General features: G+C 44.1%; 2 protein-coding genes and 1 non-coding gene across 4 annotated transcripts; 1 reads left to right on the forward strand and 2 right to left on the reverse strand.

Moving 5' to 3' along the window:
- The first annotated feature begins 4980 nt into the window (after positions 1–4980).
- Positions 4981–9732, forward strand: SPMIP9 (sperm microtubule inner protein 9). The gene is made up of 3 exons (XM_056119151.1): positions 4981–5031; positions 5247–5339; positions 9271–9732. Exons 1-3 carry the CDS (start codon positions 4981–4983, stop codon positions 9730–9732), a joined length of 606 nt encoding a protein of 201 aa, XP_055975126.1.
- Positions 9733–34342: 24610 nt separating this feature from the next.
- Positions 34343–106227, reverse strand: EIF2AK3 (eukaryotic translation initiation factor 2 alpha kinase 3). 2 transcript variants are annotated; one of them, XM_056117128.1, is made up of 17 exons: positions 105733–106227; positions 92905–93034; positions 71903–72097; positions 70308–70438; positions 67815–68049; positions 67542–67704; positions 65637–65777; positions 64127–64249; positions 62486–62706; positions 62018–62130; positions 57798–57920; positions 54420–54569; positions 51145–51922; positions 45820–45987; positions 39051–39152; positions 36468–36530; positions 34343–35535 (listed from the first exon to the last, which is right to left on the reverse strand). In XM_056117128.1, exons 1-17 carry the CDS (start codon positions 106035–106037, stop codon positions 35329–35331), a joined length of 3348 nt encoding a protein of 1115 aa, XP_055973103.1. In that variant the 5' UTR covers positions 106038–106227; the 3' UTR covers positions 34343–35328. The 2 variants fall into 2 exon arrangements, with proteins under 2 accessions (XP_055973103.1, XP_055973111.1); XM_056117136.1 differs by lacking the exon at positions 105733–106227 and adding an exon at positions 90481–90531 and having other exon boundaries at positions 92905–93005.
- Positions 72540–72671, reverse strand: LOC130029305 (small nucleolar RNA SNORA9). Its single transcript, XR_008793308.1, has one exon. It is a non-coding gene; the product is annotated as a small nucleolar RNA SNORA9 (small nucleolar RNA).
- Positions 106228–139382: the final 33155 nt, after the last annotated feature.

Genomic DNA, 139382 nt, shown 5'->3' on the forward strand with positions numbered 1-139382 from the left:
GAGTGTATCTTGCCTGCATGGGCAGAGCCTGGCAAGCTCCCCATGGCGTATTTGATACAGTAACGACAATAGGTCTCATTCCCCTGATCCTGAAAGAATCTCCAATTGTTGGGAAAAGACGAGTAAGAAGAGACTGCTAAAATCTCAGGGCTGAGAGGAATATAGACGTTACTGGTGCCCGCTCGAGTAATTTGACAATCAACGGAATGAACGACAGTGATACAGTGATAAACTGCGTGAAACTTGACTGCACCAAGAAAAGGTATTTATTGACTCACATAAACTGTGATTTTTTTTTTTTTGCTTTTTGGGTCACATCCAGTGTTGCTCAGGGGTTACTCCTGGCTCTGCACTCAGGAATTACTCCTGGCGGTGCTCGGGGGACCATATAGGATGCTGGGAATTGAACCTGTGTCGGCCACGTGCAAGGCAAATGCCCTACCTGCTGTGCTATTGCTCCAGCCCCTAAACTGCAATGTTTAATTTAAAGAAGAAAATTTTAGGAGAGTCCAAATCAGGCTCTCCCTTTTTTTTTGGGGGGGGGTGGGGGGGAGGCATGTCATAAAAGGCAATGTTCAGGGGTTACTCCTGGCTCTGCACTCGAGAATCATTTCTGGCAGTGCTCAGGGGACCATATGGGATGACGGGGATCAAACCCAGACCAGCTCCATGCAAGGCAAATGCCCTACTCTTTGTACTATGGCTCTGACCCCCAAACTGTAGTGTTTAGGTGAAGTTCAAGCTTCAAGCTTGGTTGTCTCTGGGGCTCAGAGTCCTCAGGATGCAGTCTCTCTCAGGATCCTCTGGTCACCTTTTCTCTGATTTTACTCTAGACCAGGTTTCTCCATGTGGCCTGAAGTTTCAGCTCACATGTTCTTTGTGACCACTGTGTCAGCAACACCCTATTTCCCACAGTTGCGGTGCTGCTCACCAGTCAGCTTGTCTCATGAACCTCTCCTTAAACCAATCACTATAGCCCAGAGGAAGTCATATTCCAGGGATACCACGCTCAATTCGATCTGGATTAGAGTCAGCGCCCCCCAGACCAGAGGATCCCTGAAAGGATAAGAACAGTTCTCGTACAGGAACAAGAGATGCCATTACAGAAAGAAAAAGTCAGAGATTCACTGCATACTTCTCTCGGCCACTCCTTTCCTCTCACTTCTTGTTCCAGTTGTTTCTAGCCACAGGCTTTGCACTTGCTGTCCCTTTGTTGGGATCCACATTCTCCAGACCTTCATGTGATTAGTTCTTACTCACATGTCAGATTCCTGCTCTGATGTTCCCTTCTCAGAGAGACCTTCTCAGTGACCCTCTCCCTCAACTGAAGTGCCATCATTCTCTGATGCATCATCTTTGACTGTTTGCTGGACTGAATAGTGATTAAGCGCAGAACCTTGGTTTCCTCTGAATTTTTCTCTTACCAGAATGTGAGCCTTTCTCTGCACAAGGAGGAATTCCCATCTATTTTGTTCACTATTAACTCTGCTTAGACTCTGGTGGCTGAAGACATAGTATCACAGGTAAAGGGCGTTGCTTTGCACGCAACTGACCCAAGTTTGATCCCTGACACCCATATGATCCTCCAAAGCCTGCTAGTAGTAATACCTAAGCACAGACCCAGGAGTAAACCCTGAGCACTGCTGGGTATGGCCCCAAAACAAAAACAAAACAAATAAAATAAATCTGCTTAGGCTCAGAACTCTGCGCAAGGAGTCCACAGTCTTCTTGTGAGACCATAGAGCTTCATAGAGAAGATGGCCCTTCAGAGAAAGGAATCTTTATGGTGGCAAGTATAAAGCATAAAATATACTTTTAAGGCACTTAATGGCATTAAGAACATTTATAGCATTGTTCCATCACCTCCACTATCCTTTTCTAGAACGTTTTCATCTTCCCAAATTGAAACTCTTTGTCCATAAACAATCTTTGTCCATTAAGCACCACCCCCCATTCCTCCCAGCCGCTTGACCCCATCGTTCTTTCTATCTCTATGGATTTGATGACTCTAGGAACCCCATGTAAGTGGGATCATATAATATTTATCCATTATAGTCTTGGTTATTTCACTTAGCTTAATGTTCAAGATTCATCCATGTTGTAACATGTATCACAATTAGTTTCCTTTTAAGATTGATTAATATTTCATTGTATGTGTACATCATTTTTGGTTTATCTATTCATCTGTTGGTGAATATTTGAGATGCTTCCATTTCTTAGCTGCTGTGAACAAATATTTGAGTTCCTAATTCAGATCTGAGTCCATGATGTCAGTCTTTTGAATGTAACTCAGAGTGGAATTTTAGGGTCACTTGGTAGCTTTACTGTTGGTGGAGGAGGGGTTTGGGACACAGATGGTCAAGCTCAGGGGCTATTCCTGGCTCTGTGCTCAGGACTGATCTCTGAAGGTGCTCTGGAAACTATAGAGGTGGGGAGGGGTGGATAAGAGATTGAAACAAGGTTAACTGAAGTTAAATCGCAAGGCAAGCACCTTACCTTCTGCATGCACTATATCTCCAGCCCTCTGTGTTTAACTATTTTGGAACTCCCAAACTGTTTTCATTCACGATAGCACCCATGATAACATTCCCACCAGCGATGCGCAAGTGTTTCAATGTCTCCACATTCTCACTGACACTCATTTCTCATTTTTGGATGATAGCCATTCTAGTGTGTATGAAAGAGAGTGGAATTGTGACAGATGGAGGAAGGCTAAGCCAGTCTCTCAAGTCACAGAAGGACAGACTATGAGATGGAATGGATTCAGTGAGACATCATTTGATGTCAGTCTCCACTGGGCTTTCTGTTTTCCTCTCACTCTCCTGGGAATTCTGTAGGCTGTCGCAACCTCCCTGCCTTCCAGATACCTTCCATGATGGTGATGTCCAGGGCTCAAGCTGGCTCAGATGCACCTACGTGCCAATGGCTCATTGGGAGAAAGGCTGAGCCAGGGACAGGGCTCCAATCACAATGAACCAGTCACAATGACTGTGACTGCGAGCACCCCACCACGTAGTGGGGTAGCGCAGCTCAGAGACAGGGCAGAAGAGCAGCTGGCACTGGAAGTGTGGGGTGTCACTATCACTTGGCAGAAGAAGGACACGTGTTAGGCACGGAAGCTGCTCCCATAAGCCCACCAGAAGAGCCCTCTGTACACAGAAAGAGGAGGCAGCGGAGCTGACTAAACTCTCGAATCCACTCAGCTGGCCCTGACACCTGAAAAGAGTGGGACTCAAGGCAGGGGTCCTGGAAATGAAACAGAATCAGTACAAACCAGTGCAAAATGTAAGTCATGCATACCAAAGGGTATAAGCTCTAGTGATTCATGCACATAAGAAAGAGTAAGTTTAGGGTCCACCAGTAAGGGCCCCCTTCTAGAATGTCAGGACTTGGGGACAGGCTGGTAACAAGAGGCAAGACTGATTTAAAACCTGGGTAATGACAATTCTTTTATTTTTTTTATCCTAGCTACCCCAAAATTCCACTAGAAAAACATGGTTTGTGCTTCTGAACCAAGGAGCCCCAGAAGTTTCCAGTCCAAGGCCTGTACCTTGCTTCATTTTTACAGTCTGGCCCCTGGTCCATTGGATGCAGCTGAGCATCTTTTTGAAATTCAGTGTTGGTCACTTTTTGTTAACTCAAAATGGGCTATGATGGGAACATTTACACCAGGGGGACTGGCAAATGTACCAGGTAAAGAGATTATAGGCCCTTAAAAGGGTTGATCAGTACTTTTGAAAGGTCAGTATTTAATAGTCCACCACTCACCTCCTACTACTCTCATCAGCTTGAAACCTTAATCTGATCTCAATAGCTTTTCTTCCTTCTAAGTCCTGTTCCAGTCCCCTTGTCCATAGGCCAATGTCCACCAGACCATGGAGCCTTACTAGCACCCATGTTAGGTCTGCACTGTGAGGTAAGGGCAGCTGTGTCTGGTTGGTGCAACTTTGGGGACAGTAACTGTTTTTCTTATCTGGGATAGAGGCAGAGCTAAGCAGTTTATCTGCTTAGCTAACTGTGGCAGATGTGGCATGCCCCAAGCAAGTGAACGCTTTGGCTTTCTGTCTGCTGTGGTCATTTCAGAATTGAGTAGCTTTAGTAATTAGCCACCAGAGATGGGAAGGCCTTCTGGGACTTTCCCTGTTCATCATTCTGAAATGATGGGGTTTTATTTTTCAGGAGTGGGGGCATGGGGGCATAATAGATGAGAGATAGGATTTGCAGTTTTCTGTGGGTTTATTGATTTCTTCAGCATGCATTTATTAAACACGTTCCAGTGCAGTGGACTGTGAGCCTGCAGAGATGTCTAAGGGTAGGTCCAGATGTAGGAATCATTAACGTAACTGCATACACTGTGATAAGTGCTGTAAGGAGTGTAAACTGCGCCACAAAAGCAGAGGAATAAAAAATGTATTCTTAGGATGTAGAAAATCAAAGAGTGGGAGAGACCATAAGGACTTGGGCACTTTGGTGATGGGGAGGTGAGATAACTCTGTATATCTCTGTATATAAGAGTCGTAAGCACTAACACCATTGTTAACATGTGACCTAAGCTATAATAATTAAGTAAAAACAGGGGCTGGAGCAATAGCACAGCGGGTAGGGCGTTTGCCTTGCACGCAGCCAACCCCGGGTTCAATTCCCAGCATCCCATATGGTCCCCTGAGCACCGCCAGGGGTAATTCCTGAGTGCATGAACCAGGAGTAACTCCTGTGCATCGCCGGGTGTGACCCAAAAAGAAAAAAAAAACCCAAATAATTAAGTAAAAACAAACAAACAAAAAGAGCCAAGCGGGCGTGAGCAGGTGCGGGAGAGCACCTTGAGAAATTTACCTGTTGACGCTGGTGGTGAGATTGCGCTGGAACATCATATGCCTGAAACCCCGTTATTATAGATCACAGTGTCAGGATAAAATTGGGGTGGAAATAAAGTGGGAGAGGTCTTTAGGGGAAAATGACAAATAACCTGGATTTTGGAGGATGTGTTGGATATTGCAGGATTGCAACAAGCATTTTGCAGCAGGGGAAAAAGTAAGTCCACGCACCTTTGGAAAGGGGAGAGACTGGGGCAGGAGGACAGAGGGTACAGGTGGAACATGGATGAGATGGAAGAGCAGAGTCGAGGCCAGATGGACTTCAAATGCCAGGCCTCAAAGTTGACATTTGTTCTATGAATGAGAAGTAACTGGACAGGATGAAAGAAGAAGAGCAAGATGGACTCTCTTGTGTTATCCCTTGTCCTTTAGGCTCTTTTGGATTTAACAATATACCAAAGCTCCTACATGACCGACTTTCAACCCTATGGGAACTACGGATACATTAGGATGGAGCCAGGCGAGGTAAAAGCTGTCCAGTCTTATCTTCTGTTCAATAGATCACTGAAATCATCCTTAACCCATTGTTATTATGAATGTGGATATTAGAAACAAGTATTTAAACTCTCCAGGGGCAAGAGATCTAAGAGGTCTTTTATGTTTGTACATTTTAAAATGCACATTGAATGTAAGTCATGTATACCAAAGATTAGAAGTAAAATACATTTATAGTATAAATAGCAATGATAAAATAATCACCCATGTGCCCATTAGGAACCAACACAGCAAATTAGGGCTAGGGAGACCCATACAGGATCCTCCAAGCCCTGCCAGAAGTAAGCCCTGAGAACCCCCAGGTGTAGCCCCAAACAAACATTTAGCACATTAATGGCACCTTAGAACCCTGGGTGTCCCTCTCCTAACCTACAGACTTAACCACCACTTGTGAGGTTTTTGGGGGGCCCGGAGGTTGGAGAGGACGTTGTTTTACTCTAGAGGTTTATATCTCTCTAAATCAATTATTTGGGGCTGCCTTTCTTAAACTTTATTCAATATTAGATTGTACCCTGTGCTCTTCTGCTGTTTTTGCTGTTGTGAAATTCTGTGACACTATTCACTTTTTGCTGTTTAGTATCATATTGCACAAATCCACCCCAATATATTTGTTCCTTCTCCTATCAGTAGATGTTTGGATCATTTATTTGGTGCCATATCTCTCAATGCTGCAATAAAGGGAAGGTTAGGGTAGGCAGTCCAACCTGAACTTGGGTTGGTCCGGGCCCCATCTCTATGCTCCACTCTGCTGGTTCACCTGATGTCCTCACCAGTGCAGAAGGTTCCATCTTGCTCACTTTCTTTTTCTTCCTTTCTTCCTTCCTTTCTTCCTTCCTTTCTTCCTTCCTTTCTTCCTTCCTTCCTTCTTTTTTTTTGGGGGGGGTGGGGCACACCCAGCGATGGCCAGGGATTACTCCTGGTTCCGCACTCATCACTCCTAGTAGTTCTCCAGGGACCGTATGGAATGCCAGGGATTGAGCCCTGGTTGATTATGTGCAAGGAAAATACTTTATAACCCACTATACTATCTCTCCAGCCCCTATATTGCCATTTCTAAGGCTATCAGACTTCCCCAAATTTTGAAAATTTAGTGGTTTTGGAATAATATTTTCCTGGGGTCATAACCTTCATTTCTTTGATTATTCATGAGGTTAGACATCTGTTTGTTTATAGATGTTATTCTATGAAATGTCTGTTTATATATTTTTCTCATTTTTTCCTCATTTTTGGGGGGCTATACCTGGTGATGCTCTGGAGTTACTCCTGGCTCTGCTCTCAGGAATCCTGGCAGTGCTCAGCGACCATATGAGAGGCTGGGGAATTGAACCCTGATTGACCACATACAAGGCGAGCACCTTATTGGTTGTACTCTCTCCTGGGCCCATCTTCTGCCCATTTTTAAAAACTAGCTTGTCTTTTTCCTTATGTAGGATGTCTTTTGTTTTAAATGTTACATGCACTGTCTGCACTGTAGCATTGTCCTCCCGTTGTTCATCGATTTGCTCTAACGGGCACCAGTAACGTCTCCATTGTGAGATTTGTTGTTACTATTTTTGGCATATTGAATATGCCACGGGGAGCTTGCCAGGCTCTGTCCTGTGGGCAGGATACTCTTGGTAGCTTGCCGGGCTCTCCAAGAGGGATGGAGGAATAGAATCCGGGTCAGCTGCGTGCAATGCAAACACTCTACTCACTGTGCTATCACTCCAGCCCATCTGTTACATAGCACTGTAAGCACTGTAGAACTGTCCTCTCCTTGTTCATCGATTTGCTCTAGCAGTCACCAGTAACATCTCCATTGTGAGACTTGTTGTTACTGTTTTTGGCATATTGAATATGCCACCGGGAGCTTTCCAGGCTCTGCTGTGTGGGCAGGATACTCTTGGTAGTTTGCCGCGCTCTCTGAGAGGGACGAAGGAATCGAACCCAGGTCGGCCGCATGCAAGGCAAACACCCTACCCGCTGTGCTATCATTCCAGCCCCATCTGTTACATATGTGGCAAAATATTTTAGCTTGCAGTTTGTCCTTGCTCACTTATTTGTTCTGGGGTCACATCTAATGGTGTGTGAGGAGGAGTGGATACTCCCCAACTATGCATGGGGAGTGGGGGGTGAGCACTCCTGGAGGTGCTAGGGAACCATGCATATGCAGACTGAATCCTTTCCTACAAGCAAAGCATATGTTCTAGTCCTTTGAGTTATCTCTCCAGCCCTGTACATCTCTCTCCTTTGTTTTATTTATTTATTTATTGAGTGTGGGTGTTAGTTTTAGGGTGATACCTGGATATGCTCAGGGCTTATTCCTGGCTCTACTCTCAGGGATCACTCCTGGCAGGGTTCAGGGGACCATATATGGTGTCAGGGATAGAACTCGGGTCAGCTGCGTGCAAGGCAAGTACCTCCCACTATACTATCTTTCCAGCCCTGTGGACCTCCTTTTTTACAGATAAGATTCTTATTTTAGTGCCAGATTCAAGACTTTTCCTTGATCCATTTTCTCTATCTAAATGTGTTTAACCTTTTGCTGGGTGGGAGAGATAACTCAGTGGACTAAGCACATGCTTCCCAAAGTTCCATCCCAGGCATCACATGGTCCCCTGAGCACCATTAGGTGTGGTCCAAACACAAAAGCAAAAACAAATCCTTTCCTGGGGCCAGAGAGATAGCTCATCCTCAGTGGACCATGCACTGCCCTTACTGAGATCAAACCACCAGACTACGCGCCCCGCCCCAATCACCCAGCACTGCAGGGTGAAACCCTAGAAGTCCCCAAGCACCCCTGGGATGGCCCTGGAAATCCCCAGCACCTCAGGGACCAAGCAGTGCCACATCCTCAGGCCCAGGAACTCCAGTCCAGGTTAATCACATGAATGAGTGTTCAACTCCTGAGCACTGATTGTGATGACCCACCCACCCCCCAATCCCTCCTCAAAGGAGAAAGAAATCCTTTCCATCTATTGTGAGGTATCTAAGAGTAAGATATAAACAAAGTATAAACAAAGGTGAAATTGGGTGGTGAGAGGGGAGGGCTTCGAGGGGGTAGGATGGAGGGCCAGGCATCCAACCCAAAGCCTAACAACATGCAAGAGGAATAACTACCACCTACTTTCATCTGGCCCCCATTCATGAGAGAAGTTATTCAGTGACAAAACATTACAAAATCTATCACCTGAGTGCAAGATGGTAGATCAGACATAACCAGCTGTACTTATGTGTATTCTAGGAATGGGAAATAAATATTTCTAGAAAGATACAAGAAAAAAAATTACAAAGGTAATCCCTGCAGATGGGACGGGAGGGTACAAGAGTTTTCGAACTATTTCAGTCTGTCCCTTTCTCCTAAAACAATATTAACACACGTGAGTGATAATGTGCCCTGGTTTTGAAATGTCCCAGGAAGCAAGGCTACTTTCCTCCAGTGTGTAATTTCTTCTTCTTCTTTCTTTCTTTCTTTTTCTTCTTCTTCTTCTTCTTCTTCTTCTTCTTCTCCTTCTCCTTCTCCTTCTTCCTTCCTCCTCCTCCTCCTCCTCCTCCTTCTTCTTCTTCCTCCTTCCTCCTTCTTCCTTCTTTCTTCCTTCCTTCTCCTCCTCCTCCTCCTTCTTCTTCTTCCTCCTTCCTCTTTCTTCCTTCTTTCTTCCTTCCTCCTCCTCCTCCTCCTCCTCCTCCTCCTCCTCCTCCTCCTCCTCCTTCTTTTTTTTCTTGCAGGGAGGTGGGGGGGGGGGGTGGGGAGAGGCAGCACCTGGTCTCAGGGCTTACACCTGGCTCAGTTCAGGCATTACTTCCTGGCGGGATTCAGGGGACTAATGGGGTGTTGGGGATCGAACCCCGGTCGGGCGCGTGTGCAAACAAGCACTCTACCTGCTGTACTATTGTTCCGTTCCCTGTGATTTGCTTTGTGCAGAAGGAGAAACTGGACCGCCAGCTCCGGGAGAAAGAGCTTTACAGGCCGGTGGTGAGCCCAATCCCCAAGCTGAGCGCCGGCTACGCCGCCTTCGAGGGAACACGCCTGACGGCCCGGGACCTGGGCCGGCCCTGCTTCCTGCTGCCGCAAGCCGGGCCGGCCCAGGAGGCGGCCCCGGGGGAGCCCGAGGAGGAGCCCCTGGAGGAGGACGCGTGCAGGGTGGCCGGCACCTGCCCCTGCATGTACCCGCGCTCCTACGGGCTGGGCGTGGCGCGCGCGAGGCTCGACAGCCCGCTGTACCAGGTGGCCAACTTGCCCTGCCTGCTGGAGCCCGCGCGCCAGCCCGCTCCCCACATTGGCACTGGCTACTTTCTGATGCCGGGCTGTCTCTGTACTTTTCACCATAAGATCAAGTACCCCATCCTGAGCCGGTGGGGCCCCCTGCTGCCCTTTTACCAGTAGGAAGGGCAGGACCACCCCGCAGGGGGCATCTGAAACCCTCCCCCGCTCACCAGGAGGCATGTGCTTTGTCCTCCGAATGCTGGAAACTGGACAGAAAATAAAAGGCTGGACAGACGCCACGGCCCGCTGGGACTGGATGGTCCTCCCCTGCTCCCACGTTTCCCTGGGGCGCAACACCTTCTACAGGGCAGGGGAGGAGGGACGAGGGGAAGACCCGCATAGGGCACATTCCGGTATGTTTAAATTTTTTTTTTTTCTTTTTGGGTTGCACCCGGTGTTGCACAGGGGTTACTCCTGGCTACTCCTGGCAGTGCTCGGGGACCATATGGGATGCTGGGAATCGAAGGTTGGTTACCCTCATGCAAAGCAAATGCCCTACCGGCAATGCTATTGCTCCAGCCCCTTCCCCCCCCCCCCCATATGTTTAAATTTTAACCTCACTATGAATGCTTGAAGCAAGAGGGGACACACACACACACACACAGACACACACATACCAAGGATGGTCATTCTGGACCATAGTGAGGAGGCTAGCCATCTGGAAGCCAGGAACAGAGCTCACCCCAGAAGCTGATATCTGTTGGATCTTGATCTCGGGCTTCTGGCCTCCAGAGCTGTGAGAAAAATGAACTCTCTTAGTTTAAGACACCAGGTGTATATTTTGTTGTGGCAGTCTGAATTCAAAATATAGTCACTGATTCAATGGTTGACGTTTTCAGTAGCACAAAACAGCCAGGTGGGTATAGATGCTTGCCCTTTTGGGGGGAACCTGGACAAGTTATTCTTCATTTCCAATCATGTTCTCTTGGCCAGAGGTCAGCTGACCAAACTGAAACTGAAGGGAGACTGGGAAAGACCATCTTTTGTTTTGTTTTGGTTTGGTTTTGGCTTTTGAGCCACACCTGTTGATGCTCAGAGATTACTCCTGGCTCTGCGCTCTGGAATAACTTTTTTTTTTTCTTTTTTGGGGTCACACCCGGCGATGCACAGGGGTTACTCCTGGCTCTGCACTCAGGAATTACTCCTGGCGGTGTTCAGGGGACCATATGGGATGTTGGAAATCGAACCCGGGTTGGCCACGTGCAAGGCAAACGCCCTCCCTGCTGTGCCCCTGGAATAACTCTTGGTGGGCTTGGGGAACCATATGGGATTCTGGATCAAACCCAGGTCAAACTCATGCAAGGCAAACACTCTACAGGCCGTACTATCACTCTGGCCCCCCTGGGAAAGACCATTTTAGCTTCTGGCCCTTTTTATTCCTGGGGCAGGTTGAGGCTGGAGGCCGGCAGTCTGTGTCTGTGTTCATTCCTCTTGTTTTTTTAGCATCCCCGGGTGTACACTTGAGAGCTTGGGATCTGGTGCAAGTAGGCAGGCCCCTGGTACTTGCACAAGGCTCCAGCTGCTTGTCAGATACCACATATGCTATATCTCACTATAGAGTCTTCCTAACCATGGGGTTGGGATAGCTGTGACCCCCATTTCAGAGTTGAGGAAATAAGGCTTGGATAATGTAGACAGCTGTTATAGCTTTTGAAGCTTGGTTTCTTCCTTCCTTCCATGAAAACCTGGACCTTTTCCCCTGAATAGATAAGGATGATTATGCCCACCAGAAAAGGTCTACACAACAGTGCACGAGCACACTTTAAACAAATGTTTCAAGGTTCATCAAGCAGACTTCAAACCACTACTACAAAAAAGAATGAACGCGCACATGTTTGCTGAGCTTGCCTGTTGATTTGTTTCTGCCTGGGACTCCACCTTGATGTCAACCTCACGGGAATTTTTTGTCATTCTTTGACCTGGGGACAGGTTGTGAGGAGGAGGCTGCAGAAATGGGACAGAGAGTCAGAAGACAGTCAAGACAGTCAAGAACCCTTACATGTGGATATTCTTTAGAGTTTACAAAACACAGTCACAGGTGCTCTCTCTCTTCCCTCTTTATCTCTGTGACTCAGGAATTCTTATCCTTATTTCACAAAGCGGATTAGTAGCCAAGGCCAATTGGGGTAGCTGATTCACATCCAGTCTGCTTCTGCTCTTCACCCTCTTCTAGGCCAAGCAAGATATTACCCCTTTCTCCCTGTCCCTCTCAATCCCCTATCCTCCAATTGGCAGTAACTCTGAAAGTGCCCTGTGGGACCAGATGTTTGGGTAGGATGTTTGTCTTGCAAGCTGCCAACCTGAATTTGATTCCAGCATTACAGATGGTCCCCTGAGCACTGCCAGGGGTTATTCCTGAGTGCAAAGTCAGGCTTAACACCTGAACACTACCAGGTGTGGCCAAAAACTGAAACCAAAACCAAAAAAGTACTTTGCAGAAGCCTCAGGCACCTCTAAATGCTGAAGCCCCAGCTCCACCCCAGCTAAAAGGAGAGTCACTAGATCTGCGGTAAACTGGGAGAATGTGCATAATTATGCACTCACTCCAGTCCTGTGGCAGCAGAAGTTGATGCAGAGCTTGGGTGGAGGGGTGGGGGGCAGCAGTAAATCTCTGCTGGAGATTAACAGGTAACTTGTGGGGTAAGGGCAGGGGTAGAACAGAACATACAAAATATGCAAGAATGTTTGGATCAAGTGTCAGAATGTCCATTAATTTTCAAACATGGACTCTGTGTGTGTGTGTGTGTGTGTGTGTGTGTGTGTGTGTGTGTGTGTCTGTGTAGAAAATTTCTGAGTGCAGAGCCAAGTGTAATCCCTGAGCATCACCAGGTATGGCCCCCAAACCAGCCAACCAACCAAAAAAAGAATGGTTGAGATAACGGGTTTTGTGGTGCTATATTTTATCACTAATGTATATACTTTATAATGCTTGAGAGAGTGCACTGCAGTACTCCTGGGACTTAAGAAACCCACTCCCCTTTTCTTTTTCTTTGCACGCGGCCAACTCTGGTTCGATACTTCCTCCCCTCTCAGAGAGCCCAGCAAGCTACTGAGAGTATCCCGCCAGCATGGCAGAGTCTGGCAAGCTCCCCGAGGCTTTGCCATGTGGGCGAGATACTCTCGTTAGCTTGCGGGGCTCTTCGAGAGGGGTGGAGGAATCAAACCCGGGTTGGCCGCGTGCAAGGCAAACGCCCTATCGCTGTGCTATCACTCTAGCCAGGAATACAACAAGAAACAATAAAGCAAGATTATTTTCCTGGTTGGGAAAATTAAACAAAATAAAGTCTATATCTGGGGAAACTAGCACTGTCATCCTGTTGTTCTGTTGTTCATCGATTTGCTTGAGCAGGTACCAGTAACGTCTCCATTGTGAGATTTGGTGTTACTATTTTTGGCATATCGAATACGCCATGGGGAGCTTGCCAGGCTCTGCTGTGTGGGGTGGGATACTCTCAGTAGCTTGCCGGGCACTCCAAGAGAGACTGAGGAATCAAACCCGGGTCAGCCACGTGCAAGGCAAACGCCCTACCCGCTGTGCTATCGCTCCAGCCGGGGGGGAAACTGTAAAATAGTGAAAATTAAAGTAGGCCAGGGACTGAGAGGCCTGTGACGCTGGCATAGGTCATTGGGTCATATGCTCCTCTAAGCTGGGCTCACCGAAACACTAGACAAAGCCTCAGAAGGAATCAAGGCGACCTTATGTGGATGAGATGAAGGACCAAACTTGAACTCAGAAATAAATGGCCCAAGAGACTGCTCAGACATTGTAAAGACACAAGATTTATTTCAGATGAGACAGGAGGAGATGAGCAAAGGGATGACAGAGCACAGTCTCTGGGTTTTGTTTTGGGGTCACACCCAGTGGTGCTCAGGGCTTACTCCTGGCTCTGTGCTCAGGGATCACTCCTGGTGGGCTTGAGGGACCAAGTGTGGTACCAGGATCAAACCAGGGTCGGCTGTGTGCAAGGCAAATGTTCAACCTGTTATACTAATGCTGTGGGCCCAACAGAACCCAATTTCTATTTGTAAAACAACTCTGGCAGCTGGTTTTCAAAAAGGGTATCTCTATTGCAAACTATAATGCCCAACACAGGAGGGAGGGAGGGAGGGAGCGGAAGAGACTGAGGGGAGAGGAGGAGAGGGGAGGGGAGAGGTGGGGGAGAGGAGAGGGAAAAAGAGAAGAGAGGAGAGGAGAGACAAATAGCTAGAATACAATAGCTAGAATCTGGAAAAAAAACCTGAGTGCCCGAGAACAGATGACTGGTTAAAGAAACTTTGGTACATCTACACCATGGAGTATTATGCAGCTGTTAGAAAAGATGAAGTCATGAAATTGACAGACAAGTGGTACTACATGGAAAGTTTCATGTTAAGCGAAATGAGTCAGAAAGAGAGGGACAGACAGAAAGACTGCACTCATCTGGGGAATATATAGTAACAGAACAGGAGACTAACACCCAAGAATAGCTGAGATGAGTACTAGGAGGTTTACTCCATGGCTTGGAGGCCAGCCGCACACACTGGAGGAAAAGGCACCTCAGATAGAGAAAGAAGAACCAAATAAAGGGTGTTGGGAGGATCCTCCCAGGATGGGAGAAGCATGCTGAAAGTAGACTATAGACCGAACATGATTGCCACTCAATGCCTCTTTTGCAAACCTCAGCACCCAAAAGGAGAGAGAACAAATGAAATGCCCTGCCACAGGGGCAGGGTGGGATGGGGGAGATGGAGGGTGGGAGGGATACTGGGATCATTGGTGGTGGAGAATGGGCACTGGCAGAGGGATGGGTACTCGATCATTGTATAACTGAAACCCAAGCACAAAAATTTGTAAGTCTACAACTGTACCTCATTGTGTTTCACTAATAAATATTAAAAAAAAAATAAGAGAGAAGAGGTGCCTGTCATAGAGGCAGGCTGCAGTGGGGGCAGGGGAATTGGGGGTGGGGTGGGAGGGAAACTGGGGACATAGGTGCTGGGAAATGTACACTGGTGGAGGGATGGGTGTTGGAAGACTGACGGAAATCCAATCATGAACAGCTTTGTAATGTTTTATCTCATGGTGATTCAATTTTTAAAAGGGGCATGGGACTCAAAATGCAGAATGGTTGAGCATCCTGTCTGGGTGCCAGCCTGGAGCAGAGCACAGGTGGGGTATGTGAGCCAAGGCGAGGCTGCGGGTGCCCGGGGCAGAGATACTGCTTTCCCCAAGTCAGAGTGCTGGGGACAGAGCAGCTTGGTCTCAGAGATGTTTGAAGGCACCTACGGTGCAGCTTTGAGGAGGCAGAAGCTACCCAGGGCTGGGGTCGGGGCTATCTGGAAACAGTGGGTGGAATCATGGACATGGAAGAACCGTACCAAGAGCCAGCACAGTTGGCCCTCGTTATACAGGGTGGAAGTGACCCAAGGCTCCAAGGGTCCAAGGCGGAGGTTGAAGTTGAGAGACAGACAAGAGCTTAGGAAAACCTCAGAAGTGTGGTGGTCTAGGAACTGTGAGAACAGAGGAGAGGGTTCTGGGGACGCAGAAGGGTCAGAGCCTATGAAAATCCCTACACTCGCATGGAGCTGTGTAAATACCTCACTTGGGGATTACACGTGAAAGGATGTTCACAGGCTCTCCAGGCAGCTCTCTCACCACTGCGTTCGGTACTCTCAAGCCACTTCTCCTCCCGAGACTGCTCTTGCCCTGGATGGAAGAAGGAAGAGCCAAGCTGGTGGCTGATTCGTTGCTGTTTATTCAATCTCTCGTCTCTCCCAACTCTCTCTCTCTCTCTCTCTCTCTCTCTCTCTCTCTCTCTTGTTTGTCTTTCGCGCAATTCTTTCTTCCCTCTGTATCCATCTCCTCTCTCTCTCTCTCTTTCTCTCTCTCTCTCTGCCATCTCTCTCTTCTCTCCTTCTCCTTTAATCCCCTCATTCTCCCCACAGTCGCTCTTTTTTTTTTTTTTTTAAATCCTCTCACCATGCCTCCCCAACCAAGTCTCCCCACGGGAAACGTAATCAAAACGTAAATTTGCAGCCCACGAGGCAAAACAGCCCTTATGTAGTTATAACTTTTTGGATCATGACAGAATTTGTCCATGACCAAGCTCTTAACTTATAGGTAAGCATTAGGGCACTTCGACAAGGACAATTTTGATGCCAGGGTAGCTCATAGCTCACTGATTGCCCTGGGTCCATCCAGTTTCTCATCAGGACCCTGCTTTGGGGGATCTAGGAAGGAAGAGCAACTGAGGCTTAATTCGAGAGAGCAGATGTCCAGCAGGTAATATTATTTGGAGTCAATCAACTCCCAAGCCACAGGCTTGTCTTTTTAACTGTCTTCCTGTATCCATACAAAAAGCAATTGCTCTGAAATAACTAATCATGCAAAGGACATTAAGGAGAAGAGAAAGACAATATTTACAAGTCAGAGTCTGATCAGGAGACAAAGGTAATTCACAGGTTGGGGGGAAATCAACAAACACAAGCTCCCAGCAGCCAGGGAGGAAGAGCAAACCAACGTTATCCTATAAGAGCCTACTGCTGGGCCAGGAAGTTGAGAACTGAGGACTTCCTTCTGGATGCAAAAACAAGCTATGGGGAACTGGCAAGGAATCCCTGGAGGAGGCATGGGGTGGATGTGGAGGAGAAGGTGAGCAGGAGAGAATGATAAGATGGAAGAGAACGGAATGGGTAACTGTTGAGAAGATTTGCTGCAAATAAAGAATTGGGGCAGGGGAAAGGGGAGGAATAGGCAAAGATACGAAAAAATAATAAGAAAACAAATCTGTTTGGCTTTTTTTAATATATGGAAAGATGCTGAACCTCAGTAATCAAATTTGCATGTAAACAACAGAAATGTCATTTACACCTTTCAGATTTGGAACAACTTAAAAGTTGGCGTGAGGCTAAAAAAAGTTGACATGAGGCTCAATAGCTTAGAATGTTGCCTTACAAGCATGAGGTTGAGAGTTCAGTCCCCAGCGCTGCCACGTGCACTGGGTGAGATCGTGGCAGCTCTGCTGACTGTGATTCTGTGATTCCCAGAGGACAAGCAATTTGCAGCTGCACCACTGGCAGTGTGAATACGAGAATTAAAGGTGCTACCTGCCCTGGAAACAACTAAAAGCTGTGTGAGCATCATGGGCAGGGAGTATGGCCCTAGGAGGCATGTGAGTGAGCACTGTAGTGAGCCCCCGTGAGTGTTATGATGAGAATGTAGGTGAGCACCATAAGGAAAGAGTTTGCCCCCGCTGAGCACACATGCGAGCACTACAATGAAAGGAGTCAAAGTTGAGCTCAGAGTGTACCAGAAGATGCCATGCGACTTCCAGGAGCACCACCTCTAAATATGTAAGCACTGCAGCTGGCATCCGTGTGTGTGTGTGTGTGTGTGTGTGTGTGTGTGTGTGTGTGAGAGAGAGAGAGAGAGAGAGAGAGAGTAAGAGAGCCCTTCCTTCCTCCTTCCCTCACAGTCATTACAACAACAGCAGCAACAAAGGGAAGGGGGGAATGGTAGAAAGTTAAAACTAACCCACTTTAAATGAGTGCACCCTTCCTAATCAACGAACGTAGACTGCAGCCTATTCATTCTTCTAGGAATTTGTCCCAAGGACAGAACCACATACAAACTCAATGACTATCACTGTCATTGTCCTCCTGTTCATCGTTTTGCTCGAGCGGGCCCAGTAACGTCTCCATTTTGAGACTTGTTGTTACTGTGTTTGGCATATTGAATATGTCAAGGGTAGCTTGCCAAGCTTTGCCGTGCAGGGGAGATACTCTCAGTAGCTTGCCGGGCTCTCCGAGAGGGGTGGAGGAATCGAACCTGGCTCGGCCTGGCTGGCTGCACGCAAGGCAAATGCCCTACCGCTGTGCTATCGCTCCAGCCCCAATGACTATATGCAGGTATATTCACATTATTATTATTTTTTTATTTTAAACATTTATTATTTTATTTTTGGGGTCACACCTGGTGGTACTCAGAGCTTACTCCTAACTCTGGGCTCAGGGATCACTCCTGTCAGAGCTTAGGGGACCATCTGGGATGTTGGGGATTGAATCATGCTCTGCCAAGGTGCAGGGCAATTCTATTAGTCCTCCAGCCCCTCAATTTGGATTTTTTTTTTTTTTGCTTTTTGGGTCACATCCTTGCACAGGGGTTACTCCTGGCTCATGCAGTCAGGAATTACTCCTGGCGGTGCTCAGGGGACCATATGGGATGCTGGGAATCAAACCTGGGTCAGCCATGTGCCAGGCACACACCCTACCCGCTGTGCTATCACTCCAGGCCCTCAATTTGGATTTTTTTTTGTAGGAGTACTGCTATTTATTCAGCCACTGATTAGCTGATTGAATTGTGCATGAACTCCACCTTACTTTTTTTTTCATTTTTTTATAATTTTATTTATTGAATCACTGTGAGAGCAGTTACAAAGCTTTTGGGTCTAAGTCTCGGTCATACAATGAAACACCCGTACCTTCACCAGTGCCCATTCTCCACCACCAAAAACCCTAGTATACCCCCATCCCACACCCTCCCCCACCTGTGGGGCAGATGATTTCCACATTACTCTCTCTCTACATTGATCACATTCAATATTTCGACACCAGACCCACCATTATTATTTGAGATTTTACCCCAACACTCAGATATGCTGTAAAGACAACAATAGACAATTTGTGTTCTATTGCTGGTTATGAATAATATATGATGTCGCATGGCTGCAGTAGGGCCATGTGATTTTGAAATTTCAAAATTTTATCTCTTAAATCTGGAGGATTTCTGCCAAAAGCCATTGGGTTTCGAGGTTTGCTCCTGAGTCTCTGGGATCATGGCTGTTGATCAGGAGCCAGAGAGGCCGTTCATGGGCGATGACTTGTGGTCTCGTTGGGGTGGGGGGGACAGGCCCGGCTCCACCCCATCCTGTGAAGCCCAACAAGTTTTGTCACTGCGGGCTCAAGCTTGACTGTCCAATGGCCTCTGGAGGATGGCGGCCACCGAGCCACCAGGGAGAAAAAGGCGGAGGGACAGCACCCTTTCCCCCCTGGGGTGGCCTGGCGACAGTAACCTACTGCAGGGTCCGGACACATTTCTGCCAAAAGTCACTGGGTTTCGAGATTTGTTTCTGAGTCTCTGGGATCAAGGCCATTAAGCAGCTTGATCAGGAGCCAGAGAGGCCATTCATGGGTGATGACTTGGGGTCTCATTGGGGAGGGGAGGACAGGCCCGGCTTCCCCCCCCCCATCCCATGAGGCCCAACAAATTTCGTCACTGTGGGCCCAAGCCTGACTGTCCAATGGCCTCTGGAGGATGATGGCCACCGAGCCGCCAAGAGGGAGAAGGTGGAGTGACAACACCCTTTCCTCCCTGGGGTGGCCCTGCGACAGTAACGTACTATGGGGTCTGGACGCATTTCTGCCAAAAGCCACTGGGTTTTGAGATTTGTTTCTGAGTCTCTGGGATCATGGCCATTAAGCAACTGGATCAGGAGCCAGAGAGGCCATTCGTGGGCGATGACTTGGGGTCTTGTTGGGGTGGGGAGGACAAACCCGGCTCCACCCCCATCCCGTGAGGCCCTATGTGACTCATCACTGGGGGCCCAAACCTGACTATCCAGTGGCCTCTGGAGGATGGCGGCCACCGGGCCGCCAGGGGGAACAGGCCAAGACACGAAACCTATTCCCACCTGGGTTGGCCAGCACCGGTAACCTACTGCAGGGACCGGACGCATTTCTACCTAAAGCCGCTTGTTTCCAAGATTCGTTTCTGAGTCTCTGGGATCATGGCCATTAAGCAGTTCAATCAGGAACCAGAGATGCCTTGCCTCCAATTATATAGCTGAGCCGGAGGTGGTTTGTGGGTGTGTTACCCACATACCTAACTTTTGGCTGTTTACTTACTTGGTAAACTTTGCCTCAAGTTTTTGAGGTCTGGCCAAAGGCACAGCAGCAATTTTGGGGTATCTGGAAGTCTGAAGGCGCCATGAGGCTGCTGATGCACTCGCCTCACAGGTACAGATTGACCTGCTGGCGGCACCATACCCCCCACATTATTATTTTTAAATTAACGTTGTAAAAGTACTTTTTAGTTCTAGGGCCATACTTGACAGTGCTCAGGGCTGTCTCCTGGCTCTGCTTGGTTCTCAGGGATTGAACTTGGGCCTCCTGCATGCATGTGCCCCAGTCCATTGAACTATCTCCAGTTATTATTCATAAATGCATGGCAGAGCCTGGCAAGCTACCCGTGGCATATTCAATATGCCAAAAACAGTAACAATAACAGGTCTCATTCCTCTGACCGTGAGAAAGCCTGCAATAGGGCAGCACTGAGAAAGACGAGTAAGGAGAGGCTGCTAAAATCTCAGGGCATATAATTGAAACTCAAGCACAAAATTAGTAAGTCTACAACTGTACCTCATGGTGTCTCACTAATAAAAATTAAAAATAAATAAATAAAATCTCAGGGCTGGGACGAATGGAGACGTTACTGGCGCCCACTCAAGTAAATCAATGAGCAACGGGATGACAGTGATACAGCGATTATTCATAATAGCAAAGCACTAGAAGTCTCAGTATCCATCAGCTGGCTTCATGCTGTGGCCAAAATTGTATACAGCTGTTCAGAAGCCATATAATTACTGTGGTCTAATTTACAAGCAAATCACAGGTCTATTGTCTCCTCTTTTTGTCTCCTCTTTTTTTTTTTTTACCATTTTTATTAAGATACTGTGATTTACAATACCATTGATTGTACTTGTCATGCATACATTATTCCAATACCAATCCCATACCAGAGATCCCACTTCCCTCCACCTAACAACCCCCCATGTAAGTTCAGTTCTGTAGACAAAATTGTCAGCTTTGATGACTTTCATTTCTGTTACTTATTGCCACACCTGGTGTGCTCAGGACTTACTCATGGCTCTGCACTCAGGGATCACTCCTGGCAGTGCTCAGGGAACCATATGGACTATGTAAGATCAAACCAGGGTCAACTGTTGCCAAGATCGAACCAAAGCAAGCATCCTATCCACTATACTATCTCTCCAGTTCCTGATTTTTGTTTTATCTTTACACTGTGACATGTTTAGTACTTCAGCTGTCACTCATATATCCATAACGTTCTGGCTTCATCATCTTCATTATCACATGATGGAACATTTTCATGACCTTTCAGCGGAGACTCTTGGTCAGTTCGGCGTCCTCGCTGGATGGGCAGAGCTGTGTCACTGCCCAGTGGTGTTCCAGCTGTGGTTAGAGTACCAGGGCTGCCTATCCCCCATGGTGGGGACATCGTCCATCCTCTCATCTCATTGTGAGGTAGGGAGGACCCATCCATGCTTGCCTGATCTGCGAGAAAACACAAAGATGGCCTGGAGGAGTGAAGACCAGGAAACCCAGCTCACGTCATACCAATTTGCACTGTTTGTAATGATAGCACAGACTTACACTTCCTTAATTAAGTTAGAAATAGTAATAGGGGCTGGAGAGAGCATGGTAGTGGCACTTGCTTTGCACACTGCCCTTCAATCCTGGCATACCATAGGGTCCCCTGAGCACTGCCAGGAGTAATTCCTGAGTGCATGAGCCAGGAGTAACCTCTGTGCATCGCTGGGTGTGACCCAAAAAGCAAAATAATATTAATATTATTAATAATAATAATGAAGTTTAAATTAAAGTGCCAAAAAGATGGTACAGTTGTTTAAGTTATTTGTCTTGCATGCAGCTGACCTCAGTTTGATTGTTGGCACCACATATGCCCCCCTGGGCACTGCCAGGGTGATCCCTGAGCATAGCCTGAGATGGCCCCCAATGAAAATAATAACATCAACAATAAATAAAGCCTAGAGGACCATGTGACTCCAATTTGGAAAGCCAGACTCAATTTTGTGCCTTAGGGTCATGAATTTACAACCTAACAAGAAAAACATGCCAGACCCCAAGGGCATGGACATAAAATCCCAGACATCTGACCACCGTTAACAAGGATGATTCAAGTAACTAACAAGATGTGTTAACCACTCTTTTTCGCTTCTGTACCCTCAGCTTGCTTGCTCAAGGCTGCGAGAATGCACCTGGCAGGGGGCATCCAGACATGCAGACATGCACCCTGGCACGTTGGTAGGAGGACATAGGGCTTCAAAACCTCTCCTGGAGGACGATCAGGGTTCCAAACACAGGAAGGTGTCCCAGCTTGTGAACCTTCAGCACTGAGTTCCTTATATGAGTGTGTTTTTGTGTGTGAATAAAACCTTGAAATATCTGTCCGGTCTCAGTATGTCTCAATCAGCAGCTGAGCTCAGGTTTGTGGCAACTTAGCATCTGGAGGTGCTACCGAGGTCTCTTGCACTTAACACTGGCCACTGTGCATAGCCTGAGTTGCCCCCGCCAATGTAAATAAATAAAACCGATAGTGGCATCATACTGTGGGAATGTGGATGGAGGGGACATCATCTAACCTAGTTCTCACACCCGTTCCTGACTGTCTTGCATCAGGCTCATCTGGAGCTTGCTAAGGGGCAGAGCTGATGTGCAGAGTCAGCACCTGGTTCCTTGTTCACTTGGTTGCATTCACTCCTGGAGCCATTCTGAGGCACTGCTAGCAGAGAGCAGTGGACATGGTGCCCACCAGAACAACGGGGTTCTCTCCTGCTGCAGGTGGAGGGCGCACATTGCCTCCCACTCCAGAGCAGTCCTTTTGGGGATTGAGTCCCGCTGAATTTTTCTCATGCTCTTTTCTAGTCACAGGTCATGTGCTTTCCTCCTTTGTCCTGCAGTTTAATGATCCACACTGGACACTTAGTGGACGGAACGACAAGAGGAAAAGGTTGGATTCCCGACTTACATTAGTGTTACATGGAAGTTATATGAGCTCCGGAATGGTCCATGGGAGGGAAATAAACCACCAACAGGTCTTAGCCTTAAACCTACATTCAGTTCACCTAGGGAGCCTTCAACACCACTTATCGCTCTCCTGTTTCTTATGTAACTGGTCTGAGGTAACAGCCTGAGCACTGGATATCTTAAAGTAAGACGCTCTGAGTCAAGACTAACCACCACTGGCTTGTGGCACAGTTGATTTGGGCTGGTGGACGTGTGTCTAAACCTCTAGCCTAATATGTCCAAACTCAGGTAGGTTTGGGCATAGTGTTCATAGTGTAACAACATAGTGTTCTCCGATATTGAGGCTAACTGTATCTTCAAAGATGACAATCCACTGACCAACCAAGTGGAAACAGAGATAAATAAATGGGTCTATCTTAAATTAAGAAGCTTCTGCACCTCAAAAGAATCAGTGACCAGAATACAAAGACAATCTATAGAATGGGAAAGGATATTTACCCAATACCCATCTGACAAGGGATTGATATCAAGGATACAAAGCACTGGTTGAACTCTACAAGAAGAAAATATCTAACCCCATCAAAAAATGGGGTGATGAAATGAACAGAAACTTTCCCAAAGAAGAAATCCAAATGTCTAAAAGGCACGTGAGAAAATGCTCTACATCACTAATCATCAGGGAGATGCAGATCAAAACAACAATGAAATATCATCTCACACCACAGAGACTGGCCCACATCCAAAAGAACAAAAGCAACCGGTGTTGTCGTGGATGTGGTGAGAAATGGACCCTCCTTCACTGCTGGTGGGAATGCCGACTGGTTCAGCCCTTTTGAAAAACAGTATAGACGATTCTCAAAAAAAAATAGAAATTGAGCTCCCATTTAACCCAGCAATACCACTCCTGAGAATATATCCCAGAGAGGCAAAAAAGTACAGTCAAAATGACATCTGCACTTCTATGTTTGGTGCTGCACTGTTCACAATAGCCAAAATCTGGAAAAAAACACGAGGCCCGAAAACAGAAGACTGGTTAAAGAAACTTTGGTACACCCACACAATGGAGTACTATGCAGCTGTTAGAAAAGATGAAGTCATGAAATTTACATACAAGTGATACTACACGGAAAGCATCATGCTAAGTGAAATGAGTCAGAAAGAAAGGGACAGACATAGAAAGAATGCATTCATCTGGGGTATATAAAGTAAGAAAATAGGAGACTAACACCCAAGAATAGCCGAGATAAGTACCAGGAGCTTCACTCCGTGGCTTGGAGGCCAGCTGCACATGCTGTGGGAAAAGGCACCTCAGATAGAGAAGGGAGCACCAAATAAAGGGTGTTAGGAGGATCCTCCCAGGATAGGAGATACATGCTGAAAGTAGACTATAGACTGAACATGATAGCCATTTAATGCCTCTTTAGCAAACCACAGCACCCAAAAGGAGAGAGAAAACAAAAGGGAATTCCCTCCACAGGGGTGGGAGGGATACTGGGTGCATTGGAGGTGGAGAATGAGAACTGGTGGAGAGATGGGTACTCAATTGTATAACTGAAACCCAAGCACAAAAATTTGTATGTCTACAAATGTACCTCATGGTGTTTCACTAATAAAAATTTCAAAAAAACAAAAAATAAAACCAAAAAAACAATCATAGTATTCTCACCAGGCACATATTTTGAATGATTACAATTGTTATTATCAGCCATGGGAAACCTTCCAGGTGGCATCTGGGTGGCTCTGCCGTGCTGGGGATCCAACCCAGCTTCTCCCATGTGCAAGGCAAGTGCTCTCCCCTGTGTCACATCTATATTCCTGACTCTTTTTTGCTTTTCTTGACTATACTCAGTGGTACTTGGGACTTACACATGGCTCGTGCTCAGGGACCACTCTTCATGGGGGTTCAGATGACCCTAGGGGATGCCAGGGATTGACCCTGGTCATCTCTGTGCAAGAGAAGCACCCTACCCACTATACTATTGCTCCTGTCTTTTTTATATTTTTTGCTTTTTTGGGGGTCACACCCAGCGATGCACAGGGGTTACTCCTGGCTCTGCAACTCAGGAATTACTCTTGGCGGTGCTCAGGGGACCATATAGGATGCTGGGAATTGAACCTGGGTTGGCCGTGTGCAAGGCAAACGCCCTACCTGCTGTGCTATTGCTCCAGCCCCCCCTGCTTGACTTTTAAACAGAGGAAGACCAGCAGTGTTCAGGAGATAGTGCTTAAAAACAAACAGAAAAATTTAGCATGGCTAGATTTGGTTTGGGCTGGAGCGATAGCACAGCGGGTAGCGTGTTTGCCTTGCATGAGGCCAACCTGGGTTCGATTCCTCCGCCCCTCAGAGAGCCTGGTAAGCTACCAAAAGTTTCTCGCCCACAGGGCAAAGCCTAGCAAGCTACCCACGACGAATTTGATATGCTGAACACAGTAACAACAAGTCTCACAATGGAGATGTTACTGGTCTGGCTCGAGCAAATTGATGAACAACGGGAGGACAGAGAGACAGTGCTACAGATTTGGGTTATAGGACACTGTGTCACATTAGCCTGAGTTTCCAGTAGGGAAACAGTTTTGAAGTGCAGTGAGAAGAGTGGAAGATAGAAACCAATGAAAGCGGTCCTCTGGAGCTGAGTGTCTCCCAGTATTGATGGACTCCAAGCTCTCTCAGCCTCACGTTCTGCATGTCTGCACGTGTCCCAGGCAGAAGAATTACAGCTCCCTCTAGAATAGCCCCTTCCCCAGAGGAGTTGCTTGGAAGTATTAGCAGGATAAGCACAGACTGTCGGCTTTTAACTTGGTGCCAGCCAAGAGTTTCATTCAGCTTTTCTCAGCAGACTCGTGTGAGGCTATGGGAGGAGGGTCGAAATAAATCAAACACCACCTCATCCGAATTCTATCAACATGAATATGTATATGAATCACACAAGGCTCTTGTATAATGTGGTGGATTCTGATCGGGCAGGTCTGTGGTGAAACCTGAGACTCTGCATTCTGCCAACTCCCCTGGCCCAAAGCTTCCAGATTTCAGTTTGATTGCACCTGTGGGGTAACTCAGGAACCTGAGAAGGTGCAAATTTCTGCACCCTCACAGACGGAGGCTATGTTTCCTGAGGATTTCAATGTCAGAGTCGTGTTGGCATGATGGAAGCAACCAGCCCAGGATTCTAGCCTGCAGTCCACGTGTTGAAGTGAAGCTTTAGAAGGAAACTTAAGGGCTTTTTATTTTATTATTTATTTATTTATTTATTTGCTTTTTGGGTTACACATGGCGATGCACAAGGGTTATTCCTGGATCATGCACTCAGGAATTACCCCTAGCAGTGATCAGGGACCATGTGAGATGCTGGGAATCGAACCCGGGCCAGCTACGTGCAAGGCAAATGCCCTACCCGCTGTGCTATCACTCCAGCCCCCTTAAGGGCTTTTAAATAGTAAAAATACCTCTACATGTTTTGTACTTTAAAAACACTAATTTTTAAAAAATGGGGGGAGGTCACAATTGTGCTCAGGCCTTCTGGTGCCCAGCTCAGCTGTGTGCAAGGCAAGCCCCCTACCCACCATACCATCACTCTGGCCCCTAAACTTTATTTCATTAAATATTGGAAAAAGCCCCCAGAGAAACATGCCTGTTAGCCAGTATGCACTGCCCTAGACCCAGCTGCAAGGGTCAGGACTCACTCTGCTTCCTGGCCCATGAAGGTGCTGAGAGCTGGTGATTACAGCCAGGCACCCAGAGAAAACCAGGGTCCTAGATAGGGCACAGGGCTTACCAGGTAAATCTCAGTCAAGGACAGAATCCAGTCACTTTCTTTCACACAAAGTGGGGGGGGGGGAATTATTTATATAAAACAAATTCCAAAAGAGGACTTGTTGCCTCAAGAAAAGTTAGTATTAAAATCTAGACAGATTCCAAAATTTTATTACATTCCCAACAGGAAGCAGTTTGCATTCCTAACAGAGCATGAGGGCCAGGTTTGGTCCCCTATTATATTTCTGGCCCCACAGACGTACCTCTTAAAATGTTTCTTTCTTAGAAGGGAAACTTAGGATCTGGGTTGATGCTATTGTCTGTATTACCCGAGAGGCTGGAATGATAGCACAGCTGGTAGGGCATTTGCCTTGCAAGCGGCCAACATAGCTGACCTGAGTTCGATTCCTCCACCCCTCTCAGAGAGCCCAGAAAGCTACTGAGAGTATCTCGCCCGCACGGCAAAGCCTGGCAAGCTACCTGTGACGTATTTGATATGCCAAACACAGTAACAACAAGTCTCACAATGGAGACGTTACTGGGCCCGCTTGAGCAAAACGATGAACAACGGGGTGACAGTGACCCAAGGAGGAGGGGGTTGAGGGCTCAGTTCTTTTCAACCATTTACTTTCATTTGTGGCTTTTTGGGGACTGGGGGAGGGTGGCACACCTGGTGATAATCAGGGGCTGCTCCTGACTTTGTGCTTGGGTCACTGCCCAGTGGAACTAGGTCTCCCCCACCAGACATGTTTAGCTAATACCCAAGGACAGTAGAAATAAAGGTCAGGAGGATCGGTCCACCATTGGAAGCCTGTCTCAAGGCAGTTGGGATAGAGAAGGAACCACTATGACAAACATAGTTGTAAATGATCACTCTGGATAAGAATTGCGTGCTGAAATAGGTAAAGGAACAACCATGAAAACCTCTCAGTCTGTGTTGCAGTGCCCCAAAGATGAGGGAGGGAGAGAGGGAGTGAGGGAGAGAGAGAGAGAGAGAGAGAGAGAGAGAGAGAGAGAGAGAGAGAGAGAGAGAGAGAGAGAGAGACTGCAATAGAGATAATAGAGACAAGCTGGGGAGAGGGTGGCAGGAAGAAAACTGGGGACATTGGTGGTGAGAAATGTACACTGGTGGAGGGATGGGTGTTGGAATACTGTATGACTGAAACCTACCACAACAATTTTGTAACTGTGTCTCTCAAGGTGATTCAATTGAAAATAGAGAGAGAAAGAATAAAAAAGACATGCTTAGCCCACTGAGTAATTTCAGATGTCCTCTTTGTTTGGAGGGACACACCCTGCAATGTTCAGCGCTTGTTCCTGGCTCTGTGCTGAGGAGTCACTTCTAGTGGATCTCAGGGGACCATGAGGTGCCAGGGACTGAACCCCCATCAGTTCCCGTATGCAAACAAGTGCCTTAACCTCTCTCTCTCTCTCTCTCTCTCTCTCTCTCTCTCTCTCTCTCTCTCTCTCTCTCTCTCTCTCTCTCTCTCTCTCTTTCCTGCTTTCTACTGCCTGTATTCACTTGTCTTAAAAAATAATTACAATTCATTGTCGGGGGTGTGGCTTAGGGTTGCAAGTGCCTTGCAAGCAGGATACCCCAGGTTCTGCCGCCAGCGCTGTCACAGATAAAAGGTACAATCCACCAGTGATTATGCTCTAAAGGGGCCAGTCTAGACTGGTCAGCCTCGGTTTGCTCCTCTATAAAAAGGGGACGATCGTGTTTCCCAAGGTGGTCTCATGAGTGTACAGTAGCTAGAACAAGACATGGTCCTGAGTAGGGTTTCCGGAAACCCCAAAGTGCCCAGGTCAGCACCTAGTGGTGGTCAGGACTGAACAGCTCCTCGGCCACGGGGTCCATCTCTCCCCCGTCCAGCTCTGCATCTCTAGCTCTCTCGTTCGTCCAGCTCGCTCTCTTGCACCTGCCCCACAAATGGATGGTCTGCTGCACGAACTGGGAGACGTGGTGTCTCCCCAAACCCAAGGTCCTTGCAGGGGACCCAAGTGCCCGGGTCTGGGAGTCGCAGCCTTTCCTCGGTGTCCTTTCGCCCCCTAGTGGCCAGCGCGAGCTCTTTCATTCTCCTGCTCTTTGCACAGGTTCCTGGCGCCGCTCCCTGGTGCGCCCCATTCCCGGCCCCCAGCCAGAGAATTGGTATCGCGTCCGCTTGTCTTTGATCTCCGAACCCTCTGGACACGCTGCGCCCCGGCTCGGCTCCCCACAGAGGCAAAAGTGGGAGACTTGCCTGCTACGAGGTTGACCTGTAGGATAGGGTCAAAGACTTGGAAGAAAGGAATTCCCACCGCTTCCCAACCCCTCTGCTGGCCCACGAGGCAGTCCACACCCCTCGGAATAACAAAGGAGGTTTCTAAATTGCTTTGATAACCATCCTCTTATTTCCGTAAAACGCTATCCTTTTAAAAAAATCACATTCCATACCTAACCCTTAATCATATGCATATCCAAGTGTTTGCATTTTTGCAGAAAGATACTTTCATGTGCTACTATTTCAACTATGTAACTGCCCATTCCCCCAACCCCCTCGGGGCTGGAGCGATAGCACAGCGGGTAGGGCGTTCGCCTTACAAGCGGCCAACATGGCCGACCCGAGTTCGATTCCTCCGCCCCTCTCGGAGAGCCTGGCAAGCTACCGAGAGTATTCGATATGCCAGACACAGTAACAACAAAGTCTCCAATGGAGACGTTACTGGGCCCGCTCGAGCAAATCGACGATCAACGGGAGGGCCTTTACCTTTACCTTTTTACCTGTTCCTTCAGCATCTCAGTCACAGAGGTTGTTTCTTTCTAGAACTGCTCCTCGATTGTACTATAATCATGATATAATCATGAGTTTGCTTATATATAGGACTTTGGCTGAGGGGGGGGGGGCGAGATTGGGGCTACACCCAGAGGTGCTTTGGGCTTACTCCTGGCTTTGTGTTCATGAATCACTCCTGGCAGTACTCAGGGGACCCTGTGTGTTGCCAGGGATTGAATCCAGGTAGGCTAGCTGCAAGGCAGGCACCCTACCTGCTGCCCTGTTGTATGACGCTTTAACCCATAATCTTCACTATAACTTGATAACTAAAGTGCTCATTTTAGACTAATTATGACTGATTTAGACTGATTAGGCTCATTTCAGAACTGAAGAAACAGAGGTGATTTCATTTTAAGCCTTTGCTTATTGGCCAGAATCTATGCTAAACACTACATCTTGTCACTGAATCTTCATAGCATGTTACTTGTTAAGGAAACAGATTAGAGACATCAAGGGAAATTACAATAAGCAGTCTGTGACTCCAAAGCCCAGTGAAACTTTGTAACCTGTCACTCCTAAAATACTTTCTGGGGGCTGGAGTGATTGTACAGCAGGTAAGGTGCTTACCTCGCATGCTGCCTGTATTCCATATGGTTCCCTGACCCCTACTAGGAGAGATCCCTGTGAATTGTTGGGAATAAGCTCTGAGCACTATCAGGTATGTCAGATGTGGTCAACACCAACCCCCCTCCACGCCCCCTTCCTCCGCCCAACACACACACACACACACACACACACACACACACACACACACACAAGAAATACTTTCTGATTTGAAGGGAATTCAGAGAAGTGAGAATTGCTTTGCTGGGGGGGTGTGCAGGGTAGGTAGTGGGATAACAAACTTCCTGTTATGTAACTGTAGCTAATAATTCCATTATCTCCTTCCTCATTGAAAGATAGCAATGAAACCATGGGGTTACAAAGGTCTGGGTTGAAGTTATGAAACCACATTCAATCCTTGTGAACTGTAGCATTGTAACACTGTCGTCCCATTGTTCATCGATTTGCTCGAGTGGGCACCAGTAACGTCTCACAACAAATTGTGAGACTTGTTGTTTCTGTGTTTGGAATATCGAATACGTCCTGGGTAGCTTGCCAGGCTTTGCCGTGCGGGCGAGAGACTCTCGGTAGCTTGCCGGGCTCTCCGAGAGGGGCCGAAGAATCAAACCCAGGTCGGCCTTGTGAGCTATGAAGCAGAATACAAAGATGAGACCATTACACTCTTTAGAATGCTGTACACTGGCTTCCTGTTGCCTATTTTATCAATTTAATACTATTTGTTCAAAAAGTCATACATTCTCTGTTCCGTTTTTCTTAATCATTACTCAATAATTCCATCAATGGAGCGATCACTTGCATGTCGTCCACAGTATGAGAGCACTTTCCTTTCTTCAGTCATGCCCTAAGCATTTCTTCAAAAGATCCTCTTGGAAGGAGGGCTCCTTTACTTCCTTTACACTCCATTACTTCTTAGTACCAACCGTCACTTCTGGCGATGATTTTTTTTTTTTCCATCAGGCAAAGGATCTGGCTCTCCCATCACTGCCCTGTACTCTGGCTGGGTGAGTGCAGCTAACAGTACTGCCATTTTGATGTTCCCCACGTGTATACTGAAACCCCTCACTCAGAAGGCAACGGTACTAGCAGGAAGTGAGCCCTGCAGCAGCCTCTGAAAGAATCCTTTAAAGGATGCACCAAGAGCAGTGACAGAGGTCTATGGTGCTGAGAGCAGCACACTGACATTCACTGGGTAAGGGATGTATGTCCTTTGTCTCTCCCGAGCCTGGGCTTCTTGCTGGATAAAGGCCCCTGACTCCCAATCTGCGTCTCCGACTCCCTCCAGACTATGCCTTGCCCCCCTCTGATGATCTGATCTTCCATCCGGAAGAGCACAGCTGAGAATTTTCAGTCCCAGCAAGTGCTCAGGGGCCAAGAGAGTGACAAGGTATGGTGCTAGTGCAGGGAAGGGAAGGGAGGGCATGCCATACAAAAACAGAAAACAGAGTTCTTTCCTCCACCGCTCAGGCCCCAAGCTCAGAAACTTTCCATGACTTTCTGTTTTCTTCCTAAATAAAGCTTCCCCACTCCATTATTAAACCTGGGAAAGCATCACTTTTGAAAGGGAACACCTGTCACCAAAACATCTCCTCCCTCTTCTCTAGAACCATTGTTTCCCAAAGTGGGCAGTACCACCCTCTGTGGGACCCTGGAATGGGGCTGTGGTAGTAACCTCAGTGCATTTGAGAGGTAATTTCTGTTTGTAAAGAAGGTAGATTTCCAGGGGGTGGGTGATAGGGGTGCTGAGTGTAATCTCTTTCTCTGGAAAGAGGGCAGAGACCAAAAACATTTGGGAACTTCACTTCTAGACTCTATTGAAGTCCCTTGCCAGAAACCCAGGAGAGAATTTTTTCTCCATCTATATGCAGTTACTTTTAGGTCTTTCTGCTTGAGATTGATTGGTTTCTTTCTTTTTGTTTTGTTTTTGTTTTGGGGTTGCTCTGGGTGATGTTCAGATACTCAGGATTTACTCCTGGCTCTGCATGCAGGAATCACTCCTGGTGGGTTCTGGTAGGTTCAGGGGACTATACAGGCTGCCAGGGATTGAACCGGGGTTGACCACATGCAAGGCAAGCGCCCCACCCGCTGAACTATCTCTCCAGCTCCCATTCGTTTCTTTCATTTATTTTTCTTTTGGTTTGGGGGGCATACCTGGCACTGATCAGTGCTCACTTCTGGCTCTGTGTCCAGGGATCTCTCCTACTAGGGCTCAGGAGATGATTTGGGGGTAGAAGGGAATCACACCTGGATGGCCCACATGCAAGGTAAGCGCCCTGTGTACTGTGCTCTCTCCCCAACCCAAATTTATCCATTTCTTGCTGCTCCCACCATTCAAGTGATCTTTCTTGCCCCTTTCCCCTGAAGCCTCTGAGCCTGCTGTTCCCTATGCAGATCCCAGCTAAGCATCGGGGGAAGCGAAGAGGAAGTTGTGTGCTTCAGAGTGGGGTGTTAGGTGAGGGATCAAGGGTGCTGGCACTGTTGGGAGCAGCCCAGAACAAGCTAATCCTATTTTTACTGTTCTATTTTCTTGTCACCTGTTTCCAGGTGCCAGTGATCAAACCCAGGCTCTCATACATATGAGGTATGTGTTCTACCCCTGAGACAACACCCCTGGCCTCTGGCTTTAAACCACATGAAGAGTTTAAATGCAGTTCACTGCAAAAAAAATTTTTTTAAGTGTACAAATTTGAGTTTTTACTATTTCTGGTATATTTGAGCCAGTTATCCATGGACACATTTGTGTTTTGTGTGTAAGGCCCTCCCGTTGATCGTCGATTTGCTCGAGCGGGCCCAGTAACGTCTCCATTGGAGACTTTGTTGTTACTGTGTCTGGCATATCGAATACTCTCGGTAGCTTGCCGGGCTCTCCGAGAGGGGCGGAGGAATCGAACTCGGGTCGGCCATGTTGGCCGCTTGTAAGGCGAACGCCCTACCCGCTGTGCTATTAGGTGGAAGAATGTTGTGTTCCTTGCTTGGCAGGAAAAAGAGAAAGTGAGCCACCTAGTGGCAGCTACCATAGCTGCAGAGAGAGAATCTAGAGAGAAGAAGCCTTTGCAAAGCTAGTAATGCGTGGACTAGTGGAGCCTTTGACTTCCTATCTGACGGCTGAATGGACTGAACGTTACTATTTTGCCCCTTCTTCGAGAAATGTAGTAACATTTGCTTAATTCATCGAGAAAAAAAAAACACAACACCCTTACACCACAATCACCTCCTTTTCTTTGATTGCTAAAGGAAGCAAAAGGAAGTGGGAAGTAGGTGGGAAGTGTCTTCACCCTTGTACAACCTCTCCGGCCCACTTAATGACTTTTGGCCCTGAAAGGGAGTGTCTCTCTGCCTTTCTGCTGGCCAGCCCAGCATGCCACGTGCCTCTACCTGACAAACGTCAGACACAGCTTCAGTGAGGTCTCCCTTAACGCACAGTCCTCCCTGTTTTCAAGGCCCTGGATAGAGGAGAAACTGAGCAAACATTTCCCCAGTGATGATTCCATGAAACTTTGAGACTTGTTTGGTCAAATCTTTGGGAAACAACAGAAGTTACCTGTTTGGGATAAGATTTTTTTGGTTGGGGTTATACTCATGGTGCTCAGGAGCTAGTCTTGGTTCTATGCTCAGGGAGACCATATGGGGTGCAGAGAATTACACAGGGGGTGGCCACAAGCACCTTAGCCCCTTTACTATCTCTCTGGGTCAGGTGTTTATTTTTCAGTGACATAAATGATTTTACTGAGGACAGTAATTCTAAGAAGTAGTGTTCTTCAGGGATAAACAGGAAGAGCAAGAAAAAGGAAAGCAGAAACAGTATGGGGGAAGAGAGAGGAGAGAGAGAGAGAGGGAGGGAAAGAGAACCACCATAAATAAAGGAGAGAGAGAGAGAGAGAGAGAGAGAGAGAGAGAGAGAGAGAGAGAGAGAGAGAATCACCGTAAATAAAGGAAATTTATGTCCTAAAGGACACGGGCAACTCTAGAGCAGAGTGCTACTAGAAAAAGAGCTCAGGCTTACTCCTGGCTCTGTGCTCGGGGATCATATAGGATGCAGGGGATTGAACCCAGACCAGTCATGTGCCCACTATGCTATCTCCCAGATCCCCGAGAATAAGATTTCTCTTTGTTTTGTTTTGGGCCACACCCGCTGGTGCCCAGGGCCTATTTCAGAGATCACTCTCAGAGGGTTTGGGAACCATATGGGATGTCCGGGATTGAACCTGGGTTGGCCACACGCAAGGCAAATACCCTACTCATTGTTTTATCTCTTCAGCCCAAAGATTAAGATTTCTTGTTTTGTTCTTTTATTTTTCTTTTTGGGTCACACCCAGTGATACACAGGGGTTACTCCTGGCTTTACACTCAGGAATTACTCCTGGCGGTGCTCGGGGGACCATATGGGATGCTGGGAATCAAACCCAGTCGGCTGTGTGCAAGGGAAATGCCCTACCTGCTGTGCTCCAGGCCCTAGATTAAGATTTCTTGATCTTAAGATCTGATCTTTCACAAACATTTGGTCCTATTTTTAAAATTTTAAAATTAATTACTTTGAGGCTAATTTAGCACAGCGGTAGGGCGTTCGCCTTACAAGCGGCCAACATGGCCGACCCGAGTTCGATTCCTCCGCCCCTCTCGGAGAGCCCGGCAAGCTACCGAGAGTATTCGATATGCCAAACACAGTAACAACAAAGTCTCCAATGGAGATGTTACTGGGCCCGCTCGAGCAAATCGACGATCAACGGGAGGGCCTTTACCTTTACCTTTACCTTACCCTCCCCAATAAGAGTCACACATAAATATTTTAAAATTTTATTAAATCATTTAGACTTGAAAGAAGTCACAATAGTTAACACACGTAAGTGTGTTCTGTACACCACCAACCCAAATGGATTGAGTTCAGAATTTTTATAAATAAAAAATAAACATATTTACAATGAAAAATAAAAACATGTTAGCAAATTAGATGATTAAACTTACCTATAATCAGTTTTGGGAAAATAACCTACTAGATGACATACAAGACACTTAAAGTTTCATTAGGTCCATTAATTGTAAAGAAATTAGTTGTAATATATAATTCATTTTTTACTACCTTTTTTCCTTCTCAAACCAGAAGTTTTAACCAATTTGTACCAAAAATGCTTCATTTTCCTTTTATTGGAGGTAATAGTATGAAAAGCTCGAACTATCCCTAGAACCTAAGGGATAAAGCTACTTAATGCTATAAAAGCCACTATAAAACTAGCTATGGACATAAACCATTAGGCAATTTGTGCTACTTCTCCTCCAAAATAGTGCAGATTCCTAATTTACCCACAAGGGACAAAAATGGAGTCAGCTATTTTTGGAAATCAGTTTCAAAGTCACCACCAAATCTCTAGGAGGCAAATTCCTAGAACAATAAAGCCACCACACGTAGGAATTTTCATTCTTCTGTACTATAAAAATATTTCCACTTTTATTTTTTTCTCTCTACTTTAGAGATTGCTTCTACCTCCCTTGGCAAAAGGTGAGGGTTAGAAAGCTTGGTCAGCCAGTCCCAAGAGACAAACGAAGAACACGGGCCACAGTGAAAGAGACAGGTCCTCTCCTTGAGCAGAGCAGAAATCAAGAGCTCATTCAAATTAGGGTAAGACCCCAATTCTGTTCTATTTTTGACTTGGAAAACAGTAGCCGGAAACAACCGTGAGCAAAGAAACCACATTTTAAGTCCGCAATTCTGGAAAGTCACGTTGTTAGGTAGCAGGGCACTCCTGCTTCCCAGACGGGGACGAGTCCAGCCTAAGACAAGCTGCTTGGCAAAGGGCTGTGGGAGATGCTGGGGTGTCTGGAATGTTTCGTCCCTGATGAACTTAAGGAACGGGATCTCTGTCTGAGCACTGTTTTTCCTGGCAACTCCAAGTCCTCAAACACGGCATTTTCAATGATGTCCGTCGCTTCTGGCCGTTCAGTGGGTGAAGGAGAGAGCATGTCCTGAACCATTGCAGACTGAAAGAGAAACACTGGTCAACATTTAAAGTCCAGGCCTGGACCCCTAAACTGGTCGCTAATCATAATTCCCTTCTCCAAATAATCACGAGTCATTTGGAGGTAAATGGTATGCTAACATACAATAAAGCATCATAAATTATATCCTTTGAAAAACGGACATACTCTAACTTTAAAAATAGATCATAGGGCCAAAGCTATACTACAGTGTGTAGGGCGTTCACCTTACATGTGGCCGACCCGGGTTCGATCCCTGGCATCCCATATGGTTCGCCAGCACTGCCAGGAGTAATTCCTAAGTGCAAAGCCAGGAGGTAACCCCTGTGTACTGCTGGGTGTGACTCAAAAAAAAAAAATCAGATTCTGGGCTTGAAAGATAGTACAATGGATAAGGAGCTTGCCCTGCAAGGAGCAGACCCCAGTTTGATCTGAGCACCTGATTACTGTCCCAGAAATGACCCCTGAGCACAAAGTCAAAAGTAAGCACTCAGAGTTCACGGCTCTCATAGCTCATCCCAGCACCTCGGAGCGCCACAGGAAGCACTGTAGAGCAGGAAGCCGAGTAGGCCTGAAGATAGCAGGTGTAACCCCCTCAAAACAAAGGACCAGGTCTCCTTCCTCTAGACCTATCGCTTCCTCATCTGCTAGAGGAGGAAACTGATGAACTGTTTGCTAAGGGCATTATATGTTCTGAATGTAACTCTCAAGGTAATAAATGATGAGAAGTCAGGCCAGAGCAATAGTACAGAGGGAAGGGCATTTGCCTTGCATGCTTCTGACCCAGGTTTGATTCCCAGCATCCCATATGATCCCCTGAGCACCACCAGGAGTAATTCCTGAGTGCACAGCTAGGAGCAGTAATCCCTGAGGATCATCAGATGTGACCCAAGAAGAAAAAAAGAAAAAAAAAAAAAGATGAGAAATAGACATACCTCGCGAGGATATTTCTGAGTAAAAAGTGGTGGAAATTTGAGATTTCTTACATCAGTTAAGATCTGAAAAGAAAGAAAAGTGTTAGTTACCTTTAATTTTGATATATAATCTATTTAAACAATGAACAATTCTGATGCTCTAACAGACTAAGAAAGTTATTAAATATATGGAATACTTACCAATAGCTTTCCTGACGTAATTATGTACATACAAAGTGCTCCCTGAGCATAGACATTCACATCATTAAATCACCAAATACTAGGATTCTCCTTCTCCCATCACTCCCATCGCTCCCTCCCTCCACATCTCACTGTGCTCAGGGCTTACTCTTGGCACTACCCAGAGATCACTTCTGGTGGTACTCAGGGGACCATATGCCAATGAAAACTTGATGAAACTTGAGTTGGCACTGTGTAAAGCAAGCGCCTTAAACCTGTACCCTTAAACCTCTTGACCTTGTGTGTGTGAGTGTGTGTGTGTGTGTGTGTGGGGGGGGGGGGGGAGAAAATCAAGTCAATTCTTCTAAAACTTAAATAAAATTGAAGCTAACTAAGCCAATATTTTCAGAGGCTCATTGCTTACACGAACAACTTTAGGCTCTTTCTGTTCCAGTTCTCTTATGTATAAAACAAAGGTAACATGGCTCATTTTATATGGTTTTTTTTTTGACACGTAAACTCAGGCAGACTATTTAGTACAGCGCCTCTATTGCCTTTGCAATGATGACAACAAAGATGTTTTGAAAAGTGAAATTAAGCGAGCCCTGGAACCAATAAGGGAAGGAGACAAGGCCCTTGAGGGTCTGCAGGAAAATGGACACTGGCTCATCTACCAATTACAGATGAGCACGATCTCTTGTAGGTTCTTAGGAATCAACTGAAGGACATGCATGAGAAAAATGAGACTCATGCAAGAAAAAAGGAAAACATGAAATCTATAAAACAATGAATGTAGGCCAGACCAGTAGAGAAGAGTTAGATGGGTACTTATACAAGGTTGAGTGTGCAGACAGGGCCAGTGCTTGCAAGGTCAAGATAAAAAGTGACTGTTCACTGAACCCCAGCTTTCTGGGGTATTTTTGGTTTCTTATTGAACAGTGTATATCATTGAATCTGTTCCAGGAGTGTTTTTTTCACACCTCTTCAATGGTAAGTTGTCAGTGCTGAAAAAAGTGTGGAGAAAAAAAGAGTCTCCATTTACTGTTGTAAACTGGAAAACAGTAAGGAGATTTCTGTGCAAAACAAGGAGGTTTCTAAAAAAAAAAATTAAAAACAAAATTGCCCTATGATCCAGCTAAGGGGTGCAGAGACAATACAGCAGGTAGGGCACTTGCCTTGCATGTGGCTGACTTGGGTTGGATCCCCTGTACCCCATATGGTCCCTGGAGCACTGCCTAGAGTGATCCCTGAGTGCAGAGCCAGCAGTAAGCCCTGAGCATTGCCAGGTGAGGCCCCAGAACAAAACCAAATCAAAAAACTCTAAGATTCAGCAATTCTATCAATTAGGTAACTATCCAAAGAATATAGGAACACTAGATTAAAACATGTGTGCACGCCTATGTTCATTATAGTGCTATTTACAGTATCAAGATCGGGAACAAACCAAAGTACCCAGGGACAGATGAGTGGAGAATGAAGTGGTATATGTGCTCAATGGACACCACTTAGTGATGTGAAAAGGTGAGAGATCGCTGTTGGTGGGGAGTGGGCAGTGTCAGGTCCTGAACCCAGGTCCTGCATCAAGGCATCTACTGCTTGAGCAGTGAGCCACACCCAGGCCTGTTTCCACTTTCTTGTGTTCTGGCTTTGTGGGTCACACCTGGTGATGCTCAGGAGTTATTCCTGGCTCTGTGCTCAGGAATTACTCCTGCAAGGTAAACGCCTGCCCCCTGTACTATGGCTCTGGTCCTACTTTTACTTTCTTGATAGTATTGTTTGATGCACTAGGTATGTGTGCCCAAGAAACAAACAAACAAAAATCCCAAAACAAACCAAAAAAATAAACAAAAACTCATACAAGTCAGCACTTGTAACCATGTTATCCAAACTATTAATAAAACATTTACTGAGTGTAAGCTTTGTTGTGTTGAATTTAAGCAACCAGGAACAAAAAATTCAAGGAAATTTTTGAAGACTGAATTTTAAATGGAAGCAAACATCTTACAAATCCTTAGTTTACAGGATCTCTTTCATTTTCAGTTAAATCTTCTGAAATTAAGACTAGGTTACCCTTCTTTTAAAAAGCTTTCTTGGGGTATCTCAAGCAACCCCTGAGAACCACCAGTTGTGATCCCCTCCTCCTTCCTCCATATATATGATAAAATGCTTTTAGGGGCCCAAGAAATAGTACAGCAGATAGCCACTTGCCTTGCATGAAGCCGACCCAGGTTCAATCCCCAGTGCCTCATACATTCCCCCAACTGTGCAACTGTGTCAGGAATGATCCCTGAGTACAGAGCCAGGAGGAAGCCCCAAGTACAGCTGATGTGGCCCCAAAACCAAAATAATAAAAATAAGAAGGCTTTCTTTTGTAAATTCTGGACTTCCTTTTCCGCTTTTTTCTTTTGAGGCGCAGGAACTTACCCTGACTCTCTCCATCTGAGTGCCAAATGGGTAGAGCAGCTCAAACAGAATGAGGCCTAAGGAGAAGATGTCCACTTTGTGAGAGTAGCTGTTTCCATGAATCTGAAATTCCAGAGAAAGAAAAAATATTGGGAAAGTTTTAACCAGAAACCTACAATCAATTACAAGGCATTACTGAATCCCAAAGCTGCTTTAGTCACTTCTTCAGTCATTCTGAAGGTAACTGTCTGTGTGAAAATGTTAGCAAAGAGTTAATCATCTCTCCAGCCTCTTTCCTCCAATTCTCCACAGCCAGGGTAATTAAACCGTTCAGCATTACAGAAGGAAAGCCAGGGTCTAGCTCTGAGATATGCATCAGTCAAAGAGGCCAGGCAGAAACCCGGAGCCTAGCAGTGTGTTTGAGCCAGCAAAAGCTGCTCTGAAGCCCCTGAGGTGAAGTTTTTCAAAGGACCACTATCTAAAGCAAATCTCTTATTTCTAATCATCTTAGTCCTCACCCATTTTTATGAGAAAATCTTCATTACTCCAAACCACTAATCAACTGTGGTTAGCCCTCATTATGGCACTTAATTATGGACTACTTGGCATTCTTGGTTGTATTTTTTTCATGCGTCTATTTCTTATTCTTCACCACTAGATTATAAAGTCCTGGAGGGAAAGGAAACGTGCTTCTTTTGTATTGCTACCATCCAACACCAAGCTAAGTATAGAGAAGGTACTCCATAAATACTTGTTAAAATGAACAAATGAATTACAACCTTACTCCTCTATTATACAAGGCCTCATTCAAATTAAAAGTGACCTCCTGGGACCCAGAGGAACCCCTTTATTTGTGAAAATGACTTTAGGCAGGCACATAACTTGACAGCTGGCCAAAGGACAAAGCAGCCCATCACCTGGGGAATGCACCACAGTCGCATTTCTAGCTGGGGGGATCTGGAGGGAGCAGGAAGACGCCAGGGATTAGAGAACCAGAACTGTCCCAGTCTTTTTTTCCAGAGCTGCACTTGCCATCAGTCCCTTGGGTCCTCCGGAAAGAAACCTGCATCTATGCTTAGACTATCAGAGAGGAAATTCTACTACTTCCCCCGACCCCTTTCCCTTCTCTCTTACCCCAGGATTTGGGAATTATTTCAAAGACAATATGTGGAAAAAACAGAGCTGATAGGAATCCCCTGAAAAGCAATTTGGGAATAAATGTTTATTCCTACTGAATTGTCCTAATTTGATTTCTTGCTCCCTGGGGCAGAGGAAAACATGCACAGAGACCTTCTAGAGGGATGGTTTAACCCCAGTGATGTTCCTAACAATAAGCTTATAAGTAAAATGTCCAACAAAAAAATGTTGTTTAATAGAGAGAAAACTATGCAGTTGAAATACAAAGTCAGTAATGGGAAAACTCTCCCTCTCCACTCTCCTTTTTCTTCTCTCTCCCTCTTTCTATCTTCTCCCTCCCTCCCTCCCTAATAAAAAAAAGGGGGGGGAACTTTCAATAATGTAATACTTATTTTAAAACCGTTTGAAATTTTATGAACTAGAATCAGTTTTTTTCCAAAATAAGGTATTTATAAATATACAACATATGCATAAACACACAGAGAAGACACTAACCTATGTCACTGTTTTAGAATATTTAGATTTTTAGATAATTCCTATTCTTTATAATTTTTGTATCTCTTATATTCCCTACATAGGAGCATTGACTAATATATGAGAAAAGCCATTTATAAGGACAAATTAGCACCACAAACACATTAAAGAGTGCCTTTATGAAACACCTTCTAAAAAAATTGGGACTAAACATAAAATCTCAAATGGGCAAAATATTAACAGAACCTTTCAGAGTTTAAGGTTTAAGGTTTATCACTGTGAAATACTAGAACTTGGTCTGTATTTTATAGTAATTACAACCAGAAGCAAAATAATTGTGCTCTCTGTTGTGCTCTCTGCCCATTTACTCCTTGAAGGAAAGTGAGAGAAAATTAAGAGCTTTGAAAAAGTACTCTTTAAAAAATTCTAGTATAGCTTATGAGGCTTAAATAAGACAATTCATACAACCTGTATCTGTTGAGAGATTTTTAAACATTTAATTACATTTGATTAATAAATTTTGCAATGCTAGGCATCAAACCCTTGGTCTCACACATGAAGGCATGTACTTGATCACTGAGCCTCATCCCCAGCCCCGAGAAACCTGGGGTTGTTGGTTTTTTTTGGGGGGGGGAGGGGGAGGGAGGAGCTACATCCACTGTTTCTCAGACTAATCCCTGCATGTTGTTGGCAGAGGAAGAGGGGTGCACTGCAGGTGGTACGGGGTGGGAGGTACATAAAATATAAAATAATGTCTAGAATTCAAGTGTTGTAAAGATTTGGTGGATATGGGGATGTCTCTCAAATGCTCTCTAGTCCCTTGAGCTCTCCCTAGCCCCAAGACTTGATTTTTAGCACCCGCATTTATTTATTTTTGCTTTTTGGGTCACACCCAGCAATGCTCAGGGCTTACTCCTGGCTCTGCACTCAGGAATTACTCCTGGCGGTGCTCTGGGGACCATATGGGATGCTGGGAATCGAACCTGGGTCAGCCGCGTGTAAGGCAAATGCCCCATCCACTGTGCTATTGCTCCAGCCCCTTTTTCTTTTTTTTTTTCTTGCTAGCCCCCACATTTATATAATGCAACACACCATGACAAAACTCTAGTTATTCCTGATTTTGTAGTATTTTCAACAGTAACAAATATTACTTGCCACATCAGCCTCTTCCTCAGAGGGCAACTCCTGCTTTCAACAAAGATGCCCATACACCCATACACACGTGCACATGTATGCATACATATATTAGTCACAAGTCAACACGCAGCTGGAACAGCCACGTGGATGAGGTAGCCAGGACGACTTGGTGTCTCTCCTTCCACTGACACCCACGTCCCCATATCCACCAAATTTTTTACAACACCTGAATTCTAGACATTGTTTTATATTTTTGGGGTGAAACTAAAAATGAGATGGGTAAGACTCCTATTTTCATTGATCTTTTTTGGTTTATGAGTTACGCCTAGCTCTGTGCTGGGGGACTGTGCTCTGCCGGGATTAAGCCCATGTCTCCAGTGCAAAAAGCCTGTATCCAGCCCCCTATTTTTATAGCTTCTATACTGGGGGGAGGGCGTTAAAAAAATTAAGAGAATTGGGAAAGGCTGCAAGGATAGACCCTGACAAGGAGCAAGGGTCAGTCACATATTTCACACAGGTCTGGGGAGTCATGGGGAGGACACAGCCTCCAGTTCTTTATTGACCAGCATCCAGGGAGCTTTCCTTTCATGTGTGAATTTTGTTTTCACATTATTCAAAGTATAAAGGTATCATTTCAGATAAAAAAGTTGTTTTTTTTTTTTTTTTGCTTTTTGGGTCACACCTGGTGATGCACAGAGGTTACTCCTGGCTCTGCACTCAGGGGTTACTCCTGGCGGTGCTCAGGGGACCATATGGGATGCTGGGAACTGAACCCGGGTTGGCCGCGTACAAGGCAAACGCCCTACCCACTGTGCTATCTCTCCAGCCCTGAAAAAGGATTAAAAAAAAAAAAGTTACTTAAAACTTTTAGTATCAATTTTGATAAGTGTCTAGGCAGAAAAAATAAGAAAATATAGAAAGGTACAAAATATCATTCTCAGTCCCCTGGTCAATAAGTCCTCACTACTGCCATTTGATACCACTTCCCTCAAGTCTTCTTTCTTAGAGATATAAATATATATTTACAAACTTTGATATTCCATACAGGCTTAATTTCTCTTTTCACTAGATTCTGGAAAATCATTTGATCACAATGATTCAACGAGGTGGGTGAGATTTTTCACGTGGTTGAGTATCCACGCTACTTAAGATAGCGTGGCTACTTTTGGTTGCAATGACTGACCAAGCATAATAGCTTCTTGCACATTTGAAAATTCTAATTACTTCTTTTATTTGTCACCACGCCTCTTCCCGCTCCAGCAGATCTACTAGGGTGGCTATATATTTTTTTTGAAACTCTAACGGGCTCCCATTCATACTGTTTTCTAGCTTCGAGGCTGTTCCCAAGCTTGCAGCTCCTCCTGCTGTCTGTGGGGCAGAATGCTAAAGCCACTCACTTTTGCAGTGAGGTACTTCTCCACTGAAAGCCTTTAAGGAAATTTATTGCCAATCAGAACTTTGGTGACTTACTTTTCATTTCATTTCATTTCATCATCCTGTTATTCGTCGATTGCCTCGAGCAGGCCCCAGTAACGTCTCTTTCATCCTAGCCCTGAGATTATATTCAAGGCTATTTAGGAGAATGAGACCCATCATTGTTACTGGTATTTGGCATATTTGGTACGCCACGGGGAGTTTGCCAGACTCTGCCGTGTGGGCAGGCTACATTCGATAGCCTGCAAGTTTGTCCGAAGTAGGAATGAGACAATAAGATGTCATAAAACAAAGTTCTGAAAAGATGTTGCACGGCCGCAAATGCGGCCGTGCGGTTCCGGGATCTGGATTTTACAGTCTCTGAGTCTTGGCCGCTGATGGGATTACACGGCGCCAGGGGGCCAGGTGGTGGGTGTGACCCCCGCCTACTGGAACTTGGAGGATCTGGGTGGAAGATGCTCGACTCCAATTCGAGTAGGCTTGGAGGTCTCGGTCCCGGAACCCGCGTGGCTTTGTCCCTCTGCCAGTACCTTCATGTGTGTGGAGAGTGGTCTCAGCATGGTGGTGGCTGGCATGAAGGTACTGGCAGAGGGACAAAGCCACGCGGGTTCCGGGGCCGAGACCTCCAAGCCTACTCGAATTGGAGTCGAGCATCTTCCACCCAGATCCTCCAAGTTCCAGTAGGCGGGGGTCACACCCACCACCTGGCCCCCTGGTGCCGTGTAATCCCATCAGCGGCCAAGACTCAGAGACTGTAAAATCCAGATCCCGGACGAGAACAGTGCAGTCTTATGCCCCCGCACCTGGGTGTTCCTTCCCGGAGCCCCTTGGAGGGGATCGGGTTGAGCTTTCCTCCCCGCCCCGACCAGGGCTCCGGCAGCCGAAGGTGACTTACTACTAACATTAAAACATTTTTTTAAATTATTTTCTTACTAATTACACACATATTTTTAATTCACTATTTACCCAATAGTTATTTAAAAAGAATGTTTAAATTCCCAGCTGCTCAAAAGAGGATGAAGATCTTTGCAATCCAACATTTAAACCAATCAACACAGGGGACTGGAGCGATAGATAGTCCCCTGGGAAGGGTGTTTATCTTATACATGGCATGATCCCCAGTATCCCACATGGTCCCGGAGTTCTGCCAGAAACAATTTCTGAATGCAGAGCCAGGAGTAACTCCTGAGTATTGCCGGGTATGGCCCCCAAAACAAACAAACAAAAAAACAAACCAAGAGGCAGGGGGAAAGGTGGGATGTTGGAGGTTCGGGAGGGAGGGATACCGCAGACTTTGGTGGTGGAGAATGTGCACTGGTAGACGAATGGGTGTTGGATCATTTTATTACTGAAACTCAACATAAAAGCTTTGTAACTTTACACAGTAACAACAATGTCTCCAATGAAGATGTTACTGGGCCCGCTCGAGCAAATCAACGAACTTTACCTCATGGTAATTCAATTAAAACAAAAAAAATTAAAAAGCCACACCTAATCTCTTTCTTCCTTTCGTCTCTCTCTCTTTTTTTTTTCTTTCTGAGTCACACCCAGTGACGCTCAGGGGTTACTCCTGGCTCTGAGCACTCAAGAATTACTCCTGGCAGTGCTCAGGGGACCATATAGGATGCGGGGGATTGAACCTGAATTGACCACATGCAAGGCAAACGCCCTACCCGTTGTGCTCTTGCTCTGGCCCCTCTCCCTTTTGTTTTTAATTGCATTGTAATCATGGGAAAACATTTATAATTTCTTTCTATGTGGAGGGGCTGGCAGGAAATGCTCAGAAAGACCTTGCAAGCTTAGGAACTACTCCTGGCTTGGTGCTGGGGGGGTGGGGGGAACCATGTGGAACTGGGGACCAAAACCAGGCCTTCAGCCTACTGAGCTCTCTCTCTCTAGTTCTTTTATTTGGTGGTGCTCAGGGATCACTCCTGACAGGCTCAGGGGACCGTGTCGAGGGATTGAATCTGGGATGCATGTGCAAAGGAAGTGCCCTACCCACTGCCCTACCCACAACCCACTCTTGAGTTCTTAACCGTGTTTACATGTACAGGTTCAGACACAAAAAGCCTGAGAACCTCTGATGGGAGGATGTATGAGCTTGTGATTGTCAATAGTCTAGGGAGGGTCAAACATGCCACTCTGAAGTTCCAGGGATCCACCACTATCTCTTCCACTTGCTAGCCGCTTTACTCTGCTTTTTCTTTGAGGACTGAACAGGCAACACATTGCAGCCTATCTACCTCTATTTCTTGCTCTGAAAGTCAACTTAAAGCAGAGAGGAACAGCTCAGTGCCACCAGCCCTGGAAACAGTCCCTATGAGCTCACTTAAAGCAAATGGGAGTTAAGTTTGGAAGGGAAGCATTTCACAAAGGAGTCTCTTCACAAATTTCTGGCTGTGGTCAGGTTCTCGAAGAAGAGGGAAAATGAATCTCATGTGTTTTATAGCTGTGTTGCCTGAGTAACACGAACACATTTTTCAGTATCCAGATTCATTTTACTGTGTATTTTATGTAGCAGAGGACTAGAGATTTATGGAGTATACATCGAACTTGTCCTGCTAACCACAATACTATTGCTAACTCAGAAGAAAAACAAAAGACACACCTGCTCTGGGCTCATGTACAGTTTTGTCCCCACTTGTCCTGTGTGTCTGGCATATGCTGGCATGGGAGTAAGAACCATCTGCTCTTCCTCATCCTGGTCCATTGCAGTCACGAGTCCAAAGTCTCCAACCTTGACCACATCATCCACTGAAAAGAAAATGTTGGAAGGCTGGAAAAAACAGAGCAGACAAAAGCAAGATCGGTGAATATGGCAAAGGCAAGAAGTGAATGATTTCAATGAAGACAGAAAATAAATATAAGAAACTTCCTGTTATCACACACGTTTCTCTTTAAAATGAGCTAATATGAAAATAAAAACAATTCTTCAATGCCAGACATCTTCAATGGGCGACAGGGTGGGGAGTGTTGCAGAGAAAGCTAGTTAGCATTTACTGAATTTACTTAAACCCTCAGAGATTCTCATCATCTCCTAAGGTCCAGGGCATTCAACCTCCATATCAATATTTTGAGACTCTCTCAGCAAGCTTCGCTACATTTTAAAATTATGGTTATAACTATAGTAGTAATGATAGCAAAGGCACATATGGCTCTCGCAATGTGTTAGGAACCATTTTAACCAGTTTACTGCTATGAACAGGTGTAATACCACCTTACTTCAGCTAGTCGAAGTTTTCTTCCCACCCTCTGCTCCTTACTTCAGATCTATGAAAACCACCTTATTTATCACCTTACTTCAGAGCTATGAAAACCGATGCCCAGAGATGGGGAGTGAACTGCCTGATACCCAGCTGGTCAGAGGAAAGAGCCACTCTGTGAAAGACCCCAGAGTAGGACGCAGGCGGAGTGGTTCATGAGCGGGTGTCAGCACCCAGCACAGTCTCTGCTGGGTGCTAGCTAACTAATAGTTGACTGAATGAACAAAATAGAATGGTCTTTAAGTCTGAAGCGATTATGTGCTCTTAACTATAATCTATTTTCATTTGTGTTGGGGCCACACCCAGAGGTGCTTACTCCTAGCTCTGTGTTCAGGCTCCATGGAACATGCTGGGATCAAAACCTGGTCAGCAGCATGCAAGGCAAGTGCCTAACCCACTGCACTATCTCTCCAGCCCCAAGAGCTCTTAACTATAATCTTAAATTGCCTCTTCTTATACACTAAGACCTCTGGCATGAATTCTGATCTCTCATGCACTGTTGAAAGGATGCACTAATCAAATCTCTCCTGGGGTCCTCAAAAACATTCCCCTAGGTGAAATATATCATCTTCCTCTGAGAGTCTTCTCTAATCTCTGCTAACATGACTGCCAATCACAGCCTTTGAAATGAGAAAAAAGGAAATCAATTAATTTATGAAATCAAATTCCATCAGGTTTCAAATTCTGCTAGACAAATAACATTTTACTCCTAAACCCAAAAATACAATTTTGACTTCAAGTAATCAAACTGTAGCATATAATCAAAACCTACAGTTGCCTGTGTCTGTTCTTCATAAAGAACCTTCTATGCCTTCTATGCCACTCTGATGTTGATTCCATCTCCTCTGCCCTCTCCTATCATCTAGGGTCAGCTGCTACTGACTGAACACTGTGATTATTTTTGTGTTTTTCTCCACCTTCCAACAGAAGCATCCTGCTGACTTAGGAAAACCCCCTTTCTGGACCCTGTGAAAGTTATCTTGAGGTAGCAGCCTGAGGGCCAGAAGCCAGTCAACATAACCCCACACCCTGGTCAGGATACTAAATCTAGGGATAAGTATGTGTCCTGAATGTGAACCAAGATAAAGGAACCCAGCACTTCTACTCTATCATGAGGGACCTCTCGTTCCACCCTCTGCTCTAATACCTCTAACAGCTTTAAAACAAGAAGCCTTGGTCTGGAAGAACAGTACAGTGCTAAGGTACCTGCCTTGACCTGGGTTCAATACCTAGAACTGCATATGGTCCCTGAGCCCTGCCAGGAGTAACCCTTGAGTGCAGAGCCAGGAATAAGCCTATGCTCAGACAGGTGTGGGCCCAAATGCCCTCCCTGCCAAAAAAAAAAAAAAAAAAAAACCGGAAAAAATACCCAACATATAGCATTGAGAACTGTTGGGCTGGAAACTTTTCAGAAACAGTGAATTAAGGTCTTTTCTAAGAGCAAGGGCAATAGTGCAGCAGGTAGGGCTATTGCCTTGCTCGCTGCCAACCCAGGTTCAATCCCTGGCATCACATATGGTCCCTCAATCCAGAAGTAATTCCTTAGTGCAGAGCCAGGTGTTAGCCCTGAGACACTGGGTGTGACTCAAAAGGGGGGGGGGGGGGCGGGAAGGAGACTTTATCTGAAAATGGAACAAGAGTGGAGGGTTCAAACTAGGCTCTTGTCAAAACACATCTGATAGTCTTAGCGAAACCTTGGCAAATTGGAGTATACATGAACCAATACATTTCAGTTTTTGTTTTTTTTGTTTGGGGGTGACACCTGTCTGTACTTAGGGCTTACTTATGGATCTGCACCCAGGATCACTCCTGGTGGGCATTGGGGACCATATGGGGTGTTGGGGATCCAACCCAAGTGAGTAGCGAGCAAGGCAAGTCCCCTACCCACTGTGTTATTGCTCCATCCCTACATTTACTTTTTGATTAATAAAAAGTTTTTGATTATAAATAGAAGAATAATTAAAAATTAAATATGAGCGTAAAGAACATGCCTAGGCACTGTATTAAGGTGGGCAAAACACACGTGCTCTTAGGTCTGAGGATACCAGAGGGTATCATATGTGTTGTGATGAGAACTGGAAAACAAAGTATCAAGTGCTACAGGGACTTTGCTGCACAAATTTAAGAACTCAGAAAAGCTCAGTATAGCTAGAGTGAAGACTAGAAACCAGCCTAGAGGGTTAGGAACTGGAAAGCACTAAAGACAAAAATTAAACCAGGAACAGAGCGATAGAATAGTGGGAAGAGCATTTGCCTTGCACAAGGCTGAGCTGGGTTTAATCCCCAGTATCCCGTATGGTCCCCAAGCACCTCCAGGAGTAATTCTTGAGTGCAGAGCTAGGAGTAACCCCTGAGCATCGCCAGGTCTGACCCAAAAACAAACAAACAAACAAAAACCCCAATAAAGTCCAAAAATTAATTAACCAGGACTCAGAAGCCCTTTTCTTGTTTGTTTTTAGTTTGGGGCCACACCAGTCTGTGCTCAGGGTTAGTCCTGGCTCTGCACAGAAGGATCACTTCTGGCAGGGCTTACAGGACTATATGTGAGGTTGGGGATCAAACCCAGGTGGCTGACCTGCTATACATCATCTCTCTGGTCAGGGGCTATTCTTGTCTCTGTGCTCAAGGATAACTCCTGGCAGTGCTCCAGGGTCTATATGCAGGGCCAGAAATTCAAACTAGGGGTGGTGCCAGCACAGCCACAAGCAAAGTAAAACTTTACCTTCCTTACTACTTTTCTGGCTTAAGAAATTATTTCCTTAAAATTATTTTGTGCTGGCACAAATCTAAGAAAAATCTTCAGGCAATTGTATATTTAAAGGATTATTCATCAATATCTAATATAAAAACAGAATATTATCAGTGAACAAAAAGCTACACTGCTTTTTAACTGGTATTTTGTATGTCTAATAACTGTTAATCAGCCCTTGCTTAATTCAGGATTATCTGATCTCTGGGAGTTGTCTTTTCCCTTCCAACTTACATAAATCATTTGTGAAATTTTCAATCAGTGCAGATAATTCCTAAAGATCAGCTTTATACCCACATCAAAAATCACTGAAGTTACAGTGCCTGTAATAACAAAGCAATTGCTATTACTTTGGAAAACAGCTATTATTTCTATTTCTTGTTCCTTTATTCCAAACTTTTAAAACAGAATTAATTAAGGATTTAGAAACCTACTGCCACTTTTTTTTATTATTATTATTAGTGAAACACCATGAGGTACAGTTGTAGATTTACAAATTTTTGTGCTTGGATTTCGGTTATACCATGATCAAATACCCATCCCTCCACCAGTGCCCATTTTCCACCACCAGGATAATATTCCTCCCCCCCATCCCCCCCTGCCACTGTGGCAGGGCATTCCCTTTTGTTCTCTCTCTCCTTTTGGGTGTTGTGATCAGCAAAAGAGGCACTGAGTGGCAAACATGTTCAATCCAGTCTACTTTCAACCTGCATCTCCCCTCCTGGGAGGATCCTCCAAACACCCTCCATTTGTGAAACCTACTGCCACTTTTAAAAGAAAATAACCTGTCCAAACTCTGGTGCCTAAAACAAAACTATATTTATATATTTTTTTAAAACCTAGAAATAATTAAACTGGGGGATAGACTGATAGCACAACAGGTAAGGCATTTGCCTTGCACTCAGTCGACCCGGCTGACCCGAGTTCAATTCCTCCACCCCTCTTGGAGAGCCCGGCAAGCTACCGAGAATATCTCACCCCCACAGCAAAGCCTGGCAAGCTACCCATGACTTTTTCAATATGCCAAACACAGTAACAACAAGTCTCACAATGGAGACATTACTGGGCCCACTGGAGCAAATAGATGAACAACTGGAGGACAGTACTACAGTGCTACAAATTGATCAATATGTTAATCTGAAAAACATTCATGTGTGCTGCTCCTCCAGTGGGGTCACTTTCACCTGGAACCTAAGGGAACTTGTGTCTGAGTGACTTGAAGCCATAGGAAAAATATGGAATATCTGTTCATGTTTTTTTCAAAAAATCAGAAATTATTATTAGTATTTTTTTTGCATGTGGTGCTGGGGATAAAACCCAGGTCCTGTCATTTATATCTGAGCCACCAACATTTCCTGCTCCCACTAAAAGATACTTTTCAAAAGACCAGAGAGAGAGAGAGAGAGAGAGAGAGAGAGAGAGAGAGAGAGAGAGAGAGAGAGAGAGAATAGTGGGTTCAGGTGCTTGCTTTTCATGCAATCAACCTGGGTTAGAATCGCTAACCTTGCCAGGAGTGATCCCTGAGCATGCCAGGTATGGCCCCCAAACAAAACAAAAACAAAACAAAAAAAGTACTTATGAGAAGAATGCACAATCTACTTAAATTTCTCACAACATGTCTTCTTATTTGTTCTTGTCTTGGGGCCACACCAGGCAGTGCTCAGGAATCACTCCTAGCAAGCTTAGGGAACCATATAGGATGCTGGGGATTGAACCCCATCAGTCACGTGCAAGGCAAACTCTCTACCTACTGTACCATTCCTCTGGCCCCTGAGGAATTCTTTTTATTGCAGACCCCCATTTAGGCCACCATCCCAGACCTCTGTTCTTCCTTTGCTAAGGGTACTGCAAGCGCTGCTGTCGATCAATAATAATAATACATCGGACTGAAGCCCCTGGGTAAGGAGCTGCAGATACAGACCTTGAGGTCCCTGTGCATGAGCCCTTTGCTGTGCAGAAACTCCACTGCTTCCGCGATCTGCAGGAAGATGTGCAGACACATGCTCCTCTCTCTCTCCTCGATGGTGCAGCGACTGTTCATCCAGTCTTTGAGGTTTTCCTTTCTGCACAGCTGCATCTGGATGTAAAGATACACTTTTGGGGAACTGGGCTGGAGTTTCTCTGCGGAGTTCTTTGTGAGATCTAAACTTAGAGACGTTGGCCTTGGCGGAGAAATAGACAGGGTGGGTTCCGAGGACGACTGGCTACTGGAATGCTTGAGAGCAGCGAGTTTATTTGCACAGTGGTTGCCAAGATGCACTCGATTTGTTTTGAGTTCTTTACTGGATGCATTATCGCAACCAGAATCTTCAAATACTATAGAAGACGAGGTTCTCTCCCCGGACCGTACGTAGGGAGAAGTTTCAGAGGGACAAAGTTCAAAGGAGTGTCCCTCATCGTTGCCATCCACAGTACCATCTTCTGCATCACAGTCTGTAAGGCAACTGTCCTGGAGGTTATACACCGCATCCACCGACTCGCTGACGTCTCCATGGTCAGTTTCTGAAAATTCCAGTGGTGAGAATTGGCTCTCTGAAGAACTTGTCTCCCCGCAGGAGATTCCCACTGAAAAAGACCTGCCTCTTCGGGGGGAAGGGGCTATGATTTCAATATGCTCCTTTGTAGAAAAAGGGTCCATTTGGCGTATTTTGACGGAAGGCGCATCCATTGGGCTAGGAGAGCTGAGAGGCCAGTCTGTGCTAAAGTGGGAGAAACACAAAGATGAGAGCGGGCATGCGCTGATCAAACAGCGACACCGAGGCTCCTGGCTGAAAGTTCCAATTATAAAGCCCAGGGAAAGCCTAGTTGTAAAGTCTACTTTTCAGACTAAGGCAAGACACTAGCCTACAACCTATATGCAGCTAGAACCCCAACCCCACACTCCATGTGGAGTAAAACCCAGACAGCAATCCCTGTCGCCACAATAAAGTGGGCAGTCTCCAGCGCATCCAGGCCAAGTGCGAGTTACACCACTGTGTGACGCCCCATGGCCACTGCAGCAACAACCATAAAGGGGGAAAAATAGATCTGACTATTAATAAAGCAAGTTATAAAATGACAATTTCAAACTGATATATGCTTTTGTTTACTGTTGACTTATGTCCTTAATGTTATATGTGAAAGGATTATCTGTATATCACAGTACAATGGCCAAGACCTTTGGCCAAAACAGCACACAGTTCACAGGGCCTTGAGGCCAGGGGCCCCTTCATTTGGGCCAGCCATGATTTGGCTCCTGTGTCCAAGAGAATGTCACTCTAACAAGCACCCTCACATGTGCCCAGTCAATTTCAGGCAGTAATTTTACTCCAGCTGTTGGTCTACTTCCTCTTTGTGTTCTCATTTATTTGTTTTTGCAAATAAATAATAATAAATGTTTTTGCTCATTTGGTCTTCCTTCTCTTAACATCAGGATTATCTTCAGGGTGCCTCAGTTGATGCATTTTTAACTGCAATGGATTTAAACTACTTTAAAAAGTAGTTGTGACTAATAAATAAGTCTTGGAAGAGATCAAAAACTGCTGGCATGCCTCTAGCTGAGTCTCATATCCAGGGCATCCCCGATGAGAGAGGGTGAGGCACTGGCCCAGGCAGAGACCAGCAGCCAAAAACTTCCAGAACCCAATCACTGCCATGCTCACGGCTGGACTCCACAGGCTCAGGATAAGCCTCATCCACGAATGAATCTGTTGAGAAACTCAGGTATGTGTGTTTTGTTACCAAAATCTCCAGGCTCTCACGGAGTCAGGGATGGTTGACCTCTGTCGCCCTATTGTGGGAGCCTGGCAGTCACGCTCACAAACTAACCACCTTTGGTGCCATATAAGCTCATTAACTGACCATGATCCAGAGACATTTGAATCTTGAAGAACAAGCTGCAGAGATGCTTCTGGACTTCAAAGTCACCATCCAGTTAAAAATTTAAGTCCAGCTCTATCACCCATTTCAAAATTTTAGAATTCCTGGAGCACACAACCATGACATCCCATACTCTACATTGCTGATGTACCAGGAGTAGCACACTACATTGGATGGGATGTAAAGTAGGAGGCAACCAATCTCGATTACGAAAATATTAGCACACATTAGTGACTCAATAAAAAATAAAATAAATTTTAAAAAAAGAAAATATTAGCACACATGCTAGTAATCTCTTATACAAGGGCTTAGTGGCTCCAGGGTGTGATACAAGAATCTTCACATACTTTCTTTTAAGGAAATTATTTTTGATCACTTTTAGCAAATTATTCATAACAAGCAATACAAAATAAATTATTTAGGGCCTGCTATTGGGGCAGACTTGGGTGATTGTTGGGAAAATTGGGAAATGGAGATGGGAAGGTGTAATGGTGGTGGGATTGGTGTTGGAATATTGAATGTAATAAATCATTGCGAACAACTTTATATAAAAAGGATTAAATTAAAAAGAAATAAAAGTAAAAAGTAAAACAAAAATCCCAACAGGAAGCAGTTGTAAGTTGTTAACTAAGAAAATTAGATAAAATTAAGACAAAGTCAGGGAGCAGGCTTAAGTGGTAGTACACAGGTCTAGCTTGTAGGCCGTGAGTTTGATCCCCACATCACAAGCCCCCCACACCATGAATCAGGGGGTCTGGCCATACTGGCCTCTCAGAATAGCTGTCTGGCCTTGTTGTCCCTCAAGTACAATCAGCCTGAGCATGGCAAGCGCAAGTGTCCCTGGCCTCTTCTAAAAACAAAATTAGATTAAAATAAAATGCTAATTAACTACATTAGATTTTAAAATAGATAAAAAACATATCAAAGGGAGACAATATTTCTTATTGAGAAAAGACACTATACATCCCTCAGTGAATAACCCACTCAGAACCTTACCTACCGAAAATTTTTCAAATTCATGGGGGGATATTAGGGGGTAGGGAGGGGCATGTTATAAAACCTAAATCAACCTGCCACTAAGCTACATGTAGCTGAGGAAATATTTTAAGCCTGAGGAGAGGAGAAGATGGGTCCAGGTGCTGGCTGAACAAACGCCTCCCTCAGCACCAAAAACAAAAACAAAGAAAACAAACAACAACAAAAAATCCTGTTACTTTTCTTTTTTTTTTTTTTTAAAAAGACAGCTCTAAAATCAAAGAAATAATATTTTGTTTGTAGAAGCTAAACATATGCCAGAAATAAAATAGTAGTTTTCAAGTCGATGTGAAACAATGTTACCTTTCATCCTTCAGCCAGATTTCATCCATTTTTTCCTGCCACTTCTCTGGGGGTGTTTCCAACCAAGCATTGAAGTATCTAACAATTCCTGGATGTTCAAGCTTGGCTAAGGCTTTCACTTCTCGCATAACCTTTTCCCGAGCCAACTCCCTAAATAAAACACAGAGGGAAAAAGAAGACACTGAAGACATAATAAGCATATCCACTTGTGAAAAATAGTAAAATTCTCCCTTGAAACTAAAATTGGAAACGGATAAGTTAGCCTAGTGGCATCTTCTATAAGTTAGTGGCAGTTCTGTGATTTTATTTTAAAAAAATGTATTTCAGCATTTTTTAAATTCTAGAAATAAAGGCTACAGGCATACATATTACCTCATTCACATAAAATTTTTTTGACTGACTGAAAAATAATTGACCACAGACCCTTTAGGAGATTGCTCATCACTTTGATGCCCACACTGCAATTTGTGTTAATTATGTCAGTTCACGTGTGAGCCGCTAGTGGTATGAGTCAGCATGGACATATTAATGTTTCTTCAACTAGGCACTAGGAGTAGAGGATATATATCACAGCCAGGATGGGAAGTCACGCCAACAAATGATGTACAAACACATTTGTTTGTTTAACCAAGACTCACCTACTGAATAACACAGGCACAACAAGAACAGAACTTGATTTGAGCTTCTGCCGTGACATCTTTCTGGTAGAACTAATTTTTCATTTCTTTTTTTTTTCCTTGCGGGGTGTGTGTGTGTGTGTGTGTGTGTGTGTGTGTATGCTTGGTGGGGGGGAGGCAATGCTTATTCCTGGGTCTGTGCTCAGGGATCATTCCTGGTGGTCTTGGGGGACCATATCAAATGCCGTGGATAAAAACCCTGCTCAGCTGCATGTAACGTCCAGCTTCCTGTGCTACCAGTCCCTAAATTTCTCGTTTCTAGTGATTCCATCATCACCTGAAATAATATGCTTGACACGAGTTATATTCTGGCCCCTCCTGGAAGAAACTACCTGCTACTCTCACTTTTATTTGCGTGCATTGTTGATGTGAATGCCCCACCTTCTGGGAATCCTGATAATTTTTCTGAATTCTTCAAGTTCTGGGACTCTGCATTCAGTTGCCAAATCTCAAAAGCTCCTCCTTTTCAATTCCTCGCCCTCATTCCTTTTTCACCCATCATCACCCATGTTGCACTAACGCTCTGTATCTTAGAAATAAATTTTTGCAAATAAACCAAAAAATAAAAAACCCTAACAGTCTTATCTTGGACCCTCCCCTCCTAATGGCTGTCTACTCTCCACCTCCAGAGTCACCTCTACTTTGATCACATCCTTCTTGTTCTCAAAGATCCAATTTTGTCTAGAACAAAAGCTAACTTCCATAAAATTTAAGGGGATGTAGGCTATTTTTTCTATCTACTCTTCCATACTCCAATATTTCCACCCTTCACGCCCCCTGTGTCAGAACATTCATCATTTTCTGTATTCTGACTTTATTCTCTATAGTCACCTCTGAGCATCTTCCTTTACTCAAATCATTTCATGTTTTTGGTTATCCCTACTCTCCACATCTGTCCACTGAAGTGTAGGTTATTCTTGAACACCCAGTACAGACCTCACCACCTCCACAACTTGCCTTTCTTGACGACTTTTTCTTTTCTTTTTTTTTTTTTAATCAGTGAAACACCATGAGGTACAGTTGTAGACTTACAAACTTCCGTGCTTGGGTTTCAGTTATACAATGATCAAGTACCCATCCCTCCACCAGTGCCCATTCTCCACCACCAATGAATCCAGTAGCCCTCCCACTCTCACCCCCTCCCACCCCACCCCACCTCTGTGGCAGGGCATTCCCTTTTGCTCTATCTTTCCTTTAGGATGTTGTGGTTTGCAATAGAGGTATTGAGTGGCCATCATGTTCGGTCTATAGTCTATTTCCAGCACACATCTCGCATCCTGAGTGAGTCCTCCAAACACCCTTTACTTGGTGTTCCCTTCTCTATCTAAGATGCCTTTTCCCCCAGCATGTGCTGCCACCTTCCAAGCCGTGGAGCAGATCTCCTGGTACTTATCTCAACTATTCTTGAGTGTTCTCTTGACTGCTTTTTCGAGAGGTCACAATCTTTCTGCACTACCGTTATTCTATTATGCGTACAAAACCATACAACACATACATCTAGTTATAAGCTCTTGAGGGCAGAGGCTTTGCTAAATTGCAAATACTATGTGATACTCTGTCACTGTTCTCCCATTGTTCATCAATTTGCTTGAGCGGGCCACAATGTGATACTCTACATATATAAATTCTTAAAACACTCAAAATATAAATAACAAGGAAAAGACCTGTAGAGCTCAAACCCATTCTGTTCATGTGCCCTTATCCACTGTTCTGCCTGTTCCAAGGACAACTTAGAAATTACTGTGCATCTCATCAAGAATCGGAGTGAGTCTAGTAGGATAGAAAGAGATTGATCACTGAAAGCCATCGTCTTACATACTACACTGTTCTAAGCCAGCAATTCCTCTTTCAGAAATTTACCTTAAGGTAACAGATCTGTTCAAAATGTATATAAAAGATGAACAGTACAAATATTTTTATCTTAAATTCTTTTTTTTTTTTTTTTTTTGCTTTTTGGGTCACACCTAGCGATGCATAGGGGTTACTCCTGGCGGTGCTCAGGGGACCATATGAGATACTGGGAATTGAACCCGGTTCGGCCGCGTGCAAGGCAAATGCCCTATCTGCTGTGCTTTCTCTCCAGCCCCCTCTTAAATTCTTTTATTTGGGGGCCACATGCAGCAACGCTCAGGACTTACTCCAAGCAGTGCTTGGGGGACCATATGGAATGCTGCTGGGAATGGAAGGCAAACTCCCTATTTGCTATGCTATTTCTCCAGCCCCATCAAAGTGATTTCTTAATTGCAACAGATCATTCACTTAAATATTGAACAAAAAATGGCTAAACAAAATATTGCAAATATATGAGCTGGACAACTGTAAAGTATTTTTAGTGAATTTTAGCATCTTCATAAAACACTCCTGGTAATACGGGATATGCTAGGCTGGAGAGGCAGCTCAACGGGCTACATGTATGCAAAGTGCTTTGCATTTAGGAGGCCCAGGTTTGATCCCCAGCACTTCACAGTCCCCCAACTACTATTGGGAATGGACTCCCAAACACACAACTAGGTGTGACCCAAAAATTAAAAAAAAAAAAACACTTGAATTTTGGAAATGCTAAGGATAGGAGATCAGAAACTATCTTGTACTATCTCCTTAGAGTATAGTAAGAAAGACAAATTATTGCCTCTGAGATCATAAATATGTATATTTGCTAATCTAGTGCTAATCCTAATTTACTACAAGTGCCATTTCTTACCTGTTGGGGAGACGAATTCTCTTGATGGCATAATTGCAGTCATCTACTTTGTTTCTAGCTTCAAAGACAACTCCAAATCCACCACGACCCATGCACTGGACTGGTTCAAAATCTGTTAAATATCTTTAAAAAAAAAAAATCAAAGTTTGTAAACACAATTTTTTGTAGTAAGGTAACAGTACCATCCTAAGATGTGTAAACTCAAATCTCACAGAGCTAATTTTTGATTAAAATTTGTCTTCCTTTTAAAACTTTAGGGCTTTTATTATTGAGGCATCATGATTTCTAATACTGTTCCTAGTAACTTTTCGGGAATGCAGAGCTGCTGTCCCATCGCCCTCACCAGAGTGCTGGTGTCCCTACCTCTAGCACTGTCTCATGGTCCTCTCCCTCACCAGCAGGATGTGTGTCCACTAAACTTGTTTTAATATAGTTTTAAATTCTACAAGTCGCATTCGTGGCTCTTCTCTTTGTAGAAATAAAACACATTCAAATATTTTTGTCTAAGAAATTTTTATAGAATGAAAAAAAGCTGCTTCACTGTGAGTACCTTTGCTCTTATAGCAGTTCTTATAAATCTAAACTCTACTGGACTTTTACATCATCTACAAAAATGTCCTATCCTTAAATCTCTAATTTTTTGATGTCTATCCTGTGGCATTTCCTACTCCAGGAGAAAATGCATTTTACTCTTACTCTATATTTTATAGGAAATTATTTGTTTATTTTTGGTTTGGGGGCCACATCTACCAATCCTCAAGGGTTACTCCTGGCTCTGCACACAGGAATTACTCCTGGTAGGGCTTGAGAGACCATATGGGATACTGGGGATCTATGGAAAATTCTTAATCAATCTATTTTATTTCATATTTTATTTCATTTATTTTTTATCAATCTATTTATTCTATTTATCTATCTTCTTAACCTGAACTCTATCAAGGAGAACTGTATGAAATTAACTGGAATTCTCCTGAGTCAGAAAACTTGATTATTCAGATGGAAGTTAACTTTTACAGATGGATGTCCCAATGAGTTCATTTCTTGGAACCCTCAAGTGCCCGGCATCACTGGTCTGTGCTTTATATTCTATTTGCAACAAACTCACAACTTCAGGGTTTATGCCTCTGCTATTGCTCTAGGGGATGGCCACTTTACTGCACTTAAGCTATTATTTCTTAATTTTATTTTTGCTAAGCCTGGTGATACTCAGGGGTTACTCCTGGCTCGTAAAACCTTCCTAGATCCCTGTCTTTATGTTCTTAGAGTATTCTGCACAGAATATTCTTGAACTATTTACACTTAATTTTTTTTTTGTTTTGTTTTTGTGGCACTAGGGATCATACCCAGGGATTCACATATGCTAGTAGGCAAATGGTCTACACTAAGCTACATTTTGTAAAGCTTTTTTTAAAAAATGAATTTGTTTATTTTGGAGTCACATCCAGCAATTGGCTCAGGGTTCACTTCTGGCTCCGTACTTGGAGTGGTGCTAGGGAGACCATGTGGTACCAGGGACTAAAATACAGGGCTCTGGCATGCAAGACATATGCTTCAGTCCAAGGAGCTCTTTTTAGGGGGGAAGGAAGGAAGGAAGGAAGGAAGGGAGGGAGGGAGGAAGGACGACAACAAAGCAGTATTTTGCAGTTATCTGTCTGCTTCTTACTCTCTCCACTAGCAATGAACTGTGGTACCCCTGAATGGAAAAGCATTCCTATTTATCTTTATTTTTTTGTTTGTTTTTTGTTTATTTGTTTGGGCGCCACACCCTGCAGTGCTCAGGTCTTATTCCTGGCTTTGCATTCAGGGATCTCTCCTGGTGGGGCTTGCAGGACCATATGGGATATCAGGGATTGGACCTGGGTTGGCAGTTGAAAGGCAAATGCCCTACCCACTGTACTATCTTTCCAGGCCCTCTGTTTCTCTAATATTTCCAGACACAGGGCTTATTTGATAAATAGAAACCCTAACAATTATTGTCAAACAACACACAAATTAATATGTGTTCTGGAAAGTTACTTTTCTAGCCAAATAAGACAAAGTTGAATTAGATCATTGCTGGTATCCTGTACTTACAAGGTTCACAATTTTATGGTTTGTGTTTTCGCATTAATTTAGCAGCTGGCTCAGCTGGTTACAGCATGGAGCTAAAAAGGAGAAGCAATATATTCCAACCCTCCATGGGCCAATTACCTTCACAAAGTATGAAGATAATAATAGTCTGTATCCTAAAAATAATTGGTAAAAGGACAAAGCTATCTCCCCACTGCAAAAACTTATAAAGTTCACATCCTGCTCCTAGAAACCCAACTGAATTCTCTTTTTTAAAGAAAACACCCAAATTAAAATATCCTGTGAAAAGAGAGACATCTTATATATGATCAGACTATAAATATAAATAATTGTCATCTTGCCTACAGTTCAAACTGATAAAAGGTCAAAGTTAAGATTTGAATTCACGACTGAACCCCAAACTCATACTGAAAAATAATGCTTCAGAACATGGTAAGCACTCAACCAACTTAAGGTATTGATACTATTAAACAGCTCCTGTAAGTTATGATAAACTATTCTCAGCTTAATGAGTACAGTAATAGGAAAATTAAGCTGAATTCCATTCTAGAATACTTATTCCAATTCTCTTCACAACAACCTTAGAAATAAATATTTCTTCCATACATTCCACTTCCTCCTCTTCCTCTTCCACTGTCTATATCTTATGAATAAGATTTAGGACTCACTTAAAATGTGAGCTCATTCCTGATGTCTTATTGACACCAGAACAAGTCATCAAATTCATGGTCTTTTTATTGTATGTTTATGTTTTACCAGGCCCGGGGTTTCTGTCCTTAAAAAATAAAAAAAGTCTCCTAAAGAAATAAAAATGTGTTTTTAAAGTCATTCTTGGTAAATGCTGAATGAGTAAACAAAGGCCTTCCAGAAGGGAGGTGTCAGGTCCCTCCCAACCCTTTCACTGCCAGCTGGGATCACCACCACAGATGGATCAGCATTTTATTAGTAGTGGCAATTAAAACCTTCATCATGTTTATCACCTAGTCAATCCTGCAAGGTGGGGGCCAGGGCCAGAGTATAGCGGGTAGGGTGCTTGCCTTGCACACAGCCAACCTGGGTTTGATCCCTGATCCCACTGATGATCCCCTGAGCAAAGAGCAAGCTTTAAGCACTGCCAGGAGTGCCACCCCTATGTTTTCCTCCCACTCTGCAACCCACCCCTCCAAAAATATCAGAAAAGTAGCTTTTGCCCTGAGAAACATAGCTTTAAAAAATTACAGTCAATTCTCAAGTTTTGGTAAAATGGCATGAATGCAATTTAAACCAATCAAGTCTATAGATGACTGAAGTATCACATTGTCATTCCCTTAGAATTTAGCAGCAAATTAGTAAAACACCAAGTATAAGAACAAAGCTGGAGGGAGCGCAGGTGGGGAGAATCAATAAACCACGTATATAAAAAATGAATCGTATCACTGTTTCTTTACCACAAAGCAGCAAATCTGGACAACAGATTAACAACTTTCATTTTACATTTAAATTAATTAACCTGCTTATTTTTAGGCAACCCACATCCTTCTTCTGCTTTTAAAAACTATCTAATTGAACCAGAGCAATAACACCGTGAGTAGCATGCTAGCATTGCATGCAGTCAACCTGGGTTTGATCCCTGGCATCCCATATGGTCCTCTGAACACCGCCAGAAGTGATTCCTGGAGTGTAGACACAGAAGTAACCCCTGAGCATCTCTGGATGTGGCTCAAAATCCAAAAAACAAAACCAAAACAAAACCCATCTAATTTATTGGTATATTCTCCCCCATTTTTCTACTTCATATTCTAAATAGAATATGAAGGAAAGAAAAAAGAAATAATTGAAAATTATGTAAAATACAATATTCTGAGAACACAACTATTACTTCTTTACTATTAATACAAAACCCACAACACGATAAATCCTTAATAAATTATATAAAAATTATTTGTGGATAAAATTCTAAACTTCTGTGATATCTATTTCCATCACTTTATACCACTTTGAATAAATTTTAATTAGTTGAGAGTAAAGTTGATGTTTTATTTATCTACATATTCACACTTCTGAAGCAAGATCTTATAGAGGAAAAAAAATAAAATCTCAGAGGCCATTTTTTCCCCTGATTCAGAGTCTCTACCAGAAATTACAATACATACAATACATAAGATTCTTACCGTGAAACATAACCAGAACTTTTTATGTCATTCCAGCTACTGTCATTAGAATCTCCACTGACAGAATCATATTTATTTTCTGTTTGACATTGAGTTTCAGACTCTTTTCTTTGCTGATAAGATGGAAAAAAACAAATAACTATCAGTACAAAGTAGAACTGAAGTTGGTTAACAATCTAATGCTATAAAATGGGATCGAAAAATAAATAATAATGAGAAAAATATGCATTATAAGAATACATAATAAAGCACTTCCTTTGACCAAGGAGAGGGGAATGGTCAAGGCATAAACCAGATTGCAAAGGGTTAAGTTTGCAACATGGTCACAACATGAAAACAGGTGTGGTTGACAGGATATGGTAAAACTTAAGTAAATGTATTCAGTTCCCCCCCCCCCCCACACACACACAGGAAGTTTCCCTCTACTCCTAAAACTCTGCAATAGATTTGATCCTAAAAATATCTTACTCTGTGAGGATGAGGATGAAAAAGCCTGCGCACAATGAAAGTGGTTGCTATGATACAAAAGAGAATAGTTCCAACTATTTCTTTCCACCAGTGTAAGAGGAGAACAGGATCCTTTTTGCGGATGTTCTTGTTGTAGTTGGGGTTGTCGAGAAATCGAACTGTGATCTGTGTGCTCCGTTTGCTCCTCTCCCTCTTGTAGTATGGTAGATAGTAACCATTATCTTAAAAATCATGAAGAGAAAATCTCTATTAAGATAAAACAATGTAAGTCCAATCTTCCTTGTTAAAACTCTATTTTTTCTTTCTTGTTTTTTTGTTCCTTAAAGTTACCTCTTTACCACATTTCAAAGTACCCTACCTATAGATCTTTTACTACACAAATATTTTCCTTTATTTTATTTACATTGTTGTCCATAAACTTCATAATAAAATTTCTTCATATTGAATAATTAGATTATGAAAAACCGTAAGAGCATTTAAATGCAAGAACTAGACAGTACTCAATTTCCTTCATAGATTTTAAACTTTCTTTGTATTTCCCATCATTAAAATTCCAAATATTTTTATTAATCTTTCTTCACAAGTTAAAAAAAAACTTTATACCATGTTTTTTGGTTTATTTTGGGCTGTCAAAAGAAGCTGTTTCAAGAAAACAGTCATGTTTGCCATCCACTTTGTACCATATATGCAGATCCTATCATTCCTTTTACCTTGTATTTTTATCAATATCAGATAAAGACTTATTTCTAGTTCAGAGCCCTATGCTATTTTGTTTTGTGTTTTTTATTGTGGAGGTGGGGGCATACCCAGTGGGGCTCAGAGTTTACTCCTGGCTCTGAGTTCAGGGATCACTCCTAGAGGTGCTGAGGGGACCATATGCAGTGCCAGGGATCTCAAAGCCCTATGCTTTTATCATTTTATATAATCATTTTCCAGTTCTAGCATCTAGTGTAACAGAAGTCTTTTTTGGTCTAATGGTCTAAAAATGTAACACTTGGATTTTTAAAAATAATCTAATTGTTCAAAAGACTTTCATATCCGAATATATCCAAGCTTTAGACAATACAGGGATGCATTTTATATCAAATTTTACCAACCCTTAGTATTTGCACCACATATGGTCCCCTGAGCACCCCCAGGAGTGATCTCTTAGCACAGAGTGAGGAATAAGCCCTGAGTACCATCAGGTAAGAACCCTCCCATACACACACACACACACACACACACACACACACAAAAAAAAAATCATATAACTGTGACAAACATCTATGTTCCTCATTATACACAATGATAAAATATATGAGCATTAGTAATAAGAAAAAATTATTGCGATGCTAATTAGGCTTGGTGTGCATTATATCATTTATATCATTATATCATTTAAATCTCACAAAAGCCCAATGAGAGAGACATTAGGACTATTATATTTGCTTTGCTAGGATGCAAGGCAGTGAGATGTGTCACCAAATATGTGAAAAGCCAGAATATGAACCCTGGAATCTGACTTTGGAGCTTGCAGTCTTGCGCTCCATTCACAATACTGGCTTCCAAGACCATTTCTTTTCCATTATTCAATGACTAGCTTTCATTTGCATTTTATTAATTTGATGTCTCAAAATATCAAAGAGTAATCACACTTACCATATGGATATTGCAAGACTGAAAGTGCACCATTACTGTACTCTTCATGAGAAAATTTATCGTTACTAAGACATTTGTCAAATTCATCAGATCCTACCAACACAGGTGTTCTGGAAGGAGAATCTAAAAGAAATGGTAAAATCTTAATTGCTATGACATTAATAAAAACACATGCAATTTATTCAATTCAAAAAGCCATTTAATCACAGCTTAGTTCAAATATTTAAGTTAAACAAATGGCTCAAGATTCTTTCCCTTGCAAAGCACTGTCTTGTAGAGGAGGTAAGTCATTTAAATAAGTACTTACAACATGATGATACATGTCATGCAAAACAAACATAAGGTATGGAAATATGAATTTAAAAATTAGGTGAGAGGCTGGAGCAATAGCACAGCAGGTAGGGCGTTTGCCTTGCACACAGCCAATCTGGGTTCAATTCCCAGCATCCCATATGGTCCCCTGAGCATTGCCAGAGGTAATTCCTGAGTGAAGAGCCAGGAGTAACCCCTGTGCATTGCTGGGTGTGACCCAAAAAGCAAATAAGTAAATAAATAAATAAATAAATAAAAATTAGGTGACTACTATTTATGTCAATTAGAATGTCTCAAGGGGCTGGAGCGATAGCACAGCAGTAGGGCGTTTGCCTTGCATGCAGCCAGCCTGGCCAAGCCAGGCTTGATTCCTCTGCCCCTCTCAGAGAGCCCGGCAAGCTACCGAGAGTATCTCGCCCACACAGCAAAGCCTGGCAAGCTACCCATGATGTATTTGATATGCCAAACACAGTAAAAACAAGTCTCACAATGGAGATGTTACTGGGCCTGCTGGAGCAAATCGAAGAACAATGGAAGGACAGTGACAGTGACATAATGTTTCAAAGAACGCGATTCAATAATTCTATTTTTCATAAATGGGAGGGCGGGGACTCTAGCACTGGCTCTGTTCTCAGGAGTCACTACTGGCAGTGCTCAGGGGACCCTATGTGGTACCAAGACAAAACTGGAGTCAGCTGCAAGCAAGGCAAGCACTGTAACCTCTGTATTATCCAGTCACCATACTATTCTTAGCTAAAACAACTTAGGAGCTAGGAGATATGTATGGTCAGTGAATGACTAAGGTTTTTGTATAGTAAAATATTTTATTAATGTAATTTTTGTTTTTTTTGGGGGGGTCACACCTGGTGATGCTCAAGAGATACCAGTGGCTCTGTCTCAGGAATTACCCTTGGCTGTGCTTGGAAGACTATATGGGATGACAGGAATCAAACTTGGGTTGACCTCATGCAAGACAAATGTCCTATCCAGTGTTCTATTGCTCCATCCCAGTTATTAATATAATTTCTATAGAAGCAACTATTACAATAATGGAATCAAGTTTTAAATGATCATTAATACTTGACATATCTTCCTAGTTATCAAAAAGTAGGGTATATAATAGTTGTGATCTCTGTGATACTCAAAATAGACCTCTGCACATTTTAAAAATGTTTATAAAAATTCATCATTCACTTACGAATTAAGGGTTTCCATTTGATTGTTGGCAAAGGAATAATTGCATTTTCATTATTAACAGATTCTAAGGCCTTGGGACTCGTTGGAAACTTTTCTGAAATCCTTACTGATGACTGCAGATACAGCTGGCCTCTGTACATTCCTGAATCAACCAGAATATCAATCATTATGTGAAGACTCAAGCATCACTGATTTTTTTTAAAGTTTCAATTTAATAAAACCAAGTTAATTCCAGTTATATATTCACTTGTTACATAACAATTTTCAGAGAATAATAGTAATGAAAGAGCTCAAATATAACCCAAAGGTTAATTATCCAACAAATAGAAAAGTTAAACATAGAGTCTGTAAGATACTTCTTTTGGGGTAGCGGAGGAGGAAGTGCTCAGGAGACCTGGGTGATTCATGCCAATCAGACAGGAGGTTAAATGTGAAGACCTGAGGATATGGTGCTGCTGGTCCCTGGGATGCCAAGAACTACCTGGTGGTGCAGGGGACCAGAGGATTCTGAGGATCAAACTGGAACTGACTGGATGCAGGTCTTGAGACCTATCTCTTTAGCCCCACCAATACTTCATAATCAACAACAGCACATTTTCATTAATTACTGAAAACCCTTTGTTGGTAAAACTCAAAGACAAAAAGTCAATGTACTGAGGGGGTCGGGGTGGGGGGGTGAGTGGGACTGTGGCATGCTCAGCAGTGCTCAAGTCTTACTCCTGGTTAGACACTCAAAACAACAACAACAACAACAACAAAAAAGTCATGGTGAAGTCTGAGAAGTAGTTTGGGTTTTTGGTTTGTTCTCTTGAAAGTGGGGCCTGCATACTCAGTGGTGCTCAGGGTTAATTTTTGGCTCTGCACTCAGGGTCTCTCTGGCAGTGCTTAGGGACCTTATGGGGTGCAAATGGGATTGAACCTAGATCAGCTGGGTGCAAAGCAAACATCCTAACTGTTGTACTACTGCTCCAGCCCAAAAAGCCTGAAACAGTTTAAATGAAGTAATTTCTACCTAAGAAAATCTAATACTCACACGTCAAGAGAGATTGTTAATAGCTCAATCACACACATTCAATAAAGTCAAACATGTATGACCTGTCATTTATGATCTGTCATTTTAAAAAAAATCTTTGCATTCTATTAAGATTGAAAGGTGAACAGCACACTGATAAAATTTAAAGAATTTTAGAAACTCCAATAAAACTAGTTCAAATCATCAGATTTATTTTGAAACATAGGTGTTCAAAATGTACTGAAGACCTACATTTGCCTAAAAGCACACCAGAATTCTGTTTTGTATTTTATTTTCCAGGAAAGTTGTACGGATGCAGAGGGAAGAAAGTAAACAGCCTTTTTATTGGGGGGGGGGGGGGGAGGTTGAGGGCAGGGGGTTGACGTTTAGGCCATACCCAGCAGTGCTCGGAGATCACTCTTGGCAGGCTTGGGCACCATAGAGGATGTTGGGTATTGAACCCAGGTCAGCCCTGTGCAAGGTAAGTGCCCTACCCGCTGTACTATCTCCCTAGCCCCAAAGTAAACAACCTCAAAGGGAGGTGCATACAGATACAGATGCAAATACAAATGTAGGAAATAAATGGAGGAGGATATAGAATTTGAAATCATGCTCAAGGAGACGAACACACTACCTACTGCACAAATAAAATCATCCATGTAATGGAAAGATTTCCTATGCCTTTCTAATACAGGTCACCCTCGAAAAGGTATGTGCTGTGGCAATCCTGAGATTCAGACTTCAGGAAAAAGCAGGAATGGAAATGATAAATCAGATGGGCAGCCATAAGTCACAGGACGTATCAAGAATCAGAACTACTATAGGCACACCGGAAGTAGGAAGAAATTCGGTAAGAATACAATCTAAATGCGGTGTGGGCAAGCAACTACTCACCCAGGTAAACACTGCTCTCTGTGGCTCCTCGGGCAGCTTCCACAATGTCTTCTTCATCATCTAAAACTTTGTTGTTAGATGTATAACTTGTATCATCAAAGAGACTGATGGGAATGACCTTGCCATCCTTTACCAACCAGGCAGACGCAATGGGAGTGCAGAACTAGATACAAATCAAAGAGATTTTAAATAAGTTTAAGCACCGTTTATGAAGACACATAATGCAGATACATTTAAATCACGGATTTCCTTTTTCTCCGTGGTTTTAAGTACCTGATATTCCCATTCCAGATGTCCTCCCTTCTTATTAAATGCCATGACCTTCCAGTCAGTTACCGAGACCTTTATCACTGTATCCATCATGGCAGCTTCCTGTTCTTCCACATCTGAAATAATTTTAGACTCTTCTTTGTTCCCACTGGGTTTTAAGGTGCTTTCAATAAATCCGGCTCTAGTTTCCACGTCTGGAATATACCGAAGTTCAAAGTGGCCAACACTGAAATTCCACCTTAAATTTACAAAGGCATGTTTTAGAACTTTAATTTTAAATAAACTGATAAAAATAAATAAAAGAACTCTTCTAGTCAGGAGAAAACACTAAAACAATTGAACACAATCTGGGTTCTTGTGCCTCACATAGTGGTACTTTGGGCTGTGCTGAGTTTCGAACTTGGGCTTCCTGCACCCAAAACATGTGTTCAGCAGCTAGTCCTGGAACACACGGCACTGCAGGGCCACGTAGTACCAGAGAACAAACCTGGGCCTCCCACAAGTGATGTGTGATTACCAGCTCTTTGAGGTATCTCCCAGCCTAAACACAATCTTCCAGAAAGGAGATTTTGCTGCTTTATGCCACAAGAGGGCAGAACTTTGTCCTGACCCTTTAGAAGCAATAGGTCGAAGAGCCATGCTACGGATGGGACTGCTATTCTCTTAAAAAGTAACAAATACTGAAGACTGAGAGATAGAGTGGGTGGTTAAGGTGCTTGCCTTGCACACAGCTAACCTAGGTTTAATCCCTGGCACTGAGTATGACTCCACTAACACTGTCAGGAGTGATCCCTGAGCATAGAGTCAGAGGAAATTCTCAGCATAGCTCTGTGTGGCCCCCTAAAACCAAAAAAACAACAAAATTTTTAAGTATGTGCAAGTGGTACTACATGGAAAGTATCATGTTAAGTGAAATGTTAAGTCAGAAAGAGAGGGACGGACATAGAAAGATTGCATTCATCTGGGGAACATAAAGTAACAAATAGGAGACTAACACCCAAGAGTGGCTGAGATTAGTACCAGGAATTTTGCTCCATGGCTTGGAGGCCAGCCACACATGCTAGGGGAAAAGGCAGCTCAGATAGAGAAGGGAGCACCAAATAAAGGGTGTTGGGAGGATCCTCCCAGGATGGGAGAAGCATGGTGAAAGTAGACTATAGACCAAACATGATTGCCACTCAATGCCTCTTTTGCAAACCACAGAACCCAAAATGAGAGAGAGAACAAAAGGGAATACCCTGGCACAGAGGCAGGGTGGGATGGGGGGATGGGGAGTGGGAGGGATACTGGGACCCGTGGTGGTGGAAAATGGGCACTGGTGGAGGGATGGGTGTTTGATCATTGTACAATTGAAACCCAAGCACAAAAATTTGAAAATCTCAACTGTACCTCATGATGTTTCACTAATAAAAATTAAAAAAAAAAAATTAAGTATGTGATTCAGGAGTAGCATATTAAATTTAATTATTTTATTACTTTTCAGTCATAGCCAGTGGTGCTCAGGAGCTAATCATGGCTGGGTTTGGGGCTCAAAGGACCATGAGACAGAATCCTAGCCTTCTCCATACAAAGCATGTACTCCAACCCTTTGTTCTGTCTCCCTGGCCCCTGATTTATTGTTTTTTTTTTTAGTTTTTGGGCACAACTGGTGACACTCAGTGGTTACTCCTGGCTTTGCACTTAGAAACCACTCCTGGAAGAGCTTAGGGCACCATATGGGATGCCAGGATTCAACCCAGGTCGGACATGTACAAGGCAAGAACCTTACCTTCTGTACTACTGCTCCATCCCCTTCTTATTTTTTAAATAAATGCATATTTAAATGTAAAATTTACATACAATAATTATTATTGGAAAAAGGAGAAAAAAGGTATTTTATAAAAAAAACTTTAATATTTTAAGAAATAGGCTAAAATATTTTGGGGGTTTTGTTGATGTTGTTTGTCTTCTTCGCCACACCAACTAGTGTTCAGGGCTTTTTCCTGGAGTGTTTGAGGGACCATATGAAATACCAGAAATTGAACTGCATGCAAGGCAAGCACTGTACTAATGCTCCAGTCCTAAGATATTATTCTTAAATTGGATAAACTGTGAAGCTACCTATTATATTACAGAATCAGCAGACCAAGGTTAAAACAAAGCACATTAATTTTGCCTAAAGAGATTTCTGCATTCAAAAAATTCTGATCAATGAAAAAAAAATTCTGATCAATGAAACTGATAAAAAAAAAAAAAGATCGTTACCCCAAGATGAACTAACATACATTCATTGCCCTGGTTTCCTTCTGGTTACCGCATACTGAAGCAGATGCAGAGTTCAGTTTAGAATGTGTTAATAAGCATGGGGCCTTAACTTAGTGTCTATATTTCTCCTAAATAACCAGTATGCTCTTAGAACAATAAAATAGTCCATAAAATTTCCACAAAGAAAAATCCAATGAATTTCAGTCTTGCTGTACTTCTAAGTATCAACAGCCACATTATGGAAATACACACTTCTCGTTTCCACTACGAGGTCCAACAGCTCGAACAGTTTTCTGGGTTCGTTGCAGAAGCAGGATGTCTTCTTGTTCCATTTCATCACTATCCCATTGGCGACAACCCAAAGCTGAACAAATGTACCTAACCTGAAAAGACAAGTATAAAAATAGTAAAGATGGGCTAAAGCAATAGTTCCACAAATAGGCACACAGCTGCACAGGTTCGATCCCTGGCACCACATGTGGTTCCCCCTCAGCCCACCAGGAGTGATCCCTGAGTGCAGAGTCAGGGCTAAAACCTGAGCACCACTAGATGTACAACACCTCTCCCCCCAAAAAACAAAAATGTAGTAAAGGAGTATAGGAGAGCAGAGACATTAAAAAACAAAAAATAAAATCCTAATAATATAAAAGACTGGGGAATATGGAAGTGGTACTGAAGTATTAAGAAACATCAATTAGGACTGGAGAGATAGCACGGGCAGGTAAGATGCTAGCCTTGCACATGGCTAACCCAGATTTGATTCCCAACACAACATATGATCCCCCAAGTACTACCAGGAGTGATTCTTGAGCACAGATCCAGGCGTAAGCTGTGAGCACAGCCAGATGTCCCAAAGACCCAACACTTCCAACTTCTTTTTTTTTTTTCTTTTTGGGTCATACCCGGCAATGCACAGGGGTTACTCCTGACTCATTCAGGAATTACTCCTGGCGGTGCTCAGGGAACCATATGGGATATTGGAATCGAACCCGGGTCGTCCGTGTGCAAGGCAAACGCCCTACCCACTATGCTATTGCTCCAGCCCCACTCCCGACTTCTAAATGAAATGAAACAAAACATCAATTACACTATCAACTCCTAAAACAAGCTATTAAGAACCATAAAAGAAACAATGTTTATTTTTAAAGCTTATTATTAAATTTTGTTTCATTTGAGTTTTATTTTTATTAGAGGGCCTACACCTGATGGGTCATTTCTAATAACAGATTTGTATTGCCAAGATCCGATCTTAGAAGCAGATAGTGATTATAACCTAAGGGATAATAAAAGAGAAAGTCTAGGTCATTTAATAGTATGACTTGATCATCAGATTAAATCTAAGTTCAATCTGACCTTGGAATCTTCTAGATCTCTATTAAACCTCTGCTTTCTCAACTGTAAAATGAATACAAATATTTCTCTTGGATCCTGTCACTAGGTAAATAAATCTATAACAATTATTCTTATCATTAGGTTGTTTAATCTTTGGAGGGTTCTTTTCATCTGTCCAAATGGAAATAAAAACATGAGTCCTTTTTGGACAGTGTTTCAGAATGAAGGATGAAAAACTTACCTGACACATGATAGACCACATTGACTGCTTCTGAACCTCCTGCTGTCCTTGGCTTTCCTGGTTATTCTTTATCTTAGGTAAATCACTTCCCTTATTTCCCTTAATGATATTTTCTCCTTTCTAGCTCGTTTCTTTTATTTATTTATAAAAAGATATTTTCAGGGCAAAGTTAGAATAAATCTCTATCAGTGAATAGTATAGCTTAAGAAAGAAATTATTTCTTCTATCCCTTCTTACTGACTTATCCCCAAATAAATTCACCATCTTCACTCACCTTTCCACTGTATGCACTGAGTCCATAGGTAGTGAGAGATTTTCCTCCAACTAAAACAACGTCATCCCCAAATTTATAGGAAGATTCAAGAAGAGATTCCACTGTAAAAGGAACTGTTTCCATGCTCTCACGGTCTCGGTCCCACTGGAAGAGGTCTCCATCCAGGGAAGGAATAATCATCTTATTCCCAAATACCTAAAACAAAAGCTAATTTTATCTCTTTTCGTTTTAAACTTTTTAACTGACTGAGGTTCAGATACTCTAAGTGATGACTTCCCATGCACAGAATTCAAATAACCACACCCATCACCAGTGTCCACAGCTCTCTCCTCAAAAGACCCCGATGTTCCTCTTTCTCAAACAAACCCCTCTCCAAGTTGCTAGTGTCTATCAGTTCTCACCTTGTGTTGCCTTAGGCCCTTTGTTGGCCCTTGGCTTTTATTTCCTGCTTTTTGGCCACACCCAGTATTGCTCAGGGCTACTCCTGGCCCTGCACTCTGAGATCACTCTAGGTGTGCCTTGAGGGACCATTTGTGGTGTCAGGGATAAAACCTGAGTCAGCTACAAGCTAGGCAAGCACCCTATCTGCTTTTCTAGCTCTCTAGCCCCTAAACAAAGTCTTTGTTTTGCTTTTTGCAATTGTCTGGAATTTCTATAACCTTGCTCTGGAGGGGGCAGGGCAAGGCCTCAAACCATTTCATCTTATTCTTGCAAGCACTGTAGGAATGCACAGGGTCACTCCAGACCCAAGCACGCTGGAGGCTTGCACCCCTAAACAAAGTTTTAAAATGTTACTTATTGGCTTTTTCTCCTCTAGAGAAGCCTGTGTCCTTCCCTGACGTGCATCTCCTCCTTTCTTTACCCTCATATCTCTCTAAATTTCTCTCAATACAAAATATTTTACAGGCTGGAGCAATAGTACAGAGGGTAGGGCACTTGCCTTGCATGTGGTCAACCCAGGTTCGATCCCCAGTGGCCATATAGTCCCCTGAGCATCACCAGGAGAAATTCCTGAGTGCAGAGCCAGGAGTAACCTGACCAGCTGGCAGGTGTGGCCCCAAAACAAAACAAAACAAATGTTGCTTCACTGAAGGAAAAAAAGTCACTCCTTGTGTGGAACTGAAACTCTGGTATTGGGAGACAAACAACAAATTATAGCTTTTTAAGTGAGAAATACCACAGGGGAAAAATAAAACAAGATAAAGGAGGGGCCCGGAAGGCAATTACAGCAAGTATGGTGCTTGCTTGCACACAGCTGACCCAGGTTCAATCCCTGGCATTCCACGTGGTCCCCCAAGAACTACCAGGAGTGACTCCTGAGCACAGAGCCAGGAGTAACTCCTGAGCAGCACTGGGTGTGGCCCAAAAACAAAAATGAGAGATAAAAAAAAAGATGAAGGAGAAACTAGAAAATGTGTGAGAGAGGAAACAGTCAGGAGCATAAGGAACACAGGGTAAAGTCTGAGCAATCCAAATGTGAGAGAGTTAATATGCTGCTATTTCAGGGGCAGCTCAGCAGGCCCAAAGGTGTAAGAAAGCCCATGTGGTTAAGGAACAAAGGAAAGCTACAGCCTGTGGGCAGACAGGGAGAGAAACTGAAAGATAGGAATGATGGTCATTTCAAGGTCATTTCAATTACGCTGACAGCAAAAGAGGCAATGAAGGTGATCAGATTTGGGACATAGCTAGAAGATAAAGACAACACTTCATGGTGAATTTTCTACATGGAATGAGCAAAAGAAAAGACTTCAGGATGATGCTATAAAAATTTTGGCCCAAAACAATCTTGTGCCTTCCTTCCTTTCATTTTTTTTTTTGCACACCTTGAATTTTTTGAGAAAGAATAATAGTGTATGACTTTGACACTAGCTTTTCAGTATTTAAATATATAATTAACTTATTTCAGCAAATGGCAACTCTATTCTTCACCTTTCTAGACTGAAAAAAGTGGGGGCCAGAGTGATAGTACAGTGAGTAGAGCATTTGCCTTGAACATGGTCAATCGGAGCACACCCAGGAGTAATTTTTTTTGTTTGTTTTTGGGCTACACCCAGCAGTGCTCAGGGGTTACTCCTGACTCGGTACTCAGGAATTACTCCTGGCAGTGTTGAGGGACCATATGGGATGCTGGGAATCAAACCCAGGTCCCCTGCATGCAAGACAAGAGCCCTAGCCACTGTCCTATTGCTTCAGCCCCAGGAGTAATTGCAGAGCCAGGAGTAAGCCCTGAGCATCACTGGTATGGCCCAAACTTCAAATCAAATCAAGAAACAAAATGACTTTAGAAAAAGTGAATATAAAAGAAGTATGATTTTGTTGCCCCATTCGCCCTCTCTTCTCTGGAAAGAAGGATGGCGGCCGCATGGGAGCCTTGTGGACAGCAGGTATGAGCCGGGGGTGTGGGGGCGACTAAAACCTCATGGGAAGGGGGGCGTTCCGGTCCGTCCTTCACGCCCTACCGAGGTCACCAGTTGCCCCCCGCGAGCGGCTCTCCAGCACAGCCACGGCCCCAGAAGCACAAGGACTTAATGCAGAACCCGGCAGCTTGGAGCAGAAAAGTGAAAGGACTATGCGTTAATCCAGGCCATCATGTCTGTCCGGAGGGGAAAGGGTGTTGCCCCATTTGCCCTTTCCTCCCTGGAAAGAAAGATGGCGGCCGCATGGGAGCCTTGTGGACAGCAGGTATGAGCCAGGGGTGTGGGGGCGACTAAAACATCATGGGAAGGGGGGCGTTTCGGTCCGCCCTTTACGCACTACCGAGGCCACCAGTTGCCCCCCACGAGCGGCTCTCCAGCACGGCCACGACTCCAGAGCACAGAAACCAATTTCTTAATTATCTGACTTTCAGTAGAAATACTTCCAGGGTCAATAAGTAAAATAGCAGAAATCCAAAACCAACATTTAATTCTTGAACCCAGCTGTAGAAAGCAAATCACTTCACAATGCTTTTTCAGCATGTCTGATTTGGGGGGGGGGGGGTAAACTCTAAATAATAGTGGTGAATCTTTTAATGAAACAATGAATCTAATCAAAGCAGATAGAGTGTTAACTAGAATTCATCTGCCTCACAGGGACTGGGAGGGGTGGGGGGGTGGGGTCTTATTGGCGTTCTTCATGGTAAAAAATAAGTATTGGTAAAGGGAAATGTGTTTGATATTTGCATGACTGAGACCTAAACCTGAAAGCTTTGTAACCTTTCCCACAGTGATTCAATAAATAAATAAATTTTTAAAAAAAAGAAGTATGATTTTATTAAAAAAAAAATGAAACACCAAACAAATGTCACTCTTGAGTTGTTCTATTTTCTGGGTGTCTGGGACAAAACCTATGAAGTATGTGCTCTACCACTGAGTTACAATCCTAGCTCAGCCTTACGTTTTGTTTTGTTCTTTTTTCATTTTTTTTTTGAGGGGGGGTCACACCCAGCAATGCTCAGTGGGGGGCTACTCCTGGCTCTGCACTCAAGCACTACTCCTGGAGGTGCTGGGGGAACACACAGGGTGCCAGGAATCAAACTCGGGTTGACGGCCTGCAGCGCAAACACCCTACCCTCTGTACTATCCCTCCAGCACCTCCCACTTTTTTAAAAAAAAAAAAGATCTTTCTCTACTTCTTTGTTCCTTAAGCAGCTGAATTGTTTTTAAAAGGAATATATTATAGGCTGGAAGAAATGGTATAGGAGGATCAATCCTGATTTGATCTCTGGCTTCGCATAGTCCCTAGGTGTCACTGGAAGCCATTCTGGAGTCCCTAGTTCTTGAGATCCCCAAGCACTGCTGGGGTAGTCCAGGAATCCAAAGGGGCCAGACAGCATATCTTCAGGACCTTGTACTTAACAACCAGCCTGGTTGGCTTGGAATCATTGAGTGGGATCCTCAGGCCTCCTGAGTACTGCTTGGGGGACCTTTCCCCCAACTCCCTCTATCTGCCCCCTGCGCCCCCTCCCCCCAACACAAAAGAAAGGGATATTAATTTGAAAACTCCATTCAGGCACCAAGAGTTCCAAATGGCACCCCTCTCCCTGACCTTCACTCAGCTTTGTCCTACACCTCTGGACCACTAAGGGGCAGACTGAAAACCACTATTCTAACCCAGCTTTTTCTTTCTTTTCTAGTTCAAATCCTAATATCTTCTGCTTGAACTATTATAATAATAGCCTCTTTACAGTTCTTTACTGGTAATTTCCTCAATCTTACTTCTACATATCTTCTGGATTTATCTGCTTGAGTCAAAGTTAAGCATGTTATGACACTATTCAAAAATCACCTTCCATTATTTATTAAAGATCCCAAATCTTAAGTCTGACATTCAAAGTCCTCTAAACATGACCTCAAACAACCTTTTGCTTCCTGTCTTTCACTATTCCTTCCAAGGACAGAAACTGAGCATTGTTATTTTAGCGTGGTACTCAATAGTAGTTACTGTTCAGTGAGGTCACTGTCAGGTCATTTCTTCTCCCTCCTATCCCAAGAATGCCCACTGAAAGCCAATCTGGTTTTCAAGCTACCATCATTTATGGTTTTGCTTTGAAATACAAGAAACAGAACTTGGTCCTATGTTAACTTCCTCCCTGGCAGGGGAGTTTCTTTCACTTCTACTTTCAGTAAACATTTCTTTCTTTCTGAAAAAAAAAATATATATGTATATATTTAGTATGTATGTACATAAAAGAAAATTTGGTGGTGCAAGTTTAATTTTTTTGCTTCAGTTTTGTTGTGGCGCTGGAGCGGAACCCAGGGCTTCGTGCATGCAAGTGTTCTACCACTAAACCACCTCTCTGGCTCTTGGTAGCGCAAGTCTGACAATAAAAATATTTCCATTGCTTAATACTGTACTTAGGGCTGGAGCGATAGCACAGCGGTAGGGCGTTTGCCTTGCACGCAGCCAACATGGCCGACCCGAGTTCGATTCCTCCGCCCCTCTCGGAGAGCCCAGCAAGCTACCGAGAGTATCTCGCCCGCACGGCAGAGCCTGGCAAGCTCCCCGTGACGTATTCGATATGCCAAACACTGTAACAACAAAGTCTCCAATGGAGACGTTACTGGGCCCGCTCGAGCAATACTGTACTTTAACTTTTTTGCTGACATACATTTTCTCAAAAATTTTTTTGTTTTGTTTTGTTCTTTTTGGTTTTTGTGTGCTGTGCTCAGGGCTCACTCCTGGCGCTGCCTTCAGGGATCAATCCCGGTGAGGCTCAGGGAACCATAATGGGTACTAGGGATTGAACCAGTTGGATGCATGCAAGGCAAGTCCCTCACCTGCTAGTCTATCACTCCATCCCCTTTCTCAGAAATTTTTACTTTTAACAAATATTTATCAAGTAGGCTAAAGCATTTGATTTTCTACTTACAAAGTGTTTGTTAATACAGTGGGTATAAAAGCAATGCAAATTCAGTGCCTGCATTTTGTTACCTAACTCTATTCCCCACCATAGGAATCAAAACTCCCCAGAGAAATGGCTGTTTCAGGGTTCAGGTAGGGGAGACACAGATGAGCCTTGAGCATCTTAAAACTCTAGAAAGTAAAGAAGTGTTCAAAATAGATTGGTACTCCCAGACACCAGCAAAAGGCTGAGACATCTGGGGCACTACCAAAGAGGGCGGGTCAGCCCAGAGCCCACCCGAAGAGCAGCATAAAACTCCCACACTCCACAACCACAGCCATACTCCCAGCCAGACTCCACTGCTCAGGATAAACCTCACCCAGTAATTAATCAGCTGAAAAACTCAGGTATGCCGGTTTTTTGAATGAAATCTCCAGGCTTTCAGGGAGTTGGGGATGGGCTACCTCCCCCAATCTTCTTGTAGTTCCAGAAGCCAGACAGTCATGTAGACACCCCAAAGCTGCCACCCAGTTAAAAATTTAACTCCAGCTGTATCACCCGTTAAAAATTTTGCACTAGTGGAGGGATGGGTACTCGATCATTGTATAACTGAAACCCAAGCACAAAAATGGGTAAGTCTACAACTGTACCCCACGGTGTTTCACTAATAAAAATTTTTTAAAAAATAAAATAGATTGGGGAAAAAAAACTTGCACTTCCTAGAGCAACATCTCAAACTCTACAACACTGAAAAATCAAGAGTAGCACACCAGATTGGATAAGATGTAACATAGAAGGCTACTAATCTTAACAAATATTAACACAGAAGGTTCAAGCTGTAACATTTTTGTAATCTTTTATATAAGGACTTAATGGCTCCAAGGTGAGATACAACAATTTTCACTAACTTTCTTCTAAAGAAACAATTTTTTATCATTCTGTTAGCAAATCAGCAAATTATTGATAACAAGCAGTATTAAATAAATTATTGAGGGCCTGCTACAGGGGCTGGCTTAAGAGGTGGTTGAGAAAATTGGAGGCAATGGTGGAGGTAAGATATAATGGTAGTAGGATTGATGTTGGAAAATTGAATGCCTTAACAAATCAAAATGAACTACTTTGTAAATAACAGTGTCTATAAAGTGTAAGTTTTGGGGAAAATTCGAAAAAAATAAAAAAAAAAAAAGATGGGCACATGCCCCAGATTTAAAAAAAAAAAGTAACAAGATAATTAAGGACTATATTAAAAGGCATTTAATAAAAGGGATTTCAGAGTATATACCGATAACATATAGATAAAATAACATATGGGGAGAAGAAAAGGTTCTTTATAGCAATAAAACACCAATGCCTTATGGTAAATACAAAGTTAGAAAAATTAGCACCACAGTAGAGACTAAGGTAAAAATTAGCCACGGTGTTACCTTTGTGACCACCACAGTAGAGACTAAGGTAAAAATTAGCCAAGGTATTAGTCTAGGTGGAAAACTTTATGAAGAGCAGGAGTTTGCATAGGCATAAAGATTGTCCCTACTGGCAGCTTATCATTACAAAAAATAAAAACTTTTAAAAATATCCACTATTAGAGAATTCCAAATCAATACGATAGCACAGCAGGTAGGGCGTTTGCCTTGCACGCAGTTGACCCTGGTTCGATTCGTCTGCCCCTCTTGGAGGAAAGCCCGGCAAGCTACCGAGAGTATCTTGCCCACACGGCCCAACCCAGGTTCGATTCCCAGCATCCCATATGGTCCCCCGAGCACAGCCAGGAGTAATTCCTGAGTGCATGAACCAGGAGTAACCCCTGTGCATCGCTGGATGTGACCCTGAAAGCAAAAAACAACAAAAAAAAACTTTATATGATCAAAATTAATATAATTGTTGGATGAGAGATTTGATACTTTGAGAAAATCATCCATCACCTAAGCAATATTCCTATCTCATCACAAGGAAATATCAGATAAGTACAAAATGAGGAAGAATAAATTCAAAGTCGAATCATTTCAGTTGTCTTAACAATAGTAGTACTAGTTAATACAGTTAGTCAAGAAGGTATGTATTACTGAAAGGAAGAGGTGTTAGTGGGTCATCAAAACGATAACATTTATGTTGACTAGTTCCTCAGCCACTGACAACCTTGTCCCCAACCAAAGCAGTAGCAAGTTTACAGGGAACACAATGGCTGCTAAGTTTGAAAAAAAAAAAATTAGCTGTCACACTCTTATAAACTAGTATAATCTTTGCTTTAGGATGATTTATAATCCTCCAAATGTAAATGAAAACAAAGTTTACTGCAATTTAAAATATAGTTGAAAACCAGGGCTTCTTAAACTTTTCCACTACAGCCCCTTTTGCCTGAGAAATGCAACACAATTAACAAGAAGAGCAAACACTGACAAAAACACCTGCAATTCATTATGTGGCTGATTCTGATGAATTTTTGATCACTGTGTGTTCAAAAATCCTCTGCGGTTGCCTAATTTGTCACAACTCCCACATTTAGTTATGAGACCCTGTCTGGGTAGCAGCCCACATCTTAAGAAATGAGAGTACAAGCAACCCCAGAGATTTTACATGATTAACAACATTTAAAAAAAACTGCCTTATTTTTAAGAGTTAAAATTTCAACAATGCAATGAGAAAAGCACAAAATCCAAAACAACCAAAAAAACATGAATCATCATAATGAATCATTATCATACTGAATCATTATGTCATATTTCTAGATTGTGATTTTAAAAGTTTACTTTCAAAGAGCTCTTCTTCCCTAATTGGCTGCTTATGAGTCATACCAACGGCCGTTAACCTTTGTGTCAATTTTTATAGAGTCTTTCAGGCTGCATATGTGGCAGCAGATGGTGCTTTTCCTGGAGAGCTATGCATATATGCATGCAGTTCAGGTAGAGAGATGACTTCATCCCTCAGAAGAGCATTACCTCACCCTCCCAGCATAGGAATGAGTCACCCAGATCATCAGCTGCAAATCTCTTGGTAGAAAGAAAATGTAGGTTACATTCCACTGATCCATTCCCTGGAAGCAGCTGTTTGCTGCTCTGCATTTCAAACTAACTGGGGGACTGTTTCCCCTCTCATTTTCTTAAAAATAAAATTTTAGTGATTTTAATTTCATTTGGTTTTTCCTGTTCATAACTTTTAAACAAAAAGATCTGTCACATTAGCTAGCAAACTCAGTACCAAATATTTAATCAAAGTCCTTTTTTTTTGAAGAAACTACAAAGAAATAGCTAAGTAATTCAATTTATATCTGAACAAATGGGCATAAAGGGTACATGTAATATAAATTATAATTAAAATGTGAAAGAACTCTATTTCAAGTGGAAGAGGGAATATGTTCAGTGAAGAAAGTTATTGTTTCTACTAAAGTAGAAACAATAAACAGCAATTTAAAAAACCTTTCTCTAACTTTATGGGAAAAAAAATTTTATTTCATTTTTCCCCTTTTTTGTTATTTTTTTGTTAGTTTTTTGGTTTGGTTTGGTTTGGTTTTGAGGATTCATCTGGTGATGTTCAGGGACTATTCCTGGCTCTGCACTCAGGAATCACTCCTAGCGGTTCTCAGGGGACTATGTGGGATGCTAGGGATCAAAACTGGGTTGGCCACATGCAAAGCAAGCACCTTACCCACTGTACTATCTCTCCAGTTGCCCCCCACAGCTGGAGAGATAGTACAGTGTTGTTGTTGTTGTTGTTGTAGGGGTTGGGGCCGTGACCAGCAGTGCTCAAGAGTTACTCCTAGCTCTTCACTCAGGGATCACTCCTGGTGGGCCCAGAGGAACACACTGGGTGGCTGGGTTAGACTGAACCTGGGCCAGTCACATGCAGGGCAAAAACTATCTCTGCATCCTCTAGGGTTCACTCTTGAGCACAGAGGCAGGAATAGACCCCGAGCACTGCCAGGTGTGGCCCCCAAAACAAAATTTTAAAAAATGATGGACTGTGTAAATTGGTGTGCTCCAACTTCTTTTCAAATAAAAGAAATTTATTTGCTTTGATTTTATTTTGCTTTTTGGGGCCATGCCCAGAGGTGCTCAGGGCTTACCCCTGACTCTGTGCTCAGGGGTCATTCCTAGTGGGGCCCAGGGAAACACATGGGGTGTTTGGGATTGGCATTTCATGCAAATGCCTTACATGCTGTATTATTTTCTAGTCCCTCCAACATGGAATTTCACTTTCATGTTTTACTTTTGATTCTTCACCTTCATAAGGGTCCCTTTTTCTTTTTAGCCAGGGATCTCATCCTATAGAATACTGGACAGTCTGGATTTTGTCTGTTTAGTTGTTCCTTTATCCCCCATAGTTTCTCTGAGTGTGATGAGACCTGGAACTTTGAACCAATAAAAGTTCAGTATTTTTTTTTTCAGTGAAGCAAAACAGTTTTTATTGAATGGTATGGATGTGACAGGAGGAGAAGGAAAGGAATATATGTCCAAGAGAGAACTGTAGCTTGAAAGAGCAAGCCAAACAACAAAAAGGCAGAGCCAAGCAAGACACCTTCAAGGGAGAACACAGGCTTAAAGGAGCAAGCCAAGTTCACTCTTTCTGACAAGAATGGTACAGTTTCGGGTATGGTGTCACCAACAGGTCAACCTATACCTGCAGGGTGAGTGCATCAGCAGCCTGACAGTATCTTCAGGCTTCCTGAAACCCCAAAATTTCTGCTGTGCCTTTGGCCGGACCCCAACAACTTGGGACCAAGTTTACCAAGAAATTAAATGGCCAAAAGTTAGGTACGTGGGAGCCAGGCCCTCAAACCAACTTTGGCTTAGCTATACAAGCTCATTTATTGGCCTTATTTCAGAGAACCATAGATAAATCTCAAAAGAGATCAAAAGCCATAGTTAATCTCGAACTGGCACATGGTGAACAGACTGGGGTAAATCGAAGGGGGCAGGTTGGCCTGTGCCTGCCCAAGCAGAGGTTCAGGCAGCCGCTTGCTTCCACAATCCAAAATTGCTGCCATACCCCCAGCCTGACCCCACCATCTCAGGACGGACCTCATCAAGATAAAATCTGTTAGAAATTCTGGTATGCGGGTTTTGTGACTGAAATCTCCAGGCTTTCTCAGGGTCAGGATGGGCTACCTCCCCCCATCTCCCTGTACTTCTGGAAGCCTCAGCAGTCACATCCACACCTCAAAGCTGCCACCCAATTGGAAAGCTAGTTGAGCCTTACTGTCCCGATAAAAATACCAAAAGCCCTGAACAAACACCATGACCTCTTAGCACCTGTATTGCCAACCACAATGCATTAAAGGAAAAGGAGAGAGAGAGAGCAAGAAGGAAAGTGCCTCCCATAGAGGGAGGCTGGGAGTAGGGGGTGGGGGGTTGGGGGATGGTGGTGAGAAATGTACACTGGTGGAGAGATGAGTGCTGGATCATTGTAGAACTGAAACCCAATTATGAACAGCTTTGTAATAGTCTATCTCAGGGATATCCAATTGAAAAAAATTTTTTTAAAAGTAATGTGGAGTTCATGCCCAGTTCAATTACCTTAATCAATGGCTGAATAAACAGCAGTACTTCTACATTAGATAATAATAAATTAATAAAAAAAGAATGCTACAGTTGGGGAATTATTACATTTTATTTACATTAGAGGAGCAAACTATGCAGCTCAGGGGCCAAGTCCAAGCCACTGTCTATTTTATAAATTGTACTGGAACATGGCCACATTGGTTCAATTTTGTCTGTGTGACTACTTTCCCAGTACAAGTACAAAGTCTGTCTGGCCCACAGAGACAAGGTATTTCTGGAGTCTTTTACTCAAAAGGTTTGCCAACCCCTGTGTTAATATCATCATTACTAATTGGTGGATTTAGAGAAGCTACCCTGATCCCTTAAAAGTGTCTTATTGGAGACAAAGGGATAGTACAGCAAGTAGGGTGCTTCTTTGCATGGGGCCAACCCAGGTTCGCTCCCTAGCACCCCATATGATCCTCCAAGCCCACTAGGAGTGATCCCTGGCAGAGAGCCAGGAATAAGCCCTGAACAAAGCCAGTATGGCCCAGGAAACAGAAAGAAAGAAAGAAAGAAAGAAAGAAAGAAAGAAAGAGAGAGAGAAGACAAAAGTTATAATCCTGCAATAAAAAAAAAAAAAGTCAAGTCTCACATACAAGAGAGGTTAAATACAAGAGTTAACAGAGAAGATATTGGGTAAGAAAAAAGGGAAGGAAATACACATAGTAAAATTTAGGCTCACCCAGAGAAGAAAAAAATAAAGCAAATTATAAGGGAAAAGGATCATTGTCACTGCCCTCCTGTTGTTTACTGATTTTGCACGAGTGGGCCCAGTAACATCCCCATTGTGACACTAGTTACTGTAGTGTAACGAATACGTCACGGGTAGCTTGCCGGGTTCTCCAAGGGAAAAGGGTTTGGGGGGTGGGGATTATACTAGAATTTTCACCAACGGGTCACATATCTGTCTGACCTTAAGAATCCCAGATATATCTGAGATAATAATTGATGTTTATAATCATGGTTTCAAGAATAAAAAATAATAAAGTTTATTAAGATTGGAAAGATGCAAAACACATGCAAAAAATTCCATTCAAAGAAAGTGAGCGGAGAGAGAGCTCAAAGGTCTCAGCACATGTTTTACATGCAGGAGGTCCAGGTTTAATCCCTGGCACCTGAGCACTGCCAGGTGTGACCCCAAAACTTCAAAGTGAGGGAAGGAGGGAGGGCGGGAAAGAAGGAAGTAAGCAGAAAAGTATGGAAGGAGGGAGGGAGGGAAGGAAAGAAGGAAGATAAAAGGAAGGGAGGAAGGCCTGCTAAGGTGTTGACTTTGCTATCTTTAACTCCCTTGGTTCGGAACAATTACTTCCCTCATCAGTTAGCTGTTTTACAACCAGGGCACTACTCAGTTGTAGGCCTCGAACACAGATGTGCCCACAAGGAGATCATCACACCTCATCCAGCCTCATTGCTGTGTCTCAGACTCACTATGTGACTGTGGGCAAAAACTATGCTTTTCCGTCTTACAAAATTCCTCACACAACTGACTGCATGATCCTCATAATCACTCTCCATGACTATCCATTTAAACTTAATTTTGCATAAGTGTGGCCTCCACAGCAATACAGGAATACTGGTGATGCCCAGAGCTCAGGACCACTCACAATGGTGCAGGAAGGTGCAGAGCACAGGGTTACACAGTGCTGGGAGTGGAACTCATCACAACATGGGCTCTCCACGTCTAATTTAAAAGGTAAGTCTTCTGACTCCCAAGTTACCGAATAATGACTGTCGCCTTCTGGGGATCTGCTTCTCCCTATTCCTTTCCATTTTACCAGTTCCTTCAGAAGAAATAAAGGGTTTTACCTCTTATGCTAAGACTGTTACCAAGACAATGAATCACAAGGATGTCTCAAGGAGTTACTTTGCATGGTAAGCCAGTTAAATTGTGAAAGCATTTTCATTTATAAATTTTCACCAGATATTCATAGCACCTAGCAGTGGAGGAAATCTGGAAGAAAGCAGGAAAATGTCTACAGCTCTATTAAAGCAAGATATTTGGTTTTAGTAGATCGCTTGACTGCTGTGTATTCTTGATAGCATTATCCCCCGTTTTCCAATGACTTACCACCCTCTACCTGGATTTTATAATAAGAGGGATTCTGGAAGTTTGGTCAGAGATCTCTCCTCACTTGACTCTGATGGTCCTTGTTTCCAGGACACAGTTCATTTTCTCTTCAACTCAGACAAAAGTCTGTGAGCAAAGATCCATACAGGACAATGCCTCTTTCACATCTCCACTTGGAGAGCTCTCACAGCCATGCTGAAATCTCCATTTATCTTCCGGGGGCAGGGGTTGTACCATACCCAGGGGTGCTACCGGAACCATGTGGTGTCAGGGACAGAAGGTTCCTCCTCCTTATACCTGTTCATTTACTGTTAAATCCTCCTTTAATTCCATACTTTCCTCCTTAGACTTCTCTTGCCTCCATTCCTTTATTTTCATTCCATTTTCTTTCATCAATGCCATCCAAATACACATCCCCATGTATGATGACTGCACAGTTTTAACTAGTTTCCCCACTTCTTTTGTTCATAGACTAGACTATCAATATACAGTCGGTATAGAACTTTTAATAAGTTCATGATAATGAAGATTAATGGGCTTAAACTGGACTTTTAAGGCTTTCTCTGCTTTCTTTCTAGATGTTCTCACCTACTTGTTGATTTTAGGACTGTTTATAATATCTTTAATAAATATACTTCTACAATTAGGGATCAGTGGCTTCTAATACAAATGCCTCAGAAACACTTGAATTCATCTTCAGCCCTATTTGAAGCTTCACAGCAAAAGACAATGTCAGAATCACTTTTCATTTTTTTTTCTGAGGAGCAATCTCTTCCACTTAAAAATCCTTCAGTGGGCACCAGGAGGAGCTCAGAAGACTTTGCACGGGGGAGTCCTGGGTTCCCCCAGCAACACATGGTCCCCCAAGCATGCCAAGTGTGAACCCTGAGCAATACCCTGGGGGAAGCCCATGAGCACAGTTGGGTAAAAGCCAAAGACCAAAACCAAAACCAAAAAAAAAAAAAAAAATGTCAGTGGCATCTTATGGCTCAGGATAAAATCTAAATATGTTTAGCTTTAATTTACTAAAAACCAACCCGGGCCCATGGGTTAGGGTTAGATTTTAGTAAACTCTTCCCAAACCCTCATTCTTGTTGCCACTCTCGCTTTCAGTTATTTCCCTGAAAATTCTCGCAGGTGCATTTGATTCTGTGGTCATCACAACAGCAACAAGGGAGGGAGGGGGAGAGAGAGAGACACACACACACAGAGAGAGAATGGTCTAACATGAAGGATTAAGAAAGCTTTTGGTAGATGGGTCAGAGTGATTGTACAGGAGGTAGAGTGTTTTGACTACAGGCAGTCAACCTGGATTCGATTCCCAGCACCTCATATAGTCCCACAACCTGTCATGAGTGATCCCAGAGGACAGAGCCAGAAGTAAGCACCACTGGATGTGGCCCCCACCTCATACACAAAACCTTTCAGTAGAACTAGGTACTAGTGGAAGACATACCATGTGACTCACTTAAAAGAAAGTGTAGATTATAGGGCTGGAGCAATAGCACAGCAGATAGGACATTTGCCTTGCACAGCTGAACCGGGTTCGATTCCCAGCATCCCATGTGGTCTCCTGAGCAATGCCAGGGGTAATTCCTGACTGCAGAGCCAGGAATAATCCCTGTGCATCACCACGTATGACCCAAAAAGCAAAATATATCACTATCTCCCTGTTTTCATAAATTTGCACGAGCGGGCGCCAGTAACATCTCCATTTGTCCCTGTCACGTGCTAGTGTAGCCTGATGGCATACTGAGGGCTCTTTCAGGGTCAGGGGAAGCAGGACCATCATTGTTACTGTTTTTGGCATATCAAGTACGCCACGAACAGCTTGCAAAATAAAATAAAATAAAGTATAGATTAAAAAAAAAAGAAAATGCAAAAGAAAAAAATACAAAGTCCAAAGTGATTTGGTGTTGGGGCTGGAGCGATAGCACAGTGGATAGGGCATTTGCCTTGCATGCGGCAACCCAGGTTTGAATCCCAGGATCACACATGGTCCTCTGAGCACCGCCAAGAGTGATTCCTGAGTGCAGAGCCAGGAGTAACCCCTGAGCATCGCCAGGTGTGATCCCCCCCCCAAAAAAACGAACAAAGTGATTTGATGTCTTTGAAAAATATGAATTATGCCCAAGAGCAGAAAAACATCAGTAAATAATGACTGTCTCATTCTTTCTTCCCTCAACCTATAGTTAATGTACAAAACAAAATACCTTAAGGTAATCTACCAGACCAACTTTTTAATTAAGGGGCGGTGGGAGAATTGAGTTACATGTAGTGGCGCCCAGGGTTTATACTCCTGTCTCCACATACAGGGACCATGTGTGTTGCCAGGAATTTAACCGGGGTCAGTTGCATGCAGAGCAAATGCCTTAACCGCTATTCTCTCTCTCCAGTCTCTAGACAATTTTTTTTCCCCTGCGGGGGGTTGATAAGAGTGGGGGAATGGGCCAGACTCAGCTATGCCTAGAGATCACTCCTAGCAGTGTCAGGGGACCACATGGGATGCTGAGGATTAAAGCCAGTGAGTCACATGCAAGGCAAACACCCTGTGCTATCGCTTCAGTCAGCAGCCTAACTTTTTAAGTATAGTCTTCACATTCAAAGTAAACAGATTTTAGTAAATATGTCTGCTTTCAGCTAGACTGGGATATGTTCATTAAATAAACAATGCAATTTCCTAAAAAGCAGGGTCAAATCAATTTCCCAATTGACAACATACATACTGGGCTAAATTGGTTTAATTCACAGCATTGATTTCACCCATGCTAAGGGACTAATAAAACAAAATTAAATCAAAACACCACATCATTTCTATAATTAAAAGAAAAGCATTTCATCTAGGCAATTATTTAAATATTGCTCTATGACTGACAGTGACTTTTCAAAATGAACCACCATCTTCAATGTCACCACCAGGTCCCTACGTTTATGTACAAAGAAAAAATCACAAGATGATTTTTTGGACATCTTTTGGCATAAACAATCTTTTTTCTTTCTTTTTGGGTCATACCGGGCAATGCACAGAAGTTACTCCTGGCTTTGCACTCAGGAGTTACTCCTGGCGGTGGTCAGGGGACCATACGGGATGCTGGGAATCAAACTCGGGTCGGCCATGTGCAAGGCAAATGGTTTACCAGCTGTATTATTGTTCCAGCCCCAAACTAAACAATCTTTTATTTTTTATTCTTTTTTTTTTTTTTGCTTTTTGGGTCACACCCGGCGATGCACAAGGGTTATTCCTGGCTTATGCACTCAGGAATTACCCCTGGTGATGCTTGGGGGACCATATAGGATGCTGGGAATCAAACCCGGGTCAGCTGCGTGCAAGGCAAATGCCCTACCCGCTGTGCTATCGCTCCAGCCCCCCAAACTAAACAATCTTAAGAGATTACAGATCCCCTTTTAATGACATAATACTTTAAAAGGTCTACTAATGAATTTTTTAAAAATAAATTGGTAACCATTAAAACTACACTCCTTTCCAAGCCTGGGTCCCCGAATCAGCGGCTTCACAATGAATGAGTGGGGAGGGGAGGAGGATGAAGAGGTCAAGTATCACAGTTGTCTGTTTCTGCACCTGTCTCAGACTGCGTCCCTTGGGGAGAAACAGGCCTAAAATAAAACAAAACCCCAAACTCTAACTATAGGCTTCCGATAGAGTTGTTTATTCACTTTTTATTTTTTCATTTTGGACACACCCAAAGCTACTCCAGGCTGTGTTCAAGGGACCAAGTGGTTCCAGAATCCCTGGCACATGAGCCAGGAGGAAGCCCAGAGCAGAGCTGCGTGTGGCTCTAAAAGAAACAAAATTTAAAAACAAACAAATAACCTTGACCTTATTTATGATTAAATTCAAGTTTTCAATTGAAAATTAAATTTTTGGAAAACCTGTTATCTACAAATGGGAACTTGACAATTTACCAGTACTTTTTTTGATGTATTAGAGGTGATCACCACACCTTAAAAAAAAAAAAGTTCTATTAAGAAAAAGTCAACTTTTGGAAGACCTGTAAGGCTCAAAGGATCAATGATTTCCAAATGTGAGAAAATCGTGCATAAGTAAAAGACAAAACACACAAATGGATCTTAATGTACAAAATTCTAAATACTGACAGATATGTTTTCAGATTACACAGTGCAACTAACCTTAAGCAAACTTCTACTTGTTTTGGTATATACAAAAAAATTATTGCCACAACCACTTAAAATGCTATAAAATACTTTTTTTCTTTTCCAAGTATATGTGTATGTGTCTGAATTTTCTTCATATCATTTCACTAAAACAACACTGAAACTACATACTGAATGCAAAAGTATATATAGAAATCCAGTTGTCTTTTTATTTTATTTTCCTTTTGATCATTTCCAGCAGTGCTGGGGGATCATGAGGTTCCAGTGATTGAACCACATTTCCCCAGGCCAGCTGTCTTCTTTTAAACCAGAAATTAAAGATTTCAAACATACAAAACAGGCGTCAGAGAGACAATACACAGGTTAAGGGATTGTGCCTTCCAGGACTGATTCCTGAGTGCAGAGTCAAGGGTAACCCCTGAGCACTGTTGAGTTTGGTCCAAAAACAAATCAAAACACCCAAAACCTTTTAATAAGAAAATAAGATTCTCATTAAAAGGTTTTATAAAGAATACCATTATTGAGAGACCTAAATAAATCTCAAAAGAGATCAACTAGCTGGATCCACCCAGTCCCAGCTGAGAACTCGTGGCCATCTCAGGAAGGGGTCAGGTCATGTTCTATTTGCCCGCCCTACCAAAACTCTGCCCCCTCCTTTTCTTTTATTACTATTAAAAAAACATAATTTACAACATAACTGACAATTGAGCCTGGAGAGATGGTGCAGTGAGTAAGGCAGCAGCCCCGTATGTTGCCAATCTGGGTTTGATTCCCAGCATGCCATATGGTCCCTGAGCATTACCAGGAGTGATCCCTGAGTGCAGAACCAGAAGTAAGTCCTGAGCACAGTCAAGTGTGGCCCAAAAACAAAAACAAACAAGCCAAAAAATAAAAACAAAGGGCTGGAAAGATAGTTGCCTCGTATACAACTGACACTGGTTAGAATGCAACTGACATTGGTTAGATCCCTTAGCTGGACAACACATGACTCCAAAGCACCACCAGGGGTGATCCATGAGCACAGTCAGGAGTAAACCCTGAGAACCAATGGGTGGGGCACGGAAAACAGAAAAAACAAATAAACAAAAAGAGCAAAAGGCTTTAACAAACCACAAGAAATGGTCAAGACTAGGGATGAAATGATGAAAAAGTTAAGCTGTATTAGAAAAAACTGCTAATATAATCGTTATTTTTAAAAAATAATTAATAAGTAAATATGTATAATATATCTATATCTATATATTTCAGGTTTGAGTAGTTGCTTATAATTTAAACAATTTGCCTTCCACACAGCCAGAACTGATTCCTAAGTGCAGAGTCAGGAGTATCCCAAGTACCACTGGGTGTGGTTCAAACACAAACCAAAATACCCAAACCTTTTAATGGAAATATAATATGGGACTGAATTTTATTTCTACTTTGTACTTCATACCATGCAATTTAACTTTATGTGCACATGTACATTTTAGTTCGCAAACACACATGCTTGGCACCACTACAACACATGTAACATTACCTCAGATGTAAACAGCTTACAATCTTCTGACTTGTGGATCATCCTTTATGTCTAATTTAAAAATAAAGAAAACATACATACCCAAACATAATCCTGCAGAATACAATTAAATGAATGCTTAGTTTGTATAATAATTGATCTTATTATCACCCTGATGTAAAAATTTTAACGTGATTTATAATGAAGTTGTTTCTATTAGTAATTCGCCATATAACAGAAGTTCACTATTCCCAGTAGATTTTTTTTTTTTTTGTCACACCTGGCAATGCACAGGGGTTACTCCTGGCTCTGCACTCAGGAATTACTCCTGGTGGTGCTCAGGGGAACATATGGGATGCTGAGAATCGAATCTGGGTCGGCCACATGCAAGACAAACCCCCTACTCGCTGTGCTATCACTCCAGCCCCAGTAGATTTTTTTCAGTAGGCTGACAAACTTTGGGCAGACAGTGACTGTGGAGATGAGGCAGGGTCCTTTCCCTAACTGCCTGCCTAGCTGTTCTGACAAGATCCAGACTCAGTTTACCTGCAAGCAGATGGGTCACTGGCAGCAATTTTCCTATTAGAAAACTGACAGTTCTAGTGAGGTTATTCACAAACCCAGGTCAGGGTCTTCTCTCTCTCCCAAATCTGATAACAGCCTATGAAGCTCTATGAAAAGGAAAATCTGACAAAAGTAAAACTGACTTCCTTAGTAAGTGTTCTCAAGGAGTAACGGAAGGTTGAGGGTGTTCTGGAAAACAGAAGTGACTGTTCCTTATCAGTACTCATGTCCCTGAAGAAGGATCTTAAAAATGAATAATTTGAGCAAAAGAACTCCAGAAAAGGAGACAATCTATCATAGACTTGAGTCTAAAAGTAGGGAAATAAATTTCCCTCATTTTGCTATCTCCCAAGCTCACACAGTTAGGCAGTGTTCTCATTTTTTTTTTAAAGATTGTTCATAATAATGAACACAGCAGGTAGGACATTTGCCTTGCATATGGCCGACCTGGGTTTGATTCCTCTGCCCCTCTCGGAGTGCCCGGCAAGCTACCTAGAGTATCCCATCTACAGAGCAGAGCCTGGCAAGCTGCCCCAAAACAGTAACACCAAGTCTCACAATGGAGACATTACTGGTGTCCATTAGAGCAAATTGATGAACAACGGGAGGACAGTGCTACAGTGCAGTGCTATTCAATATTCCAACACCAATCCCACCATCATTACACCTTCTCATCACCATTATTTTGAATTTTCCAAACCACTACCCAAGCCTGTCTCAAAAGCAGGTCCTAAATGATTCATTTTGTATTGCTTGTTATGTATAGTTCTCTAAAAATGATCAAAAAAGGTTTCCTTAGAAGAAAGTGTGTGTAGACTGTTGTATCTCACCCTGAGCCACTAAGCCCTTGTATGAGAGATTAATAACACGTTGTTATAGATTGACCCTTGTGTGCTAATATTTTTTTACTTGAGATTGGTTGCCTTCTATCTTACATCCTATTCAATGTATGCTACTCCTCCTTTTATGTGGACAAACCAACGCTCTAGGAACTAAGCCACCTGCCCAAGTACTATGTGCCACAGCAGACTTTTTTTTTCCTGCAAAATAATCAAATGTATCTAAAATTACATCCTTAGAAAATTTCAGATGAGTTATGCCTGTGATTAGAATGTATTCTTGAAAGGAAATGTAGGGGATAATTTCTTTTTTATTGACTTTGATTGGGAGGCCACACCCAGAGATGCTCAGGGCTTACTCCTGGGCCTGTGCTCAAGGATCATTCCTGGCAGCCTTGGAGGACCATATGGGGGTGCCAAGGATCAAACCCCATTTGGCAACTGTGCAAAACATATGGAATAATTTAATGGGTTCTGCAGTACGTATTTCTAACTACTAAAATATAGGTAAGTGGGGCCAGAGAAACAGTACAGCAGGTAGGGCATTTGCCTTGCAATGTGGCTAACCCAGGTGAGGTCTTTGATCTCTCGCACCCCATATTGTCCCCTGTGCTCCACCAGGATTGATCCCTGAGCACAGAGCCAGGAGCAAGTACTGAGCACTGTCAGATGTGGCTCCCCAAACAAAATGAAAGATAAATTACTGACAATTGTTTTATTATTCATAAGGTCTTCATGATAAAATTATGAACTATAGCTGGTACAATGAGCTATATTAATGTAGCAGCTGATATCTCTGGTTGCTCACTTAATAATTAATTCATTTAATGTCGAAAACAATTCTAAAATGCAGTAATATTACCCACCTGATTTTATAGAGAAGGAACTGAGGAAGCAAAAGTTATTTATACGCTCCAGGGGATGACAGAAGCCACAGGCTTCCCAGTCTGATAATTGGTTCTGAGACCACTCTACAGACATTCTATTAATGGCAATTACTCACTCTCATTAAGTATTCTAGCCAATATCAGGAAATCCTTACCTCTGGTTTGCTCAGGCTGGATGAAACCAAGGAGCCAGATCCCACGTCCAAATCCCACTGCTTTTTACCATGGTTCTCAGGATCCAAGGCTGCAATTCGCCCATCTAAAGTGCTGATAATTACTAATGACCTGTAAAATTCAAAACCAACAAGACAAAGTATAAGAGAGAGTAAAGATAAGAGAGAGTGAAGATACTGGATTTACATTCAAAAGAAAATCATTGTCCCCTATCCATAGGAGAAAAAGTGGCAAACCCCCTCACAAAGCTGACACTAATCAGCACTACCTTTCAGCTTTCTGAGAGAAACCATGGCAGTAGTGCTAACTGTAGAAGAAGAGAGGCTATTATTTCATCTGTATCAGAGCACTCCTTTCAGCAGCCAATCCTATTTTTCCAACTTAAAAAACCAAGTCATATTATAAAAAACTGAATCATCCTTTCTACCAACTTCCAGTCTATTTCTTGGCCCCCTCTGCCACAAAAAAAAAAAAAAAAAACCTTGATATCATTGAGACATGACTCCAAACCCTTCTCACCCTTCTCTCTTAAACTATGTCTAATCCAGTGTTAGCCTCTCCCACTTAATCACTTAATCCCCATTATTCATCGATTTATTCGAGCGGGTGCCAGTAACGTCTCCATTCATCCCGGTTGCGTGCTAGCGTAGCCCAATGGTATCTGTTCGTTTTAGGAACATGTAGAGCCTCAAACCGATCATTTAGGGTCTTGACGAAGAAGTCTGACCATCTTATAGGTGGGCGTCCACGTGATCTTTTGATGTCTCGTGGAATCCAATCAGTAATGGCTCTAGTCTAGCCTCTCCCATTCCATTGAAAAGAGTCTTGTTGGAGTCACCATAACATTCACGCAGAGAAAGCCCACGATCAGGATTCAGTTCACTTAACCATGTAGCAGTACCTGAAGTAGCAATAGCTATTTCTCCAGTTCCAGAACCCACTCCTTCACGTGGGCCCTTGAATTACCTCACTCTCCTAAGAATGCTGATCTTAGCCTTATGCTACTGTTTTGTCTTCTGGTTCCTCCTCATCTCTCCTATCTCTTAAAATACTCTCTGCCTACCTGTATTTTTTTTTATACTCTCATCCAGTGTTATAACTTAAAACAACACTTATATTCTGACAATCTCCAAATTTTAATTTCTGATTCTAAGCCTCTCTCCTGAACTCTGGACTTGTACACATAACATCAGATTTAGTCAAACAGGATCTGCAAAGATCACACATTCAAAAATCAATACTCCCAAATGACTTCCCCAATTCTTCAAATGCACCATGCGTGATTTTTCCTCAGATCTTGGCAGTTATAGTTTCTCTGCAGCTAATAATTGGCTCTTGCTAAATATTTGCTGAATGGAAGAATGTGTTATACAGCTGTCCTCAGAACTGACTAGGTTTATTTGTCTGCTTCAAAACTACATAGAGGGCAGGAGGAAAGAGGCTTGTCCTGCACACAGCCAACCATAGTTCTTCCCAGTACCAAATGTTTCCCTTAGCATTGCCAGGGATCACTTCCAAACACATACAATTCTGTTCCTCATTAGCATAAAATACAAATTTTATCTCCTCTCTTTCATTTCATATGTAATGTATAAAAATTCAAAATTAAGCACAAGATGTCCAAGATACAAGAAAATTTTAACCTTTCAGAAAAGCTTCCAATAAATAGTTATCCAATGAATAAATAAAACTATTTAGTCCAAAACTGGGCCCGCTCAAGCAAATTGATGAACAATGGGAGGACAGTGTTACAGTCCAAAACAACAACCTATACTAATTTTGAAGTTTTTCAAAGAGTAAATCTCATTTTTGAAAAATCTTGCCACGCTACAAACTAGTTATTCTAGTTAACAAACCAAAATAATGAGAACATTTCAATTTTCTAATACCCAGATTATCCTGCTCTCTAAAGAGATCTATTGGACAATGGTGGAGGAGAAAAATATTACCAGAAAGAATACTAATTCATAATGAAGTTTTCTTTTTCCTAGTGCCATTATAGAAATGTCTGTTTTTTAGTTCAATAATTATTGACTACATATAAATAGGTAAACAAAAAATTCTCTAAGTGAAATGTAACAGTATAAGCAAATAATCTATGAACATTAAAAGAGAACTAGAACACTTTACTTTTATAAAAATACTGTTCATCTATCACCTTAGGTACTTTATTTGTAACAACAGCAAAAGACTTATTTTTTGAATATGTAGTTATTTGTGCTAGTATATACAGATAAACTAAAATTCTAGCTTTCATCTTCAAAACAAAAAAAATCTGTGGCAGTATATTATATGTATATGTGTATCTTATGTACAGGACTATAGCTCTGTCCTCCCTTTGTTCATCGATTTGCTTGAGCAGGCACCAGTAACTTTTTTTTTTTTTTTGGCATACAAATACATCATGGTAGCTTGCCAGGCTTTGCCATGCGGGCGAGATATTCTCGGTAGACTGCCAGGCTCTCCGAGATGGGTGGAGGAATTGAACCTAGGTTGGCTGCATGCAAGGCAAACACTTTTCCGCTGTGCTATCGCTCCAGCCCATGCATAGATATATATATATATGTGTGTGTGTGTGTGTGTGTGTGTATACATATACATATATATATGTATATACATATATATGTTGGGGGGCTATACCCCGTGGTACTCAGGGCTGACTCCTGGCACTCAGAGATCACTCCTGGTGGGGTACTGGGTATGGAACCTGAGTCAGTCACATACAAGGCAAGTGCCCAACCCAGTATAATATTGCTCCAGCCCCTATAAGAACATATTTTAATAAGTCATTTGGGTTTAATATAATTATATTTTCACTGAAAATAACTGACCCAAAACCAAATCCAAACAAAAGAATCCCAACCCCCAAATAAAGAAAATACAGGTTCTTTATCTCCCCTTCCCCTTTTGAGATTTCTATGACAAGATGAATAAACCCTGAATTGACTGAAGAATCAAAACAATTGCAGTGACAGCACTCCCATAACCCAATTCTCTGAAGCTACTCACAAGAAAGATTTCCAATCATTTCCTAATTGCCAGATCCATTCTCATCAGTCCTAGCAGCAGCAACTGAAATGGTGGCTGGATCATCATTCTGCACATCTTCCCCCACCCCCACCCCACTCTCAACCCCCAGCTTTTACAGGAACAACCCCCAATTCCTGTCCAATACACTCCTTAGATACTGTCTATCAGTCTACAGCTCTTACTTTCTAGCAAGTAGGCCAGGGAATTTGAGTCAGCTAACACTCACAGCTTCACTGCTTCCTAGAACATACCAGCCCTAAACCTATAATGTACTTATAGTTCATCTCTCTCCCAACTCTAGTTTTGCATTTTCAACAGGCCACACTTGTTACTAACTAAATGCATTCAGAAAACCTCTTTCCCACATCTTTCTCCATCTACTCTAGCACAATACTTAAATCATACTATACATTTAAACAATAGTCATTCTTCCTCTCCTCCTTTTTTTTTCTGGGGGAGAGGGGCACACCCAGCAGTGCTCAGGGATTACTCAGGAGTGCTCTGCACTCAGGAATTACTTCTGGTGGTGCTCAGTAACCATATGGGATGCCAGGGATTGAATCCTGGCCAGCTGCATGCAAGGCAAGTGCTCTTCCCTACTATACTCTCTCTCTGGCCCTGGAGCTTCTTTTAAATCTCCTTCTTCTTCATTCCCCTCCCCTGTCCTCGATACTCATGACTCACCAGAACACCTTCAAAAGCCTTTCTGACATATTTCAGCCCCGAATCTCTTTATTCTAAACTCTTTCAACACTTTTGTGTGGAAAATAAACTTCAAAAGTCGCCTATGCCCACTGCACATAAAGCCCCTCATAATACAGCATGACCCCCCTATAATTGCACACACACTTTTAACCATTTATGCAAAGTTCCTTCACTATCTGTCTCATATTTTAGTCATTTGAATGTCTAATGAATTTCCCCATTTATTTATTTTGCTTTTGATGTGGGGCTGTGCTACACGTGGCTATGCTAAGGGATCTATCCTGGTGATGCTCCGGGGTGGGCAGTGTATAAGATAAGTACTTTACTCACTACACCATCTCTCTGGTTCCCTGTCCCCCTCCTCCCAATGTTTACAGGTACGATTTAAGCAACAATCAAAATATTCAAATTTCTGAAGAGTAGTTCAAGTTATATTAGATATAACTCTGGTTCAAAGTCAAGGAACAATATTTTGGGTTTTTTTTTTTCAAGGGGATTGGACTTTGGGACCACATCCAGTGACTGATGTTGGAGAGAATACTGATAAGACACCTGCTTTGTACACACCAGGAGTAAGTCCTGAGCAGGGTTGTGAGGTGTGACCCAAATCCTAAAAATAAACAAATCAGCACTCATCTCCCTGAGTGTTCAACTCCATTAGGTTATTCTAAAATACTAAGAATCTCATGGTTCTCCACTTTAGTTCAGCAGATCCACTGGGTTTTAGGAGCCCTGGACTAGGAACCACTAACTTTGCCCATGGTGCAAGCTATCCCCACCCACTATGCCATTGTCACATCACCCCTACTGCCTAATATACCCATGATGCTTCACAAGCAACGATTCATTTACTTGTCATTTCCATTCTCATCATTTATAATGATTTATGTCACATCCATTTTCATGTGGTTTTGGGGGGGTGGCACACCAGGTTTTGGGTGGCACACCCACGAATACTCAGGAATTTATGGCTCTGCACTCAAGAATTATTCCTGGAAGTGCTCAGGGGACCATATGGGATCCCTGTCATTCCATATCAGGGGATGCTAGGGATCAAATTCAGGTTGGCCAGGTATAAGGCAAGTGCCCTACCTGCTAGCTTATACAACCGCTCTGGCACCTATATAGTTGGGCTCACCTTCTGTCAAAGATTCAAAGACAAGTCTAGTGGTCTATTTATTTACACCGAGCACCAAACAGGGGGTAGTCCCTAATAAAACAATAAATGTTGGGGGGCTGGAGCAATAGTACAATGGGTAAGGCATTTGCCTGGCTTGTGGCTGACTGGGGTTCAATTCCTAAAATCCCATAGGGTCCCCCAAGTACCGCCAGGAATGGTTCCTGAATGCAGAACCAGGAGTAACCCCTGAGCATTGCCAGCTGTGCCCAACAACCCCCCACCAAAAAACCCGACAATAAATAATAAATGTAGTGGAATGGTAAATCTACATACAACAAAAACAAAAACAGAGGCTGAGGAAGATGTGAAAAGAGGTTATTTGCCTAATGCCATACACCAAGTAAGAAACTTGAGACAGACTTTGAAGCATGAATTTAGGTTTTCTAACTTTAATCCTATCATTCTGTCAACTGTCAGTGTGCATTAATAAAACTACTATATTATTCCATAATGCACAGCTTTTATTCCTTTCAGAAATCTTAGCAGGATGTCATTCTACCCTGTTTGTTGTACCCTCTTTAAGCCCTCAACTGAACAGACATGACCACAAGTCACCACTAATACCCAAATTAAAAAAAAAAATTGTTTGCTCTGATTTAAATCATCCATATCACCACTCTATTTACAGTTAAATTTATCAGTCTAGTTGGGGATGCCACTCTGTGCTTCCTTGTGTGAAGTGTGGGGGTAGATCCCTAGCATACAAGCTCACAGAAAAAAACAAAACAGAAAAAGTTTGAGTCCAACATCTTGTAAAGGAATCTTCCTACTTATATAAATTTCCCACGTGAAAAAAGAAGCTGGTGAAAGAACATCCTATAAAATTTATAGTTGCTACATTAAAATCAGTAGAACAGTTTTTACTGATTTTTATTTTGTTCTGCTTGGGGGCCACAACCAGCTGACTCCTGACTCTGTGCTCCAGAATCTCTACTTGGAGGACCCAGGTCAGCCATGTGCAAGGCAGGCACTTTACCTCTGTACTAGCTCTCCAGCCCCAACTATTGATTTTTAAATTGTACATTTCCTAAGGGACAAAAATTTACAAAGTTAAACTTTTTGACTAAGTTTAATTTGTTTTTTTAATGTAGCCAAGACTTCTTTAACTAAACATATGCTTTTACTCAAGGAAGCATAAGATCTTATTCAAAAAAAAAATTTAGGACTAATTGGACTTTACTCTTTAGTCCTCACCTACTAAGTAAATCTTCAAATAAAACCTTTTTTTAAACATCACGAGATTAGCCAGACCCAAGTCAAAACAAATATATAAAAATTACTAAGTATACTTTACAACTCTGGCTTATCAGCTATATGGACCTTTAAAAAATCATCAAGGGGCCAGAGAAATAGTACAGCAGATAAGGCGCTTCTCTTAAAATAGTACAACAAATAAGGCACTCTCTTGCACAGCCAACCTCAGTTTGCTCCCTAGTATGCATATGGTCCCTCAAGCTCTGCGAGGAATGATCCCTGAGCATCGAGCCAGTAACAGCCTGGTAGCACTGTCCTCCCACTGTTCATCAATTTGCTCGAGTGGGCACCCGTAATGTCTCCATTGTGAGACTTGCTGTTACTGTTTTTGGCATATTGAATACGCCACAGGGAGCTTGTCAGGCTCTGCTGTGCAGGTGGGATACTCTCAGTAGCTTGCCGGGCTCTCTGAGAGGGATGGAGAAATCCTGGTATGCCCCAAAACCAAACACAATAAATAATTATGAATGTGAAAATCTCAGGGAAGCCAGACTTCTGTGCCACTGATTCACAATAATTTGTGAAAGAATGAAATGAGTTATTAAATCCTTCCTCCTGCATTAAATATTTATTTTCATGTACTCTCTCTTGTTCTCGCTTTCTCTCTCACTAATGTTATCTCATTTTAAAAGTAATTTTACAGATGTACAAATTAAAGAAGACTCATAGATTAATCTGAAATGTAGTAACACCTTTTTTTCGAAGGGAATAAGGGCAGAGGGAAAAGGGGTAAGTATTTATAAATTAGTGCAAGAATTGAGATAAAACTAGCCCTTTCTATCTTCTGAGCTTGGCAGATGGTCCCTATAGGAAGATGCCCAGTCGATCATAAGAATTGCAAGTAACACTAGAAAGGAGAGATTGTGATTTTCTTCCTAATTTTCTGCTGTGACCATTTCATTTAAATTTTAACTAGATGTAATGTTTAACAAAAGAAATGACAAGAACTGACAAAAGAACTGACAAGACTACCAGAAAAACATGTTTTTTTTAAAGAAAAAAATGTGTATTCACTCAAGACACAGACTATTTAGAATAAAACCAATGAAAATTTCATCAAGGAGGGAAAAGAAGATCTAGTGAGTTCCACATGGCTTCTCCAGCATCGAAAGACAACACTGGGAAAAAACAGACATCTTCATTCCCCACCTCCCTCTTTTTAAATTTTACAAGTACCACAGCTCTTCACAGCTGTTTGTAATAAACGCTTGGTTAATTCAAATCTGTTCCCCTAATCAGCCTCCTTGAAACAAACAGGATATTGGTCTATTATTATGGACCTGATCATTTCTGGTCTTCTACTTATTTAAAAAACGATTTAAAAGCTTAGCAATTTTTCATCTATCTATCTCCTGATGACACGAAATCAATTTACTTACCAAGGTTTTCAAAAACTTCCCACACTATCTTCAGATACCAGACAAATGTCCTTACTAGGAAGTGAGGAGGGCAGAGAGGAGGGCTCCTGAGGGCTACCCGGGAGGCCGGGGACCCTACCTGCAATTTTTAATGAACCAAGCCGGTAGTTCAATGCAAGGGTCCAAGGACCCAAGAATATGTGCTGCTCCAACCTTACTGTGCCAGGGATTACCCAGGAGCATTGCAGGCAGGAGCCTCCAACAAGGCACCCACAATGCTCAGAGAACCATGTGGTTTCAGGAATCAAACCACGGTGAAATGAGGCTGAAAGCAGCTGCAAATGAGGCTTATGCCCTACCACTACCCAGCACCTGTCTTCACCGCTCTTGTTCCTCCTTGCCAAGTGGACATCCCCAACTCCACTTCCCCCTCGTCTAGGCATTTTCAGTGTCTATACAGGATCTCCTTTGAGTGCACAAGTTCAAGACCACAAGTCTGTGGTCCTAACACTTACCTCCTGTCAGGTTTTATGGTGAGGTAAAGAGGCCATGGGGATAAAAAGGATGACCTCTAGCAATCTGAGTACTCTCTGCCATTTCACTCGACTTCTTTGGGAAATCACTGATCCCTCATTTTTGTCCATCCTCACCCTACGTCTCCAACCTAGCCAGCTCTTTTCCATCTCCATTGCTGGCCCACCTTCTCTACCTAAGGCCTTGATCGAGAGCCTACTCTCACTCCAAACCTATTTACCCTGACATCCTGCCTGTTCCAATCACTTCCAACTACCAGATCACTCCCTCTGATGTATGCCTGCACCTCCAATTCATCATGTCCAACATGAAACCCTTTCTTTATCTTTCACATTTCCTAAATCTCTTGATTTTCTATGCTTGTACTCACCAATATATCATTATGGTGGTGCTAAAGGACAAGGAATCAACTGATTTTCCACAAAGGCAGAATCTATCAAATCTCCCCACTCGGTTCAACTAAACAGTAAAGCTCTCATTTGCACTGCTATATACTCCTTTTGATATCCTTATCTCAAATGACGGTATTATGGTATTAGAAGCTTTTTTTTAACTTCTTCATTTCTCCCTTGTTTATATGTTTTTGGAGGGGACACACCCAGCAGTGACTCTGCACTCATTCCCAGCGGTGCTCAGGGGACCACATGGAATGCCGAACTGCTGTGGATCTGCTGTGTGCAAGGCAAACTCCCTACTCTCTCCTTGGCCCCCTCATCCTCCCTTCTTCTTTTTTCATTTTTGGCCACACCCAGCAGCATTCAGAGCTTACTCCAGTCTCTATGCTCTGCAACCACTTCTGGTGGGGCTCGGGGGAACATATTTGGTGCCAGGGATAGAACCCAGGTCAGCCACATGCAAGGCAAGCTCTTTATTTATTTATTTATTTATTTATTTTTATTGTGGGCTGGAGTGATGGCATAGCAGGTAGGGCGTTTGCCTTCCACGCGGCCAACACAGCTGACCCGAGTTCGATTCCTCCACCTCCTCTCAGAGAGCCTAGCAAGCCACCGAGAGTATCTTGCCAGTATGGCAAAGTCTGGCAAGTTACCCGTGACGTATTCGATATGCCAAACACAGTAACAAGTCTCACAATGTTACTGGGACCACTTGAGCAAATCGATGAGCAACAGGAGGACAGTGACAGTGATTTTTATTGAATCACTATTGAGATACAGTTACAAAGTTTTCATGTTTGAGTTTCAATCATACAATGATTGAACACCCATCCCTCCACCAGTGCACATTCTCCACCACCAATGTCCCCAGTATAACCCCGCATTACAAACCTCCCCCTGCCTCCATGGCAGACAATTTCCCCCATTCTCTCTCTCTACTTTGGGGCATTACGGATTGCGATACAGATACTGAGAGGTTATCACATTTGGGCTTTCATCTACTTTCAACACATCTCCCATCCTGAACAATTCCTCCAACCATCATTGTCTTAGTGATCCTTTCTCTATTCCAGCTGCTTTCTTCCCCAGATCATGATATAGGCTTCCAACTATGGAGAATATTCCTCACCCTTGTGTCTACTGTCCTAGGTGTCACTCTCATATTATGTTATTTTATATTCCACAAGTGAATGCAGTCCTTCTATGTTTATCCCTCTATTTCTCATTTCACTTAGCATGATACTCTCCATGTTCATCCACTTATAAGCAAATTTCATGACTTCATCTCTCCTAACAGCTGAACAGTATTCCATTGTGTAGATGTACCAAAGTTTCTTTAACCAGTTGTCTATTCTCGGGCACTTGGGTTATTTTCAGATTCTGACTACTGTGAATAGTGCTGCAATGAACATATAGGTGCAGATGTCATTTCTACTATGCTTTTTTGCACCCTCGAGATATATTCCCAAAAGTGGTATTGCAGGGTCATATGGAAGCTCAATTTCTAGTTTTTGAAGGAATACCCTATTGTTTTCCAAAAAGGCTGGACGAGTCAGCATTCCCACCATCAGTGAAAGAGTATCCCCTTCTCCCTACAGCCACACCAATACTGGTTGTTTTTGTTCTTTTGAATATGTGCCAGTCTCTGTGGTGTGAGGTGATATCTCATTGTTGCTTTGATTAAGACAAGCACTTTAGCCTCTGTGCTCACTCTCAGGCCCCGGGAAGTATTTCTTAAGCACAAATTTTTCAGTCCTGGTATTCGAGATACTCAAACACAAAGTCTCTCAGACTGTAATTATCATATGTTTCACATGGTGATCCTGTTAAAATGCTGACATTCACTCAATGGTTATGGAGCGACGGCTGATTCTGCATTTCTACCATGCTCCTCATTTCTACCATGATGGGGATGATCATGCTAAAATGTAAGATGATGGCAGCTGGAGAGATAGTACAGGGGATAAGACCCTTGCTTTGCATGCAGCTGACCCTGATTTGATCCCCAGCACCCCATATAGCCCCCTTGAGTTCACCAGGAGTGATCCCTACACACAGAGCCAGAAGGCCTGAGTACTGGTGGATGTGCTTCCCCCACAAAAAGGTGCTGTGTGTGTGTGTGTGTGTGTGTGTGTGTGTGTGTGTGTAATATGGCTCCAAGCTGCTCTTCAAATTTCATCTTCTATTCAACCCTACCTAGCCCACAGGTCTAAATCTCTCTCACACACACACATATATGTCTGTGTCTCTCATGCATATATGTCACACACATACACTCACATACACACAGGATTTCTCTAATTTCTACCTTCTATGCCACTTCCTGTTACTCAAATCCCACCTGTGTCTTCTCAGGAAGCAAACATTCAGTCTTCTCACCTAATTCACCTCAAACTCTACCCACTGAACACCACAAAACTTTGAGGGGAGGAGGGTTTTTTCAACTCTGTGGTGTCAGAGTTGAACCTCTGGCTTCACATATGCCAGGCAAGTGCTTTACTACCAGGCCAAAGCCCCAGACCCTACGAAAACCTTAGAACACCAAGGGCACCAGTTCTGCTCTACAGTATCACTCTGAGACTCCTCTGTGCTACACAATCTCTCCTATGGAGAACTGGAATTATCTGTGTAAGCTGTGTAACCACAGTCTAAGTGTCAATAAATCCCTACCAGCTGCGGTGGATCTGTACTAGGAGAAAAAGGAAAAATATTACCTCTTCCAGGAAATCTAGCAAAACTGAAAAAAAAAAAAAGGTCAAATATTGGCTACTTAGAAAAAAGAATCTACACATAAACATTCAGCTGTTTATGAGAGAACATGCCCAGACAACTTTAGTACCTATTTATTGTAGGCTTCAGGTATATAGATCAGTATTCTGATACTTAAACAAAAGTTAAATCTATGACAAGTTAGATAATAGAGGAGGTATAGTCCTTGCCTTGTGTAGGTTTGACCCTAGCTCAATCCCAGACATAGCATATGGTCCCCTGAGCACCACTGGGAGTGACCTCTAGGCAGGAAGCCCCTGAACACTGCTGGGTGTGGCCTCAAAAACAAACATACATAAATCTAATTTATGACCTAGTAATTTCTACATTGTCAGTTTACAATACTTTGTTTTCGGCTCATGTCCTTCCAGATTTAATTTACCTACAGCTCCCTTTATCACTCCGTTATATGGGGCATCTTTTTCTCCCTAAGTGTGCTAAGTCTAAAGGCACATTATTTTACAATCACAATGCCCTATATTTGGGTCCACACTTAGAACCGAGCTTTAGGGGCTGGAGAGATAGCACAGCAGGTAGGGCGTTTGCCTTGCACACGGCCGACCCGGGTTCGATCCCCAGCATCCCATATGGTCCCCCAAGCACCGCCAGGAGTAATTCCTGAGTGCATGAGCCAGGAGTAACCCCTGTGCATTGCTGGGTGTGACCCAAAAAAGAAAAAAGAAAGAAAGAAAGAAACGGGCTTTAAAGATACTTAAGGTGTCCGTAACAAACATTTCTAAGAAGCCTAAACAACTAAGCTAACCCTAGATTAAAGGTTCATATAATAAATCCTCCCAATATCCAACATACCAATATCGAACGTACACCGCTCTTCAACTTTGGTGTTCAAGAATTACTTGATTGGAGCGGGTAAGGCGTTTGCCTTGCACGGGGCTGACCCAGTTCGATCCCTGGCACCCCATATGGTCCCTGGAGCCCCCCCATAAGAGTGATCCCCTAAGAGCCAGGTGTCAACCCAGTACACCGCTACGTGTGCCCACAAACAAACAAAGGAAGAATTAATCTGGAGTGCCTGTCAAATTTTCGGAGTTGAGTTTCTAAGACAGGGAAAGTCTGATCAGGAGGGGCCTGAAACTGCAGGTGTTCCTCAGAGCTTTAATGACTGCGATCCTGACCTCAACCTAGTTTCACTACATTCTGAGTCCTGCTCAAGGAAATGTAGGAACATGCAGAAATCTCTTCGTAAAGTCCTTGTCCCCAACAGCTGTCCGCTGTCACACCTGCAGAGCGATTGAGGAGAGGAATAAAGGCGGGGAAGGTGACTGTAAGTTCCTAGCGGCACGTAGAAAGCTCCGAAACAATGAAAGAAGGAAAGTGACTTTTCTTTGCAACCTCTGCGCTTCCTCCTCCAAGCGTCCCCCAGGATACCTGCGAGGACGCCACTGTCGCCCGCGAGCCCAGACCCGGCACCTGGAGCCCAGCGGAAGCCAGTCCGCTGGTCCCGAGGATGGGAAGGCGGGCCCGCGTCACGCGCGGTGGGGGGCCCGGGCGCACCCCCACCCCGTGCTTCCAGGGGCGGGCATAAACACATCTCTGGCCCGGGGTCGGCCGCGCCGCGCTCACCTGCCGCGTGGCCGCAGCTCGGCCTCGTCGTCGGGTTCGGGCTCCCGCGGTTCCGGGTCGCTCGCGGCAGCCGGCAGCGCCTCGGCGTCCTCCACTGTCACTTCGGCCGTAGTCCCAGCCCCGCTGGCCGGCACCCGCGCGGCGGAGGTGGGAGCGGCCGCAGCCCCCAGACCAAATGCCGCCTCCGCCCTCGGTGCAGGGAGCTCGGGGGCGCGCCTGGCGGCCACTGTCCTCACAACCAGCCCCAGCAGCAGCGGCAGCAGCAGAGCCCGCGCCAGCGGCCCGGAGCGGGTGGCGCGCTCCATCAGCGGACCGCCCTGCGCGCGGGCATGGAGGTGCAGCTGCCGGCGCCCGCCTCTCCTGTCGCTCGGCGCCCTCCACCAAAACGAGGACGGCCTAGTGACCCGCCGTCTCCCCGAGGGCCTGGACAACCAGCCGCTTCCCCCGGGCCACGTCTTAGCCCGGCCTCCGCCACCGCCACCTGAGTGACAGCCTCCCTCGGACATCGCCCATTGAGCAAACTTGCCGCGCGTCTGCCCTCGGATTGGCTGGGAGCGCCGCCACTCCCCGGGCGCAGGCGAGTCCTATTGGGAAAGATGGGCCTTACCCGGGTGTCAACAGCACGCCAGCCAATCAAATCGTATTGTGGTAGGCAGCGGCCCAGCCCTCTTCCGCATACGATCACCAATGGGAAACGTCCGTCCTGCCGGCGTCTTCTATGATTGGTTGGCTCTGGAATTCCCGGAATATCTTTATCCCGGTGGATTGGGCCTTGGGGTTGTTGGCCTCGCCTCTCGACGCGAGGCGCTAGAGCAAACTTGAAGATGATTGGTAGAGGTGAATGGCCTTCAGAACGCCGATAGAACTTATCTTTGATTGGTTGGAAGCGGTACTTAATACGTGGCTGATTCTGAGTGTGGAGAGGACAGTCCCAAGTGAAAGAAGAGTGGGAGGCGAGTCCCAGGTGGCGGGGAGGCGGCTTGTCTTAAAGGAGCTGGTATGTTTGGAAAGGTACGAAGAAAGCGGGGGAAAGTCTCCGCGTAGGAAACTTTTTGGGGTTCCTAGCAATGCAACGAGTAAGGCGGCTTGCCTCGAAGGGGCGTGCGTGTCACCGTGGCTGCGCTGAGCATCACGACTTATTAGAGATGCACGAATCTGCAGTCAACTGTCCGACACGCCCCCTTCCTCCTGATAAAGGAGAAGGAACCAGTGCGTTTACGTAATTTGTCTAAGGTCACACAGTTATTTACAGACCATGATTCTAACCGAAACCTTTTGACACTGGTGACTCTGTACCCCGTACAGGGCTTTACCAAAGAGATAAAACTGCAAAAGACCAAACTGGAGAAGACTGAATATTAGTTTAGGTGTTGGACCTTTGGGGGAGGAGCAAGGAGGCTACACCCAGTAGTGCTTGAAGACTACTCTTGGCTCTATGTTCCGGGGTCACTACTGGAGGTTATCCGGGTACTGTCTGGTTGCAGGGATCTAACCACGACCCCACTGTGTGCAAGGCGTGCGCTCAGTAACTTGGACCATCTTCCTCGCCCCTCACTGGAACAGTGAAGAAAGCCTGAAGATTTTTGAGCAGATGCGTGAATTGATGAAAGTTGTGGTTTAGGGGGGTGGGAATGTTGTTCCGTGATCAGTCGCGAGTACGCAAGTATCCCAAATGTGTGCCTTTTCGTTGGATTCCAGGCAGAAAGGCAGGAAGGAAGGCAGGAAGGCAGAAAGACTAGTGGAAGATAAAGCAGGTCTGTAGTATTTTCAAAAGAACAGCATATATAAAAAAAAAAAAAAGAACAGCATAAACAACAACAACAACAAAAAAGCACTGTAGTCTGGAAGCTTTCCCCCACATTCATTCTGTTCCAAAGCAAAACAAAAAGCCCCCTTTCCCTTCCACTTCCCTCGGTTCCTTGCTTCTCAATAAAGCAATAGTGTGTCCTAAACTTGTCTCTAATTTGTCTTCTTTCCTCATACTACAGACTTTTATTCCCACAACAACTCCAGAACTGCTTTTGCTGAGATTACCATAGTATTTCATGGTTTGATGTATCAGTTCTTTTCATGCTGAATGATATTATAGTGTCTGTGTATACCACAGTTTACCCATTTTCCTTCTGAAGGACAACTTGGTTGCTTTTAGGTTTTGACAATTATGAAGAAAGCTGCTATTATTCATGTGCATGTTCTGTGTGGACATACATTTTTAGCTCCGTTGGGTGAATACCAAAGAATACAACTGTTAAACTGAAAGATGAAAGTATGTTTAGTTTTTCTTTGTTGGTTTTTTTTTTTTTTTGGTTGGGGGCCGCACCTGGCAGTGCTGAGGGTTCACTCCTGGCTCTGTGCTCAGGGATCATTCCTAGTGGGCTGGGGAACCATTTTGAGGACCGAATCTGGGTCTCCAGTTTGCAAAGCAAACACCCTATCTGCTATACTATCACTCTGGCCCTAGTTTTGTAAGAAGCTGGCAAATTGTCTTCCAAAGTGACTATATCGGTGCATTTGACTATCAGTGATTCAGAGTTCCTGTTGTTCCACTCCATCAACAACTCTGTTATTGTCAATATTTTGGATTTTACTGTTCTTTAAGACTTATGTCTTAAATTAATTTTCATTTTCTCTAATGATATACAATTTTGTTTTTATATGATTATTTTCCACCTGTATATCTTTTGGGGTGGTGGTTTGGGGAAAACACACCTAGTGGTCAGGAGGCAGGGGTTGTTACTCCCAGCTCTGTGCATTGGGTTCACTCCTAGTGGTAGTCAGGCGGCATCTAACAGGGGTCAGCTGCAGGCAAGGAGAGCACCTTGATCCCTGTAGTAACTCTCTGTTTATATATATCTTCTTTAGTGAGGTATCTGTTCATCTGATATTTTGCCCATTCTTTAAGCTGTTCATTTTCAGATTGTTGAGATTTAGGAGTTATTTTACATATTTTGAGTGACATTTTATCAGATGTCTCTTTTGTAGATAATTTTCTCTGAGTGTGGTAAACTTGATTTTATGAAAACAAAGATTACTGGAGCTATAGAGGGATATTTTGAAATCAAACAGAATCAAACCAGTCTCCCTCTCTAAACATGGCAGCCTCAGCAAAACAGAAGAATAAGAAGAAAGTCTGTGTCAAGCTGGATACATAGTACAGCAGGTAAGGCACTTGCCTTGCATACAATCCACCCAGGTTCAATCTCCGGCATCCTATATAGTCCCCTGAGCCCACCAGCACAGCAGTAATTCTTGAGTGCAGAGCCAGGAGTAATCCCTAAGCATTGCTGGGTATGACTCCAAATCAAAAAATAAGTTAAAAAATAGCTTTATAACTATCTAGAGTTTTGTATGTTAATTCTCTCTCTCTCCTCTCTCTCTCTCTCTCTATCTATCTATCTATCTATCTATCTATCTTTCTCTGTCTCTCTCTCTCTGTCTCTCTGTCTCTCTCTTTTTTGTTTTGGGACCATATCCAACAGGGCTTGGGAGGACCATATATGGTGCTGGGAACTGAATCTGGGTTGGTCACATGCCTGGCAAGCTCCCTACCTGCTGTACTCTCTTTATAGCCCTGTGTGTGTTAATTTTACATGCAAAACTCAAGGACCCATATAGGATCTAAACCAGCTTTCTAGAAGCACTAAGTTGATGGCCCACACTGGGATGTGGATTGATGCAGGGCTAGGGTCATTGTGATAACAGGAAGCAAAAACCATGATGGAGTCTATGATTCCAGGCTAAGGAAAGAGCATTTGGTAGAGGTTGGTGCCTACAGATGAGGAGGAGAACATTCTGAAAGGCAAAAACTAAGTAATTTTTGTTTTGTTTATAGGCCACACCCAGTTCTGCTCAGGGATCATTCCAGGAGGAACTTGGGGGACCATATGTGGTGCCAGGAATGGAACCCAGGTCAGCTGCGGGCAAGACAATCATCCTGGTCCTCGTACAGTGGTCCTAGCTCAGGCTTGCAGGGGACCATTCTGTAGACATGTGACATACAGGATGATGATGAATGTCGAGAGGAGATTCCTCTTGGGAGGATTATGGGAGCAATGCCGCACATTCACACAAAGACCCAAACTGTTTAAAACCTTGAGCATCTTCCTAAAGAAGATGATCCCTCTCTCAAACCCTCTGTCCATTTGAGCAGTCACTACCTGTGGGAATACAAAGCCTGTTGACACAGCTGTTAGAGAAGAGCACAGCAGAAGGAACAGCAGAAATTACAGCGTCAGCTGGCTGAATCAGACCAGAAGGTTGGCCTCAGAAGAGAGGCCTAAGCTGGTGAAGAAGCTCAGGAAAGGGAACTATTAAGAACAGGAAGTGAGTCATCGTAGACCGAGACCTTGGGCACATCTGACAGAAATGCTTGCATTTTCTCCTGCAGACATGTAGGCTTAGAGAAAGAGTGAGACATTTCTAGACTTAATTTTTTAGCTTCAAAGCCTCCCAAACTTTCTAAACTCTAGCCTTATGACTAGAGACTGATTACTGTTCCGTCTCAAAACTTGATCCTAAGTAGCGATCTTTATAAGAGGTGGGGTAGGGATGGGGGTGTGGGGTGGAGGTAAGTAGTTCTGGCCTAACTGTTTGAAGGAACAACAAGGGAAGGTGAAAATCAAATAAATATGGTGAATGTCTCAAAAGTTTAATATGGAGATTCTAGCTGTAGTCCAGGAGGTTGGGAAATGTCAGGAAGGAGAGCTGAAAGGTTCAGGACTCAGCGCCAGCACCTGAGGCTAGAAAGCATAAAAGAAATCCAGTGTGAGGTAGACATGGAACCTAAGGAAATAACATCTCTTTACATCATTGACACTGAAGATGGAAACAAAGGTAAATATTATACAGAGTAGCTCTCTATATCCTTTGCTTTCTGCACCGGGGAAGAGATTCAAGAACAATCAAACCTCTTGGGGCTGGACAGGTAGTACAGTGGGTAGAATGCTTGTCTTGCATGAGGCCAACCCGTTTCCAGTCTTGGGCACCTGAGCACCTCCAGGAAGGGTTCATGAGTGCAGATCCAGGAGGGATCCCTGGGTATGTCCCCTTCCACCCTTTCTCCCAGGAAAAAAAAGGCAAATCTCTTTCCAAACAAGATAGTGTAGGAGAGTGAGTTCATTTCATTCAAATAGCACCATCATGGGTCACCCTGTGGCTGGCCAGTGGTGACCCTGTTCCAGGAATGAAGTCAGCATCTGTTGTAATTATGTTACCAATCATATACATAAATACATCCATTAATCCTATAGAACAAAGGAGTTCATGACATGTTTCTAGGGCTCCCATCAGTATTCTCACACAAATTCTATCAAAATAAGCATTAAACTGTAGCACTGTCCTCCCGTTGTTCATTGATTTGCTCGAGTGGGCACCAGTAACGTCTCCATTGTGAGACTTGTTGCTGTTTTTGTCATATCAAGTACTCTGTGCAGGTGGGATACTCTCGGTAGTTTGCCAGGCTTTCCAAGAGGGATGGAGGAATCAAACCCAGGTCAGCCACATGCAAGGCATTTGTAAACATCTTACCAGCTGTGCTATCGTTCCAGCCCAAGCATTAAACTAAGGTATTTTTTTTTTATGGAGTACAAAAAGAGTACTACTGATAGGTAACTGGTTTGGGGTCTTCTCTCAGATCAAAAGTCTGTTTATCATCTCCAAGTACCAAGGCTCTCTGTATATAAATGACCCTTAATCAATGCCTCCATTAATCTTCTGGACATGCCTGCTTCCTTCTTCAGACTTAAATTACCTTCTCAGTTTGGCAGAACTTCCTCATTATCACAGTCAAACCAAGACAAAACAAAACTCAGTCTCCTGGGGGAATTGAGTCAACCCAACAGAATGATTTAATAATTCTGGGACCAAGGAATTTTCTGATTTAAAACCAGGAAAGTTCTGGGCAAACAAGGATATATAGACCACTTTTTATGGTAGCAAGAAACCAATGATACTTAGTGTCAGAATAAACCTTAGACCTTTTTTTGTCTCAGATTCACATCACCTCACAAACTTTATTCCAATATAGCTCCAACTTCACCAGATAACACTGTAGCTCTGGGCCTCTTTCGGCTCTACCACTGTCCTGGTATTCAGATCTGATCTCTGTCTCTGTCTCTGTCTCTCTCTGTCTCTCTCTCTCTGTCTCTCTCTCTCTCTGTCTCTCTCTCTCTGTCTCTCTCTCTCTGTCTCTCTCTCTCTGTCTCTCTCTCTCTCTCTCTCTCCCTCTAGGTAATAGCTCTTCATCTTTTGGGGGGAGCAGGAGTCATGTTTGAACCATACCTTATGATGTTCATGGCTTACTCCTGGTTCTGCTCAGGGATCACCCTTGTCAGTGCTCAATCTCTATGTGATATCAGGGATTAAATATAGATCAGCCATGTGCAAGCAAGCCCCTTACCCACTGTACTATCTCTTTGGCCCCCAAGATGTCTCCTTTTGTGGAATATTTTTGTTTTGACATTTGGTAGGCTAAGGGCTACACCCAGCACTGCTTAGAGATCACTCCTGGTGGGACTTGGGATGGTATGTGGTGCCAGGGATTGAACTTGGGTTGGTTGTGTGCAAGGCAAACTATACATCCCCTGTACTATCTCTCTGGCCTGATATTCCTTAATTCTTTTAGGACTTTGCCCTAGGATTTTGTATTAGAAAGAGGGTAAACACTGGGGAAATGGCACAAAGGGCTTTAATGCATGCTTTGCTTGCTAGAACCTGGAGTTTGAACCCCAGAACAACATGACACCCCCCTTCCCATATCTCTGAGAATGATGCCTGGGAACCAAACTAGGACCAGCTCCAAAAAAACAACAGATACATACCACAAACAAGCAAACAAAAGAAAAAAGGGTGAAGGAAAAAATATATATGTGCACACATATTTCCATACCTAGACCCAGAAGCCAGTGAACTGCCTCTGGAAAACAAACAAGGTGGTCCTGGCACAAAGGCCTAAGGATATGAAGAAAACATTTTTTTGCATCCTTTTTTTTTAAACCATTACTTTTCTCCTCTTCTCTCACTGCTGCTGTTATGATCGCCAGGGGCCATACGTGTGCTTAGTTGTCTGCTCACCAGGGCTCACACTTCTTTAGTTGCTATGCATACATGCATGCTCATGGGGGCCACATGCTTCAGTTGTGATGCGCTCACAAACTGTGGTTGCAGTGCTCACTGGGTGTTGTTGTGGTCTCACATTCATTCATCAGGGGCCACACTCCTGGCTGCAGTATTCTCCAGGGGTCCCACCTCTCATCTGTGGTGTTGTGCTTATACTCATTGACTATAGAAGTCCGTTGCAGCACCGGGAACCACGGTCAGCAGATCTGTGAGAAAACCTGATCAAGAAACAGGCAGCACCCAGAAGAATAAGGGAAGCAACATAGTTTTTATTATGGATGAGGACTCAACCTGGCTATTTTCAAAACAGGCTAAGCCAGGAATGCAGTTCACGCAGAGCTTTTATAAGCTACAGACAGGCCACATCATTTCTACGTAAGCATTTTCCATCTAATATAACAATGGTTGCTAATATAGTTTATAAAATATGCATAGTTGGTACAATCACTTATTAATACAATTTGGGGGGGGGGGGGGTTTGGGTTTTTTTTTTATTTGGGTCGTGGGCTGGAGCGATAGCACAGTGGGTAGGGCACTTGCCTTGCACACGGCCCACGTGGCCGACCAGAGTTTGATTCCTCCACCCCTCTCAGAGAGCCCGCAAGCTATTGAGATTATCTCACCCGCATGGCAAAGCCTGGCAAGCTCCCCATGACATATTCGATATGCCAAACACAGTACCAACAAGTCTCACGATGGAGACATTACTGGGCCTGCTTGAGCAAATCGATGAACAACGGGAGGACAGTGCTACAGTGCTATTTGGGTAGCACCAGTTTGTGCTCAGGATTTATTCCTGACTCTATGCTCTGGAGTAATTGAGCATTGACTTAAAGTCATTTTTTCCAGCAATGTTAATATTATTATTTAGGTTTGAGACCACACCCAGCAGTGTACAGGAGTTATTTGTGGCTCTGTACTTAGGAGTGGTGATGCTCAGGGGAGCATATTTAATGCCAGGGATTCAAACCAGGGTTGGCAGGAGGCAAGGCAAGTATCTTAACTCCTGTACTATCCCTCTGGCCTTCCCTCCATCATTATCCCAGAGTGCCAAACACCTCCACCCTCCCACCCCTGGAAGGCTCAGTTCTGTAGACCAGTCCTCAGACTCCATTGCCTTTGGCCATTATTAATTTCTTATTCTATTTCTTTATATCCCACTTATGAGAAATGTTGTTCTGGGACTGGAGCAATAGTACAACAGGCAGGGCATTTGCTTTGTACTCAGCAGACCTAGGTTCCATCCCCAGTATCCCATATGGTTCCCTGAGCACTGCCAGGAGAAATTCCTGAGTGCAGAACCAGGAAGTAATCCCTAAGCATCACTGGGTGTAAGCCCCCCAAAAGGCCAAAAACAACAACAAAAGAAATGTCAGTTTGTACCTGTCCTTCTCAACATGGTTTGCTAAGTCCCCCAGCACCTTAGACTATGCAGCAAATGTATAAAAACAGGATTCCCTGAGGACCTGATGGACACACCCATCTCAGGCATGTTCCAAGACAGGCAGGTCTTTAGACTCTCTTTAGGTGAGTTACAGTCCTCTGGAATGAAGGGGAAAGGGGAGAGGGTAGGCCTGAGGGACTGGAAGGAGATCTTGAGACAAGCTGCAAATTGGGAGGTAGAGAGACAGTGAAGGCCTGAATCTCTACCTTATCAGACAAATTGGTAGAGATGGGCTAGAGCACCAGATACTGAACTTACACAAATTAATTTATATTTGCTAGAAAATGAGGGAATGAGAAAAAGAAGAAAAGTGGGAAAGGGGGCTGGAGCAATAACACAGTGGGTAGGGCATTTGTCTTGCACACGGCCAACCCAGGTTCGATTCCCAGCATCCCATATGGTCCCCCAAGCACCGCCAGAAGTAATCCCTGAGTGCATGAGCCAGGAGTAACCCTTATGCATAACCCAAAAAACAAAAACAAAAGTGGTAAAGGGTAGGTACCAGAGATACACTCACCCCTTCCCACTTTACAGAGGTAAAGACACATGTCTCATATGACTGGCCCCACATGATCTCAGGTACCACATAGGGTCCCCAGAGCATATCCAGGAGAGATCCCTGAGCACTGAGTCAGGAGTAAGCCCTGAGCACTGCTGGGTATAGCCCCAATCTCCACCCATTCCCCAGAGTGGAAAGAGTTGGGAAGAGACCATGTAAAAGAAGTAACCATTTGGGGCTGGAGCAATACCACAGTGGGTAGGGCATTTGCCTTGCACACGGCCGACCCAGGTTTGATTCCCAATATCCCATATGGTCCCCCGAGCACCGCCAGGAGTAATTCCTGAGTGCATAAGCCAGGAGTAACTCCAGATCAACCCACATAAAGGCAAATTGCATGATTTCATCTTTTCTCTTATAGCCAAGTAGTATTCCACTGTGTATAGATACCACAGTTTCTTTATCCACTCTTCTGTTCCCTTCCTTTTTGAGGATGTAAAATATTACGTTGCTTGTACCTAACACAGTTTGTGTTTTAGCTATTGTGAATAATGTTGCTGTGAACATGGGTATTCAGAAGTTTTCTAAGACCCTGATTTTCATGCAAAACCTCAGAAGTAGAATTGCCGGATAGTTCTTTCCTCCATAGTTCTTTCCTCCAGTGGCTGCGGCATTTTAGATTCTCAGCAGTGCACAGAGATTCCAATTTTTCCCCTTCTTACCGGCACTTATGATTCGTTTGTGTGAAGAGCAGCCATTCTAAAAGATACGGGTGATATCTCCCTGTATTGGAGGGTAGGGTGAGTCTTTGGATGACATTCAGCTAGCAGTGCTACCGGTTACTTCTAGCTCTGGGCTCAGGGATTACTCCTGACAGTGCTCTGAGGACCACATGATGTGCCAGGGACCAAATCGGGGTTGACTGTGTATAAGACACATGCCTTAACCCCTGTTCTATCCCTCCATCCTGATGAATTCCTTTATCATAGTTCTAAGTTTTAATTTTTGTGGAAGCTTTAGGGGATTCTACATATAAGATTATATAATCTGTAAACAGATATTTTTACTTCTTCCTTAAGTGACTTTACTATAGACCCAGGGTGGAGAATCTCCGCCGTTGGTATTGAGTTCCTAGCATGAATTCATGCCATGCTGAGTATGATTTTAGTGTATTAAGAATATCAATTTTGGGGCTGGAGCAATAGCACAGTGGGTAGGGCATTTGCCTTGCACGCAGCCAACCCAGGTTCAATTCCCAGCATCCCATATGGTCCCCTGAGCACTGCCAGGGGTAATTCCTGAGTTCGGAGCCAGGAGTAAACCCTGTGCATCGCCAGGTGTGACCCAAAAAGCCAAAATATATATATATATATATATAAATTTAATTCTCAGTTTTCTTTGAATTTGTGCAGTAAGGAAAATATACTCCCCATTCTACAGTTACAAAATACTTTCTTAAAAATGAATATAGTTCATCATAGAGGATATTGGTGAAGAGTTGAAATCTGCTGATTCAGGATTACAAAAATAATTCAGAGGCCAAAGAGATAGTATAACAGTCCGGGCACTCATCTTTCTTCCTCCTCCTCCTCCATATTTTTATTGAATCGCCATGAGATGCACAGTTACAAATTTGTTCATGATTGGGTTTCAGTCATACGACCCATCCCTTCACCAGTGTACATTTCCTACCGGCATCCACTCCAGTCCTTTGAACTATATTTATCGATTAGCATGTCTAATCCTTGTACGATGCTTCTTCTTTGGCCACAGATAGCTGGTTAATGCTGTTTATTCCTCCAAAGCACAGTGGGTCAGAGCTGCCACCAGCTGGGTTATTGCTTCTCAGCATCTATGCACCACTGGACACATAGTAAGTGCTCAACAAATGTTTAAATGGCAACTGAAAATGACCTAGCCAGCTTTGCCTGGACTTGATCTTGGATTGAGACCATAAAGGATTCTGATCTCCACCAAGTGCTGAGGTCAGAGAGCCTCTGGGGATAGGAATGGCTCAATTAAGGCCAGTTTCTTCCCTGGCCTTCCTCCCACAATCACATTCTGAACTCAGTGCTAAACAACAGGCCGGCTGATGCGATGACTGTGGGCCTGCTACATTCGCCCGACTTCAATCTGCTCTGAGGAACACAGGTTCCTTGTCTGTATTAAGTATGTATTTCCTGGGTCAGAAAGAGAGGGACATACATAGAATGACTGCACTCATTTGTGGAATATAAAGTAACATAACGGGAGACTAACACCCAAGGATAGTAGGGATAAGGGTCAGAAGAATTCCTCCACAGCTTGGAAGCCGGCCTCACATGCTGGGAGAAAAGGCAGCTGAGATAGAGAAGGGACCACCAAGTAAAGGATGCTTAGAGGGTCCGCTGGGTGGGAAATGCGTGCTGAGAGTAGACTATGGACCGAATATGATAACCACTTACTGCCAGTATTGCAAACCATAACACCCAAAAGGAGAGAGAATAAAAGGGAATGTGCCTGCCACAGAGGCGGGGGGGAGGGGCATGGGAGGGTGGCAGGAGGGATACTGGGAACATTGGTGGTGGAGAATGGGCACTGGTGGAAGGATGGGTACTTGACCATTGTATGTATGACTGAAATGTAATCATGAAAGTGTGTCAGTCTGTAAAAAAATAAAATTATAGTTATTTTTCAGGATTTGGGAAAAGTGACATAGCAATTCTTGGAGATTCCAAAAATAAAATCAGTTTCACATTACATAGCATTTTAATATATTTCACAATTTAATTCCTTTATCAAGTAAGGACAATAAATGTACATCTATAAAGTACATTTATTCATTTGTATTCGGAACATATATCAAATAGAAAGTTATAATAAAATCATTGTAACAATTTTTAAAAAAAGGAATGTATTTCCATTTTTTCTCTTTTTTTCAGCAGTTTGCAGTTTCCCGAAGCCCTGCTTTCAAACTGACAGCAGTTTCCTTGCAGTTCTTGAACTCCCCCACCCCCACCCCACCCCGCCCAAAGCAAGAGATGTGTGTTCTTAGTAAATGCTTCCTGTTGGCTTGGAAATGGTGTTTTCAGTAGGGTGACCATCACCTGATCTGGGAATCCAGCCCAGCATCACTCAGAGAGGCCAATAGTGACTGAGACAGCCACAGTCACTGTGTTTTACTAAAAGCAGAGGTGGCTGGGGCCTGGCATCAGTAGGTGGGGTGTCTTTGTTTACCAGTTTATTTTGGCTGGAGGACAGGCAGAAGCTGGAAAAGAGATCCTAGAAAAACCATGATGTGAGGGAACACGCCTGCCACCCCCCATCTTTCCCCACCGGGTTCTTCCTCATGACAACTCTCTCCTTGCTGCAGTGGTTCTTGTGGACCTGATTCTAGTTCTGAAAGGGAGGCGGGAAGATGGGCAGCTTCTATACCCACCCCCTGGTCTCCCGTGTTCTTGGAGTTGTTTTCTTAAGTTAAAAGGTCAAGCATGAACTTGAATGTGTACCAGGTGGCCATTAGCAGCCCTGCAAGGAGAGATAAACTTTTATCTCTCCTTTAGTTTTACCCCAACTAAAACTCTCAGGAGGGAGAAACAAAGAAATATTTTTGATTTTTTTTTGTTTTTGTTGGGGGCTGGGGGGCACACGCTGCAGCGCTTAGAGATTATTCCTGGCAGGGCTGGGGGTGTCCTATACTTGACAAGTCTGGGGAAAGGCAAATTCCACATTGAGCAGAGGTTCTGGAGAAAAGCAGATATTGCAACAGAGGCAGAGCTGGGCTCCAAAGGGTTTCATGTCAGACAGAAAGATTTGTTCTGCAACCAAAAAAGTAGGGGGTAAATTTTTGTTGGTTTTTTTTGGGGGGCATGGGGCCTACCTCTTAGTGCTCAGGGCCTACTCCCATCTATGTGATTCATATTCATTCCTCATACTATTCAGAGGATCATGTGGTAGTCGGGATAAAACCCAGGCCTCCCACATGTAAAGCATATGCCCAGTCCATTGAGTTCTCTCTGAACAAACATTTTTCAGGGTGGGAAGGCAACACCCAGTAGTACTCAGGGCTTAATCCTGGCCCTGCATGCAGGGATCACCACAGGTGGGGATCAGGGATCATATGAAGATATGAAGTGCCAAGGATTGAACCTGGATCAGCCAAGTATAAGGTAGGCACCCTATCCACTGGACTAGTTCTCCAGCCCCTCTCTGGACAAGCATTTTGTAAAAAATGCCTTTCATCAAAGTATCAATATCTTTCAAATAGTTCCTTAAACTATTTTAAATAATCTCTTTTTTTAAAAAAAAAAAGGTTTTTTAAAATTAAACCATCGTGAGATTGGCCACTCTCCACACGCTCGGGCTGAGCCTTACCCATGAGGGAAGAATCCCCAGAAAACCCAGGTATGTGGGACTTTGTGACTGAGAACTCTCGGTTCAACGGGACTGGGAACGGAGATCCCTTGCTCATATCTCCCTATCACCAGCAACCCAGCAATCATGCCCATAAGCCACCTCTGGCTGGTGCCAGATAAACTCGTCATCAGCCACCATCCAGATCACATGTTCTTCTCTTCCAGAAGGGAGCATAGCATGACACTCGCCATAACCATGCTGCCGGACCCTTGCCAGGCTGTTTCACTTGGGGTGCCCTGAAGGGACCCAGCCCAGCCCCAGCAGCCAAAAACCTCCAGAATTCAACCACTGCCATGTTCATGGCCGCACACCACATGCTCGGGCTGAGCCTCACCCACAAGTGAACCTATTCCTGGACCTTTGTAGCACACATCCTACCCATACTCCAAAATTTCCGCATGACATTTGATGGGGTTCAAAGTAGGAGGCAATAATCTTAGAGGGAAGTATTTTTTTTACAGATATGTGTTTTACAGATATGTGTTTAACACATGTGGTAAAAACAATGCATGTAGTGATTTTTAATGCAGTGATTTTTTTTAACGCAGTGATCACAGCGGTAGGGTGTTTGCCTTACAAGTGGCGAACATGGCCGACCCGAGTTTGATTCCTCCACCCCTCTCTGAGAGCGCGGCAAGCTACCAAGAGTATCTCGCCCGCACGGCAGAGCCTGGCAAGCTACCCGTGGCGTATTTGATATGCCAAAACACAGTAACAACAAGTCTCATGATGGAGACGTTACTGGGCCTGCTCGAGCAAATCGATGAACAACGGGAGGACTGTGGACTGTGATATATATATATATATATATATATATATATATATGCATATATATATGCATCACTATCACTATCACCCCATTGTTCATCGATTTGCTCTAGTGGGTGCCAGTAATCTCTCCATTCATCCCTGTCATGTGCTAGTGTAGCCCTGTGGCATATTGGGGCTCTTTCAGGGTCAGGGGAATGAGGACCATCATTGTTACTGTTTTTGCCATATTGAGTACACCACAGGTAGCTTGCCAGGCTCTGCTGTGCGGGCGGGATACTCTCGGTAGCTTGCCGGGCTCTCCGAGAGGCATGGAGGCTTTTGGGGCAGCCTCTAATCACCTTTACTGGTGTTCCCAGTCAGGCATATATGTGGGCAAGATACTCTTAGTAGCCTGCCGGGATCTCTGAGAGCGAAAACTAGACAATAAGATGTTGCACGGCCGCAAATGCTGCCACGCACTTCCAAGAGCTTGGTTTTATAGTATTTGGATCTTGGCCATTGATGGGGTTACACGGCAGTTGATGGGTGTAACTGTCTAGCTACTGGAAGATGGGGGATCTGGGTGGAAGAGGTCCAGTCCTGATACGAACAAGTTTGGTGATCTCAGCTCCAGGTCCCGCACAGCTGGGTTCCTCTGCTGGTTCCTTCATGCGTGAGGCTTGTCCTAGCATGTGGAGAGTGGCCTCAGCATGGCTGTGGCTGGGTCCTGGAGGTCTTCAGCTGCTGTGGCTCTGCTCATGGTGGAGAGGGAAACTCAACCCGCCCCTCTTCAAGGGGCCCCGGTGAGGACAGCCAGGTGCAGGGCAGGAGACTTTGCGTTGTTCTCCTCTGGGAGCTTGGTTTTATAGTCTCTGGATCTTGGCCGTTGATGGGGTTACACGGCAATTGGTGAGTAAAACTGTCTAGTTACTGGAAGATGGGGAATCTGGGTGGAGGAAGCCCAGTCCCGATCCAAGCAGGCTCAACATTTAACAACATGTTAGTGATCTCTTATAGAAAGGCTTAATGGGGGCCAGAGCGATAGTACAGCAGGTAGGGCATTTGCCTTGCATACGGCCGACCTGAGTTCAATCCCCAGAATCCCATATGGTCCCCCATGCACCACCAGGATTAATTCCTGAGTGCAGAGCCAGGAGTCACTCCTGAGCATTGCTGGGTGTGACCCAAAAAGAAAAAAAAAAGAAAGGCTTAATGGCCCCTGGGTCAAATACAACAATCTTCATACTCTTTCCTCTAAGGATACCTTTTTGTAGCATTTTTAGCAGTTTTTCATAACAAAGAATACAAAATATATTATTTCTGTTCTGCTTTGGGGCAGGGATTGGAGTTCTGGTTGGAAACATTCAAAATACAATGGTGGGAAGGTGTAATGATAGTAGGATGGTAATATTAAATGTAATCAAATATCGTGAACTACTTTATAAAATAAAAAATTTTTAAAAAGTGAAAATAAAATGATTACAGATAAAACGAAGGACAAAAAAAAGAATCACTGTGAGATACACAATTACAAAGTTGTTCATGATTGGGTTTCAGTTATACAATGTTTCATCACCCAGTCTTTCACCAGTGTAACATTCCCCACCACCAATGCCCCCAGCTTCCCTCCTGCCTTTTCCCCCACAGCTTACCTCTATGGCAAGCACTTCTCTTCTCTCTCTCTCTCTCTCTCTCTCTCTCTCTCTCACTTTCCTTTTGCTTTTGGGCATTATGGCTTGCAATGCAATTGCTGAAAGGTTATCATGTTTATCCCTTTACCTACTTTCAACACTCAGTTCTTGTTCAGAGTGATCATTTCCAACTATCGTTGTCATAGTGGGCTGGACAAGCATTTTAAAAAGATTACTTAATAGTTATTTTAGGTATTCCCTGAAACACAAATCCTAATAATTGTTTCTTGGAAAAACAGACTTAGGAAACCAGTACACTTGATTCCTAGAATCTCTTAAAAAGTCATAAAGCGTATCTCTTTTACAATCTTGGAGAAATTCCCTAAAATTGTCTTTACTCTGCTGAACCTAGAGGAAAAGGGAGAATATGTTATTGACAACCTCATTCGTTTTTCTAGCAAATCTCAAAAATAAAAGCCCCACATTTTAGGCAGTTTCTTTATCTATACCAGAACACTGTCGATCAAGTTAGTTTCAGGTGAATAAATATAACTCACACATCCAAACCTCATGAACAAGTGACCTTTCAATAAAGTTCCATTGATGAAAAGATCACAAAAGACAAAGCTCAATACTTCATTCAGGACTCAGTCTTGTTTTTGGGGGGGCCAAAAAGATAGAGCGACATATGTGGCTGACCCGAATGTGATCTCCAGCACCATGTGGTGCCCTAAGAATTACCAGGTGCATCTCTGGAGGCCCCTGGGCCTTGTATTGAATATCCAACCCACAGGCCGACAATCAGCAGGAGGGCACTGTGCTGGAGGTCTTCAGCTGCTGTGGCTCTGCTCATGGTGGAGAGGGAAACTCAACCCGCCCCTCTTCAAGGAGCCCCGGTGAGGACAGCCAGGTGCAGGGCAGGAGACTCTGCGTTGTTCTCCTCTGGGAGCTTGGTTTATATTATAGTCTCTGGATCTTGGCCGTTGATGGGGTTACACGGCAATTGGTGAGTAAAACTGTCTAGTTACTGGAAGATGGGGAATCTGGGTGGAGGAAGCCCAGTCCCGATCCAAGCAGGCTCAACATTTAACATCATGTTAGTGATCTCTTATAGAAAGGCTTAATGGGGGCCAGAGCGATAGTACAGCAGGTAGGGCATTTGCCTTGCATATGGCCGACCTGAGTTCAATCCCCAGAATCCCATATGGTCCCCCATGCACCGCCAGGATTAATTCCTGAGTGCAGAGCCAGGAGTCACTCCTGAGCATTGCTGGGTGTGACCCAAAAAGAAAAAAAAAAAGAAAGGCTTAATGGCCCCTGGGTCAAATACAACAATCTTCATACTCTTTCCTCTAAGGATACCTTTTTGTAGCATTTTTAGCAGTTTTTCATAACAAAGAATACAGTGGGTAGAGTGCTTGCCTTGCATGAGGCCAAACTGGGTTCACTTAGGTTTGGTTGGGTTCAGGCTCCAACCTGGAGCCCTGCCAGTAGTAATCCCTGAAAACAAAGCCAGGAATAACCCTGACTACCACCAGGTATGGCCAAAAACTAAAACTTATTTTAAAAGAAACCCCGGGCCCCCCTAAGTACTGCTTTGGAGTACTCCCCCTTCCCCCAATTCTTGCATTTCTAGAGATTGTTCTTGGCAAATATTCCTGGAAAGCTCACAGGAACAGTCCCAACACCGCTAGGCTTGGCCAGTTAATAAATTAAATTTCTTTTCCTGTCCAGTTTGAGAACAAAGTAGCTTGCAAAGGCCAGGGATGCAGAGCTCTTGCCTCACATGCCTAGGGCCTGGGTTTGATTTCTGACACTGTACACTGGCCAGAAGGGAATCTCTGCTCCAGAAAGAAAATAAACACAAAACACACTGGCACACTGGGTCTGTGTATTGGGGAACCCTGTGCATGAGGCTCACGTCTACATTAGTCAGGGATCTACAGAGATGCAATACACTGGAAATACCCAGTGTATGGAAAGAGATAATTATTTTAAGGAATTGGTTCATGTGATTGTCAGGGCTGGCAAGTCTGAGATTCTCAGGCCAGGAAGACAAGGTTGTAGATCCTGAACTACATGCAACATACTTGGATGCAGTGCCCTAGAGTTCCCTGTGTAGGAAATCACAGATGGTTATTGAGATGCACATGTAATTTTCTCCATTTAGCTAGCTATTGCCTGCACTTCCTCTGTCCCTCCCTCCCTCTCTCCTTTTCTCCCTCCCACTCTTCCTTCCTTCCTTGTTTCCTTCCTTTCTTCCTACCTCCCTCTCTCCCTCTCTTCCTGGGAATCAAACCTGGATTGGCCACATGCAAGGCATGCATGTTATCTTCTGTACTATCTCTCTAGCCCCTGGTTCAATGGTTTTAAGAAAAGGGCTCTGTCTATACACATTTTTGGATGTACCTTAGTTAAGTGTTTAATAAGGGTTGACCCTCATGATGTCATATTGCAAAAAGGTTCTGTGAGAAGACAGTGACTGCAAGTGTCACAGGAGTCCAACAAAGAGGGTTCAACTTCACAGCCCAGTGAGGTTAATTCATCGGTCAACTTGATTACACCATTGAGCTCATTTTGGGTCAAACACAGGTGTAAATATTACTGTGAAGGTATATTTCAGATGAGGTAGATTCTCTCTTTCTCTCTCTCTTTAGTTTTTGGGTCACACCTTGTGATGTTTAGGGGTTTACTCCTGGCTGTGCACTCAGGAATTACTCTTGGCAATACTTGAGAGACCATATAGGATGCCAGGGATAGAACTTGGGTTGACTGCATGCAAGGCAAATGCCCTATCACCTGTACTATTGCTCCAGCCCTCAGATGAGATTAATTCTTGAAGTAGTGCACTTTAAGTAGGGAAGCTTCTCCTCCACTGTGTGGGTACCGCATGTCATCAGTTGGAGGCCTTCAGAAAACTACCGAGGTGTCTTGAGAAAGAAGAAATTATGCCTCCAAGCTGCCTTGGAGGCATCAACTCTACACTGGCAAGGGGACCCTTCCACTGTGGGACCTACATTGAAAGACTAGAAACAGCAAGTGTTGATGGAAGTGTGGAGGAAAAGGAGCCCTCATGCACTGTGGGTGGGAATGAAAAATGAAGTTCAACATCTATGTAAACTAGTATGAAAGTTCCTCAAAAATATTCAAAATAGGAGTTGGAGAGAAAGTACTGGGGCACTTGCTTGCATACAGCACCCTGGATTTAATCCCAAGTTCCCCCTGAGCCAGCCTGGAGTAGTCCATGAGTACAGAGCCAGGAGTAGGCTCTGAACATGGCTAGATATGGTCCCCAAAATTAAAAATAAATGTACTCTGTGATCAAGAAATTTTCTCCCATAGATACTACGCAAATAATTTATAAGCATGGCTCAGTAGCCGCCATCCTCCAGGGACCATTGGACAGTCAGGTTTGGGACCTCAGTGACGAGACATGTGGGGCCTAATGGAATGGGGGTGGAACTGACCCTTTCCTCCCTGTCCCAATAAGACCCTAAGTCGCTGCCCACAAATGGCCTCTCTGGCTCCTGATCAAGCCATTTAATGGCCATGATCCCAGAGATTAAAAAAAAAATCTCAGAACCCAGCAGCTTTTGGCAGAAATGCATCTGGACCCCGCAGTAGGTTACTGGCTCTGGGCCACCCCAGGTGGAAATAGGTTTCGTGCCTTGGCCTATTCCCCATGGTGGCCCGGTGGCAGCCATCCTCCAGAGGCCACTGAACAGTCAGGTTTGGGCCCTCAGTGACAAGACACACAGGGCCTCATGGGATGGGGACAGAGCCAGCACTTTCCTCCCCGTCCCAACAAGACCCCAAGTCGCCACCCACAAACAGCCTCTCTGGCTCCTGATCAAGCTGCTTAATGGCCATGATCCCAGAGACTCTGAAACAAATCTTGGAACCCAGCAGGTTTTGGCAGAAATACCTCCAGATTCAATTGTTAAAATTTCGGAATTTCAAAATCGCATGGCCACTACTGCAGCCGTGCAACATCATATGTTATTCATAACTAGCAGTAGAAAACAAATTGTCTACTCATTGCCTTTTTCGGCAGATTTTAGTGTTGGAGCAAAATCCCAAATAATAATGGTGGGTCTGGTGTCAAAATATTGAATGTAATCAAAGTAGAGATAAAGTAATGTGGAAATCATGTGCCCCATAGGTAGGGGGAGAGTGTGGGATGGGGGTATACTGGCGTCAGGCACACCTGACCTGGCTGCAGTGTGGCCCGAAGTTGGTTGTAGTGCAGGAGATTCCAAACAACAGAGCTGCCGGCTTTGTTCTCGGCCCACATATGGCCCTGGGGATTGGACTCGCCATCTCAAGCTTGCAAGGTAGTGTTTAGGCACATCTGGTCCCCTTCACCTTCATTGCTTAGACAAATTTTACCTGCAGTTAACCAAAAATAGACAGGGACAGCTTATCTTTAGAATTATTTATGTCTGTTTCCTCAGGACTAAGTAACATGGTGGGAAATGGGCACTGGTAAACGCACAGGTGTTTCATTGTATGACTGAGACTTAAACCCAAAATCTTTGTAACTGCTCTCATGGTGATTCAATAAATAAAATTATAAAAAATGAAAAAAAAAGTAAGGTGGAGTTCATGTCCAATTCAATCAGCCTAATCAGTGGCTGAATAAATAGCAGTACTCCTACATAAAACAACAACAACAAAATAAATAAAAAGATGAGATGTTGCCATTGGCAATGATATGGATAGAACTTGAGGAGATGATGGTAAGCCATTAAGACGAAAGGAGAAGAAGGGGCCAGAAGATAGTATAGCAAGGAGTGTGTTTGTCTGGCACACAGCAGACAAGGGTTCCATTGGAGCACCACTGGATGTGTCCTCTCCCCCACAAAAAGGAGAAAGATAAATGTGGGATGATCCACTCATATGTGGAATATAAAGAAACAGTAAAGGAACAGAGAAAGTCAAATAGAAAAAAACTAAAACAAAACCCTCCTTGGATTCTGGTCACAAAACTGATGTAATCAGAAGGTAAGTGAGGATAGGAGCGCAGGCCAAACTGGCCTTTAGCAGTGCACCATGGTGATACCCTGGTGGGCCTTTGAAGGTGGCCATGGTGTGCTAACATACATTTGTCGAGGTCTGAAGATCTATTCCTAAAACGAATATAGTATAAACCAACATACCAAAATAAAAACAAATAAATGAACAAACTTTTATTTGGGTGCGGGAAACTTTTATTTATAATTATGGGGAGACACACCCAAAAATGCTCAGGAGTTACTTCTGATTCTGAGCTCAGGGGTGCTGGGGACTAAATTTGGGTCTGCAAAATGCAAGGCCAGTGTCTTAATCCCTGTGCTATCTCTCTGACCCTAAATTTGCATTGATTTTGGAGGGAGGGTGTGTAGGTCACATCTAGCGGTGCTCAGAGCCTACTCCCTGTTTGTGCTGGGAGCACTGTAGGGTTCCAAACCGGGGTTGACAACACACACAGACAAGAGCCTTAATCCTTGTACTCTCTCTCTGGCTACAAACTTTTAATTTCTTCTTTTTAAGGGGAGTGGGAAAGGGAAGGACACACCTGGGGTCTCATAGGACTGGCTCCTGGCTTTGCATTCAGGAATTACTCTTGGTGATACTTGTGCCAGGGATTGAATCCAGGTCAGCTGTATGCCAGGAAAGCACCCTACCCGGTGTATTATCACTGTCACTGTCCTCCTGTTCATCGATTTTCTCGAGCGGGCCCAGTAATGTCTCCATTGTGAGACTTTGTTGTTACTGTTTTTGGCATGTCAAATACGTCACGGGTAGCTTGCCAGACTTTGCCATGTGGGCGAAATACTCTCGGTAGCTTGCCGGGCTCTCCGAGAGAGGTGGAGGAATCAAACTCGGGTCGGCCATGTTGGCTGTGTGCAAGGCAAACGCCCTACCTGCTGTGTTATTGCTCCAGCCCCCGGTGTATTATCATTCCAGTTTATTATTTAAATAAACTTCTATTTTTTTATTTAATTTTTTTTCTCTTTGAGTCACACCCAGCGATGCACAGGGGTTGCTCCTGGCCTGCACTCAGGAATTACTCCTGGCGGTGCTTGGGGGACCATATGGGATGATGGGGATTGAACCTAGGTAAGCCGCATGCCAGGCAAATGCCCTACCAGCTGTACTATCGCTCCAGCCCCTTAATTTCTTAAAATGTGGATGATTCTGATGTTCCAGCTGCTCACACCTTGTGGAAATTCTTTTTTTTGATGGGGGAGGGGGGCTTTTTGGGTCATACCCAGCAATGCACAGAGGTTGGTTAATCCTGGCTCATGCACTTGGAATTACTCCTGGCAGTGCTCAGGGAATCATATGGGATGCTGGAAATCAAACCTGGTCGGCCAACTGCAAGGCAAATACCATACCCACTGTGCTATCGCTCCAGGCCCCTTGTGAAAATTCTTAATCTAATATCTGGGTTGGAAGCTCAGAGTTCCCTCCCCTGCCCTCCCTTTGTTGGTATTGCAATGACCAGGGCTGTGCCCAATGGGTTGCGGTCTCTGAGAGTCACACATCTGCTTGCCGTGCTCACGCACACCTGACCTGGCTGCAGTGCGGCCCAAAGCTGGTCGTGGTGCAGGAGATCCCAAACAACAGAGCTGCCAGCTTTGTTCTCGGCCCACATATGGCCCTGGGGATTGGACTCGCCATCTCAAGCTTGCAAGGCGGTGCTTAGGCACGTCTGGTCCCCTTCACCTTCATTGCTTAGACAAATTTTACCTGCAGTTAACCAAAAATAGACAAGGGACAGCTTATCTTTAGAGTTATTTATGTCTGTTTCCTCAGGACTAAGTAGCATACACTTAGACCGTTTTGTCCACTGAGACTAGATGGGAGAACAGCCCTGGCTGCCAGTGCCTTGTGACTGGCCCTGAGTAGTCTGAGGTTCTCAGAACGATGGTTGGCTAGTGGCTCCCCGCCCTCCCCAGCTCTGCCTTCTCAGGTGGCACATTCTCAGGGCCATGATAGCTGGGCTATGAGTCATGATCACGGGACACCTGTCTGTTCCCACCCTGCTCAAACACTAGCCACAGAGGCAACTGCCACAGAACCCTGAGCTTTTTTCCCCCCGAAAGCCCTGGCACAGTCAGATTCCATTATAGGTGGACAGGCTGTGTGTAAGGCAACTGGCCAGGTCCCGCCAGGGGCCAATCTCCTGCTTGTGTCTCACTGTCACTCCTCACTCCCAGCCCTGCCTGTTCAGGTGACAGTTCTCTTAACTCAGAGGGCTCACCTCCATGTAGTCCTCCTGATGTGAGCATTTGTTTGACAACTGCTCTTAATCACACTTGACCGCATACTCTTCAGATCAGAACACACAGATGGCTCATTCACACACTCCTTGGCCTGGGAGGGGTGGGGTGAGGGGTTTATGTAAGACGTGTTCTTGGGTGTCTGACCAGCTGACCATTTAATCTCCCCCAATTCCCATGAATCCCATTCCTGTCTGTCTGCTGGGGCCAGTGCGTGGTCAAATAGGTTTCTACAGGAGCTGGCAGCACAGCTATTTGGGGGAATCTACTAATGCTCACTTTCATTTCCGTGGTTCCTGCCTTTACCACTGAAATTCTCAGTGATGCTCTGTCCCTGCTCTGTATCCCAGGCCCCACTCCTATAACCTGACCGCACCCCCGTAACCAAGTACACGACTGGTCCTGCAAGAACTGTGGCAGCAGCTTCCTGAGATTCTGCAAGAAAGTCAGCAGCAGCATCAGGCTGGGTGGGAGGGAGAAGCTAGTGATACTGGGCTGTGAGAGGGCTTTTCAGGTTTAAGAGCACTCAAAGATGGACCAGAGTTTAGTACAGGTGTAAAAGTGCTTGCCTTCCATGCAGTGGATCAGTGGGTGTGGTTTTAATTTATTTATTTATTTTTTTGCTTTTTTGGGTCACACCTGGAGATGCACAGGGGTTACTCCTGGCTCTGCACTCAGGAATTATTCCTGGAGGTGCTTGGGGACCATATGGGATGCTGGGAATTGAACCTGGGTTGGCCGTGTGCAAGGCAAACGCCCTACCTGCTGTGCTATCGCTCCAGCCCCACAGTTTTAATTCTTGAGCCTTGCCAGGAGTGATCCCTGAGCCCAGAGCCAAAAGTAAGCCCTGAGAACTGTCAGGTGATATTCCCCCAGGTCCTGTGTTCATCATCAACCCTTCCTCTCATTTTTCTAGCACATGCCCTCATCTCTGCCTACCATCACAGTCTGCAGTGTGATCTCTCTTTGGGGGATCTTGCACACCTCACACCATTACCTCCCCTTTTTTTGGGGCTGTTGTGGGGGTCCATAATTGGTAGCATTTGGATGGCAGGGAAGCATTTGGTACTGGAGATCACTTCATAGCTCCACACATGCAGGCCTGTTCCCTACGACTTGAGCCATGTCCCTGGTCCCACACAGACTCCGCCAGGTTCTTGGGCTGTCTGAGCCTTGTTCTTGACTACCATGCGAGACGTGGGAATCTGCGGTTGAGGATGTATTCTTGGTGGTAACTCTTTCCTTGTACCTGCAGACCATGGAACAGGGGTCCTTTAATGCCTGACCCCTTGGGTCTGATGCAAACAGTGGTTACTTCCTGAATAAAAGGTTTCTCTGCTTTGACCCATCTCCCTGAGTCTGTTCTCTCCACAGCCACAAGGGGGGGCTTTTACATGCAAACCAGACCATATCCTTGTCTTATTTTTTTTTTTACATTTATTTTATTTTTTAAAGATTTATATTGAATCACCATGAGACAGAGTTACGAAGCTGTTGATGGTCAGATTTCAGTCACACAGTGTTCCAACACCCAACCCTCCACCAGCGTACAATTCCCACTACCAATGTCCCCAGTTTCCTTCCTGCCGCCCTCTCCCCAGCTAGTCTCTATGGCAGGCACTTTCTCTCTCTCTCTCTCTCTCTCTCTCTCTCTCTCTCTCTCTCTCTCCCCTCCCCCTCCCTTTTTGGCATTATGGTTTGCAATACAGGTAGTGAGAGGTTATCATGTTTGTTCCTTTACCTATTTTCAGCACACAGTGATCATTTCTTCCTATCTTTGTCATGGTGGTCCCTTCTCTATCCCAGTTGCCTTCTCCTCTAACACTTGATGCAGGCTTCCCACTGTGGACCAATCCTCCTGGCCTTTGTTTCTACTATCTTTGGGTATTGGTCTCATATTGTGTTTTTCACATCCCACAAATGAGGTCAGTTATTCTATGTCTATCCCTCTTCTTCTTACTCATTTCACTCAGCATGATATTCTCCATGTCTATCCATTTATAAGAGAATTTTATAACTTTATGAACAGCTGCATGTTATTCCATTGGGTAGATATACCATAGAGAAGACATGAATAGAAACTTCCTCAAAGAAGAAATACAAATGGCCAAAAGACACATGGAAAAATGCTCTACTTACTAATCACCAGGGAGGTACAAATAAAAAAAAATAATGAGATATCATCTCACACCACAGAGACTGGCACACATCAAAAAGAACCAAAGCAACCAATGCTGGCATGGATGTGGGGAGAAAGGGACTCTTCTTCATTGTTGGTGGGAATGTTGACTGGTCCAGTCATTTTAGAAAACAATATGGGCATTCCTCAAAATGCTAGAAATTGAACTTACATACGATCCAGCAATACACTTCTGGGAATATACCCCAGAGGCCCAGAAATGCCATCTACATTTCTGTGTTCATTGCAGCACTATTCACTATAGCCAGAATCTGAAAACACCCCAAGTGACTGAGAACAGATGAATAGATAAAGAAACTTTGCCTTATTTTTTCATCCTTTCCACTCGATTCTCTCTGCCAAGGACAAAATCCACACCACCTTCCCAAGGCTCACACACCACACCTGGCCTGGCCCCCACCTTCCCTGACCTTTTTACCCCCTTCCCATCCTCCGCGATCACCCTGCCCCAGCCACACGGCCCATGCCCAGTTTGTCCAGCTCAGTATCTTGCTGTCTCGGGGCCTTGACATTTTCTCACCCCTCTGCTGCCTGCATTGCTTTCGCCCAGAACTCTGGAGAGCGGCCCCCTTCTCTTCATTCAGGGTCAGCTGAAATGCTACTTACTTGGAAAGGCTTTTCCCTGACCTTAAGGTATTTTCCAAGGCTTTGCTGTCTCCAGTTTGCTTGTGGACAGCAAGCCGGAACTCACAGGGTCACAGTTAAATGGAGAGCCTGGTGAGCCACCCCCTTGACAACAAGTGTCATCCTGATCCACTTCCATTCTCCAGGCTGGAGGAACACAGGCCATCTAGCAGGAGCAACCCCAAACCACCTGTTTGCTTGATGTTTCAAATGCTTAAATCAAGTGAAGTCATTTTTGGACCACACCCAGAACCTCATGGCCAGAAAATCTGGAGAAACCGGGCTATTTCAAATTCTTAGCTGCAAAAAAATAGAGGAAGACCTCATAATCTAAATATACTTGGTTACCGGTGTGTTCGAACGGAGCAAGAGAGAGGCTGGTCTGCCCCCTGGTGTGAACTCTTAGCATTGCACCCTGGTAAAGTCCCTTTCTGTGTTGGGGGTGAATTTATCAGACATAGGACCATAGATATAACTGCTGGGAGAGTCCCTATGCTATGACTCTATTGCTGTGTGTGTATTGTGTATAGTTATACATATTATTCTGTAAAATGACTAGCATAGTGGCCTTGGATGGAAAGGGAGGAGTGGGCATTCTTCTTGGAAAGCTGGTCTGACGGCTGAAGTGGGAGAAAAGGATGGGAGGGCATTGGGATATCTGACCCATCTCTCCGCCGGGCTGGAAACACTTAGAGTTAGTTCCGGGAGCTCTGGGTTATCAGTGAGAGGCTCACAGAGCCAGGACCATGTTGAGGTGGGTTGTGCAATGCACAACGGCACGAGAGAGGCAGCACCAAACCAAGGGATGCTGCAGAAGCAAGGCTGACTGCCCACCACAGGAAGCCCCTGGCCACTGAGTGGGCACTGAGGGCAGCACCAGACTGATGGGGGCTGAGCTCCTGTGACAAGGCTGCAGGTGTGGAGGCCTCTGAGAGGGGGCTGGGCGGGGCACAAGGCACAGACACACTCGCCTCTCACGAGGCAGGAAGGAAGTGAGGCAAGGAGGCTGCTCTGACAGGCAGGCAGGGGCCAGGGGATGGGCAGTGGCTGGGCCTCCTCCAGCCCGCAAGGAGGCAGTTGGCAGTGTCTTTAATCTGTCCCTGGGGTGGAGACAGGAGAGAAACAGCCTAGCTTGGCCAAACCTGACAAGAAGTTTCTGTGGGCCTCTCAAAGCCAGGACCCCTGTGTCCCTGTCCCTGGAGCTAGAAGGGCAAGCCCAGGCTTTTTCATGCTGGAGACACAGCATCTCATGGTCCCCTGAGCACCACCAGCAGCAGCAGTCCCAGAACACTCCACCGGGAGTAGCCCCCAGCTTGGCTGAGTGTGACCTCCCCACACTCACTGCCTTAGGGCCTCCCATTGTCCACTATCCCCACACACACACTCACACACAGAGACACACATACACTTACACTCACACACACTCACGTACACACATTCACATACAGATACACACACACACAGACACACATTCACATACTGACACACACTCATGCATAGACACACACACTCACACACACAGACACACTCACACAGACACCCATACAAAGATACACACACAGACACACACATACTCACACAGACACCCATACATAGACTCATACAGACACACACACACTTATACACACATTCACACACACTCACACACAGACACTCACAGACACACAAACACTCATACAGACTCACACAGACATACACACTCACACACATACTCATACACACATTCACACACATATACTCACACAGACTCACACAGACACACACATACACACTCATACACACATACACTCACACAGAAACCACACACACACACACACACACAAATATTTTAGGAAACCCCCCCGGGCTGGAGAGATAGTACAGGAGTTAAGGCTCTTGTCTGACACACTGCCTACCAGGGGGATCCCTGTTCTGCATGTTGTCATCCCCCACCTCCCGCTATCCCCATCACCACCAGGAGTGGTCCATGAACATAGAGCCAGGAGTCAGCATTGAGTACCTTGGGTGTGGCCCCTCTGCCTCATCCTAGAGAAGCCAAGTTGTTATGGGCAATCTGTTTTTACTACACTAGGTTGAGGAAGAGTCTGGAATGTAGACAGTGGCTGGCAGTGGGGTATTGTCAGGCTTTTCAAGTCAAAAGAAAGATTTTATTTACTTTGTGACAAAAAGGAGGTCTCTGTAAACATTCACTTCTGCCCAAATTTTGTTCTACAATACTCAAGGGTCCTTCAGCTATTTCTCAAGATTAAGAAAGAGAGTAAAGAAAATAAATGAACTCAGGCAGTGACACTGCATTTATGCTGAACACTGAACAATTGACTATTTATTTTTACTAGTGATTAGGGGTTACTCCTAGGCATTACTTCTAGTTCTGCACTCAGAAATCACTCCTGGTAGTGCTCAGGAAACCCTATGGGGTGCTGGGGATCGAACCCAGGTTGGCCACAGGTAGGGCACAAGGCAAGGCAAGTGCTCTACCAGCTGTACTATCCCTCAGGCCTAAACAAATTACCATTTAAGAATTACTTTTGAAATATAACTTGATTACAATATAGTTTACATGCAAAATCAAAATTACAAAATTTCAGGCTGGAGCAATAGCACAATGTGTAAGGTGCTTTCTTTGCACGCAACTGACTTAAATTCTAGCCCCGTCACCTCATGTGGTTCCCTGAGCCCAAGAGGAGTGATGCCTGAGAGCAGAGTAAGTCCTGAACACCACTGAGTGTGAACTCCAGCTATACCAGAAATTGTTGCTTCAGGTGGGAGGATGGTTATACCTCTCTCTCTCTCTCTCTCTCTGCTACACCTGGTGATGCTCGGGGCTTACTCCAGGTTCCTGCTCAGGGATCATTCAGGGGACTATATGGGGTGCTGGGGATCTAACACGGGTAGCCATGTGCAAGGCAAAGAAACCTGGAGTAAGCTCCCTATTTGTTGTCCTATCTCTCTAGACCCCCCTGTGTTCCTTAAAAATGCAAGATGCACTTCAGCAATGCTTATCAGGGAACTTGGAAAGGCCAAGAGGGCTCACAAGTCTCAGAGGGTGCATGGGGTGTCTGGCGGGTGTTTGGGGTGGGGCAGCAGAGACAGAAAATAAACAGTCAGGATTCTGTCTTTATTGGGGTGTTGCATGGGGTGTCCAGGCTTTTGTGGAGTCACTTTTTCAGGGAGAAATGTGACATAGAAAGGAGAAAGAAGGGTCATGCATATGGCCAGTTATCCAGGTCAGTGGTTTTCACTTTACACTCATAGATGTGTGAAAATGTTAGCGGGAAAATTCCCCAGAGTTTTTGCTCTGCATTTTGAAAAAAATTGTGCAACCAGGGGCCAGAGTGACAGTACACTGGGTTGGGTGTTTACCTTGCACGCAGCTGACCCAAGTTTGATCTCTGGCATCCCATATGGTTCCCAGAGCACTGCCAGGAATAATTCCTGAGTGTAGAGTCAGGAGTAAGCCCTGAGCATCGCTGGGTGTGACCAAAAAAAAAAAAAACCCTATATTTTTATAAAAAAATAATTGTGAAACCAAAATGGACTTAGAAAGTTCTTTTTTTCTCCCTACAAACTAAGGAGTACATAAAAATGGGAGAAGCCCATGGTATGGCACCAAAAACCCTCACAGCTTAAGCTCTACTGCTCTAGCAGGTCCAAGCATGATCAGGACTTCTGAAGGCCTTCTGGCCCTCCTGGCCCAAGGTGTTGAGCCAGAGGAGGGAACAGAAACCCTTAACAGGTCAAAGTCCAGTTGGGCTTTCCACCCCGGGAGGGAGGAGACAATCTTTCACTTGGCTTCTCACACAGACTCAGTTAAGCAAAAAGTTACAGCCAAAGTGCTCTGTGCCAAAAAGAACCTTTGGGACTGACTCTCTACAAAGGATAAGGAATAATGAAATATATTAACGGTTGCAGCATAAAGGCCAAGAGATGCTCAATGGGATGAACACATGCTCTGCAATCCCTGCCACCACGTGGTTCCCAAGCACCACCAGGTATGGCCCCCAAGCAACAATAACAGAAGAATCAAAACATAATTAAACATTACTAACACCAGGAGCTGGAGATCTAGTACAGCAGGTAAAGTGCTTGCCTTGCTTGCACTCAGCTCTAACTCAACACCACACATGGTCCCCAGAGCACAACCAGGAGTGATGCCAAGAACAGCCCAACACCCACCCTCTTCCCACGCTTCTTTGGCCCCAAATCTCTGACTAACATTAAGTCTAGAACCAGCCAAGGAAGTAATGTCTGACTTCTCAAAATGGTATGGAACAGTTGGTTTTGGTAATTTCCGTGTTCGGGGTAAGGCTAAGCAGAGGGTTCTCGTCTGCCGTCTTCTCCTATGGGGTGAGTTGGAAGAAGCCACAGTGCCTTTAGAAATTTCAAAGTATTTGGGACACACAAATGAGTTGCTCTCAGAACCGAGCAACTCACTACAGAGATGCCTCCGGACTTTGCAACAGACCACTTTTTCCAGGCTATTCCAGATGGGATCAGGTTCTAAACCTTGGCCTGCTCCCTAGGAATCCTGGCGGCCCCCATCTTCCAGAGCTCAACCCAAAGCCCAGGTATGGGGGAGCAGTGGCGGCAAACGCCAGGCCTCAAGGGATATGGGAGGAGCCAGGGGAGGAGCCGGTCCCTCACCTTCCCCCCCACCCAACGGAACTCTGAGATGACGCCCACAAACTGCCCTACCCCCCCCCCCCTTTACTTAGTAAGCTCCTAAACGGTCATGATCCAGAGACACACAAGTGGATCTTGGAACTGAGCAGCTCCCTGCAGAGATCTCTCCAGACCCTAATTATTATCACTTGTACCACTTGTCATCCGGTGGATCATCAATTTGCTCGAGCAGGCACCAGTAGTGTCTTCATTCGTCTCTATCTCTAATTATTAAAATTTTAGAATTCCAGGAGTGAGTGGCCACTTGGCTGTGCGACATTATATGCTATTCATAACAAGCAATACGAAACAAATTGTCTGGCATTGCCTTTCTGGCAGGTTTGAGTGGTGGTGGGAAAATTCCAAATAATAATGGTGGGACTGGTGGTGGAATATTGAATCTATTCAAAGTGGAGAGAGTATTGTGGAAATTGTCTGCCACACATGCAGGGGAAGGGTTGGGATGGGGGCAGATACTGGGGATTTTGGTGGTGGAAAATGTGCACTGGTGGAGAGATGGGTATTTGATTATTGTATGGTGAAATCAAACATGAAAACCTTGTAACTGTATCTCATGGTGATTCAATCATTATAAATTTTTTTTCAAGTATTTGTTCCTATTCAGGATGAGAAGAGGAGATGAGAAGGACATGAGAAAAGTGGTCAGGAATCATTTACCTATTCATTTATTTATTTTTGGCTTATGGTCATGATTTAAAAGGGTCTTTTTAAAAACTTTTTCTATTGAATCACTGTGAGATAGACTCTTACAAAGCTGTTTATGATTGGATTTCAGTCACACAGTATTCCAACCCACACATCCCTCCACTAGTGTATATTTTCCAGCACCAGTGGCTCCAGGTTCCCTCCCATCACCACTCCCCACACCCCACCCCTGCCTCCCTCTATGGCAGGCACTTCTCTCTCTCTCTCTCTCCCCCTCTCCCTCTCCCTCTCTCCTTTTGGTCTTTGTGGTTTGCAATATTGACATTGAAAGGCTATCAAGAAAATCCCTTTGCCTACTTTAACCCTCAAATCTTGTCCAGTGTGATCATTCCCAGCTATTATAGTTATACTGGTCTTAAAAGGGTCTTTTTTAACTCAGCTATTTGCCTGGCAAACAGAGCTGCAAACAGCTTGGTCTGGTTTGAATGCTGTAAAGGGCCTTTGGCTCTGACTCTCAGTGAATGATAAGCGCTAATAAAATACATTGACAGTTAAATAATCAGCTATGTTATAAAATAATAATAACTATCAGAAACAGTGAGACTGACCCAAGAAAATGCAGAGCTAAATTTGATATTAGAAACCAGAATTTGAAGAGTCAGCAAGGGTTGAACATGTTGAGAATGCTTCCCTTTATCTTGTCTTAAAAGGATAAAGGAGTTAAAAACCTCAAAAAGGAGGTATGGTGCTGCCAGCAGGTCAATCTGTACCTGTCAGGCAAGTGCATTAGCAGCCTGATGGCGCCTTCAGATTTCCAGATACCCCAAAATTGCTGCTGTGCCTTTGGCCAGACCCCAAAAACTTGGGGCAAAGTTTACCAAGAAAGTAAAAGGACAAAAGTTAGGTATGTGGGAGACACACCCACAAACCACCTTCGGCTCAGCTATATAATTGGAGGTATCGCCCCTCTGGTTCCTGATTGAACTGCTTAACGGCCATGATCCCAGGGACTCAGAAACAAATCTCGAAACCCAATGGCTTTTGGCAGAAATACATCCAATCCCTGCAGTAGGTTACAAGCGCTGGGCCAACCCAGGTGGGAGTAAGTTTCGTACCTTGACCTGTTCTCCCTGGCGGCCCACTGGCCACCATCCTCCAGAGGCCACTGGACAGTCAGGTTTGGGCCCACAGTGACGAGGCACGTGGGGCCTCACATGATGGGGGTGGAGCTGGCCCTTTCCCTCCCCCCACCCTAACAAGACCCCGAGTCCTGCCCATGAATGACCTCTCTGGCTCCTGATCAAGCTGCTTAATGGCCATGATCCTAGAGACTCAGAAATAAATCTTGAAACCCAGTAGCTTTTGGCAGAAATGCGTCCAGTCCCTACAGTAGGTTACTGTTGCTGGGCCACCCCAAGGGGGAAAGGATGCTGTCCCTCCACCTGCTCCCCCTTGGCTGCTCGGTGGCCACCATCCACCAGAGGCCTTTGGACAGTCAGGTTTGGGCCCGCAATGATGAGACACACAGGGCCTCATGGGATGGGGGTGGAGCCAGCCCTTTCTCCCCCACCCCAACAAGACCCCAAGTTGCTGCCCACAAACGGCCTTTCTGGCTCCTGATCAAGCTGCTTATCATGATCCCAGAGACTCAGAAACAAATCTCGGAACCCAGTGGCTTTTGGCAGAAATGAGTCAGGACCCATCAGTAGGTTACTGTCAGCCAGGCCATTCCAGGGGGGAAAGGGTGATATCCCGCCACCTGCTCCCCCTAGGCGGCTCGGTGGCCGCCATCCTCCAGAGGCCATTGAACAGTCAGGTTTGGGCCCTCAGTGATGAGACATGCGGGGCCTCACGGGATGAGGGTGGAGCCAGCCCTTTCTTATCTGTTCCAATGGGACACCAAGTCGCCAACCACAAAAGGCCTTTCTGGTTCCTGATGAAGCTGCTTAGCGGCCATGATCCAAGAGACTCAGGAACAAATCTCAGAACCCAGCATGTTTTGGCAGAAATTCCTCCAGATTTGTTAAAATTTCGGAATTTCAAAAGTTCTGAGTGTTGGAGTAAAATCCCAAATAATAATGATGGGTCTGGTGTCAAAATATTCAATGTAATCAAAGTAGAGACAGAGTAATGTGGAAACCATCTGCCCCAGAGGCAGGGGGAGGGTGTAGGATGGGGGTATGCTGGGGTTTTTGGGGGTGGAGAATGGGCACTGGTGAAGGTATGGGTGTTTCATTGTATGACCGAGACTTAAACCCAAAAGCTTTGTAACTGCTTTCACGGTGATTCAATAAATAAAATTATAAAAAATGAAAAAAAAACTTCAACCAGAAATCTTTATTGCAGGAACACTGGACTGTGCCTCAGGGGTTTGGCCCAAATGAATATTTGATCT

Source organism: Sorex fumeus, unplaced genomic scaffold (genome assembly GCF_029834395.1).
Source record: "Sorex fumeus unplaced genomic scaffold, SorFum_2.1 ptg000003l, whole genome shotgun sequence".
NCBI lineage: Eukaryota > Metazoa > Chordata > Mammalia > Eulipotyphla > Soricidae > Sorex > Sorex fumeus.

Excerpts from the sequence above, each read along its gene's own strand:
- SPMIP9 (XM_056119151.1), top strand. The coding sequence starts at position 4,981 with ATGTGTTGGATATTGCAGGATTGCAACAAGCATTTTGCAGCAGGGGAA. Across the intron at positions 5,032-5,246 it reads ATTTTGCAGCAGGGGAAAAA|GCTCTTTTGGATTTAACAAT; the intron begins GTAAGTCCACGC and ends CTTGTCCTTTAG. Across the intron at positions 5,340-9,270 it reads TTAGGATGGAGCCAGGCGAG|AAGGAGAAACTGGACCGCCA; the intron begins GTAAAAGCTGTC and ends TGCTTTGTGCAG.
- EIF2AK3 (XM_056117128.1), bottom strand. The coding sequence starts at position 106,037 with ATGGAGCGCGCCACCCGCTCCGGGCCGCTGGCGCGGGCTCTGCTGCTG. Across the intron at positions 68,050-70,307 it reads CCTCGTAGTGGAAACGAGAA|GTGGAATTTCAGTGTTGGCC; the intron begins GTGTGTATTTCC and ends TGTAAATTTAAG. Across the intron at positions 35,536-36,467 it reads CTCAGAAATATCCTCGCGAG|TCTGCAATGGTTCAGGACAT; the intron begins GTATGTCTATTT and ends TTTCTCTTTCAG.